The sequence below is a fragment of the Seriola dumerili genome, unplaced genomic scaffold (genome assembly GCF_002260705.1).
Source record: "Seriola dumerili isolate Sdu_G_001 unplaced genomic scaffold, Sdu_1.0 BDQW01000242.1, whole genome shotgun sequence".
Lineage (NCBI taxonomy): Eukaryota > Metazoa > Chordata > Actinopteri > Carangiformes > Carangidae > Seriola > Seriola dumerili.
This window is the reverse complement of record NW_019174497.1, coordinates 2,866,353-2,983,590: the sequence shown is the minus strand read 5'-3', so window position 1 is coordinate 2,983,590 and position 117,238 is coordinate 2,866,353. Positions and strand designations below refer to the sequence as shown.

At 39.3% G+C, this 117,238-nt stretch overlaps 1 protein-coding gene across 1 annotated transcript; it reads right to left on the bottom strand.

The window, feature by feature from the left end:
* Window positions 1-51,182: 51,182 nt before the first annotated feature.
* LOC111229677 (PDZ domain-containing RING finger protein 4-like) lies at window positions 51,183-99,989 on the bottom strand. Its single transcript, XM_022756100.1, has 8 exons — window positions 99,921-99,989; window positions 70,567-70,820; window positions 68,079-68,181; window positions 59,354-59,452; window positions 56,994-57,056; window positions 55,175-55,276; window positions 54,239-54,380; window positions 51,183-53,263 (listed from the first exon to the last, which is right to left on the bottom strand). The coding sequence occupies exons 1-8, from the start codon at window positions 99,987-99,989 to the stop codon at window positions 51,795-51,797; spliced, it is 2,301 nt and encodes a 766-aa protein (XP_022611821.1). The 3' UTR covers window positions 51,183-51,794.
* Between the last annotated feature and the right edge of the window lie 17,249 nt (window positions 99,990-117,238).

Below are 117,238 nucleotides of genomic sequence, written 5' to 3'. Positions count from 1 at the left end.
TGATTGAGCTCTCATTCTCTTTCGGTCTAACAGGAACTGCCAATGGATTATTCATGTTATTGCTTGCACTTCTTGGCCTCCGTGATGTTCAATAGCGATTTAAAGTCCAGGCATAAATTAAAACAGTTGGAGGCAAATGGCCCAACACAGAGTAAAAAGGGTCACAAAATAAGGATTATGCAATATTAGCTAGTGCAAAGTCATCAAAATGCTCTTTGCTTGAGGAAAGTGTGGAGCTTACATAAACCACAGTTATGTGCAAAGGACATTTAGAGTTTCAAGATGACAGGATCTGTTTTTCAGTGGGAGTGTGGAGTCTATTACATCTGGGGCCAGACAAAAGAATGATATCTATTCACTGAAATGATGCATACGCAATTTCCCACTCAAAAACTAGAATTTACAAGAATAGCAAGACAGGTTTTGTGAGCAGACCATGCACACAATTATCTTGCCCAACTCTATTCCATGTACAATTCTGCCTAATATTGTCTAAATGTTAGATGAGTGAAGCTGTTTATGTGATTTGTAACTTGCTCGATACAAAGAGAGTAATATGTAACATACTGTACCTTATGATTTGAATTCTCACATTCATCAAACGAAGCTCTCAGTGCCCCTTAAAGTTTTTAGGGCCCTTAAATAGACTTTGTCTGACCACAGTCTGTTCAGAATAGTTTCCTTCTTATGGAAAAACTAAAATGTCAGATAATTATAAGACTTCAGATTTTTACTTTCATTGTATAAGGTGTGTTTATGTCTTGAAATGTCTGTGTTCTTTATGATCACTCTGTCAAGTCAGTTCTAAACTTTTATCTTTTTACCCTAAATCTGCATGAGTCCATTTTTGGCCATCAGGGGGCAGAAAAGCACCAAAACAAAAATAGTTAAAACTAAAATGTTGGCATAGAATTACTAACAACCAGCAGAGACTGAGCAAAATGTGCATTTATTTCAAGTCTTGCTTCTGGTCACGTGATGGATATGAATCCAGTGTTCACTAGCCTTTTATCTCTGTTCATGCCTCTACCAGCTCCAGATACCTGGAGGTTGGTAGGTTTATCAGAGCCATATAAGTGGAAACTGCTCGGATTGATTAGAGCAGCTAAAACACAATCATACAGTTCAATAAGAGGAGTCAGTTGGACGAGTTTAACAATATTAAGTGATATTAGCAACAGAGAAAGACTTTTTTGACCAGACTCCATGGATGTGAAGCATCTTCATTAAGAGAAGACCCATGAAGGTAGAAGATAGGACAGGAATCTACAGGCCTGTTGTGGGGATCGACCAGCAGAAGGAGGATGGGTGATTGTAGAATAGCAGATTTGAAAGACAATATAATCAGGATAGCAATTATATTTGAAGAACACCATCCAAGGGTTGGCTGGTTGACTCAGAGAAGGCAGACAGAAAAAATCATTGGTCAGATAAGGTCAGAATTTGTGGATGAATTGACAACATTGAAAAGCCAAAATAACTGAGAATATTAGAGTGGGAAGAAAAAGCAGAAATTCAAAATGTGAGAGAAGATCTTTCTTATCAAACTTTCTCCAAAGCTTCAGTAACTGTGCATCACACAGATCCAAAACAATGAGTTGAAAGGGGCTTAAAACCTTATTGAACTGTGGAGTTGGCTGATGATCCTCTGTGTTTTCAGCATGCAAGCAAGCACTTTCACTTTCACAGAGTCCTTTTATTTAATATTAATATGAAATATATTTATAATGTAAGTTCAAAGCAGAATTTATGGAAGGCTTCATACACAGGCTTGATAAGTTCTGAGACCTACCACGGACACAATTAAGATTAAGCAAAAGGACTATTGAGGCTTTGATAGATAAAATGTATTACTCAGTCTGTGACATAACGCTACAAGTTTTACTCATCAAGGGTACTTCTAAAGAATGCCTGGTCTTCAATCTGCTCATTTTGCAAGACAGCACTTCTCAGTGAGGATGAGACTCCAGTTAGTCAAGACATGAACCTGACAGTGAGTCATGCATCTTGTCAGTTTGATAAACCGAATGAAGAGACAAAGCAGAGTGGGGATGAGAGGAAGGTAAGAGGTTTATCACAGTTGAATGGACCAGGTAGAAAATCTGTTTTTTCCTTGTGCATCCATCTCTCTGCTCCCCACCTTTCCACCTTGCTGCGGACGGATATCATTTAACTAGTGAACATTTTGATCAATAATACATTTGCCTGCCCTGCTGAGACAGGTATAATTGTGCTGATATGTCAGGGTTTAAAACAATTAATGTAATTTACCGTTGAGCATTAGCTATGCATGGATCCTTCGGTATCATGCTGAGAAGTGAATTTGCCGCTGTAAGCAGAACGAGATGAGAAATATGCATATGCAAATACAATGAAATAGCTAGTTCGGTGCCTATAATCAGATATGGATGTCATCTTGTCAAGAAATGAAGTTCAATTTCACCAATTTATGAGAAGGTATCTGTATATGGTCTGGATGCTGACTAAGCTTTCTTCTGTCCTTCATTTGGCAAAATGTCTCATGTCTGTACAGTTATTGATAGACTGTACTGTAAATTGAGATTCTTCCTAATGTCCTAAATGTTGGAAGAAGATTAAAAGTCTACAGCTATGCTAGCAGCTCTAGGAGGCAGTACGTACACAACAATGCCTTGAGTAAACATGGCAAAATGCTCACAGTGACAATGCTAACATGCTGAAGTTTAACAGGTATTTATCATGTTCACTATCTTCATTTGGCGTGCTAATATTTGCTAATTAGTGCTCAACACAAAGTACAGCTGAGGCTGGAAATGTCAACTTGTTTTCTTATTTGGTCATAAACCAAAGTACTGGACGCTGTGCAGTTTTGACTACTGAAGATGCTAGCTGAAATGTTAGGGGTAAACTACATTAGTATAATTCATCCTGAGTAGGACATGAATGTCTACCAAATTACTACAATCAATCCTTTAGTTGTTCATTCAAAAGTTCATGCAAAAGTTTTTATCATGCATACAATAGTTGTTGAAGTATTTAATTCTGGACTAAAGTAGTGGACTGACCAACTGACAGACTGACATTGCCATCCCTACAGCCATGCACCTAGCTAGCAAAAAATCTAGCCTATTCCTGGATTTGCGTTTCTAATCGAGCAGTTCAAATTCTGTTGTAGCCAATTCCTTAAATTTATTCCTCAAAGAACAGGAGGCGAACTAGATTAATGACACGTCACCTTACAGCTACACTGTGTGTGAATCAATGTTTCAACAAATAATCCATACCCTAGCTACCTGAGGGTGGTGGCTCCTCTCCTCTCACTCAGCAGCCATAAACAACGGCTCAAAGAGCTTCCACACTGAGCCCAAGGGCTCTTGACTCCACCGCCATCACATACACGATAGCGAGGCATGTTTTATAGATGCATAACATTAAAACACAAAAATAAGGATGTTATTACTCAGTCTCACTCTTATATTGGCATTTCATGGCTCAGTTGGTCATTGAGATTGAAGTAATACCATCTGTATTACCGCTCATAAAAGAAGATATCAATCACATCAACTGACCTTTTTTCCCCCTGATAAAGTGTCTCATCAATGAGCTACATCCTGGTGCCTGAGGGCTAAAGGACTGTTGGTTGAAATCAATGCCATGCCAAGTATTGTTAGTGAACAATATGCCCGGAGATTCAATATTCTGCACTTTCTTGATTGCATAGACACCACTGACAAGCAGCATTAATGGACTGAGCATGTGATTCACAGTCACTGATTGACTGCACTGACTATTACGGGCATCCACATTCATGCACCACCATGACAGCAGCATCAGTGGCCATAAATTGTCTGTGACTTGGCCAAATGCCATGTGCTTGTGTTGTTTGTTTGCATGCAAATGAATGCGTGGTTATGTCTGTGTGTATGATTATTGACTTTTGGGAGACATTCCTAAGACTTTTGTTTACAGGAGTTCTCCTGGAGCCCCTGTAGCCTAGTGGCAATTCTCTCACCATAGTGACTTCAGTTAAAGTGTGTGTCATTTTATTTTTTGACCTAAGTTGTTTTAATTGCTTAATAATTACAGTAAACTTGTGTGTGCACATTGTTTTGTTCATATTAGCTGTCTTTTCCTTCTGTCTTTTCAGTCCCTGGAGTCCTCAACCTCATATATAGTAGGTCATTTAATTGTCTTCCACATGCATCCCTCCTTCACTGGCATTTCCTAATGAATTTATCGTTCCTAGGCCCACACACAGAGGTTGCCTCATTGACTATTGGAGCAGCTCGACCTGTGTGTGGAGCCTTTAATTGTTTTTCCTAGATTCTGACAGCCGATGACACATGATGGATTTGCCAGAACACTTATCTCTGACACGGAAAAGGGCAATCTGTGTATACCTTGAAAAACATTCATGGTCAAATGAGAACTTCTGCAAAGTGTGGCTTAGTCAGACCAAACAAAATTTTTAATGGGTGGATTTCCAAGCTTGGTTTTAGACCAGAGAAGTGCTCTCATTTGGAGTTGAAAGTGCATTCAAAAGAAATCCCCCAGGCTAAATGGGCTGTTCCACAAACTCCACAATTTACCACAAATCTCTCTCCACCTCATGAACTGTTGGCTGTGATGGAAGTATTAAATGAGCTGGGGGTTTCTGGAAGAACGTAGACATGCCCCTCATGTGAAACCTATTATAAAAACCTAATCTCAAACTAATTTAGCATTCTATTTCTTGCACTCTGAGGCATTTGTAACACTGAAATAGATTAATCAGACACATTACAGCAACAATGCAATTTAAGGTTACCTAGCTGCAAAATGCATAATGAGCTGTAGGATACAACTAAGGAATATTGCACAAATTGCTCCAAGAAAGCCATTTTTCAGATCCCCTTATTATTTTCAAGGGCACTTTGACCACCAAAACACAGAGATGGCTCCTCATCAAAGCTCCTACAAGTCATTATCATTATTTATGCATGCTTGGAGGAGTGAAGGGCCTAATTTTTCAGTGATATGACTGATAGTAGTTGAGTGTAGGTTACACCAAGCTTAGATAGAATATTTCTCAAGAAAACCTCATTCTGACTGAAGCAGATTGAATTTTATAATGTGAATTTCACCAAACTCAAAGTCCATTCCTCACCTCCTCCAGGAAGACATTTTACTGGGTAGCTTCAGTTTTAAGTTTTTACAGCAGCTGCTGTTGTGTGATCCCATAAACAAGTAGCTTTATCACTTTCAGATATACAGTATGTCCCACTGACTATAGCACCCTGAAAAAAAAGACATTTTGTGGGGTCCTACTAGAAACCAGACAGTGCTCTGCACAGGCCAAAACAGTCAGTCCCAGATAACCACAAATTAATTTAGCCAGTACCATAATCCAGGGGTGAAGGAAGTACTCCAATCCTCGACTCAAGTCAAAGAACCAGTGCAACAATGTAAAAATCACAAAATCACAAAAAAGTTATTCATTCAATTTCAAATTCAAAAAGTCATAAAGTATAAGAGTCAAAAAGTATAGGAATATTATTTGCAAAATGCACTTAAATGATTGAAAGTAAAAATATGTATTGTACAGAAAAATGTCTCCTGTGACTGTTGTATTGTTATCTATGATATTATTAAATTGTTAATATGCCAAAGTGCATAAGAAGCAGTTAACTGTTGCAGCTGCTCGATGTGGAGCTAGTTTTAACTAAATTATATACAGTTAGGTAGTTAGTTCCTTCGAAAATCACCACCTTAACGTGTGTGGATAAGATTTGTCCTGAAATACTGAAGGCTCGACATGGCTGTCTTGGTTGACATACCTCTTTGATGCCGCATCAAGGTAGGAAACAGTGCCTGTGGACTAGCAGACTGTGGTGGTGGTTCCTGTATCTAAAAAGGGAGACCAGGGTGTGCGCTCCAATTCTTGGGGTATCACACTGCTCATTTATTTGACCTCCATTATCCATACTGCTTATTCTTATAGGGTCATGGGGTGGCTGGAGCTGATCCCAGCTGACACTGGACGTGGGTGGAGTACACCCTGGACAGCTTGCCAATTTATCACAGGGTTAACATATAGAGAAAAACAACGATTCACACCAACATTCATACCTGCGGGCAATTTAGAGTCACTAATTAACTTAAACCTGCATGTCTTTGGACTGTGGGAGGAAGCCGGAGCACCCAGTGGAAACCCACGGAGGCATGGGTAAAATGTCTCAGTCAAAATCTATCAGAAAACAAACTGATAACTGCATTTGTCAAATACATTTAGTGGAGAAAAAGTAAAAGATTTCCATTGAAATTAAGTGTAAAGTCATGTAAACTGGAAATACAAGACCCACAAATTTGTACTTCAGTACAAGACAAAAGAAAATAGACTTATAGTTGCTTTCCACCACTACCAAAATCTAGTAAGAGTGCAACCATCTGCCAAGACTCAGTGCCAACTTGCCTCCCCTAAAGGACTCATGACTACAGGCATGTAAATTTGTTAGTCCAGCATCTTGTTCTGAGCGGCTTGTTTCTCCCAAAGCCACCATATTCTTGTGTTATAGTGTTATAGCCAGGGCAAATGAACTCAAGTGGGTTCAGTAAATTGCAATTTAATATTAAAACGGCTGTTTGTACATAAAACATGACACAATCACTATAGGAGTGAAACATTAGTCTCATAGAGAAGCAGATATTACAGAAAAGTCAGAGGACTTTAAAGCCGTTACGGTGTCAAGGAAATTAACAGGAAGAGAGGAGACACTGCCTTTATTTGAAAAGTTGTCCATCATGACTAGAGAATAACCAGATTTCAATTAAAGAAGAAAATCTTTATTGTCATGGGACCCAGAGCGAGTCACTGGTATGTGCCTTAAGGCTCTGGCTTCACTCTATTTCATTATCTCTCTCCTGCATGCATGGATTTCCTTTTACCTTTACCCTGTAGCCATTCAATGCTCCATTCACTCAATATTCCACCTATAGAGGTGTTCAGGAGAAATCAATTGAATGCTGTGATGTGGAGTCAATTCTAAATTGTTACGCTGAGTGAAACATGTACACTTGGTGCTCAAAATTTTTATAAAATGAGTATGTTTTTTGCAGTTGACATACTTTACGTATATCACCTAAAATGTACATGAGAAGTCTCAAAGTGTTACTTGAAATTAAAATATCAACTGGGATATTGTTTGCTTTCAAACCTTGAATAATAATGAGTCACTATTAATACAATGTTTCTATTAGATAATGTTGTATTTTATACAAATCCAGCATAATATGGTAGATTATTTGTACTTAGCCTCATTCCAAATATTTCGGCTGGCACAATATACAGTCCATGAACAAATGTATGCAGAATGCAGGTCACATTTGACATCTCTAATAAAGATTGGATTCATTTTGCAGGGGGTTGCAACTTGATATAACATGTGAATGACAATTTAATAAGGAGATTAAGTTCTAATCCTGTTTGAAGATCACGAAGGTTTATTGCGTGACATTTAGGGATAATCCAAGAGGCTCCTCTAACAATTATTTTATCAACACATAAACATTGATATAATAATCCTTTGTGTCATTATTGGGGCTGAGAATATATAATAGGTTGTTTAAATACTCATGTACTGATATAATAACGTGTACACAGGCTAATGCACGTTAAATGACCAAAGAGCCACAGCCTCACCTTTGGTCCACCAAGCTTGAATCCCAGCAAAGAAATATACCAATAATGTCCACCATTAAAATGTTGAATCAAATGTTTGAATTTTCTTCATAAATGAAAGTTTGACTTGACAGGCAAAATAAATCTGAGGATAGTGAAAGAGCAGCACTTGCCCCGGCCATTCATTCCCACCGCTCCAACTGCTCTGATGGAGCTGCTCAGTGGCCGTCACATTAATACTGCGGTTGTACTGGATAGCTTAGAGATGTGAAAAATAAAAATACAGATACGTTCAATACATACTGGCCTCCTGACAGATGAAGTTTTAGTCCAAAGTTTGAGACTGCTAGAGAGAAAAACATAAAAGGTCATGAGGTTACACCAGAACACGAAAAGTTAGCTATGCACAGTCACAGGTTTGAAAGAAAATGTTACCAGCTCCTGAAGGAAGTTATTAGTGTTTGTGGTCTTCCCCTCTGGAGGACTGGAGGGCATTAAAATATATCAACAGGTGAAAAACTTAACTTTAACATGTAACTTTTCAGATGAGAGTTTACATAATGGATGAAATCAGACGCTGCTGAATACAGTGCTATCTCTTTTTGGGATCTGTGTTCCCAGCAAGCAAAAATAATGCAGGTATAGAAATGGGATGGATAGATTGATGGATGTGTTTAATTTATGTATTTTATTTTGTATTTGGATTGGATTTCTCTTGTTCACTGTGCATTGCAACTGTGCGCAAAAGGTGGTATATATTGTAAATGCAGCTCACCAGGCTGACTGCCAATTTGTGATCTGTGAAGACAACAAGTCAGTGTGAGTCAGGATTGTGTTTCACCCACTGCACTCAATAGAGACAATAAAGAAAGAAAGAAAAAAACAATACAGAAACTGGTAAAACTGGGTAATTTTTGATAAAGAAATCTTTAGCACTGTTGCATTGCAGGGGTCCGGATAAAAAGAGGGCACCTGTTGACAGCAGCTTTCTCATAGTGGTGACACTCATGGCTCAGAGGCAGCAAAACCAATTCTATCGGCAAGACCTTTCTTATGATCCTCCTCATCCAATTATGCTCCTGAGCAGGCTGCAGAGGGGCTGAAATTGCATCATGACCTTAGTTTATATCTCCCTGATTTTGGGTGAAAACCTCATACCAGCATTTTTTAAAAATTCTTATCCTAGGGTGGCAGCTTATACTGAATTTCCCTTGGCTATCCGTGTGCTAGAAAAGTAGAATCATTTAGCACCATACCACATACCAGCAATATATGATGCTTCCTGCACATGGCTTTTTAATTTATTTATTTTTGTACAGTAGAGCATGTAGGAATGTGTGTTGTGTATGGCAGCGCTTTTGTATTGACACTGCTGTGTGGTGTCGTGGTGCTACATGCAGAGTTGTGAGCATGAGCAGGTCCTGTTTGCATTGAGATGAGGTGTAAACAACCGATCTCCCTGGCTTGTAAATGTTGTAGATCTTTGTTTAGCCACATGATCATTTATATAATAAACCAGTAATGGATATGATCAAGCTTGCAGGTGAAAATAGTTCTCAATTATAAGAGGAAACCTGACGGGGGGTTTTATGAATTAAATGCACATTCATTGAAATTCAGATTAAAGATGTAGACATCACCCTACCAGGTGTCAGCCTAGATGGGCTTGTCAAGCATTATGAAATGATGGCACTCTCACTGATTATGTATTATAATACATCAGTGTTTTGTGTAATGCCTTTTGCTGCAGTCCTCCCTTCTCTGCTTTCTAATGAACAGCACTTTCGAGCATCGGAGCAGAGAGTCATAAAAGCATCAGTTGGCTTCATGATACCACTTTGAACACGCTTTCATGCCACTGCACTTTCCTTTAATTTCATTAGAAAATGTGTAAATGCAAGGAGATGGAAATAGAACAACTCAGCAGGACCATCCACAGAACATGCTCATGCTTTTGATCAAATTAAAATCAGTGTGTGCCCTCCTCAGCAACAGATACAGGTCTAAGTCATCCCACATTCATCTCCAGCTATTCAGGGGTCTATCCAAATTCCTAATTCAATTAACATTTCAGGGAGATGCCTTTTCCTAATCATAATTATATGGTCTGGCATTTATATGGCTTGTCCACAAAGAGCACTGTCCCATTTAATCTTCCACAGCACATTGTCGTGATAGTTCCCTGACTCCAAGTGATAGCTGTAATGGAGCTCCACACGAGTTAAGAGCAATCATTCAGCTGATATAATATGATTGTTCTTTCCATCAGCTCGGCTAAAGGTGTGAAATGCAGAGAACACACGGCTGAAGTGAAGCCAGCAATAGATGGAGCTGGATGGTAATCAACAGTGGGGGTTTATTATTATGTTAAACCTTGTGTGACATATATTTCCTTCTTGCATTGCATTTGGATTTCTTACACTTGCATTATTCATGAAACTACAAATGACACGGTTATGCACAGAATCTTACATTGCAAGATGATGTATAATCAGCAGCAAATGGAGTTTGATTTAAATGTTAAGGTTAGAGTTTGCTGGAAATGATGAGTGGTGGTTTCTCTCTGCCTCTCTGTCCATTCACTTCCTGAAATGTTGTTGTGGAGGAAATGAGGATCCACAAATTGCAAGACCTGTATTCCACCCATGTTGCCCTGTGGGACTTTACCAGTCTTGGAACATAAAAGCTATAATCCCTTTTACTTAAAATACCATAGCTTTTGGCTCTTTTGTGACAGGGTTGGTTTACAGAAACCACTCCTCTCTTCTCCATTGTCAAGCTGTGTCATTATTATTCAGGTGTTGGTGTCCCAGGAGGAATCCTCCTATCAGAGGCTGCGTCCACTGTTTTTCCCACATACTCCTCCATTGTACAGTGAATACAAATAACAAAAACCATTTCCTTCGGTTTTGTTTCTGGCCACTCATGCAGTCTGTGACAACAACATAGCGGTTGAACAGAAATCCTCCTCCATTATTGTGGGATGACAGTGCCTTGGGTAGGAAAGCAAGTCTTTTTCAGTGCATCATTGTGGTCCCAGTGCAAGTCATCAGATGGGAGGGTGGGGTACTTCCCAGCTGTGTAGAGTTACTGGCCACATTTACATGCATATTCAAATATGTGATAATTCAAACTTTGTGTAGGTGCTTCATCCCTCTGCTGTTAGTATGCACATGAAAATACCATTAACCAACTTGATGACATGAATGTGAATATAATATTTACTGATATAATGACATCATTGCTGTTGCTATCTGAGCTAAACGCTATCTCTTCCTGCATTTTAAAAAAATATACTTGCTAAAAGTATTTTGAAGTGCACAGAAGGCTGCTAAAAGAAATTCTACATGCTCACTTCAACCTGGATTCATTTTTTCTTTTAAGGCTGGCAATGTTCTATATTTTTCTTGCTGTCACCACATCCCATAAAAACAAAAAACCATCAATGTTTTAGTTTGTCTTGCAGTCTTAACTTCTCAATCCTATCTATAGCTGCCAGCCCATTTGTTCCTAAGATGTGCGTTTTAAAAAATGGGTCACAAATATTTAACTTAATCTTTAAAAAATAAGGCAAATAATTAACCTATAAATTGAGTAGTGGGCTTGTCTCAAAATACATTACAGTATGTGTTTGTGGTTGAATGAACATATCACCTAGTGCAATGTTGTGCCTCAGTGAAGGGCAGTGGCACAGAAGAATAAGCTTCATCGGGCTTTGGATACGAAGACAATACTTGTTATAAGATCAGCTCCTTTTTGGTTTTGGTCTTTTCATGAAAAATAAAGAATACCACCAGAAGATAAAGAATACACCAGACCATCCACAAATGTGTTGGGTGCCAGTGGGGAAATGCCTTGGATAGGTCACCTGGCCATCAAAAAGCTTACAGAAAGGCAGACAAGCACACCATATACCTGTATCTGTCATGTAGCCCACCTGTATGTGTTCAGACTTTTGGATTACATCCACATGATGAGGAGACATGCAAACACTGCAAAGACAGATCCAGTCAAATGCTGGATGGTTTTGCAGTAAGGCAAAAATACAAACCACTTTAGCTGCATTACCAGGAATAGTCACATCAGTCTGTCAATGCAAACTTTAATACCTGAAAATTGTTCATATCCTTCGTCATTTAATCTAATTTTACAGTGAAATCCATTACAGGACTTTGTCCTCAACTCAAATATCTAAGATGTTAAAAACATTTTGCTGCCAAAAAAACCCCTTGCTCAACTATTAAGTCTACTAATCAATAAAAATACTGCCTTGCAGCAGAAAGCAAAATCAAGCTCTAAACTTGTGACTTGCTTTACAAAATTCATTTTTTTCCCTTTAGATAGTATATTCAGCAAGCACTACAAACATTCGAAGTAGAGATAGGAAACAGTTATCTCTGTACAAATGCCTCCAAGCCAGAAAACCTTTTGTACTTCTTTAGTACTCTCAGTGTAGCTCTCTCTCAGTCATGCTCCAAAGGGGATAGAAGCGTGGTGAATGAATTTTAAAAAATCTCAACAGGAGACAAAACTGACATATTAAAGACAGAACCATTTAATGGCTGTGTGGAATATCTGCGGCGAATGTGCATAAAACAGTGAAACTGTGAGCAAATGGCTCTCCTGAAAAACGATATAGCATACAGGACTTGAGCATAATATTCAATGTGGGACCTCTTCATATATAGCACTCTTCTTTTCAACATTTAATACACAACACTGACTTTAAGTGTCCTTGGCAATGAATACTACAGCTGACTGATCTACTGGATATCCTACAGTTTACAATAGGAGGACAAAGAAAGCTTCTGAATGAATGATAATTTTATTACGAGGCTTTAATCTGATTTAAAATTGGCTTCTGAAATATTAATTTTGCTTCTTATGTGCTAGCTTAATGATCACCCTTAATACTTGCAATAGTAAAATATTTACAAGCACGTGGAAATTTTTATGAGGAAAATGCTAATTAACAGAAAAGTATTGCATTAACTTTCTACATTTGAAAATCAGATTTATATCCCAAAAAACACACAGTGAAACAAAGGTCAGCCCCATTTCTCCTACATTACACTTGTAGTAATGTAGTAGCATTACAAATTTGGGTTCTGTTTCAGATAAAAAAAAGTAAATAAATGAAATAATCTTAAAAAGTGAGACTTTAGATTTAAATTCATTTAGGTTTGTTTAGATTTAAGTTAAGATTCATCTTCCTATATGAAGAAACTGTTCAGACATTGTTTGGACTCACTCAATTGTTAATGAGTTCACAGAAAGCACCTTTCTACTACCTGATGAGCTGATCTGCCTCTATTTAACCTGCCTATTGTCTGGCTGCTTATTCAGGCCTGTGGAGTTGATGATTGATGATTTCTTATGACTTGAGTTTAATAATTTTCAAAAATGTTCAAAATATCTTCCACAATTTATAACAATCTTAACATCTGTAACTGTCAGCCAGTGAGTGGTCAGAAACAGCATTACGCCCTAACCGACATTTACTGAAGGACGAAAAGGGGAAAGGTGATGTCCTCTGAATGAATGAAGAATCAGAGCCAGCCTGAGCCTTTCTGAGGCCATAAGCAGAATTTGCCAAGGGCATAGGTTTGGTCTCAACATTGGTTGAACATTGGTTTTTGTTCTAAGTAGGATCATTCTGTTTGTTATTTGTCTTTGGCTCTTTCTGACATTATACTGTGCTTCAGGTTGGCAATAAACCTTTGAAATCCTGAACCTTGTGACTCCTCCAATTCTTCATCTATGTTACTCCGGTTTCCCCTACACCAACTTGGGGTTGTAACATAAGGCATAAGAAGCCATAGTATAATAAGGCATAAAACGTCATACTTTAGTAAGTCATAAAGTTATAATATAGTAATGCAAAAAAAGTCATACTATACTAAAACATGAAAAATGTCATAGTATATTAAGGCATAAAACGTCATAGTATATTAAGGGATAAAAAACGTCACAGTATAGTAAGTCATAACAGCTCATAGTATAGTAAGGCATGAAAGGTCATAAAAATATCAGAGTATTCATAAAATGTAATAAAAACGTCATAGTATAGAAAGGGATGAAAAATGTCATAATTCAGTAATGCATAAGGTGTTATAAAAACCTCATAGAATAGCATGGCATAAAAATGTCAAGAAATGTCATAGTATATTAAGGCATAAAAGGTCATAAAAACATCATAGTTTGGTAAGGAATAAAACGACATAGTAAAGTAAGGCATTAAATTGCCAAAAAACGCTATTATATTAGAAATGCATAAAAATGTCAAAAAACATCATAGTATAGTATGGCATAAAACGTCAAAAAAACATGATAGTATATTAAGGCATAAAAGGTCGTAAAAGCTTCATGGCACGGTAAGGAATAAAATGACATAGGAAAGTAAGGCATAAAAATGCCAAAAAACGTCATAGTATAGTAAGGCATAAAACGTCATAGTATAGTAAGGCATAAAACGTCATAGTATAGTAAGGCATAAAACGTCATAGTATAGTAAGGCATAAAACGTCATAGTATAGTAAGGCATAAAACGTCATAGTATAGTAAGGCATAAAACGTCATAGTATAGTAAGGCATAAAACGTCATAGTATAGTAAGGCATAAAACGTCATAGTATAGTAAGGCATAAAACGTCATAGTATAGTATGGCATAAAACGTCAAAAAAACATCATAGCATATTAAGGCATAAAAGGTCATAAAAGCTTCATGGCACGGTAAGGAATAAAATGACATAGGAAAGTAAGGCATAAAAATGCCAAAAAACGTCATAGTATAGTATGGCATAAAACGTCAAAAAAACATGATAGTATATTAAGGCATAAAAGGTCATAAAATCATCATAGTATGGTAAGGAATGAAACGAAATAGTAAAACAAGGCATAAAAATGCCAAAAAACGTCATAGTATAAGACGGCATAAAAATGTCAAAAAAGGTCATAGTATAGTATGGCATAAAAGATCATAAAAACCTCATAGTATGGTATGGAATAAAACAACATAGTATAATATGGCATTAAATGTCATAAAAACATCATGGTATAATATGGTATAAAATGTCATAAAAAACTTCATAGTATAGTACGGGATAAGAAACTTTATCATATACTAATGCATAAGATGTCATAAAAACATCATAGTATGGTAAGGAATAAAACAACATTGTATAGTAAGATATAAAATTGCCAAAAAACTTCAAAAAAACATCATGGTACATTAAGGCATAAAAGGTCATCAAAACTTCATAGTATGGTAAGGAATAAAATGACATAATAAAGTAATGCATAGAATTGCCAAAAAATGTTATTATATAGTATAGCATAAAAATGTCAAAAAACGTCATAGTATAGTATGGCAAAAAACGTAAAAAAAACAACATAGTATATTAAGGCATAAAAGATCATAAAAACATCATAGTATGGTATGTAATAAAGCGGCATAGTAAAGCAAGGCATAAAAATGCCGAATAACATCATAGTATAGTATGGCATAAAATGTCAAAAAACGAACATAGTATATTAAGGCATAAAAGGTCATAAGAACATCATTTTATGGTAAGAATTATAAAAGACATAGTAAAATGAGGCATAGAATTGCAGAAAAATGCTATTATATAGTATGGCAAAAAAATGTCAAAAAACGTCATAGTATAGTATGGCATAAAACGACAAAAAAAGAACATAGTATATTAAGGCATAAAAGACGATAAAAACATTATACTATGGTATGGAATAAAACAACATTGTATAGTAAGGCATAAAAATGTCAAAAAACGTCATAATATAATATAGCATAAAAATGTCAAAAAACGTCATAGTATAGTATGGCAAAAAACGTCAAAAAAACATCATGGTATATTAAGGCATAAAAGGTCATAAAAACATCATAGTATGGTAAGGAATAAAATGACATAATAAAGTAAGGCATAGAATTGCCAAAAAATGCTATTATATAGTATGGCAAAAAATGTAAAAAAAACAACATAGTATATTAAGGCATAAAAGATTATAAAAACATCATACTATGGTATGGAATAAAACAACATTGTATAGTAAGGCATAAAAATGTCAAAAAACGTCATAATATAATATGGCATAAAAATGTCAAAAAACGTCATAGTATAGTATGGCAAAAAACGTCAAAAAAACATCATGGTATATTAAGGCATAAAACGTCATAAAAACATCATAGTATGGTAAGGAATGAAATGACATAATAAAGTAAGTCATAAAATTGCCAAAAAAAGCTATTATATAGTATGGCATAAAAATGTCAAAAAACGTCATAGTATAGTATGGCAAAAAATGTAAAAAAAACAACATAGTATATTAAGGCATAAAAGATCATAAAAACATCATAGTATGGTATGTAATAAAGCGACATAGTAAAGTAAGGCATAAAAATGCCAAAAAACCGTCATAGTATAGCATGGCATAAAATGTCAAAAAACGAACATAGTATATTAAGGCATAAAACATCATAAGAACATCATTTTATGGTAAGAATTATAAAAGACATAGTAAAATGAGGCATAGAATTGCCAAAAAATGGTATTATATAGTATAGCATAAAAATGTCAAAAAACGTCATAGTATAGTATGGCAAAAACGTAAAAAAAACAACATAGTATATTAAGGCATAAAAGATCATAAAAACATCATAGTATGGTATGTAATAAAGTGACATAGTATAGTAAGGCATAAAAATGCCAAAAAACGTCATAGTATAATATGGCATAAAAAATGTCAAAAAAGGAAATAGTATAGCATGGCATAAAACATAAAAAGATATCATGGTATATTAAGGCATAAAAGGTCATAAAAACGTCATAATATGGTAAGGAATGAAATGACATAGTAAAGTAAGGCATAAAAATGCCAAACAAACGTCATAGTATAGTATGGCAAAAACGTAAAAAAAACAACATAGTATATTAAGGCATAAAAGATTATAAAAACATCATACTATGGTATGGAATAAAACAACATTGTATAGTAAGGCATAAAAATGTCAAAAAACGTCATAATATAATATGGCATAAAAATGTCAAAAAACGTCATAGTATAGTATGGCAAAAAACGTCAAAAAAACATCATGGTATATTAAGGCATAAAAGGTCATAAAAACATCATAGTATGGTAAGGAATAAAATGACATAATAAAGTAAGGCATAGAATTGCCAAAAAATGCTATTATATAGTATGGCAAAAAATGTAAAAAAAACAACATAGTATATTAAGGCATAAAAGATTATAAAAACATCATACTATGGTATGGAATAAAACAACATTGTATAGTAAGGCATAAAAATGTCAAAAAACGTCATAATATAATATGGCATAAAAATGTCAAAAAACGTCATAGTATAGTATGGCAAAAAACGTCAAAAAAACATCATGGTATATTAAGGCATAAAAGGTCATAAAAACATCATAGTATGGTAAGGAATAAAATGACATAATAAAGTAAGGCATAGAATTGCCAAAAAATGCTATTATATAGTATGGCAAAAAATGTAAAAAAAACAACATAGTATATTAAGGCATAAAAGATTATAAAAACATCATACTATGGTATGGAATAAAACAACATTGTATAGTAAGGCATAAAAATGTCAAAAAACGTCATAATATAATATGGCATAAAAATGTCAAAAAACGTCATAGTATAGTATGGCAAAAAACGTCAAAAAAACATCATGGTATATTAAGGCATAAAAGGTCATAAAAACATCATAGTATGGTATGTAATAAAGCGACATAGTAAAGTAAGGCATAAAAATGCCAAAAAACGTCATAGTATAGCATGGCATAAAATGTCAAAAAACGAACATAGTATATTAAGGCATAAAACATCATAAGAACATCATTTTATGGTAAGAATTATAAAAGACATAGTAAAATGAGGCATAGAATTGCCAAAAAATGGTATTATATAGTATGGCATAAAAATGTCAAAAAACGTCATAGTATAGTATGGCAAAAACGTAAAAAAAACAACATAGTATATTAAGGCATAAAAGATCATAAAAACATCATAGTATGGTATGTAATAAAGTGACATAGTATAGTAAGGCATAAAAATGCCAAAAAACGTCATAGTATAATATGGCATAAAAAATGTCAAAAAAGGAAATAGTATAGTATGGCATAAAACATAAAAAGATATCATGGTATATTAAGGCATAAAAGGTCATAAAAACGTCATAATATGGTAAGGAATGAAATGACATAGTAAAGTAAGGCATAAAAATGCCAAACAAACGTCATAGTATAGTATGGCAAAAACGTAAAAAAAACAACATAGTATATTAAGGCATAAAAGATTATAAAAACATCATACTATGGTATGGAATAAAACAACATTGTATAGTAAGGCATAAAAATGTCAAAAAACGTCATAATATAATATGGCATAAAAATGTCAAAAAACGTCATAGTATAGTATGGCAAAAAACGTCAAAAAAACATCATGGTATATTAAGGCATAAAAGGTCATAAAAACATCATAGTATGGTAAGGAATAAAATGACATAATAAAGTAAGGCATAGAATTGCCAAAAAATGCTATTATATAGTATGGCAAAAAATGTAAAAAAAACAACATAGTATATTAAGGCATAAAAGATTATAAAAACATCATACTATGGTATGGAATAAAACAACATTGTATAGTAAGGCATAAAAATGTCAAAAAACGTCATAATATAATATGGCATAAAAATGTCAAAAAACGTCATAGTATAGTATGGCAAAAAACGTCAAAAAAACATCATGGTATATTAAGGCATAAAAGGTCATAAAAACATCATAGTATGGTAAGGAATAAAATGACATAATAAAGTAAGGCATAGAATTGCCAAAAAATGCTATTATATAGTATGGCAAAAAATGTAAAAAAAACAACATAGTATATTAAGGCATAAAAGATTATAAAAACATCATACTATGGTATGGAATAAAACAACATTGTATAGTAAGGCATAAAAATGTCAAAAAACGTCATAATATAATATGGCATAAAAATGTCAAAAAACGTCATAGTATAGTATGGCAAAAAACGTCAAAAAAACATCATGGTATATTAAGGCATAAAAGGTCATAAAAACATCATAGTATGGTATGTAATAAAGCGACATAGTAAAGTAAGGCATAAAAATGCCAAAAAACGTCATAGTATAGCATGGCATAAAATGTCAAAAAACGAACATAGTATATTAAGGCATAAAACATCATAAGAACATCATTTTATGGTAAGAATTATAAAAGACATAGTAAAATGAGGCATAGAATTGCCAAAAAATGGTATTATATAGTATGGCATAAAAATGTCAAAAAACGTCATAGTATAGTATGGCAAAAACGTAAAAAAAACAACATAGTATATTAAGGCATAAAAGATCATAAAAACATCATAGTATGGTATGTAATAAAGTGACATAGTATAGTAAGGCATAAAAATGCCAAAAAACGTCATAGTATAATATGGCATAAAAAATGTCAAAAAAGGAAATAGTATAGTATGGCATAAAACATAAAAAGATATCATGGTATATTAAGGCATAAAAGGTCATAAAAACGTCATAATATGGTAAGGAATGAAATGACATAGTAAAGTAAGGCATAAAAATGCCAAACAAACGTCATAGTATAGTATGGCAAAAACGTAAAAAAAACAACATAGTATATTAAGGCATAAAAGATTATAAAAACATCATACTATGGTATGGAATAAAACAACATTGTATAGTAAGGCATAAAAATGTCAAAAAACGTCATAATATAATATGGCATAAAAATGTCAAAAAACGTCATAGTATAGTATGGCAAAAAACGTCAAAAAAACATCATGGTATATTAAGGCATAAAAGGTCATAAAAACATCATAGTATGGTAAGGAATAAAATGACATAATAAAGTAAGGCATAGAATTGCCAAAAAATGCTATTATATAGTATGGCAAAAAATGTAAAAAAAACAACATAGTATATTAAGGCATAAAAGATTATAAAAACATCATACTATGGTATGGAATAAAACAACATTGTATAGTAAGGCATAAAAATGTCAAAAAATGTCATAATATAATATGGCAAAAAACGTCAAAAAAACATCATGGTATATTAAGGCATAAAACGTCATAAAAAATTCATAGTATGGTAAGGAATGAAATGACATAATAAAGTAAGGACTAAAATTGCCAAAAAAAGCTATTATATAGTATGGCATAAAAATGTCAAAAAACGTCATAGTATAGTATGGCAAAAAATGTAAAAAAAACAACATAGTATATTAAGGCATAAAAGATCATAAAAACATCATAGTATGTTATGTAATAAAGCGACATAGTAAAGTAAGGCATAAAAATGCCAAAAAAACGTCATAGTATAGTATGGCATAAAACGACAAAAAAAGAACATAGTATATTAAGGCATAAAAGGTTATATGAACATCATTTTATGGTAAGAATTATAAAAGACATAGTAAAATAAGGCATAGAATTGCCAAAAAATGCTATTATATAGTATGGCATAAAAATGTCAAAAACCGTCATAGTATAGTATGGCAAAAAACATCAAAAAAACATCATGGTATATTAAGGCATAAAAGGTCATAAAAACATCATAGTATGGTAAGGAATAAAATGACATAATAAAGTAAGGCATAAAATATCATAAAATCATCATAGTATGGTGTGTAATAAAACAACATAGTATATTAAGGCATAAAAGATCATAAAAACATCATAGTATGGTATGTAATAAAACAACATAGTATATTAAGGCATAAAAGGTCATAAAAACATCATAATATGGTAAGGAATGAAGTGACATAGTAAAGTAAGGCATAAAAATTCCAAAAAAACATCATAGTATAGTATGGCATAAAACGACACAAAAAGAACATAGTATATTAAGGCATAAAAGGTCATAAAAACATCATAATATGGTAAGGAATGAAGTGACATAGTAAAGTAAGGCATAAAAATTCCAAAAAAACATCATAGTATAGTATGGCATAAAACGACACAAAAAGAACATAGTATATTAAGGCATTGAATTATAAAAACATCATACTATGGTATGGAATAAAACAACATTGTATAGTAAGGCATAAAAATGTCAAAAAACGTCATAATATAATATCGCATAAAAATGTCAAAAAACGTCATAGTATAGTATGGCAAAAAACGTAAAAAAAACAACATAGTATATTAAGGCATAAAATATCATAAAAACATCATAGTATGGTATGTAATAAAACAACATAGTATAGTAAGGCATAAAAGATCATAAAAACATTACAGTATGGTATGTAATAAAGCGACATAGTAAAGTAAGGCATAAAAATGCCAAAAAAACGTCATAGTATACTATGGCATAAAATGTCAAAAAACGAACATAGTATATTAAGGCATAAAACGTCATAAGAACATCATTTTATGGTAAGAATTATAAAAGACATAGTAAAATGAGGCATAGAATTGCCAAAAAATGGTATTATATACTATGGCATAAAAATGTCAAAAAACGTTGTAGTATGGTATGGCAAAAAACGTAAAAAAAACAACATAGTATATTAAGGCATAAAAGATTTTAAAAACATCATACTATGGTATGGAATAAAACAACATAGTATAGTAAGGCATAACAATGTCAAAAAACATCATAATATAATATGGCATAAAAGTGTCAAAAAACGTCATAGTATAGTATGGCATAAAACGACAAAACAAGAACATAGTATATTATGGCATAAAAATGTCAAAAAACGTCATAGTATAGTATGGCATAAAACGACAAAACAAGAACATAGTATATTATGGCATAAAAATGTCAAAAAACGTCATAGTATAGTATGGCATAAAACGACAAAACAAGAACATAGTATATTAAGGCATAAAAGATTTTAAAAACATCATACTATGGTATGGAATAAAACAACATAGTATAGTAAGGCATAACAATGCCAAAAAACATCATAATATAATATGGCATAAAAGTGTCGAAAAACGTCATAGTATAGTATGGCATAAAACGACAAAACAAGAACATAGTATATTAAGGCATAAAAGATTTTAAAAACATCATACTATGGTATGGAATAAAACAACATAGTATAGTAAGGCATAACAATGCCAAAAAACATCATAATATAATATGGCATAAAAGTGTCGAAAAACGTCATAGTATAGTATGGCATAAAACGACAAAACAAGAACATAGTATATTAAGGCATAAAAGATTTTAAAAACATCATACTATGGTATGGAATAAAACAACATAGTATAGTAAGGCATAACAATGCCAAAAAACATCATAATATAATATGGCATAAAAGTGTCGAAAAACGTCATAGTATAGTATGGCATAAAACGACAAAACAAGAACATAGTATATTATGGCATAAAAGGTCATAAGAACATCATTTTATGGTAAGAATTATAAACGACATAGTAAAATAAGGAATAGAATTGCCAAAAAATGCTATTATATAGTATGGCATAAAAATGTCAAACACCGTCATAGTATAGTATGGCAAAAAACATCAAAAAAACATCATAGTATATTAAGGCATAAAAGGTCATAAAAACATCATAGTATGGTAAGGAATAAAATGACATAATAAAGTAAGGCATAGAATTGCCAAAAAATGCTTTTATATAGTATGGCATAAAAATGTCAAAAAAAGGACATAGTATAGTATGGCAAAAAATGTAAAAAAAAAACAACATAGTATATTAAGGCATAAAATATCATAAAAACATCATAGTATGGTATGTAATGAAGCGACATAGTATAGTAAGGCATAAAAAGTCATAGTATAGTAAGGCATAAAAAGTCATAGTATAGTAAGGCATAAAAAGTCATAGTATAGTAAGGCATAAAAAGTCATAGTATAGTAAGGCATAAAAAGTCATAGTATAGTAAGGCATAAAAAGTCATAGTATAGTAAGGCATAAAAAGTCATAGTATAGTAAGGCATAAAAAGTCATAGTATAGTAAGGCATAAAAAGTCATAGTATAGTAAGGCATAAAAAGTCATAGTATAGTAAGGCATAAAAAGTCATAGTATAGTAAGGCATAAAAAGTCATAGTATAGTAAGGCATAAAAAGTCATAGTATAGTAAGGCATAAAAAGTCATAGTATAGTAAGGCATAAAAAGTCATAGTATAGTAAGGCATAAAAAGTCATAGTATAGTAAGGCATAAAAAGTCATAGTATAGTAAGGCATAAAAAGTCATAGTATAGTAAGGCATAAAAAGTCATAGTATAGTAAGGCATAAAAAGTCATAGTATAGTAAGGCATAAAAAGTCATAGTATAGTAAGGCATAAAAAGTCATAGTATAGTAAGGCATAAAAAGTCATAGTATAGTAAGGCATAAAAAGTCATAGTATAGTAAGGCATAAAAAGTCATAGTATAGTAAGGCATAAAAAGTCATAGTATAGTAAGGCATAAAAAGTCATAGTATAGTAAGGCATAAAAAGTCATAGTATAGTAAGGCATAAAAAGTCATAGTATAGTAAGGCATAAAAAGTCATAGTATAGTAAGGCATAAAAAGTCATAGTATAGTAAGGCATAAAAAGTCATAGTATAGTAAGGCATAAAAAGTCATAGTATAGTAAGGCATAAAAAGTCATAGTATAGTAAGGCATAAAAAGTCATAGTATAGTAAGGCATAAAAAGTCATAGTATAGTAAGGCATAAAAAGTCATAGTATAGTAAGGCATAAAAAGTCATAGTATAGTAAGGCATAAAAAGTCATAGTATAGTAAGGCATAAAAAGTCATAGTATAGTAAGGCATAAAAAGTCATAGTATAGTAAGGCATAAAAAGTCATAGTATAGTAAGGCATAAAAAGTCATAGTATAGTAAGGCATAAAAAGTCATAGTATAGTAAGGCATAAAAAGTCATAGTATAGTAAGGCATAAAAAGTCATAGTATAGTAAGGCATAAAAAGTCATAGTATAGTAAGGCATAAAAAGTCATAGTATAGTAAGGCATAAAAAGTCATAGTATAGTAAGGCATAAAAAGTCATAGTATAGTAAGGCATAAAAAGTCATAGTATAGTAAGGCATAAAAAGTCATAGTATAGTAAGGCATAAAAAGTCATAGTATAGTAAGGCATAAAAAGTCATAGTATAGTAAGGCATAAAAAGTCATAGTATAGTAAGGCATAAAAAGTCATAGTATAGTAAGGCATAAAAAGTCATAGTATAGTAAGGCATAAAAAGTCATAGTATAGTAAGGCATAAAAAGTCATAGTATAGTAAGGCATAAAAAGTCATAGTATAGTAAGGCATAAAAAGTCATAGTATAGTAAGGCATAAAAAGTCATAGTATAGTAAGGCATAAAAAGTCATAGTATAGTAAGGCATAAAAAGTCATAGTATAGTAAGGCATAAAAAGTCATAGTATAGTAAGGCATAAAAAGTCATAGTATAGTAAGGCATAAAAAGTCATAGTATAGTAAGGCATAAAAAGTCATAGTATAGTAAGGCATAAAAAGTCATAGTATAGTAAGGCATAAAAAGTCATAGTATAGTAAGGCATAAAAAGTCATAGTATAGTAAGGCATAAAAAGTCATAGTATAGTAAGGCATAAAAAGTCATAGTATAGTAAGGCATAAAAAGTCATAGTATAGTAAGGCATAAAAAGTCATAGTATAGTAAGGCATAAAAAGTCATAGTATAGTAAGGCATAAAAAGTCATAGTATAGTAAGGCATAAAAAGTCATAGTATAGTAAGGCATAAAAAGTCATAGTATAGTAAGGCATAAAAAGTCATAGTATAGTAAGGCATAAAAAGTCATAGTATAGTAAGGCATAAAAAGTCATAGTATAGTAAGGCATAAAAAGTCATAGTATAGTAAGGCATAAAAAGTCATAGTATAGTAAGGCATAAAAAGTCATAGTATAGTAAGGCATAAAAAGTCATAGTATAGTAAGGCATAAAAAGTCATAGTATAGTAAGGCATAAAAAGTCATAGTATAGTAAGGCATAAAAAGTCATAGTATAGTAAGGCATAAAAAGTCATAGTATAGTAAGGCATAAAAAGTCATAGTATAGTAAGGCATAAAAAGTCATAGTATAGTAAGGCATAAAAAGTCATAGTATAGTAAGGCATAAAAAGTCATAGTATAGTAAGGCATAAAAAGTCATAGTATAGTAAGGCATAAAAAGTCATAGTATAGTAAGGCATAAAAAGTCATAGTATAGTAAGGCATAAAAAGTCATAGTATAGTAAGGCATAAAAAGTCATAGTATAGTAAGGCATAAAAAGTCATAGTATAGTAAGGCATAAAAAGTCATAGTATAGTAAGGCATAAAAAGTCATAGTATAGTAAGGCATAAAAAGTCATAGTATAGTAAGGCATAAAAAGTCATAGTATAGTAAGGCATAAAAAGTCATAGTATAGTAAGGCATAAAAAGTCATAGTATAGTAAGGCATAAAAAGTCATAGTATAGTAAGGCATAAAAAGTCATAGTATAGTAAGGCATAAAAAGTCATAGTATAGTAAGGCATAAAAAGTCATAGTATAGTAAGGCATAAAAAGTCATAGTATAGTAAGGCATAAAAAGTCATAGTATAGTAAGGCATAAAAAGTCATAGTATAGTAAGGCATAAAAAGTCATAGTATAGTAAGGCATAAAAAGTCATAGTATAGTAAGGCATAAAAAGTCATAGTATAGTAAGGCATAAAAAGTCATAGTATAGTAAGGCATAAAAAGTCATAGTATAGTAAGGCATAAAAAGTCATAGTATAGTAAGGCATAAAAAGTCATAGTATAGTAAGGCATAAAAAGTCATAGTATAGTAAGGCATAAAAAGTCATAGTATAGTAAGGCATAAAAAGTCATAGTATAGTAAGGCATAAAAAGTCATAGTATAGTAAGGCATAAAAAGTCATAGTATAGTAAGGCATAAAAAGTCATAGTATAGTAAGGCATAAAAAGTCATAGTATAGTAAGGCATAAAAAGTCATAGTATAGTAAGGCATAAAAAGTCATAGTATAGTAAGGCATAAAAAGTCATAGTATAGTAAGGCATAAAAAGTCATAGTATAGTAAGGCATAAAAAGTCATAGTATAGTAAGGCATAAAAAGTCATAGTATAGTAAGGCATAAAAAGTCATAGTATAGTAAGGCATAAAAAGTCATAGTATAGTAAGGCATAAAAAGTCATAGTATAGTAAGGCATAAAAAGTCATAGTATAGTAAGGCATAAAAAGTCATAGTATAGTAAGGCATAAAAAGTCATAGTATAGTAAGGCATAAAAAGTCATAGTATAGTAAGGCATAAAAAGTCATAGTATAGTAAGGCATAAAAAGTCATAGTATAGTAAGGCATAAAAAGTCATAGTATAGTAAGGCATAAAAAGTCATAGTATAGTAAGGCATAAAAAGTCATAGTATAGTAAGGCATAAAAAGTCATAGTATAGTAAGGCATAAAAAGTCATAGTATAGTAAGGCATAAAAAGTCATAGTATAGTAAGGCATAAAAAGTCATAGTATAGTAAGGCATAAAAAGTCATAGTATAGTAAGGCATAAAAAGTCATAGTATAGTAAGGCATAAAAAGTCATAGTATAGTAAGGCATAAAAAGTCATAGTATAGTAAGGCATAAAAAGTCATAGTATAGTAAGGCATAAAAAGTCATAGTATAGTAAGGCATAAAAAGTCATAGTATAGTAAGGCATAAAAAGTCATAGTATAGTAAGGCATAAAAAGTCATAGTATAGTAAGGCATAAAAAGTCATAGTATAGTAAGGCATAAAAAGTCATAGTATAGTAAGGCATAAAAATGTCAAAAAAAGGACATAGAATAGTATGGCAAAAAATGTAAAAAAAACAACGTAGTATATTAAGGCATAAAAGGTCATAAAAACGTCATAGTATGGTAAGGAATAAAATTACATAATAAAGTAAGGCATAAAATTGCCAAAAAACGTAAAAAAAATAGCCTAGTATATTAAGGCATAAAATATCATAAAAACATCATAGTATGGTATGTAATAAAACAACATAGTATAGTAAGGCATAAAAATACCAAAAAACATCATAGTATAATATGGCAAAAAAACGTACCAAAAAACATCATAGTATAATATGGCATAAAAGATGTCAAAAAAGGTAATAGTATAGTATGGCATGAAACATAAAAAAAATCATGGTATATTAAGGCATAAAAGGTCATAAGAACGTCATTGTATGGTAATGAATTAAACGAAATAGTAAAATAAGGCATAGAATTGCCAAAAAATGCTATTATATAGTATGGCATAAAAATGTCAAAAAACGTCATAGTATAGTATGGCATAAAATGTCAAAAAACATCATAGTATATTAAGGCATAAAAGGTCATAAGAACGTCATTGTATGGTAATGAATTAAACGAAATAGTAAAATAAGGCATAGAATTGCCAAAAAATGCTATTATATAGTATGGCATAAAAATGTCAACAATTTCATAGTATAAGGAATAAAATGACATAGTAAATCATGGTATATTAAGGCATAAAAGGTCATAAAAACATCACAGTATGGTATGGAATAAAACAACATAGTCTAGTAAGGCATAAAAATGTCAAAAAACGTCATAGTATAGTATGGCATAAAAATGTCAACAATTTCATAGTATAAGGAATAAAATGACATAGTAAATCATGGTATATTAAGGCATAAAAGGTCATAAAAATGTCATAATATGGTCAGGAATAAAATTACATAGTAAAGTAAGGCATAAAAATGCCAAAAAACGTCATACTATAGTATGGCACAAAACGACAAAAAAGAACATAGTATATTAAGGCATAAAAGGTCATAAAAATGTCATAATATGGTCAGGAATAAAATTACATAGTAAAGTAAGGCATAAAAATGCCAAAAAAACGTCATAGTATCATATGGCATAAAAATGTCAAAAAAAGTCATAGTATCATATGGCATAAAAATGTCAAAAAAGGTAATAGTATATTATGGCATAAAACATCAAAAAAACATCATAGTACGGTATGGAATAAAACAACATCATTTATATGGCATAAAAAATGTCAAAAAAGGTCAGAGTATAGTTTGGCATAAAACGTCAAAAAAACATGATAGTATATTAAGGCATAAAAGGTCATAAAATCGTCATAGTATGGTAAGGAATACAACGACATAGTATAATAAGACATAAAAATGCCAAAAAACATCATAGTATAATATGGCATAAAAATGTCAAAAAAGGTCATAGTATAGTATGGCATAAAAGAGCATAAAAACCTCATAGTATGGTATGGAATAAAACAACATCATTTATATGGCAGAAAAATGTCAAAAAACGTCATAGTATAGTATGGCATAAAAGAGCATAAAAACCTCATAGTATGGTATGGAATAAAACAACATAGTATAATATGGAATAAAATGTCATAAAAATATCATGTTGTAATATGGTATAAAATGTCATAAAAACATCATAGTATAATATGGTATAAAATGTCATAAAAAACTTCATAGTATATTACGGGATAAGAAACTCTATTTTATAGTAATGCATAAGATGTCATAAAAACGTCACAGTTTAGTAAGACATGAAATGTCATAAATACTTCACAGTATGGTAAGAAATAAAAACTTCATAGTATACAAAGGCATAAAAAGTTAGAGTATAGTATTTCATTAAGTCATACTATAGTAATGCAGAAAAAGGCAAAATATAAAAAGGCATGAAAAATATCATAGTATAGTAAGGCATAAAATGTCATAAAAGATTCATAGTATAGTAAGACATAAAAAGTCATAGTCTAGGAAGGCATAATAAATCACAGTGTAGTACGGCATAAAATGCTGTCTGTCCATGTCCTTTCCTTATTGCTGAATCTCTCTTGTGTGCATTTAATTCCTTGCTGCATTTTTGTTGGTGGTATGTAAGTCATATGTGATTTGTTGTATCTTGTTTGCCACTGCACCTGTTGTGTTAGTTTGCTGAGTTACAGCATTTGGAATTTGTCCATTTTTGGATTCATTGGTTGTTCAGTTACCTGTTGACTGAGTATGGTTTATGAATTGGCCTGTTAAGATGGTCTGCTATTTGCTTGTGAGAAGTTGTTTATTGTTGTTTTGTTTTTAAACCATGTGGTATCCCAAATCATAAGCTTTAATGACCAAATAGAATAAAGATATGCCTGTGTAAGTTATGTATGTGATACATGCAGTGATACTATTTGATGTGTAGATAAACCTTTATACCTGGGAGTGTGTTTATTGTTCAGTCTTTTCAATATTCACTATCAGACTGTAAGCTTTGTAGTACTGCATATAATTTTGATAAAATGCAAAAAAATGTGCGTATGTCATGTATCTGCGATATGGTGCATTAACTCTCTTTGTTCTGAACAAACATCAGTTGCCTAAAAGTTGAGTAATTGAATTTAATGTGGTTTATTGTAGTATACCACAATGGTAACACATTATATATTAGACAGAAAAAAAATTCTAATGTCCTACTCCATGCCTCATTTCTTCAGCCTGGCATGGGAACCACTATACTGATCCAATGAATGCTTAGTTCAGTTAATTTTAATGACCCCTCTAACAGAACAGCAGGGCTAGATCAGGATGAAAATGTTCACCATTATTTCAGTTTTTCAACCAAAAATCTGAGGATAAAACATTGTCCTTCGTCAGGTAGTTCCAGGAGGTTTTTTTAAATTTTTTTTATCTAATCCACTTGTTTATAAGACTTACTTTTTAAATTTTCTTTTTCTCACCTTTTGTGATGCCTGTCTGAATTCTTTGGCATTTGTTTCTCTTGTGTTAAAGGTCCATTTACTTTTTAGCTTACTTTTTAAGTTTTTAACATTGGAGCTTTCTATTAAAAGAATAAGTGCTTTTCCTCTATTCAGTCGTAACCATAATTCACTTCTCACTATACATTTGCACATGAAGTCAGAATATGTAGCCTATCCTAAGAGGATTTTGGCACAAGGAATCATCACCAAGCTTTCTAAACTGAGCCTGAGGGCCCAATCAGAGATGCTGTTGATGAGATGATGACAATGACGACGACGACGACGACGACGACGACGACGACGATGATGATGTTATACCTGAGCCACTCCTCCAAAAAGTTAACTTCATTCAATCTGTTGAGATTAACTGGGATCAATATGCATTTGCCTTTGGGTTTATGCCATAATAGAAAATTGGAAAACTCAGACTTGAACACAAATTTTAATCAAGATTCACTTCCATTGTTTGTTGAGCTATTTTTGCATGTTTTTCATTGTTTTCAGTTTCTGGCAAGGTGACAGATGAAAATGTTTTCCTCTGAATACAATTATTATTGAATATTTAGCCTTTTGCCTTTGTTGAGGATTAATTAGACAAAACACTTCAGCGGTAGAAGAAATCAATTTTCTCCATATTGTGAGCAGTAATTACCCTCTTGCTTAGATAAGTTTATATTCCCCACAGTTTAACTTAAATGGAATCACAACAACAGGTCACAAAAGGTTAAAGCCTCATATTGATTGGAAAGATAATTAACTTGAGTGAATCATGACAAGTACCTTAACAGATAGCAGATGTGCTCAGCTGAGACAGGAAACTCATTTTGTACAGCCATTTTACCAGGAAATAAAACAAAACTGCATAATGGACAGACAGATGGTCAAACATGAATATCCAGTTATACAAATAGGTTTTGGGTGTTTCCCATGGACACTAACTCCTTTGAACAAATGATCATCACAGACTCAAAGTCCCATTCTAACCTCTCCATACAACAGTTCATCTCCGCATTAAGTCTTTCACCCATGTAACACTTACCCAATATTTTCTGTCCTCAGCAACTCCTCAAAATAGCTTTTCCCATTCCCCTGAATGGCTACAAATTTGGAATAAAACACTTGCAGAGAGACGACTCTTTCATCTCACTAAGCAGTAAAAATAACTCCCATATACTCTAGCACAGCCAAATTGCCCTTGTAACATTTTTTTTACTCCATTGCTTTTTTTGTTTTATAACTGGCTCATCCTTTTGTCCTCTGGTCACCAAAGACTTGCTGCCTGACTCTGGATTTTTAGCTGGTTTGTTGTGAGGTCTCAGACATTATTGATTTCAGTTGTTTCTGGTGTTAAAGGTGGGGTGTTAAAGGTAATGTTAGATAGACATCTGGACAAGTGTACACATACATTCACTTACCAGTTTATTAGGTGCACTTATACACTTATACAGTGTAATACAACAGCCCTTCTATAAATCCTACCTTCATGAAGGTTATAATGTTCAGTTTTTTGAAAAACAGTTTCAGAAAGGTGCTGAATTGTTAAAGATATCACCAACTTCATAGATGAACCATGGCCAACTTTTGAGTTCCAGTGAGATAATGATTATTAATTCTACATCATTACATGGTCTTAAACAGAAATGTTGTCATTCAGGATTTTGTCTAAGTGCTGTACCATAATGACATAAACTATAAAGATTTCTGGTATTTTACACTTAAAGAAACTGCATTTCATTTCTGATTTTGCCATCATGAGGTATCTGACTTTCAAAAAACTGTAGAAATGAATTTCATATTCTTGCTGCATGCAGAAATAATGATGTGAAGTTTACCTCTCAGTTGCCATTATTCCCATGTTTCGGTCAGGAAAAATGCAGTTGTTGTTTGTTGACAGTTTGTCAATTGTGTTGTAATGAGGGCCTGTTTATTCTCATGAGCAGAGCATGGTATTAGTATTGCTTGGGTAAAGGATCTGTATCCATTTGAGGCCAGTCATATATACTAACAGTATATGTCATATATCCAAAATATGACTATGACACCACTAAATGGCATACTGTGACAAGGCTATCCAGAGTGTATGCATTTAATGACTTTCAAATAGTGAAAAAAAGGTCCTAACACATTGTGCCAGAAAACACTAAGGGCCAAGAATTAAATCAGAAAGCTTTGTGCAAAACATGGAAGTGGTAATTTTGTACACTTGGTATTTAGTACTTCACAGAACTTGTGTTTGATTAGTATTGTTGGATCACACTAATGATCAATTAGAGCACATAAGAAGGGATCCATGATCTTTATTCTGTCTCTGTCTTGGCTGACATATCAGAACAACAGGTAGGACTCCAATTACTCCTCTTAGCAATAAATGACCTTTAACCTATTAAATTCACCTCATAATACCCAAGGACAGAGCTACAAAAAAATTTGCCGGCAATTTGCATTTAGATTGTGCTTCTGTACTAAAGCACGTGCATGAGCTTGCCATGGAAAGAGATAATCCAGCCTCTTTGTTTCAAGCCCAAGTAAGATCTCTGCAGAAGGCCATGCAAGATGGCTTCTCTGCTGGCAGACTCTCCGGTAGCACACACTCGAGCAAATGTTCAAGGGATCCAAGGCCTGAATGAATTGATTGAAATATTTTGCCAGTGGGGTAACAGACACATAGCTTTCTCTTAAATGAATGAAATGAATATTTATCAAGGTCTGCTGCTGGATATAAATTAAAAAACAATTTATCCATAATTGCCACATTTTCACTCCAGTTGAAAGATTAAATTTGGCGAGGCAGGAAATTTTAATAGTAAAACTGTGAAATTTGAAGCATCTACAAACTTTGACTCAATCCACTCTTTATTTCATATTTAGCTGCTTTACTTCAGTCCCACTCATCATGCTGCTGTGGCCTCATCGTGTCTGAAAGCAGAAGTGGACCATATAGTTCTGCAGATAACTCTTTCATTGTTTCTATATCACAGGTCCATTCTGTCCCACTAGGAGGTGTGACTCCTTTATTGGATGTATTGATGAAAGCAGCTCTAGCAATCAAGTCGAATGGACCCAGCCATTTATTTTCATTAACTGCTCATATTTCTTTAGGCTTCACAGGGATGGAGAGGAGCAGGCCATTTGTGGGGCTTGAGAGTGGAATCATCAGTGCTACCTTTGGAAGGATTACCACTCAGTTTATAGGCCAACACTCTGCACTGCTCATTTTATCTGATGCATGCCTATTCCAATACACACTGATATCAAAGCAGTGAGAGTTTTTTCTTGTTGTGCGAGTCTTAGATTATCAGAGCCTTCATATTACCATATTTACTCAGGCACACCTACCTGGATGTCAGATGTGACTTTTTTATTGTCCAAGCTTTATTGCACTGCCTATCTGTCTCATTACATTCTGATATCAGAGTAATTTGACAGAGAACGCATTTGGAAAAGATTTGCTTCTTACAGACAAAGCCGCTCCTGAATAGTCTACTTCACACACGTGTTCCCTGATCTTTTCGCCTCCTGGGTCTTCTGAATATGAATAGACAGGTTGAATGAAATGATGATATCTGTGAAAAGTGCCTGTTTCAGAGGACTAAGGCTGACAACAAATGATAGCGTACCCCCCCCCCCCACATCAAAAGGCTCATTATTCCAGACAATTTCAGTACATTCATTATTTGCAACGTTTCTTCATTCCTCTGCGTATTCCTTGTGTAAAAAGGTATCATTCGGCTGTCTTGCAGTCAGTTAAAATAGTGGGAGATCTATTCATGAGGGCCTTAATATTTCTCTTTCATCCACAGTCAACAAACCCAGTTCAGAGGCTTGCTAATGGGATAATGGTGTTGTAATAAGACTCTGTAGATTGAATAGAGATTGAATAACAACATTTGAAGTAAGCTGAGCAGTACACTATAAATTCTCCATGCAATGCACATTTATCTGTAAAAACCAAAGGAGCCCAAATTTGTATGGATGCCCTTGCTGAGCTGTGTGATGCACATAGAAGAGCAACAGAATATGTTGTAAATACACATAAAAGCACAGTCTTTTCAGTATCTGGAAATGAATTCTGTGAAAGAGACATAAGTACAAGTTTGTGTTTTGTGTGTGTTTTTGTGAAAACATGCTTTAGTGGTAAAGTAAGTGGACACTCATTACATATTCTCTGTAGCATATTCTTTGTTGAAAGCATGCAGTGTTGAAAGTACAATGTATATAGCTAATGCCTTCTCGACAGCCCCCATAATGTCTGGATATTTACGATGTAAATAGTAGGAATAGGGAGCATTTACTATAGCTTTAATTACAGGTTGCAAATCACAAATTAATTACATTAAGATGCCTCTAGTATTACTCATTATGACAGGTTTACACACTTTGTGAATCATTTTGCGTAAACTAAGCAAATATGCATACACATGGAAACCTTTTGCATTCATGTGAACATAAAATGTTAAAATTAGGCAGGTAGTGCAAACTCAGCCATCTTTTCTCTGAGATGTGTTGTTCAAGACCTTTGTCAAGTCTGTTCAGTCTGTAACATCACTCAAATCTCCATATTGATGGGAGCGCTGATTATACTTATGTATTGTGTCGTACTGACTGTAGCACTTTACATCACGAGCCTTGTCAGCAGGCAATGCCTTAATAACTCCTCCCCTGAGCTTTTTACCTGAAGTGATGCTTGATTAATAAATCTTCATTCATTATACCTTTTCAAAAGCCTGATTTAATTATGCATTTATTCAACACAATAGCAGGCTAATTATAAACTAAATTAATTAATGCAATGCTGAAAATTCAACTATTGACAAGTGGCTGAAATCATTTTTAAACATGTCATATAAATCAAGACCATGCTTCAAAAACATTGTATTAAATGGTGGGTATGTGTTAAAAATCAGTTTCAACAAATTACAGAGTGAAGAGCTCAAATTACCAATTTTGCTTGATTCATACTTCAAACCTGATCTGCATATTTGACAGATTTCACAACGCCGAGCCAAATTAAAAGAAACTGTCAGTCAGGAACAGCCCTGTCAAAAGTGTGAATGCTAATCCAGTTTGATTTGATGGTACAGGTTCTGTTCTGTTCTGTATTGCTCCCAATATTAAACCAAGCAGCATTCAAGGATTCAGTGAAGACTGTGATTGAATTCCCCAGAGATTTTCAGACCCGAAACCTGCAGTCACACATCATTGAGATATGGAATATACATACTGCAGAAGAGATGCTGCGATACAGTGATTAATAAGAAACCAGACAGGAGGGACCGGAGGCTGGTGTTGGGAGGGAGAAATGAACACAGCCACAAACAGATGTATATGGGAGTAGGCGTAAGAAGCATAAATATTAACAGCAGTGTGTAGCTGTGCAGGGTGTAAGCATTAGCATGTAACAGTGTAGGCATAAGAAAGATTTAATAATTTTCAAATTAAATGTTGAGGTAATAAACATGAGTGGAGATTGTTTGGGTCAGTTAGTGGTCACCTGATGTAATGTGAAGGACTTATAACAACTACTCACAGTAAAAAGTAAAAAAATATATATATATAAGAAAAACATGAGCTGACAGATGCCAGATTCACTTAATGTTCTTGGTATTACCAAGGAAATGAAGCCTCCTCTTCATTCTTTTCACCGTGTGCTGTTTTATTATCATACCAAAATTTCATTTCATGTTGGGAAAACCTATTTTTGACACTTTTTTTGCTCATATCACAACTTTTCAGTGGTACAGGATGAGAAGAGCAAACGTGTTGGAGCAAGAGGGGTGTCACATTTTTGAGCTCAGGGAGAAAAGACGGTGAAGTTGTTTTTTTGTAATACATGTAATCTTCAGTACTGTAGGCATGCTATTGAAACCAAGTAATGTGGGGGGGATTCTTGAATGTCAGTAATGGCTTACAGTAGAATCAGAAAAGTAAAGATCAGCCTCATGTCCATGATCACTTTGGGCCACTGTGCAGACTTAATCTCCCAAAACCGTGTGGCACGTGCCAATGCTGTGTGTGCAGAATACATTTCAAAGTAAGAGATTCAATACACACAGGCCACATTTTCGGGCATTTTCCATCTGTCGTGAGGTTGTTTGCGGAGCTGCTGAGGCCCCATGTATAAATCTGACAGGTACTTTTCTCCATCCCACATGCAGCTGCCAATGTGCCTGTCAGCAAACAAAGGAGGAGTTGGCATGTAAGAAAGAACAGCTGGTGAGTGCTAATATACAGACCTGCTGATTTGCCAAGGCCTCTGTGGTACACATATGTACCCTCAGAGACATGCTCACCCTCAGATTCCAGCCCCTGCAGGACCTCTGAGCAGCCTTGCTGTCCTAATCCTAAATCTGGGTTCATACCACCACCACCTGTGTTGTCATACTTTCATCCAAAGGGCGATTTAGCCAAAACATACAGCTACAGCTAGCATGTGTTGGGCAAGGTGAGGCAATAGTTTCTTCTGCAGCCAAATTTTAACAAATGAGTAAATGGGGTGACTATGATCAATATGAGCTGATGTTTCCCTGGTTGTAGGACAAGTAGCAGTGAATAATTTCTGTAGTTGGCAGTGATAACCTGTGCGCATGCAGTAGAAGTTGAATAAATACATTTGTGCTTGAAACTGTTTAGTGGCTAATCTTGAAAGAAAAAAGAACACAATGGAATTTCTTACCAGTATCTTATTTTCAAGTTTTTGGGAATACAAAATAAGGCGATTGGGATTCTTTTCGACCTTGGCTTAACTTGCAGAAATTGTCACTTGATTCTGGTGAGACTTTTGCCATGACTTCATTCTGGTGCTACACAGCCATGTTTAGGAGGCATGGTTCAGGTGGTGGGAATGAACCAAAGCAATGAAGTCGTGGGCAGTAAATCTGAAACTGAGCTGAAAGATGCTGAATCTCTTTGGTTAAAGCTGAGAGAAACTTCAGGGTCAGGTGACAAATTCTGTGGGTTCATTACTCGCTTCGTCTGCTTCGTACCCCTTTAAGATTAGGCCTATACATATCATTTGAGCCATTGTTAGTATTGAATTGTATAGCTTTAAAAAATACTGTAGACAGTAGATGCAACCGACAAAAACATCATAGTTGTAAGTACGTGTAAGATATGCGGAAATAAAAAGAATCAATTTCAATTTGCGGCCACACTGTGAGCTGCTGGGTTTGAACCCAGCAGCTCACAGTGTGGCATTGCTTGTTTAAACTGCATATCTCCATCAGTCACCTTCTGCTGCAGTTTTTACCAGCCTCAATCCACAATACCCAGATAAATTGCACAAAAACCACAGACAAACTGCCAAGATCCCTCTGTATTCCCTCCAACTGGGCCTCCCAGCCAGGTACACAACCCTGTGATGTCACATTAAAGCTGCGGGAGTCTGGGGATCTGGAAAAGAGATGGGGGAGCAGGAAGTAGGACATGCAACAAGAGGGTAAAATCAGCTTAGAAAATTCCCTCAAGGGGCTCTGAAGGTATCTTCACACAAACAGTTGCCTCACAGTAGCCCACACACACGCTCACACACGCAGTCGCAAGGCACAATGGCTGTTGTGATCCATTAGAGGAATGATAAGAGGGGCATGTGGCAGGGAGAAGACTATAGATCTCAATGCAAATTCTGCGTCTCCTGATAGAATGAAAAGACTTTTCTTTAGGGGGAAGCGTGCTGCTGTGGCAGTGGCGGACGGCTTCACTGGGGCGAAAGAGGAAGACTGGTAAACAAGAATTAAATGATGCTGAGTGTTCACTGAGGCTGCCGGCATGACATTTCTGCTCTGTAAGATTAATAATGAAGGAGATTACAGGCACCTCGATGGGGACGCACAAATGAGACAAAACCCAGGAAGATTATTAGAAGGCTTACAGCCCACGTCAAATAACGGAGGGCCCCAGACAGCTGTTGTGAAATTAATATTTTATGGCCCTCCATCAAAGACCACAAGGAGGGATCTCGACTTTATATCAGCAAAATCGGGGTGCCTGTGTATTGAAAGTATGTGCTGGTTATCATTATTACCATATGATTTGGCAGCTTGTTACTGTACGATAAAGTGAGAGAGAATTAAATAATTCATGTAAAATACGAAATGTTGTATTGTTTTTGTAAACCTCACTGCTCAAAGCTATTGTTCTGATTTTAAATAGGACACCAGAAATCAAACAAGGCAAGGCGGCGGGCGACATCTGAGGAAGCAGGAAGACATGGGAGGGGGCAACCGGAGGTCAGGAATGACTGCTAATAAAGATATTTTATGAAATTTATAATAAGCTATCATACAATTCAGAAAAAGGTTTGGAGGCAATTGCAAATTTGGTTGCATCCTTTTAAAAAGAAGTCGAATAGTTTTTGCTATTTACAACTGGCTGAAGGCAGACGAACATGAACGCAGTTAGCATGTCTTCAAACAATGTTCTGGTGAGGACTCTTGATGTAGACTGTCAGTGAGACGGGATCAAACAGATATGGATTGACAGGTGAATGTAATTTGCAAGTTTTAGCTCAGTGTTGATTTTGATTTCTGACAGACACATCAGCAGCCATTGTCTACCCTCCCACCCCCACCCCCACCCCAAAAAAACCGGGGAGGTCGCTGTTGATAGACATCTCACAGACTTGTTTTATCTCTTCTGTAAAACAGACAATACATGCCTTTAAGCAATGCCCAAAAGGTTTCATGGCAGAGCAGGGTAACATGTTTGTTTTCTCCACCTTATGGGACGGGATGTGCATCTCACATACTGTAACTACATAACCAGCGGAGCAGTCACCACACACAAATAATTGCCTCTTTTGCAGATGTGGCAATTCCCCATGATAGGGCCTGGTGAAATGTAAGCCATTACGGTCGCATAGCATCCCTGGCATTTGAGGACGAGGCCAAATGTAAATAACTAGTGATGGGTGGTGATGCGCGGTTATGTCAGGCTGTATCTCTGTGTAGCTGAAGGTCATTGTGCTTGGCAAGAATTCATCACCCCCTGTGTTCGCGTTGTTGCAATGGGACATAGAATTCATTGCTTTCTATTTGTCAAGTGCATTTCATTTCACCACACTATGAACCCAATAATGCATGCAGCAATTCAGCATACTGTAGATGTGGCATAGCAGAGAGTTTGAAGCATTACTGCACCAAAGAAGATGCTCCAAGAATTGACAGGAAATATGCTGTTTGAAAGCTTTTGACAAGGATATCTTTTCCCCCAGAATCACCTCTGTGATTCACATCAGACAACCCTTCGGTCTGAGGTTCAGAATCTCTGAATTTGTGTAATATAAAGTGAATAGAATTTGCATTAAGTCTACAAATTTCCAATTTGACCTTTTTTGGGTCAGAGAGATTGAAAGAAAGCATCAGAGTGAGTGGAGTAAGTGATGTAACAGCATTCATCATTCTCTTAAAAGACAACAGGCAGACCTCAAGTTGTTTATTAATGTAAATCTGATGACTCTGTAGGAGCTGAATAACACTTTATTGGTGTCTGCTTCACAGGCCTTATCGTGCCTGTTTATCCCTCTATTGCTTTCATTACATCCACTCCCACCTTAAGGAATTGCCTGACATGTGCTAGTCTACATTTTTTCCACATCAAAAGGTTTCACTATTTAGCTCTGCAGTTCCTCTGTGGATTTAGTCTGTCTCAGTGTATTCTGTGTCTCTTCATGTAATCCCAGACTGACTCCATGATGATGAGGTCAGGGCTCTATGGAGGGCAAACCATCTACTGATGATGGAAAAAAATCTAAACACCTTCACTCCCCAAAACTTTTGCACAGTGGTATTCTCATTGAGATCAAGATCTCGTTTACTAATTCTACCAAAAGAGTGCAATGAGTCTGTGACAGGGAGGAGGAGAAGGAGACGCTGTGTGAAGGAGAGAAAGAGCGGAGGAAGAGCTTCATAATATTATCTCTGCAGTTTGAATGATATCATCTAGCAGAATGCAGCACTTCTTTTCAAGATTGAGAGTAAAATCTTTCTTTCTCTCTTAGTTTCAAAACTTCAGGAGTTTTACTCTTGCTCAGCTCTGTGAATCCCTTCCTGCTTAGCTATATGTTGCCTAGCAACACAAACAACAGACATTCTGAGGCTCAGGAGCTACATTTTCTAATAATTAAAACTGAAAAGAGAGATCCACATTTGTGTTATGTGTGGATGAATGACTAATATTTTTTATTTGGTTGTTGGTAAGCGGTCATGGTATAAGCAGTAGACAAACCAGTTCTTAGCCCTTGTGCACGGCCAGATTAACCTCCGGAGGGGCTCCAGGGCAAAAATTTGTTGTTAGGCCCCTATTGACTTCCACAATACTCAGAAACCAGCCAGTACTCTAGAGCTGAAATGATTAAGTTGATTAATTAAGTAGTTGATTAACAAAAATGAAATAAATATTTTTTTAAAAATGGCACTTCAAATCACTTTATAGCAAAAATGCCCAAAATCCACTGGTACTAACCTCTCAAAGGTGAATTTTCTTGTTTTGGTCATTTTCTATGATAGTATATCTCAGCATTTTAGGGCGTTTTGATTGTTGGTTAGACAAAATAAGAAATTACAATATGTTAACTTAGGCTTGAATGATGGACATTTTTCAATGTTTTTCTGGCATTTTATGCATTGAAAAGCAATCAGTTATTTAAGAAAATGATTGTCAGACAAATTGATAATGAAAGTAATGGTTGCAGCCCCACAATACTTCTGTGATGGAATAATACAACTCTGTCTGAGGATTTCTGTGTGTTACTTGACACACAGAAAAAAGGTAAGCAGTTTGTGTTTTAACACAACTTAACAGCAGAGCTCAGTGACGGTCTTAAAACTAGATTTTGGAGTCCCTCTAGGAGATCAGGACCATGAGAATATTCTGTTACAGTGGTGCAAAATTTACAGTTAATCAAATTTTGTAGCCCCAAATGATATGGAGTAAACTGGGACTTTTGGGGCCCCTGCAGTTCTGGTGCAGACAACTTTTTGGGTATTATTCCTTATGCATATTAAAAAGGAATCATCATTTCTGATCGGCTAGCAGGTGTTTGTGAGAATCGTTTAAACACTGCTAACAGCTAACTCGGCATGGAAAGTACATTAAACTTAAATTGCAAGTAACTGCAGCAAAAGCAATTCTACTTAGTTATTAGTTATTGTACAATGCCCACATTCCATACAAATTCCACTTCCAGGGAACCTCCTAATGTGGATTCTGCCTCAACAGTGTTTGTAATGGAACCAAGCCATCATTACTGTTATTACACAGCTGTGTCTTTCTTGCTATGAAAAGTTAAAATGTCCACTGTGAGAAAAGTCTACTTGTACCCAAACTTTCATACTACTTAATTACCCTTATGATGGATCAGAATAATGCTTCTGCTCTCATGATGGCCCATTCTTCAATTTTAATGGTAGATCTTTTAAAACCTATATTTAAATCCCTGTACCTGTATTAGTGTCAAACAGAAGACATGGAAAACTTGTGATGCACCCATTTATACCTCGAATGGGCTTTGGTTTTTGAATTGCACATCTATAAACTGCAAACATCTGCGAATTTCTTATATTTATATTTCATCTCTCTTATATTTTTCTATTAACTTAAAAATGTTATCTGACCAAAACCATTACCGATATCTTTATGTGCTGACATCCTTTGAACGCTCTGTTCTGCATACAAAACTGCCAAAGAAGGAGGTTAAACAGGATGTTCATATTTGAAAGAAATATTAGCCTTTTGGATCATTGGTAGAATTAATGCAGTGCATTAGTCCAACAATATGACCACACATGAATGGCTATCAGGTCCCGCTGCGTTTCTGATCATCAAAAGCAATATTAGCCAAGCTATTCAGCTTCCACTGTTGAATGGAATCTAATTTACAATATGCCTACAAGACCCTTTTATAGTAATATGAGGTGAGCATGTGCATCTGTGAGGGAGAGATAGAGGACTTTGCAATAGAATAAGAGAGAACGTTAGAGAGGGCTACCATTCATATGCACACAATACTGTATGCAGTATTTTATCAAATAATATCAAGTCGAACAGAGAACAATGCCAGACTGTGCCATAAAGCCTGCAGTGGTACACCCACTTGTCTTTTCTCTGGGAGTAGCTGCATGTTATGTCAGTGTTGAATGGTGCCAGGAAAAAAAATAAAGTAACAAAATTTTTATATATTAGTTTAAACAACTAAGTGGTCCAATTTTAGTATCCAGTACAGTAGTAGTTTGTGTGTTATGGTATGGACAGAAACCCCTGGAGCATACCATTCATCTTCAAAGAGCAAACTAACAAAACATATAAAAAGTTAAAAACAGGAAGAAATGAAATCGGCCACAGTTCCAGTTAAAACACTGTGAACTTGCAAAGACCTGTCTTCATCTCCAGTTGTTCTAAAATCCTAAAAACACTAAAAGGGCAAACTAAAAAGGCAAATCTTGATAGTTATTTTCAAATCGGTCACAATGATGGAAGACAAAACATTTTTAAAAAAAGACTTCTTAGCCATGGTGACCATTTACCTCTTACTGATAACTGATTAGCTTACGAAGCAAACGGGTTCCTTTGGTCAGATATAAAGGAAAGCAAGGTAGTGGCAGGGTGGTGAAGAACTTGTTTTAAATGTGAAACCTGGTCATAGGGTATAAAAAGAGGGCTGAGTGTCTGAAAATTGGCCGTTGTGCTCAACGTCATGGTCCTATACTGTCAAGATGCCAGCGTTACAGTGTTGCAAATGTTGCCGTAAACCTGCACGCTTACTGATTTATTAGAGTAAATTCATTCACCATCAAGAATACTGCAGTAAAAACCCAGCATGATGCTGCTGATAGTCTACTCCTGGTTCTTTAGGTGTTGTGTTCAATAGGTGACAACAACATAGGTTAAATCGATATATTGTTGGGCACTTTGACATTTCCTGGCAGTATACATTAAAGCAAAACGTGAATGTCCATTTAACAGAATACGCAATCTATAGTACATTCCAGGCTCTATTTTCTTAGCAATCAATTATAGTTTCAGCCTGAATCCCTGCCCACATGTCAAATTTTGTCAAGCGATTCAAATTGGTCTGGGGTTGTTCTTGTGTAAGGCTGTTTGTCTGGTTGAAGAGATGGTTGGGCCACTTTTTGTGGGTGGGACTTGGAGACATGACCATCTGTACCAAAGTCAGACATACTGTATCAGAGTATTTTAAATAGTTACTGTCACCAGTTTAATATATTCTAAATCACTCCTTATGATGCATTAAACTTTATTCATCCATTGAATAAATACAATGCCCTAGATCAGATCATACAGTCTTTGTAGACAGCCCGGCTGCTTCATAATGCATGTGCGCCTGTTCACCTGTTTTTCACACATGATCAGAATCTTTAGTTAAATGTCTGTTTAAAGTGTTTAAAAATAAAGCACACTTGAGAAGATGGAGGCAGGACTAAGTTGGCTAACTTACCTTGGTAATAGTTACAAATGCTGGCCAGCCTTCCTGACTGCCTCAAGTTTAGTTAACTGAACACGGCCTCCACCCTCTCTTTAAGTGTCCTCTGATTTGCCCTGATATGGAAACAAAACTGTAGATATTGTAGATGTGGATTGTAGTTAGACGTCTCCACTCCATCACTCTCCTTACTTCCAGGACACATCATTGTGTGTTATCGAAATCAAAAGTTATCTAAAAAGCAAACTGTCTTTGTAACAACATGTACCCTCAATATCTCCATATGCCAGCTGTACACTGGCTTATGCAGACTCAGTGTTTCTTAAAAAAAAATATTGATTTGGGCAAAATTTAATCCTCAACTCATAGAAAGCAGCAAACAGAACGCAGTGTCAGACTGAAGAATGGAGTTGTAATGAAACTGACTCTCAATCTAAATATGAGGCTTGTACATAATACAAGAACAAAAGACTGTTATCTGTGACTGCGGTCTTATTTGGTGAGGAAATTAGGCTATTAGTCACAGTTACAGACCAAATTACCAGCCAAAGATGGCTGATCAGTGCCTGACTTATCCGTTCAGATGCTCATATTGGCAGATAATAGATGTTTCCAGTTTTCTCAAACTGCTGTCCTACACAAAATCACATGCACTTAAGATAATGAAACCACCCTACTTTGTAATGGCTGTGTACACCACTCTCCCTAAAACATGACTAATACTGCTCTCCGTAAGCAATTTTAATTGATTACACTGCAGCACAGCAGTGGATGCTCATAACTTTACATACTTTATGAGATGTCTTTGTTCTCTCTGTGCTGATATCCCCAGGTGCCTAAAGAGCAGAGGGCACACCTGAGGAGATTGGAGCTCAAGGGTATCCTAGATAATTATTCTCTGAGCAAAAACAGAACCGCTGCAGCAGAATTCACGAAGGGCTAATGATTCAAAGTGAGATTTACATATTGAATCCAAAAAAAAGCAAGCTCTAAATCCCAAAAAGTATACTGTTCATGCAAAAACAAAACTTCCAATCCCCTCACAATGCTTACACATTTTCATAGCAACATTGTAGAAAGATTACACAAAATGACAACTCTCTTTAACCAAGTCCAACTAACAGATAAAAAGAATTATCAGCAGTCACATCTAGCTCATCCAGCTATTGGAGCATACAGTAGCTAGACTGTCACAATAAAGTAACCCACAGGAGACAAAGCCTTTACAATGGGTGTACCATGCAGATAGGATATTTAAAAAAGGACGATCAGGATGGCAGTGATGTATCGCCTATTTGCAATTGGGAGCATCGGTACATATTGTGGTGCGTGATGCTTCCAATGACTAGCCTACACTACTGCTCCACTTTTTGATCTGTACTATAAGTGCAGGGTTTGATATTAAAACTAGAAACAGCAGCCTGTCTGTGATGTATGTCGAGCTCCACACTCCCTCTAAATGTGACCTTCTCTTAAATGTACCGGGGAATATCTTAATAGCTGGTTGGAAGAAATTAAAGACAGGCCCAGGAGAGGACAGGGATATACTAACAGCATGCTGCGATATGACATTCTGACCCATTCTGCCACTGTATGTGTGTGTGTGTGCCGCTGCAAGTGTTGCTCAGCTAACTAGCTCAAGTCACATCTAACTTTACTTTTTGACACCAAAGGCAATTTGAAACAAAAGCACTCATCCTCAATGGCTATAGCCACTCCTCCATCATAGTCTTCTTTTTTCATTATACAACTCAGCACTGTCAAATGGTCTGCAAAGCACTATGAAATCAGTAGCCATGAATCATAAAGCCTGCACAGACTTCTGTAACCCACTGTAATAAAGTATAATGGTGCACTCGAGCCTCAAGGTCAGTCACTGTGAGAAAGACTCCGCTGTGCAGTCAACTGCATCAACCTCCCTTTTTGCATTCACTTAATCCCTCTGTTGTTCGCCAACTTCCCTCGGACAGCAGCACACCTGGTTCAGCTCACTTCAAAGGCAATGCAGATTATCATCTACAGGAGCTGAACTCAGCCCTTTCCTGTGTAGCCACCAGTGATACTCCAAAGGATTTGAAATAAAAATGCTAAAATGCTAAGTGCACATCATAATGGAGGAGAAGTTTTGTGCACTAATGACTAAAACAGAATGGATGTTTTGAGTTGCACAACAACATTTCAGTTGATGATTGAGAAGCAGTTTGATATGCACCATTTTCCCCAGTTCATGTCTAAAGAAAGCACCAGATGAAATGAGGCCATTACCATTTCCACATTAGAAAATCATACAAGGCTGTCACTGACAGATTTGTGAAGGTAGTAAGTGATGTTGGACAATAATGGCCTTTCCTAAAGACAAAATGTATTCTTAATCACAAAAACATTCAAATCAAGCTGCACTGGGCACGGTTTTATTTCCTCAGTAAAAATTAACTCACTTAGCCGTAATCACAAAGTGGGGCTACAGCAGAGAAGAGCCTAACACTCTGTGTGCTGTGCGCAGTTTACTGATGTCATGTTATGTTACGTGACTGAGGTGTATTGAGGTTTAAATCCTTTAAGTTTCCTCTCACTGCCATTTGAGGAGCTGTGCAACTTCAAGTTAACTTATTTGCAATGTGTCAGTGATCCAGAAGAAGCCCTGTCTCGATTATAGTGAGGTCATTACTCACTGGCTCGCTCTCTGCAGATGCTCTGTGGATCACTCCCAGCTTGACTCACCTGTGGCAAAGCCTGGAAGCAGTGAGGAGCTGAGCTCTGACCAGCTAGGCCTCCTGGCAAGATTCTCATTACTCACAGTGCAGGTGTCCCTGCTACCCAGAATGCAACTGGGAAAGCAAAATCTCTTGCCGCTTGATGCTGCACTGGATCAACCCTTACAGTGGCAGAAGTGCAGAGATCCGAGTTCGCCCCATACTCTACATGCTACAATTTCATTAGGATGCACACCAGGAGCCAATTAAATCAATGTGAAGACAAGTCTGGTTATGAAATTACTTCATGTCAGGACTACGCTCGAGATTTTCTGCCTCTTAAAAGGAGGGTTTGCCTTGCCACTGTCGCTGTTGTTGGGTCTCTGTAGTTAATATTATGTAGAGTACGGAGCCTTGAGATAACTTCTGTCGTCATTTGGCGCGATACAAATAAAAATTGACTTGACATGACTGCACAGTGTAATACACATGAATGTGAGACAGTAACTGATGAGCACACCATGACTAATGGAAGAGCTCTCTTCTCAGCAACTATGCTGACACTGAAGCAACATGGAAGGGGGAAGGGGATCAATGTTTACATTGTGTAATAAATGTGAAACAGACCCTATGCAGAGACTGCCACACATTATTTATTAATTCTCAGGCTGAGCGAGGTAATCACAGACAGAATCGTACAAGTAATTTCTATTGGATACGGACTCTGACCCACAGCTCATGAATAAGAAGCAACAAGAAGAGAAACTTTACTGGATTGATAATGGAATTCATAGAGACGATGAATGTGCAAAGGGGCAAGTTTTACATTTGTATACAACATAGAGTTTGCATGGTTGGCCACACATGTCAATCATTTTCCACCTTGAAGGTTAGTGAAAGCACCAGGGTGAGAGACTTCAGGAATTTTAAAAAATATTTTAACTGCATATTAGCATCTAAGAACTGTGATGGGTATTTTGTATGTTTTAAGCTATTGATTGAAGTAAAAGTAGTTTAAAGCCTGGCAACATTTTTGTTTGTTTATTTGCAAACACTGGGGTAAACCAGGTGTATAATTTGAATAATAGTGTGATATGAATGTTTTTACCAGCCAATATTACCCATCTCATAAAATCTGCAATATGTGTCTATGAATAATATACTAGCATATTTCTGTTTAGGGCTAACGGTATTACAGTATGTTTTCGGGAGTATTCTAACTCTACATTCTAATTGCAATCCAAATAGTACATGTTTAAGACCTTTGCAGTATGTATTGCAGTTTGGTTCACCCATTTTATGAATAATGAATTGTAATTAGAGCTCTAATTATGCTCTGAAATATTCACAGGTTTTTGCTTAATAGGTCCCCTAATGCATTTGGTTGGGGTGAAAATGAAACAACTAATGACACATAAAACAGGGGGTGTGAAAGAAAAAAAAAAGTCCAAATGGCTCACAGAAGCAATAAAAGATCTCTGCCAGTAATGACATGCGAACGTATCCAGCAGAGAGTTCGAATACACAGAGCTGAGATGAAGTAAATAGTGAGACAACCCAAGATTAGACTTATCATCTAATCCCTAAAACTATTAACTTGTGTAACTTTGGTAATTTATTCACAGTTGGCTGTAAACCCTTGGCTATAAACAAGGATTTAGGCATGCTGTTGTGACGCTGGAAATGAACTGACTGTGAAACTACCTCGTTGATTTATTCAGAGCAGAACATGAAGTTTGCATGAGAGTTTTTCTGCACTACCAACTACTGTATGCGTTAGTGAATGTTTTCTAGTGCGAGAGATCTTACTGTAGTCTGAAGTGATCAGCACGCACCACCGCTGTCTGCTGCTCTGTCACCCAGCATCAGTCTCCGAAGTAGTACATGTGAAGAATTTCTGAGCAAAAAATACCACCACTGAGCATTTACTGCGTTTAACATTTTAGTTAAAATGTCACACCCAAGACAACCACACCAGCAGTTTGGCTTTTTATCATTGTCCTTTTCCCCAGTTGCATGGATGACAGTGTCAGACTGTTGGTTAGCTGGTTGGCCCTCCGCTTCGGTCTAAACTGATATTTCAAAAACTGCAGCACTGGATAGATTCCCTTGGAGATAAAGCCTTGTGATATTTCCTCTATTATCACCATTTAGTTGACATGCCTGGTTTCGTTTGGTTGACATTCATGTCCCCCACTCAGGATGAATGGAAAACTTTGCCACTGAGATTGGCATTAGGACATGCTGTACGTCGTGACATTTCTGCACACTGTATTAAAAATACCACATTGTGTATGTTGAGAATTTCAGAGGAGGTGTTAAGTGATTTCATGCACCATTATCCCCCATCAGCAGACTCACTATTGTCTTCTGCTTGATTAAGGCATATAAATTCAGAACAGCTGGCTCAGCAGTAGCAGTCTGTCCGTAGCACCCGCATACACACCACTACATCTGGCATGATAGGGCCAATTACGACAACACAGCAGTTATGATATCAAAGATCAAAGCTGCCATCAGTTTCCAAAGTGACATCGAGAGACTCGTGATCCGAGGCAATTACCAGTTTGTTACATGCCTCTGAGATTAGGAGGGAGAGGGGGCACTATGAAGTAGATTGCACCATCACATGTCAAGTGGATCTGTATGTCAATAAATACTGGCCTCCTTGGATGAATAATGAGGGAGAATTTGTAGTTTTTGCTGTTCGGGGGAATCCTAAAGGTTATCAGCAAACATTCATAACAGAGGTGATGGTTGTGTGTGTGTGTGTGTGTGTGTGTGTGTGTGTGTGTGTGTGTGTGTGTGTGTGTGTGTGTGTGTGTGTGTGTGTGTGTGTGTGTGTGTTTGTGTGTAGGACTGAAGAGGAGATGAGCCACTGCTATCTGTTTGACATTTCTGTCAGTACTGGTATTTGAACTGCTGGGTAGCTCTGACAAATGCCATGAATATCACAGGCTCGATTTTAATTACACCTGACTAGGTCTTTCAGGGGCTCAGGGATGAACTTAATTAGCCAGCAAGCACTCGGGCTAGTTCTGGCATTGGTTGGTACAACACTCACAGCTTCTTCTTCTGTGGCTTTTCATTGGCATTTTAATGGTCTCTGTCTTTACAAACTGGGAGAATGAACAAATGAGGGGAGAGCAAATGGGCTTGAGGGACGGCAGGAGTCTTATTTTCCGATACCAACTTTGATGTTAATGTTTGGTTGTTGTATAAGTTAAAAATTCTTTTTCAAATGCCACAGACTATAATAGTACAACTTCAAAATCACACAGAATGCAATTCTGTGGCTTTATAAAACTGCACTGTATGTAAATTAAGTAGTGTAAGAAGTGCTTTCATGGTGATACACAGACCGAACAATAGCCTTTTTGTTTTGTTAGGACTTGGATGCAGTTCTTCACAGGCCGGTTTGCACACATCAAGTGTTTGGAAATAAGAAACTATTAAAAGACTTACAAAAGAAAACCAAACAGTGAAAATAAAAAAAAAACCAGAGTGCTTGGCAACAAAAACATAGACATAATGCAGATGGATAACAAAGAACCGTCTCTACTCAAAAGAAAACTGTAGTTTTAGAGTAGTTTTAACAGTAGGGTCAGGAAGACTGTCCTTTTTATATTTTACCAATTTCCTGTTAAATAGAAACAGAAGTACAGAACAGTCTTCAGGCAGTACTGTATCTGTGACACTCCAATTTCAGCTATAGGCTATCACACTGACATAAGATAATACAGAGACCAGAGGATCCCAGTAGCTCGCCCCTGCATATGACAAGGCCAAAGAAATGATTAAGTAGTTGGTACATTGTAATGAACACAAAGCCATCCAAGTGGAAGTTGATTTTAATTGAAATCTCCTTGTGGAAAGGAGTGAGTCTCTCTTGAGGAGATATCCCTTTACCCCAGAATGACTTTCTATTGTTCTGATACCATTTTTTTCTGCATTTTTTACTTTTGATATGACAGCATTTCTTTACAATGTTTCCCCACCTCTCTTCTTTATCCATTGTCTCTCAGCACCATCCTGACCAGACTGAAAGAACAAATTGTTGCCGTTGCCCACTTTCACACAGTTCACACCAAGCACTTCACAGTGCTAAGTATAAAGTGTGCAGGAGCCTTGCTGAGTTCAGTATCATGTTTGTCCATCTGTATTCAGAAGCTAAATTTCCAACTACATAGTTCAAGTACCTGGCACAAACTGCAAAGTATTAGCAGATTTTGGTAAAATCTAATGTCTGAATAATAATAATAATAATAATGAGCCATGTTATACCAAAAAAACAATAATTTATTATTTCTTTTGCAAAGTTCACCATTATCACACATTTTACCTGGCTACAAATGTGCCGACTACGCATTACTCGAAATTAGACCATCAGACATTTACTCAAAACAAATACAGGGATTGGTTTAAAATTTAAATTTACAATATTTCAGTTAAAAATGAGGCATTTGGAATTAGTATACTGTACATGTAACTGAACTATAATGTCTGTTGATAAATGGCAACCCATTAATTTCACCACTTTAGTTTTTCCATGATCTAATATGCTGTGTTCTGAGTCCTGCTCAGTGGCAATCATCCTAACACCAGTTTGTGACTGCAAAATTATTTCAGTAATGACTATACAATATCTATGAATGTTTCCAGTTACAAAAAAACAAACTCAAATTATACAATGTATGAATAAGGCTGAATAATACCTCTCTGCTGCACAGAGATATACAGAGACAGAGTGTATAGTTTGTGTATGAAAGGTTGTCACACCAACGTGTCACTGTTTCAGTCTTTGCTGTTAAGGCTATGCTGAGTAAAGGTGGATGTGGAGAGTAAAAACTATGTAAAAATACTGGTATGTAAAAGCTACGAGCAGGTCCATCTGTTGTTGAATATGTAGAAAAAACTCAAAATATTAAGCCAAAATAAAACTGAATATAAAATATTTTTACCCAAAGCTGCAAACCACACAAACAAGGACGCAGCACTGGCAATGAGCCAGGACCTATGGACTCTTTTTGGATATGTCAGTCTTGTACCCTTAAGAATCTCTAAAACAAACAAAAAAAAGGTAAATAAAATGACATTTTGACTTTTATGTCTCAGTTATTTTTCCATTCACCTGTCAGTGAAGCAGCTCGTTCAATTGTTTGCAGCTTTGTGGGGGAAGAAGCTCAAGTTCACAAATACCAGAAAGGACACATGAACAGTTTCACTGTAAAATGAGGTATCCAACTTTTAAAAGATTCTTTCATGTGCTTTTCAACTGCTGATGATAAAACTGTTACTAGCAAAAGTTATCCGTTGACAAAAACATTTGCTCATGTTCAGCAATCTAAAACCTCTTGGGTTTTTCCCCAAAAAACAGATGACATATTGAAACACTTCACAGGTTTCAGGGGGATTTTTCTCTTTCAGATAACTGGAGAGTAACAGAGTAACTCAGTATCCTCTTTAATTCGATTTTTAGAGCTGGAATACATTTGTTGTTGCAATATTCTGTATTTAATAACAGTAACAATAAGACATTAAAATTTCATATTTGGGTGACCCAAGTCTGTGAGCATAAAAACATTTGACCAATGAAACGGCGTTGCCAATTTATTTCAAATTCAGTAGGATTTAGGGATTAAACACATTCTTCCAGTTGTAAGTGATACAGTATTATGACTGAAGCTATCATAACTTTGTGATATCTGTGTGGTTTGACTAGTTGGACAAACTGGCCATGTCTGGGCACTGATAGCCTGACACTGAGACTTACTGATTTCAATTTTAAAGCATAAATAGATCTGACCACTGGATTCATTATGTTTTGCAATAGCCAAGCGTACATAATACACAAACCAAAAATACTTAACTTTTCTTAAGATGTTCATACAACTATCTTGAGTAATGTGATTACAACATAAATATGAAAATAGACTTGAAAAGCTTGAAAAGATAAACATGTTTAGTGCGAAGTAACAAAATAATTATATAGTCATAATTTCATAGAAAAAAGTTTTTCCCGCAGAGTGATGTGAAAAACAATACTGGGAAAACATGAAGAAAATGCCATGACACCACTGATAAATTCTTTACAAAATGCTTTTTGGGTTACAAAGTGTGAAAAATATTCCTATTGTCCTCATAAAAACGCCACATTGAACGAGGCAAGTATATTATACCGCATGGGGTAGAATGTGTGTGTGTTTTTTTTTGTTTTTTGTTTTTTTTTATACAGTAGTGACTGATAGGAAGGCATTGTTCACCTTGGCTCCCTCAGGGGCCTTAGTTCCATGAGTCATCAGCTCCTGGATGGTCATCCAGTTGTCCAGGATCTTCTTGTTGCGTTTCTTCATCATCTTCTTGTGGCTGAGCTCTATAATGCTGACTTCCTTGCGACCCTCGCTGCTGCTTTGAGGATTCTCCCTCAAGCTTTCCAGACGACTACGCTGCATGAACTCTCGTCTTTTTCTCTGTTCTTTTGCCCTGACCAGGTGCTGTTTCCTTTCCTCTTTACTCCAGTACCTTCCCATCTTCATTTCACTCATTGCATCGTCATCTGTGGTCATTCCCCCACTACGCTCTTCTTTAATCTTTAGGGCTCGCTCCCTCAGGATCTTGTCTCTCACAGGCCTCTTAGTGATGTAGCGGGTGCCGTCGCTGCGGATCTTGACCTTCCACTCCATCTTGGGCTCAATAATGGGCCTCTGAGGCTCTTTGCACACACTTAGCAGGCTGAGCTGGCTCTGAGCATACTCCACAGCTGAGCGCTGCTGGATCAGCTGCATGTAGCTCTGGTAGTGGCGGGCATGAGCTGGGATGTTGGCCTGCCTTTGCTGGGAACTGTGGGATGGAGAGAAATAAGGAATCTGGCAAGCATGTGTCTTTAATGTCCCTCTGCTCTCGTCCTCAGCCTGAGGTGTCTGGTCCGACTCAGAAGGATTGCTGTGGTCAGGGCTGCTGCTCTTGCCCGGGACTGGAGCACGGCATGCTGGGATGGGGCTCAGGCTAAGAGAGTGACCAGTGGCAAGACTGCTGCAGAGGTTCCTCTGGTTGGTGAGACTGACCATTCTCTGGAGTGAGTGCTCCGGGGAGCGGTCCATTGCCAGAGGGGTACTGCGTGAACTCTCTGCTGTGTTATAGGCACTGGAGCTGTCCTTGTCCGATTTCTCCAGCCTCTCATTAATGTCTGCCAGCTTACCCCTTGTGGGCTCGCCACGGTGGAGGCTTTGGTTTTTGGTGGAGGGTGCAGAGCGGCCCGTTGAGGGAGACTGCTGGCCCTTACGAAGCTTGTGGGCCTGCATGATGTTCTGACATTCAAGCTCGATGCTGCGCAGCTCCTCGTTGAGCATACGCAGCTCATGCTGTACGCCTCCCTGCTCCCCCATGCTGCACTCAATGGTGCTGCGGCGGCTGTAGAACAGGTCGTACTCGCCGCTGTTACGAATTTGACACTTCAGCTCCAAGAGCTGCTGGAAACGGTCACCCTCCGTCTCATCATCGTCCTCATCCTCTTTGTCCTCTAGCCGCGTGGAGCCAGTGGTACAGCGTGTGTCCCGACTGTCTCTCAGGCACTGGGACAGACGTCTCTGGATGTGTGCCAGGACGTTATGCTCTGAGCTTTCCATTCTGTCTTTTATAGTCAGTACACTGTCCTTATGATGAGGGAGTGTGGAGCAGGTGGGCTTATCATCTTCTGCTCTCTGAAATGAATAAGGTAAACAAAACCAACCTGAAATACTCATATATGAATACATGGGACAACTGCAATTCTAACTTTTAATGATCCTATTTTTTATTAGCATAAGGTGTGGCACTTACTGCAAGACTGTTCTTACTTCCTTTTTTATTACTAACATGCATAAGGCATATGTTTTTAACTTATCAACAGTTTGCAACCATGCTTGTAAATATGTTTTGGCTAAATTAACATACAGCATTTACAAACAGGGTAATATATAGAACTGTATGTACTGTAATTTATGTAGTGTAGTTTTACTGTCCTCATTATGGAATGAGGACAAAAAGACAACAAAAAAGTTGCCACGAGTATTTAAGAGTTCAGGAAATGCAGCCCTGTTCTGCATTCTCCTGTAGGATTACATATGCTGCTGTGCGTAACTTTGTTATACAGCTCTGTTACTTCAGGGATTGTTTCCTCTCTGCCATGTCTTTGAAGTCCCATTTATATGGATTTTTGTTGTATGCTCTCCTTCCAACAAAAACAGAATTTTAAATTATGATTACTAATGTTTGGAATTTAAATGGTTCAATGGTCCCCTGCCATAAATATTCATAATCATCATTTTGTATTCATATTTCAAAGGGCAAAGCTTGTTTTCACTCAGTTTTGTGAGGAAAGTCGATGAAGAGTCTGATTCCAGCTCTGCCGCTGGCTAGATCTGCAGTAATTTCAAGGAAAAGGTTAACATTGACTTTGAATAATGACCTAATACTGTCAAAGCAATTATTGGTCAATGCGATGGTATGACGTAACATATCACAGTGGGCACTACGGCCTGTCAGTCTGTGGGAAGGATAACTTAAACCTAATGCTTTTGCTTGTTTTATTCATATCAAACAGAGCAAATAAAAATAAACTATTTCCAGGAGTTTCTAAAACCCAAAGCTCTGACATTGACTCACTAATCCAGTCACACAAAGCGTATGTTACATTGCTGTCTGACCTGTTCATTCTCCTGCTCCTCCTGCAAGGCAGCTAATTCCATCTCCTCTCTCTGCTGCTCCTCCAACATTTCCATCTTCAGCTGCTCCAGGAACTCACTGTGCTCATCATCGAGCCAGGCCTCCTCCAGCTAAGGGTGAACGAAAAAGGAAAGCATATAGAGGTAAAAGGGTGAGTGTTATTTGTCAAGGCCTAAAGCTTATGGCGACACAGTGTCTCAAAATAAACAGTTGGGTGTTCCTAATGGGATTTTCTTGGGGGAAAAAAAAAACCCAGCATGGTTTTGAAATGAGAAACTGCTAGCTCGCTCTTAACCAACAAAACACCGCCCCTCATCTTTAAAACATGCATTCTAATCTTAAAATCAAGCCAATACGATTTAATGGACATAAGACTGCCGCCTTTGACCTATTTAGTGCACACCATCCATCATCTGTTTGTCTGCTTGATGTAAGCCAAATGGGATCCATATCCGAAGACTTCAGATTTACTACGTAGAGACACATTTAATTACAAAGAGTCCACTATCGCTCCTGGCTCATCTGCACTGCGGCAGAGTCCCTTCCGCTTATTCGCCATCGGCCTTGGGCCTGAACTCACTCCACATTAGCATGCCATTAGCTTTTATGGCTTAGTGTTGGAAGTCAATTACAGTGGCGCTACATAAAAATAAAACATGATGAGGTGTCTCTGTGGTATCTTCCACTAGGAGTGGTTGTGGTGGTGGGGAGGGAGCGGGGGAGAGGGTTGGCTACTCCAGACTACCAAGGTTTACTCTGAGCAAATATACAGTAAATGACAAAACCTCAGGGCTGTAATTTGCAACTTGTGTGCTTCCTTTAGCCAAGTTAGGCCCACAGAAGATTTTTCAGGCAGTGGCTTAAAGATATGTCGGTGTGAGGTAAGTGTGTGGTAGTTTCTAACCTGCAGCTCAGGTCTGGCAACCAGCAGGACAATGTTCCTACTCTCGTCGTTGGAGAGGGCAGCCATTGCTTCTTCTCGGTCTTGTACATCTTGGCCATTAATCTGAAGATGACACACAAACACGATTACCACACTCACTGTCGAGTAAGCAAACATGTCTCGTGTACACGAATGCAAACATTTGAACACAGGCATAATACATACATTGTACACATACAGTGAGGTTTATCCTGCCCAATACAAAAACCCTTAAGATAAACAAAGTACCACAATAAAAGTGCCACTGCACAATAATGCCTTTTTTTCTCGGGAAATTGTAAACACTCTCTGCTGCTCCTCTAATATGAAGCAGGACCCAGCAGTGATTATGAATGGGACAGTGGCCGCGGGCCGACGGAGCTGTTGTGTTCACCAAAGTATCCGGCAGCGTACATACATCTAGCTGTACAATTAACCGGCCACTGACAGGGGGCGTCCATCTTTTTGCAGGCAGACTAATGGCCCTGTCACTGCTGGATAATGGTGCCAGAGTACTGGTCTGCCTCACAAACACACACACCCCCCTCCTCCTGCCGTAAATCAGTCACACAACACACGGTCTAATTGTCTGCCGGTGTCTACCAACAGCGCTTATACATCTGCCCCCTACATCTAATAATTGTTTGCAGAGTATTTACTGGATTTTATTCCTCCTTCCTCTCTCTCATAGTGGGCTGCTGTTCATACTAAACCTTATTTTCTGCGCAGAAAACAAACCAGTTTATTATTTCATGGTTTCCCTTCATCTGCCATTTATACTGTAGTGCCCATTCATCGTCAATGTCCTGTGATAGTTACACTACCAATTTGGGGCGTCGCAATGAGCTCCTGTGATCTTCCAGCTGCACTAATCAATATATTTCATATTAACGGATTAATGGATTAAATGACTATATGTAATCTGAAAGGTGTTGGTCATCTTTCAGCTTGTTGCTTGGGTTGTCCAGGCCTGCAAACTCGTCAAACATCACATTTCTAGCATGGGTAGACATACAGTATCTTTTCAGTGGAAAAAACCCTGATAAACCCGATGTACACTGCAACTGCAACTAGACGGTGAACATAGTAAACACCAGAGAAGAACTAGATGTTTCCCTCAGGAGTTGGTGATCAGCAAAACAGAACTACCAATGTTGGTCTTTTTGCTGAGAGTGTAAATAGTTAATGGTTTATCATAACAGTTAAATAAGGAGATAATGTGTCACTGTAATTTTCTACATGTTTCCCTGCCTCTAAGTGGTTGAACAAACCCATTTGTGCAGCTTTAACATTAAAAGTGGGGGCTCTAACTCAACTCCACAAAAACAATAATCACCCACGTAACCCATAGGAGCAACACTGTCCAGCCCTTAGGCCTAACATGCTGCTCCTCGTCGGGGTGTAGAACTCCTCCAGATCTCAGGCCTGAAAATGAAGCTAGGGGCTAATAACAGTCTTAGCCTTTCAGCTATGCCACAGGAGGCCATGCGCTGCGGCGCAGCACCATCCTCAACCAGAACTCTTAAAAACCCCTATTGGTGCTGAGTCTGTAACTAAAAAAGCCAGGGGGGGCACTTCTCCCCCTCTAACAGTCACAGCGGGGGCGAGTTCCCCCTTTAATGTGCTGCCATTAAAAATGAATGGGCTCTCCTGCTGGGAGACAGTGGTTGTGTGCGACAAAATAAAAGGAGACTTTTTATGTTGAATCAAATGAGAGCTGGTGTAGACAGGGCCAGAGAGAGAGAGAGAGAGAGAGAGAGAGAGAGAGAGAGAGAGAGAGAGAGAGGGTGTCCCACTGTACCTGCAAAATGCGATCCCCCTCTCGGATGCGTCCATCTCTGGCAGCGATGCTGTTTGGACTGATCTGTGAAGGTAGAGGGAGAAATATAATGCCTCTAAAACACTTTCAATCTTAATTCAAGAGAATCAAGGAATAGCTGAAAAAATGTTTGAATTCATTATGAAGACATCACCCAGCTAGACATGTCTAGACTTTTATTAACAATGTGAGCAGCACACACTGGGTGAGCTGCCATGGAAAGACCATAGATGTCAAATGATTTTCCCGTGGTAACCTGGTAAGTTTTTAAAGCCATTTTGGCCGTGAGAAAAAGCCAAATAACAAACTGAGTTATCACCGTTATCATTTAAGTCCTCAATTGTATGCACCTCAGTTGCGATACCCTGGCAGGTTGATAGAGCACAAGCCTCTGCATATAGCAACTACAGCCTATAACTCAACCCCAATACATGATGCACCTGCTCCTCCTATAAGTAATGTTAGTGAACAAGGGGGCAGGACACTCTTTCATCGGCCAATCAATCGGTGTCTGGGGCCATTCGTTTCACTCTCTCCTATCAGGTGGGATCTCTGGAGATGGTGAGGTGCTGTGGCACTCCATCTTCATGATAGTCCACTCCCACACAGAGGACCACTCATTAATGGGAGGGAGGTCACTAGACAGGAATGGGGGTAGGAGGACTGGAGGGGAAGCTGAAGATAATCTTTCTGCGGTTATGGGGAGAGCACGCACACCCTGAACAATCCACAACTGAAATACACGAAAACATAGGGATCTGCTAATTGTTAAAGACATCATTGTTAGTGGTGAAATGGCTGTGGTTACAGTTTTGCCACAGAGCAAGGAGGTTTGACTCTCAGCTTTGGTCCATGTTTTGTGTGGAATGTGCTCTTCTCATTGTGTTTGAACTGTCGGGAGAAAATGGATCTGGAGAAAACAAAGAGGTGGGGGGTGGAGTGTAAACTCTTAGCTGCCCATTGGTGTGAATGAGTGTGACTGTCGCAGCTTTGCCACGGACTGGTAACTTATGCAAGGGGACCTGCCCTGTGCATGCTAGGATATACTCCAGCCCCTGTCCCCCCTGAATAGAAATAACTATGTACTAGAGGACGAACGAAATGTACTTTTTCTGCTCTTGTTCTTCTGCATTAGTTAACCACTGTGCTGTGAAAGACAATTAAAACAAAAGGAAATCAAATTAAACAACACAGAGTGGAACAATGTGGCCATTCAACACGAGCTACAAATCTAGGAAATTTAGCATGTTTTAAAATGACCTTGCATTTTTCCAAACTTCACGTTGATTTGTTCTCACTGCTTATGCAACACAACAGCACCTTATTTGAGCATGCAACAACCTGTATACAGTGACATTCAGCCACCTCATCTAAATGCAGCAGGCTCCTCTTAGCCTGACTTTTTTTTTTTTGCAGAGCGAACACTTAAGGATGCTGCCAGGAGCCACAGACCTCAGTGATTTATATTCCACTCAGCTCTCAAAGCGAACACCTTGCAGGGTCCTAGTCAACTTCAAACGAATCGGAGAGAAAGTTGAGCAGAATGGAGAACGGCACTTTCTATGCCACCAACAAGTGGACTGACATGCTTGCTGATGTCTGCTGTACTGGAAGTACTAGGTGCACAACAAGACCTGAAATCATTGTTGTTGTTGTTTTTTCTGTCTTGGAAGTCATTCAATGTTGGCAGTTGAAAGTGTAATCATGCAGTTAGAACATTGCCAAACTGTTCAATAATGTCATTTGTGGTTGATAAAAGAGTTTAATATTAAAATTACTACACCCAGTAGAGAAACCTGCTATGCTCACATGAATGCTAAAGTGAAACATAAACTGGAAAATGAATATTAAATGTCACAATTGATTTAGTCTCAAACATTTGTTTTTTCCAGTTTTGTTTGGACATTTTACTCAGGCATTCTGACCTAGCTGTGATGATTGTCTGTTTCTACAGCACTGTATGATATGTAAATGTGAGACTTCAAAGAAATTAAATGTAGAATTTGTAGAATATGCATATACCTTTTGCCCCAAGAGTATTATTATTTTCATTTTCTAACAGCTAGCAACTGTGGTGGTTGGCAAAAAAAGAAACTAGCAAGAGGAATTTACATGTATGATGCATATTTTCTTGGCAGTGTCTCCAGGAGCAAGGCAGAGTGGGAAAAGATAAAAGAGAGATGATTCAATGTGTACAGAGATCTCGACTGCAAAACTTAAGTAAGTTTCCTCATGGCAAACTAAGTTGGAAGAAGCAGCACTTGTATCTATCTCGTATGAATGAAATAAACCCTTTCTAGTCGAGGCAGCCAAGTCTCACATCTTGCAAGTTTTCTACTCACCTCACTGACATAGATGGCCACATCCTCCTCTTCATCTGTCCTGTAGCACAGAGTTAAGCCCAACTTCTCTTGGCTGTTAAGTCGACACAATTCCACTTCCTGTGTAGATAAAAAGGGGAAAAACTAAAATGTAAAAAGAGATTCCACATCCATGCGTGGCATGCCAACATGTTGATGTTCAGTTTAGCATATTAGCATGGCAAAATTTACTAATTAGCACTAAACAAAGTGCAGCTGATGGGGATGTCAGTGGTTTCACAGGTACTGAAGGAGCCATGAACATCTGCCCCAAATTTCTTGGCAATCCACCCAATTGTTGTTGAGATATCGACAACAACCGGATGACACTGAACCACAAATGTCAACCTCAAGCTGGCACTAGACATGCGAGGGGATCACTGAAGTTATTGGGCTTTGTCTTCTGGGGACCATGAATTTCTGTAAATATGTTGGCAATTCATCTGATAGTTGTTGACTTATTTCAGTCCGGGGCAAAGTGGTCAACCACCCAAGCAACAGGCAGACATTGTCATTCCTGGAACGAAGGCAAGCTGAACAGGATAAAGAGAACATATAACGCTCATTTTTTTTACCTGGGAAATAGGAGTTGACAAAACAATCTCACCACAGGGTCCATTTAGTAGAAGTTCTGGGGTCTCTGATCAAATCACATAGACTTCTTCAGGAGATGGAGTTTGACCAGTTGTCATGGAATTGTAGAAGGTCAAATTGCCATTTTTCTGAACAAGTGAAACCAACATGGAAGAGAAGTCCCGGAAAGCTCCAGAACAGCGACTAAACAAAATGAACTTATGGTGATATTATTTTGCCAACAATGCAGTTTCTGTACCTTTGTTGACTTTGATTAAGAAACATTCTGCAACCTTTAAAGAAGAAAACAGACACTGATCTGAGACATCAAATAAATTCCATACAGTTACATAAAACTAAAATGTCGATGCATGACAATGGCTACACAAACACGAAGGATCTCCCTCACTGAAGATCAAATAACAAATGTTCTTCCAAGTTCCTTCACAAAAATTCCAACTTGTTGTTGAGTTTGAATCGCCAACTCTTGTGTGCAGTTTTTGAGTCTCAAAGTGTTTGATCATGAAAGACGCTCTCAGCCTGCAGAGTTTGATCGGTGGAGCTTTGATGAATGTCAAAGGACCTCAAGTGTTTTTCTTTCAAGTTGCTGCCAATTTATAGAACGTTAGACTATAAATAAGCTGTAATTATGCTAGTGCTACCAGATATACATGTTTGCTGCAGCACTAACGTATTCCTCATCTTCCCATGGGGAGAGATAAACAAACTATTGACTTACAAATCAGTGGTCGCCAAATTTCCCACGAGCCTCTTGGAACATAACTTAGCACCCTGGTGTCTACAGGAACCCGTCATTTAAGTTCATATTTACAAAAACACAAAAAGTGAGATTTGATTAACCACACCCAGAGCTTGGGCGGCATGCCACAGCCCCCCCCCCCCCCCCCCATCTAAAATCAAAAACCAACCAAACACTCCTTCTAATTTCCACATTTTCACATAAAGCACTCTGCACTCTGTTTCCCACAACAGAGGTGCAGGCAAACACCAAACAGCACAAGCCCGTGCTCCATCTCCAAATGCTGAAACATATCAAGGGGTGTTGGAGGGAATCAAGTGTGAAATGGCCTCTCCTCCCAAGGTCTTCATTAGAGCAGAAACACACCAACTCTCAGCAGCAGGAGTGAGGTGGTTGAGTGGAGAGGAGGGTGGAGGGGGGCAGAGAGAAATGAGGCAGTGGTGAGGGCTCTGGTGGGGCTCAGAGGGGTCTCGCACAGAAACAGATTCATTTCCTCTGTGACAAGTGTGGGTTGGCTGGTTACACGTGTCAGATGTGGCAGGGCTTGGGAAGAGGACGGGTGGGGATGGTGTGTGTGGAGGGGTGGTGGTTAAAGTCTGACCATGGCGGGATGAGATGAGGGGAAGAATGGGAGGAGGCCAATACCACTGCCAGAGAGCTACCACCTGGTGCCTCTGGCTACCCCTGCTAAACTGTTTATGACCCCCCCCCCAATTTCCTCATACAAACACACAAACACACCTTTAGGCTCAATTCCCATTTTCTCCTTCTCCCCAGTCACTAATTTCTTCATATACTTCTTGAACTCTGCTTTTCACCCACATTGACAGATACATTTTGGACTGGGATGTGCTGCTGCTGCTGCTGGGCTATACACACTCCCATTCACTCTCATACTCAAAAGAATAATTCCTGCGTCCCTGCACAAACCCTGTACTTACACACACAAGTACACTCAGCAGAGCACATGCGTTAGCACAGACATTAAAAAAAAAAAAAAAAAGCTGGAGAGAAACGACATCCGAGCTTTGTCGTTTTATCTTTTCTCGACAGCCTCCACCTGACGGGGAGCTCAGATCTTTAATTGACTGTCTCAGAAGCGATGACAACTTCAAACCCCCGACTGATATGTAAGGATACAACGTGAAAGAGGGAAGAAGCTTCCGTGCTGACTACCTGAACAAAGTCAGATGCATAAATCCATCATTAACTATGTTAAAATTGTTACTAATGAGCTACCTCCGTTATTGTTGTTAGCAATATTATTAAAGCGGCACGTCTCCTGATTCAACGGAGCAGTCATGGAGGTAATGGGAGCTGCAGAGACGGTGCACACCTTGCATGCTAATATGATGTGAGAAGTTGAAGTGGAATATCTGTGGGAAATACTGAAGTCACAAGCAATGTCTTGGAGACATCTGTCTAAAAATAAACCACACAAATTAATCGCTAGTACCGAGGCAAAGCAGAGGTGTGAGCAGGCACTACATCATCCCTATCTGGCTCTGGGAAACAGGCCTGAAGTTACTTCTGACTAATTAACTACATATAGTGCAGGAGACCTATGGCTAAATGATCAGAGAGAATAGATTGCTACAATTACTGCATGTTGGATGAAATGTCAAACCTGCATGTGTGTGTGTTTAATGTGAAGCACGTCACTCTTTTGTCTTTACCGTATGTTCTTTTGGTTTCTTGTTTTAAGACAACAGTGTAGAAACAAAAAAATCGCCCACTCATGCTCCTCAGTAAAAGGAGGGTGTCTCCTGATCCATCAAACACACGTTCACCAATCTCTGTCCCTCCTCTTGCCGTTTTGATTCTTTTTTTTCCCCCTCCATTTTCCAGCCGAGCTCTCTGCCTCTCAGGCAGGAGAGCGCAGCGAGGCACAGGGACGAGGGATGACAGTAAATTGATGACTGCGATTGCGTGATTAGGGGGGAGATTGGCGCCCACCATCAAAGCACATTGGATGCTGTCATAATAATATTGCCTTTGATTACCAGTGATTAAAAAGGCAGTCACAAATGCATGGATGGCTACCAGTACCTCATGTTGTCAGAACTCACCAAAACTAATCAAAGGAACAGATACTAACACGGTGTTGTAGCCATACACACATCAACGGATCCTAGGAAATGTATGATGTTTGAGTGTGAAATTCTGGCTATGAGGCATGGCCTGTGTTTCATTTATCCAATCAAGCTAGCCATCAGAGACGGCAGAGACAGAGAATCCTGCACTGACTCCAGGATTTGTTTAGTCTTAATCTTGGGGGGGGTGAACATTCATAATCAATCAATTGGCTGCAAGATATCCCCCTTCCACTGCTTGTGAAGCAGGACTTAAGTCCAACTTCAAGGTTAAACTGAGAAGGAGCTGCAGTGGAGAACATTAATGGTGGACATTGACTGTCAGTCCCTACTGGGTACAGGTACACAACAGAACTAATGGTTACCGGGAAAATAAAAAAAATCACATTATAGTAGGAAACTGGAGAATGAGTTCACAAGAACTGCAGTACCCTGGTCACTGAAAAACTGGCCAGTAATCAAATTTCTTGACCTTTGACCCCTGAACATATTTTCAATCAAGCCTGGTTTATTTTAAGTGTGTAAGACGACACTGTAGTGAGAGCTTTAAATTGAAAATGTGACTGACTTTCACAGATAGTCAAGCGTTCATCTGTGGAAATCGATCTTTACAGAAGTGTAGAAGCTCCCATTCTTTATTTCAGGGTCTGTTTTCACTTTAGTCAGACTGACTAGGTTTTAATTACTTTGGATGCAAATGTGGTGCTTTCTTTCATCCTGCTACGGATAGATAGGACTCCCTGTCTGCAGTCTTTCATGAGCATGTGCTCGTCTAAAAACCTAGACGAGTGGTGCCACTTTGCAGTAAGACTACCCTTATGAAGAATTTATAAATGGTTTATAATAAGTTTATTCATTCGGATGTTAACACTTTATAAATTATGTATTGACAAATATAAACAAGTTATAACACAGTTTTCATACAATGATGCAGGCTCACTATTTGGCAAGATCAAGTTAATGCTTGCTACTCTTTAATCTTACTAATGACTTACTACCGTTTATAACTGGTAAAAGGAAGTCTAATTGTAAGATGTAAAACACATCATTTATTAATGAATTACTGTTATTTATAACTGGTAAAAGGGAGCCTTATTGTAACTCATTAATTCCTTAAGGAAGGTTACCAACTGCATTACCTGGAATGCTGAAGTCCTAAAGAAGATACCAACCAGCAAAAGGCATCTCCATTTTAATATCCAGTGTGCAGAACAATCTGATAGCATATGTCATATCAACACCTGTGACTATAATGAGGAAGCTGCTGATAGCATGTCAAGGTAAACAATACCGCCAAGGCCTTAGAGTATGAATCTGGTCATTTGATATTATAACTTGATCTGCCAAATGAAACTTTTTGACCATTAAGATGCTGATGGTGGTTAATTGCTAGTAGGTACAAATGCTTAATGATGGAGGTTACAAAGAAAGCTCAGTAACTAATGACAATGACAGTCCTCGGACACGGGTCTGCTCTCCACCCCCTACACCAGCCTGAGATCTTTCGGTGACAGAGCGTTCAGTGCGGCAGCCTCCGCCCTCTGGAACTCTCTCCCGGAAGAGATTCACGCAGCCTCATCTCTGGACATTTACAAAAACCAGCTGAAAACACACCTGTTCACCAAGGATTATGGAAATTTATTTTGCAAGCGACAAGTCACTGTTGCCCATTTTATCTAATGTGTTATAACAGTGTATAAATGATTTATAAAGTGTTAACAAGCTAATTAAGAAACTGGTAATAAACCATTCATAGATTCTCTATAAGGGTAGTCTTATTGTAAAGTGGTACCAGATGAGTTTATATGTTATGTGCACACATCATGGAAGAAAAAAAAATCAGGTTTCTCCAGCAGAAATCTAGCTGCATTAACAGGGTTTTACTTTTACCTCTAATTACAATTACATCTTTTCTCTTTTACATGATGTTTAGGAAATAATTTTGCCTTAAAATACCATCAGCAACCTGGTTACTCAAACCTGCATTACTTTTTGGCCAACTGGGGAAAGCAGAACAAGCTATAAACTGTTAAATATCTGGTTCTTTAGCTATTAAATGCCACATTATGTTCATCATCTAGTCACTAACTTAGTCTGCCATTTGGTGCTGCCCATATAGTGAGCAGTGGGTTTATCAAACCTGTCTCATTGAGAACAGCTGCCTGCTGTGGCTGGAAAACGGGGTTAATAACAGTGGTGGTGAGACTGAATCAAAATAGACAGGCTGCATTCAGACCGACATTAGCCTTGCATGAAAAATTTTCATTTGAATGAGATCAGTCTAGTGTCGCAGTGGGGATGCCAATGAATCAGGCACCGGCAAAAAAAAAAAAAAAAAAAAAAAAAAACCCAACAACACAGAGTTATATTTCACCACACTGCAACACAACGTCATCAATCAATATGCACAAGCTCACATCCATTACTACGACTGTACTGTAACGTTTATGTCATATGCATTTCCACTGTTTACCTTGCAACTGTTGAAACAAAAAATTAAGCTATTACAGTCGTGATCCTGTCTCGCAGTTTTATAAACAGCGTTGCAGTGTTATGGCATCTGATACGCTGCTTACTCAAACCAGCCTGCTTCAGTTGTATTTCATGTGTCGCACGCACGTGAAGTAACGCACGCACGCACGCGCACACACACACACACACACACACACACACACACACACACACACACACACACACACACAAACACCAATTCAGGAACTTTATTTGTTTTAACACCTGGCAAATCAGTGAGCAAAAAGGCGCCAACTAGGGTGCTATTTCTCTGTGGGTTCACCTCTACGAGTGACACCTTCGGCATCACATTAAACACCAATCATCTGATCCATTGCTAGTGTAAAAAAATATTGATTAAAGCACCTATGTGCATGTAAGCGCACAGATTGTCAGTGATATAGGTTCTATGGTGGAAAAGGTAAATTAAAAACAAACTCAAAAGAGTCTTTTGATGTTTCACAGAAAACAGTGGTTAGTCCACACAAGCTGATAACTGTGACGCTCGGCTTGATTGGATGGAGACAAGCGGTATGTGGCGTATCCTGTGGCCATTTATCTACCAAGTCCAGAATCATAACAATCGAAATTCAAACCGACTTTTCACATGAGCCCACACGCCTTACAAATACACAATATACGATGAATGCATATTTCAGTGGCATCTGGCATCTCTCCTCCTCATCAGCCACTGTACACTGGGACTCTCTCATGTTGATTACCCTGAGAGAAACATCAACGTCCTGGTGTATTAGAAAGGTGAATTAGATTTAGATGGTTTCTCTGAGATGTGACGGTGCACTGCTCTCCCCCACTGTGCTTTTTCATCTAACAAAAGTAATTTAAGGAAATGTCTTTCCTTGGTTCTCGTTTTTCTTTTTCAGCAGGGAGTGAGGGATCAGGCCGACCCTGAAAGTGGCTTTTCAGCTTTTACCTACATCCCCTTCGCATCGTTTTCAGTTGACATACAGTAAGTGGGGCTGCATTAGTGGGTATCTAACCCCCTGAGCATGAAATAAAAAAAAATGGTGCAGGCTACAAAGCATACACAGTATAATAGGATTTGTTAATAGCAATGAGGCATAAAGAGAGGCTTTCATATATTATATTTATTCTGATTTGACACTGCTGCCTCTGCGATCCGAGCGGGTGCACAAATCTCTTTAGGATGTGAAGAAACGGCTGAAGCTCAGTGGGTGGAAGCATTCGGAACAAATTCAAATGAAACAAATAAGAGAGAGGGAGGGGTGAGCGATCATCATACATCAGACCTCTCAGAGCGCTCGTCGGCAATATGCTTGCACGTCATTGACTCAGAAATAAAGAATATTGGACCAGAGCAGAGAGCGGAGACGGAGTCTGGTTATCTCTTCCCGTCACAGTTGAATCAGTGTGTCTGTATGTACTGTATATCTGTATATGTCAGAGATCAACAGCCTTAGAAACACCACCTCTCCAGCTGCTTCTGTTACTTACACCCCAGTAAAGATGCAGAAGCAAAGAAATGTGTTTTCCATCTTCTTTTTTTCCCTTACCAGAACCTGCCACACACACACACACACACACACACACACACACACCCACACCCACACACACACACACACACACCTCATTTTAATTGGTTTTGATCGAGCTCAGTGTCGACCAATTTGCTAGTGTTTTCTTCCACAGTTGTGAAAACAATAAGCAAATCTCAGGTAACAGTTAAAATTTAAAAAAAATGGAAAAACATGGAGGCATGTCATTATTGCCAGGAGAAGTAAGGTGCAATGTGGCTGATCATCTGTCACTACTGTCCCCCTGGGATCTGCCTGTAGAGTCAAAGTGTGTGTGCCCTTCCACCAATTCGTGAGCATCATTGAATACAGCCTGCTCAGTGTTCAATGTGTGTCTATTAGTTGCAAGGGTTAGACGTGTGTTTGTGTTTGTACATATGAGTATCTTTAGCATTAAGTGTACCACACACACACACACACACACACACACAAACACACACACACACACACACACACACACACACACACACACACACACAATTATTTCAGCATTTAGCACACCTACCAAGCGCACCTTTCAACACCATGGAGGCCATGAATGCAGCATTTTCATTTCTGGTATCTTACAAAGGAAGGAGTAAGCCTCGTGGAGCTCTTTAGAGAAGACGATGATATTAACTGGTTCTGTCAGAAAGAGCCACCAACATCACGGCCTATGACTCATAGGCTAGCAACAGCCTTGACAACAACACACTGATTGTCGCACATACAGATCAATTAGTGTAGAATTCAGACGCATGGTGCAGTGTTCATGTTTTTATACGAGCTGGATAATGAGTGGGACCGAAAATGATAAATGTCTGTGCAAGCGCTGAATACAAGTATTTGAGAGTTTTCTACTGGTTGCTTGGCAATCTCGTCGTTGATAAGACTCCCAGAAGTCACTGCTTGGTCAAAAGTTACAGTAGGTTACTCCTCAGATGTGAACAGATGATGAACAAACAAACGAGACTCGAACGTTCCAGTCTTTATGCTAAGCTAAGCGAATTGGCTCTAGTGTCATGCTTAATTAACAGATATCAATTTACTCAACTGACTCTCAGTTGTGTCTGGTTCACAAACAGTGCAATGGAGACACTATTTCTTTTTTCTATCTTTGGCACACTTATCTGCCAACATATGTAGTGATATACAATATCAGCAATAAGCTAAAATTACCCGGAAATAATTAATCTATCAGGCTGAAGTTATCAGCGATGTCGTGCGTTTCTTACCTCATACTCGAACTCCTCTGTCCTCTCTCCATCAGCTGGAACAGGGGAGAGGTAGTCTGTCCCTTCATAGTAATCCTGCTCCATTGTATGAAGAGAATGACAGCTGTCAGGGGAGACAGAGAGAGGAAGAAAGAGAGGGGAAGACAGACAGGGAGGGGGGCAGAGAAACAGAAAGAGGTGGAGAGCTGGGCGTAAGCAAGATCCTTCTCCTCACTTTCTTTTAAACGTGTTCAATATCTCAAAGTGACAGGAGTTCCTTGCCTTTGTCTTTGTGGGAATCTGAGGAATAAAGGATTTGTCAAGGGCTTTCACTTCCACTGGAGTGTGTGTGATAAAAGTACAGCCCCTTGTTAATAACAGCATATCCACATAATTTGCTTCCTGCTCTTGACAGACAAAACCCCCCACACTGTACAGTGTAATTCCACTATGCTTCCCTCAGTCACTGAACAAAACAGCATTGTGAGGGTCTAACAAGATGAGCAGCTTCGGTTGCCACACAAGATAATCACGATGGACAAAAACTTCAAAAAGACGCTCTGTTAAACAAGTTGAGTGATGTGTTCAGGGGCTGTCTGACTCTTAAGATTACCCAGCACTGTAAAACTGTCTCAAAACAATATTCCAGTCACAAAACCAGACAAGTAAATGTCACAATGCTTTATTCTTTGATGCCTTAATATTACACATATAACAACATTTGGCAGTGGGTGCCAATAATACAATTACAGATTTTACAGTCTTGCCTCAAAAGTATGAGCGACAAACTTTTGTTATGTCTATAAAATCTGTTGTATATTGGATTGTGCACCTGATCTCAGATGAAGAGAAGAAAATGTGAGTTTTATGGGACACATTGATCACATTTGGCTTCGGCCTGGGGCTGTAAGTAGCCTACAAGCACACGTTGCTCTGTGTTGCCTAGTTTTTTTTTTATGAGCCTATTTGCTTTAATCACCTTGTAAACCTTCCATGAGCCAAAATGGATACGCCAAGCAGCTCCAATTATGGCAAGAAGGCCCTGTGGGGAATTATATGGTGATACTGTGAGATATATACATGTGGCAATGATCTTGATCAGGTCATGTACAGTACTTTATATCTAACGTGCAACACTGACAATAGCACACACTTCTAATGATGTTTGTAATAATGAGCAGTACAGACGGCCCATCTGTGTGATAGTCCATCCCTGAAGTCTCCAGTGACATATCACAGCGGATATTGAAAGAATTCAGGATGTTTATCATTGTTGGAATTAATTATCTACTGTACTCAACACACTTGATTCACAAACATAGTCCTGACTTCTCAGCTCTGTGCTATTAAAGCTCTCGCATTGCCATTGTTTCATTGTTCTATTCCCAAGAGGTGAAATCCAGATCTTTTTTTATGGTAAACTTTTCTTCTTCACAGTTTACTTCTCCTTTGAGATGAAGAGAATATAAACTAAAACGCCAGAAGAGGAAATAATGAACCCTGTTTCTTTTGTTGTTTTTTCCAGGAAAACCTCTTGTTGATACTTTAAACTCTCGATATTTTTTTGTACATATTTTTATGATGTCTCCGAGATCTTTTTCTACCCAGCATCGATTCGGGATGTGATTAGAGTAGTGATTGTACCACATGTGTTGTTTTGAGCTATTTTACATGCAGCGTAACCCGGCTACTTCTTTTTCATCTCTTCTAAATTTGTAGACATGCGAGACCAACAAACATATTTAATCTTACACCTGAATTATGATTCTGTGTGTCAGTATCTCAGTATACAGGAGGCATGTGAAAGAGAGTCTCCTCAGACTCAACTGTTCATATTGATTTATCTGTAAGTATGTACAGTATGTCTTTTACATCTGCCACTCTCTGCCACAAACTCTTTCCCAAATGGCTCTGTCTGTGCTGTGTTCAAGTGTTGTAGGAATAACAGTCGCTATGACCTGGCACATCCAAATGCTCCTGTTTTCAAAGTCACTTGAGGCTGTGACTTTTTTTGATTGCTTACATTTATACTCTGATTTTCCATAATTAGTGATACATTTAAATGAACCCTTAATACTGAACATTAAAATGCGAAATGCATGCATTCTGTATTAATAGCCGGCATCCTTTACTATTCTTCGACAGTTCATTTATATTTTACAGGCGTCTTGCATACTTGTAATGCTAATGCTAATTCTGCAAACACTGATATTTCTGCTTCATAGCTCAATAACACCTCCCACTCATTTTTTTCCTCTCGGTAATTACCATCAGTCGCAGCCAAAGTCAAAACAAAGACACAACAACAAACTCTGCGTCGCTCTTCGTGGCACTGAACCGAAATAATTTGTAATGATTTCAAATTAAATAAAAATATATTAAATTATATCAAACGACAGACCTGCTTATAATGATCTTCCCTGTTCTGAATCACATTTATTGGGCCTTATTGAGTGTGGTTGATTTACAGAGATGTAAACTAACTACGTACATTTCCTGTTGTACTCACCTGTCAGAGAGCAGGAAGGGACAGACGTCAGGCACAGGAGGGGTCGAAGGCCGCAGCTTTGCCAGCGCCATGATGTGTTCAAAGGTGATGTCGGTCTGAGTGCACACATCCACCACATGGATTTCCTGAGGGGGGCCATGGGGGCGGCCGCTGGGGGTCCGCCTGATGACCTGCACCACGACGGGGTCCTTGGCAGCGCGAAAGGCCTCCACAGTCTCCTCATGGCTGGACTTGGACAACTCCTTTCCATTCACCTGAGGAAGACATGGAAAAATATTTTGTGTGAGAGATGAAAATCTATTTGTTGTGACTGTTTTGTTGGCTTTTTGCTATAGAAATGTTTCATGGAAGCAGACTTGCTGTGGTTATAGATGTAACCTGAGTGGGCAGCGACAGAGAACCAGTGTTTTCTGGTTAAATGACATTAGACTAAAAGCCAGCAAAAAAGCCAAGAGGGAAAACAAGGTACAGCCAATATTACTCTTACTGTTGTGCTCTTTATACGAAGAAAGAGACGCTGGTCTGGGTCTGATCTACATACATATACCCTAAATTGAACTACCTTACTTTTTTTATTTTCTTTTCTTTTTCTTTTTAAACAGAAAAACTCCAGCATCACTTCTCAAAAAGCCACTTCTCCTTAGCCATTTTACCCACAGCACTACAGCTCTGCAGTGGTGCTCAGGGTAGAGGCATTCAGACAGAAATTTGAATTCTACATTTTCTTTCCCCTGAATGCCTTCTGGACAGATGATCAAAAAGAAATCTTCATGAAAACAACATTGGAAAACATAAACACAAATTTACAGTTTGATGCAACATTATCAGAATGTTAGATCAAAGCCCAAACGGCCCCTGTTCACTCAGTCCCTCTTCAATTTCATCTACACAAAATGAACTGGATCTTCTGGCAGATTGAAAATCACTTGCACTACAGCTGGCACATATGAAGAAAATCATTGCTTCATTTAGCACCATTACTTTCTCTGGAAGAGAAACCATGGCTGTGGAATACCTCAGAATGTGCTTTGGTATAAAGGCTGAAACCAGAGATTATAATTTAGATAACTCCAGAAAGAAAGAAAGAAAAAAAAAGACAGACACAGCATAATTACACTTGCAGTTGTATTTAAAAATGGTTTTTCTCACATGGCAAAATGAAACGAGTTAAAATGATAACTAGAAGAGCAAAAGAGAGCATTTATATTCACATGTCTCAGCTGTGGAAAAATACAGCAAATGAAACTGGAAAGCAGCAGTGTTTCGGGGCTTGAATCACAACCTTTTTAAAATGCAACACAGAGGTAGAAATTAATAAAAATAACCCAATAACCTAGTTCTGACTAACAAAATGACCTAAATTCATGAGCAGTTGACAGTTTCAAGTAACTCTGGCTGTGTGTCTGTGGTGCCTCTAAATGAATGTTAAAGACACAGAGGCCACCAGGGAAACTCCTGCAGAGAGCTCATATCTTCAACCCAACAGATATTTCATCACTAATTCTTCTTTTTTGCATCTTCCCTAACACATCACAGTCAATTTGATGTTGTATATTTTGAGGAAATGACTGCCTCAAGCTGCAGTAAAGTACAGACAGGACCTGACAGCATAAAGCAGGCTCAGCATGGATGTTTTTGTCTAATAAATATGTCTAATCTTCTATCATCTATGTGCAGCGCTGTTTGTCCCTATTTGAGCTATACGTCACTAGTGTCTGTGTTTCCCAACCATTCCGACTTGTCACTATATGGCTCTAATAAACAGTTATCGATTAATCTGCTGATAATGATTTTGATTAATCAATTCGAGGATGTGCATCTCTGTGAGTTGGGAGCAGTCCTAGGTTTTTTTACACTGTCAAATTTTTGTTAATATCATTTTAGAGACCAGAAAATAGTTAATTCTCCAGTAGAAAGAAGATGAAACTTTGAAGAAAAGTCAGAAATGAATCATGTCTTACTCCTTTCGATTGACCTTGTGACACTTGAAGGGGAGCCTCACCCACAGGGTGGGAATTTCTGCATTATGGGAACAAATGAAAAGTAAAGACAGTTTTAAAACATCCCAAAATGGTTCTCTATTCCCATTCTGGGTCTCTCTCTCTCTCTCTCTGACACACACGCACCCATGCACGCACACACACACACACATTATTTAGGTGTTTGTCTCATACAGCTGTTGTTCTAACTTTGCTTGTCTCTTGCTTCTAGCGATGTGGTACTGTACTTCTATGATGTTGGGGGACTCACAAGTATGAATGGTAGAAAATCGACACAGACGAGGCAGAGAATAGACTCCAAGCTCAAACAACACTGGATCCTACACTCCTGTAATAGCCTCTGAGACAAACCCCCACCCCCGATGACATCATGAGGGGTTATATTTTCTAAGTGTATAAAGCTCCCTCCAGAAGAGCCCCAGAAGACATTGAACAACTATTAAGTAAATTGATCTGAAATCAGTGGAGGGGCCCCTTTAATTTATTCTTCCAATTTAAGAGACTTCCACATAGCTAACATCATTACCTGCTGCCAGAAAATATAAAAAATATTTATAATGTAATAATGTTATTGCCTCATAATAGTGTGTTACTCTCATTCCTGGTTCATTCCTGTGTGTGTGTGTGTGTGTGTGTGTGTGTGTGTCTCCAGAGACTGAGTGATGCCCTACAAAACAACAAATAACTTATTTTCTCAGCCATAACAATAGCCATATATAACTCCCTTAGCTCTTGTTGTGCTCTGGCCTGTTCCCCTGCCTCCTGATGTGACCTTTGTTTGCAGCGATGTTGCATTAATCACCTGAGTGGGAGATAAACTGGGTCAACACCACTTCTGTGGAACTGCAGGGCAATTTGCAGCTTCCCCTCACACCTGCTTTCATTGGTTTTTGGCCAGTCAGCAGTTATTACATACTGCAGCATGTACATTAGACTTTAAGTACTGTATTAAAGAAACATGGAGCACTGTAATAATTAGCTCATATAGTACCTTTAACTCTCTCTCTCTCTCTCTGTCTCTCTCTCTCTCTCTCCCTCTCTCTCTCTCTCCCTCTGCCTTATTTTCCTGCTTGTCTCCTGCTCCGCAGCCTAATCCTGGAACAGGGAGCCTGGTGGAGACAAAGGAGTTGGAGCAGACAAATGAGGCAGCCTATGGCGTATGACAGTCCCCGAGAAAAATGATCAAATTTCCCAGCTCTCCCTCTGGTACAGCCTGTCCAGCCCAAGCTCCTCCTCCTCCAACCCTCACCGCTTTGCTAGCAACACTCCATGACCATAACGAAACAAGAGGAAACACGTCAGGAAAAGAGGAGGGAGTGTTGTTTTTCCATTCTCATCGCTAGTTTTCATGAGAGCCAGATGGAACAATTAATTCTCAATCAGCACAGGAATATTAAGTAGCCTTAACTCCCGCATGGGGGACTTTGCCATCCCTTTTGTGTCCCTTTGGCTGATGTCTATCCAGCTAAACACACTGCTTCAGCTAGTTGTGTGGTCTGACAGATGGGAAGGGGTTTCTATAAGCCTGGCTGGAGCTTCCCAGATATTCTCACAGTGAAGATCTGCCTTCAGCACAGTCCTTGAGATGTCTTGCAACAGCTTTACTCTCTGCAAAGTGTATTATAAGCTGGCATGATGAAGGTGACTTTTTACAGTGAAATTTTACTGTGAATTCTATTTTTTTTTTTTTTTCAAATTGGCTAATTTCCTAAATAGCTTTAAACTTGACAAAATCAAACATAATTTCACTGCCTCCACTCAGAACAAGCTGTAGCCACTTAAAGTTTGATCACACATATTTCAGTGTAGTTATACTAGCATAAACCATCCTCTTCAAGTGTGCATGGAGAGTATGCAAATACATATTCACTCATAAACACATGCTGGTAAACAAAATCTGTTTGCAACAAATTATTTAGCAGCTGCAGTGTTTATCGAGTCCAAGGCAGATCAGCACGCACGTCATGGCCAAAACGGCTCCATATGCACTGAGTCAACATGAATTGTCTTATTGGTCTGGAACAAAACAATGCTGTTTATTCATGAGAGATCATTTGTTAGACAATTGGGCCAGGAGATGATCAGGTAAATGTGAAGTTGGAAGGAAATGGGCGCCGGGATGGAGTAGCTGGACCAAGACGCATCTGCTGACTGTTTGCACATGGATATGCCGCAGCTGTAGCCAGAGGAGAAATGTGCTTTCATTCAAAGCCCCTGTGACAACCACCGGCTTTCTCACAACAAACGGAGTAAACCTGCTTAGTGGAGTGTAACGAAAGGATGAAACCTCTTCCTTTTTTCCTTCATTTTCTCTGTGGCAGAATCCCATATTGACAAAGACATTCAGAAATTGTGTTCTTGTGACGCAGCTGTGCATTAACTCTCCACTTCAGTAAATATCTCACGTCACTTTAAGCTGTTCTGAGCCATTTCCAGCAAACAAACAGACTTACTTGAAAACTTCAGCGAAAAGTCGCTGCGTTTTACAACTGTGAGCCTACAGCAAAGCAAAATCTCCAAGGTTCTCTCATCTGTGTCCCATCTTATCGTTTATCCTCCAGGTACGAGGACGAGCAAAGAAAGTACAAACATGCAGCAGCTTAGCTGGACTCCTCAGGCTTCTCCTCTGTCAGTGCTATTGTCTCATCGACTGCTGCCTCCCATCAATATCTCCGAAGACCGAGGGCAGAATGTACTGACAGTGGTAGTAAAGTGGGGCCAGTTTATCTGTTAAGACGTCAACTCCAGCCACATGTGATGCTGCGTCTGCTGAGGGGCCGTGTCTGTGGCGGGAGGCAAAGACACTGCCGGCAGCTTGCAGGGGATTACTGATAGTGATTGATGTACCTCTTCTACAAGGAGAAAAGGCAGCCTCAGGCAGTAGACTCTAATAGTCCATTAGCTTTTTTATGCTTTAGAATTAACTGCACACATTGCTTTATGACTTGCATGTAGCACTTTGAATCTTAATGAAATGTTGTTGTTTTCAGTGTTCTAGAGTTTATGCTGTGCACAAGGATAAAGCATCGGCCTTCACTCATATCCTGATTGAGCAGGAAAATGTGGCGATTTGAATGAAGCAAGGTCGTTGCTTCTACTTCAGCTACAGGGACATGTAAACAAGGCTTTCAGCAGAAGTAACAGTAGAAAGAGCATCGGATGCTCATATTTAACCAGTGTGTCTAACCTTGGGGTTGTTGTGCTTAACATCTGTACATGCAGTAAGCTTCTGTTGCACACAGTCTACATCTCCTGTGTGCCATCACCTGCTGGTTTGAGTGGCAGTGTGTGAGGTGTTAAGTGTATGCAGGCAGATGGAGAAGGTGTAACATGTAGGTCACCTAGCCTCGGGGGTGTAGCTGTTACAGGCGGTGATTACACGCCTGGTTCATCTTCTCATCTTTTGGGAAAAGACAACATGATCCTTCGGCGTTAGGGTCCAGTCAGCTCAGATAAGTTGGAGGAGACTGAGGATGGTGACAGAGCTGGATTAGGTGGAGGTACAGTAGAGGGGGAACAAAGGAAGCATGGCCACTAGAGCTGAGGTCTGTTGATAGAAGAGGGACCAGTGCCACTGGGCAAGCATCAAAACTGAGTGATCATAGAATAGAAAATACTTTTCTAACACTCTGTGATGAGACATGACCAGACATTGTGTGAATAAGCTTCTCACACAGCTTGGACAATTAGTGTTGGGAAGTGTTTGTGTATGTGTGTGTGTGTGTGGGGGGGCACTAATATTTTTCCCCACTGTAAAGTTTTTCCCTTAATTATATTAACAATGTGTCTCAAAACAGAAACAAAGAAGTCTCACAGATAATGTAAAACTGCAACTTGCTGCTTTAACTCTTTGGTTTATTTGCACTTTCAACCAGATGTAAAGTGTTAATGAACTTTGAAGGTGCTGCTAGGTGGATATTGTTACATTTGAACAGGGCCAGGCTAGTGGTTTCTCCCTGTTTCCATTCTTTATGCTGACATATAGTAATTGGCAGCTGGTGGTACTTCATGTTTCATGAGTACAGAGAGGAGAGCGGCGCCCGTATTCTCACATCTAACTCTTGTCAAGAAAGAAAACAAACATAATTCTCAAAATTCTGTTTCCCATTAAGTCCCTGCAGACGCAACTGAATTTTACATCCATGATTAGATGTTTCATGTCAAAATGCTTCTTGGAAGTCGTAGGTTTCGGGGGGAATTTTATGCTTTTATCAGTGAGACAGAGATACAGTACAGAGTTGACAGAATGCGTGCCATTGTCTACATAGAAAATAAACTGGTCCAGGACCCTGAGTGGCAAAAATAAATCCTCCCCCTTCGTTATTCTATTGTTTGTTGTTTTTCTCAACTATAGAGACAGTAAAAACAGGAGAGTGATGGACAGTGAGACAGGAGCGCTGCTCACCGCTGACTGACTGCTGCAGTCTACCTGTTCTACAGCTCCAAGGAAATGATCAGCATCCGCCACACTGCAGCTCTGACATCATCTGTGTTGCAATTCCGTCTTTCAACATTTGAAATTCAATTTGCATTTTCATAAATAAAAAAACTATATACAAGTGAGAATGCAAACATTCAGTCGAGAAGTGGAATTAAATACTCCCTGAGGTAATTCCAAATGCTGGAAGGATATGGGTTCCTTTTAACACCCAAATGTCTCATTTCAATAATAAGTGACAGAATAAAATACGGGCCAAGGTCCGCTACACTACAGCCCTTATGACTGCATAAATCACTCCCAGACAGTCAGCGCTACTGTCTGAGCGACTCAAGCAATACTCCAGTGACAGGAAGGAGAGGGAGAGGGAGAGAGAGAGAGAGAGAGAGAGAGAGAGAGAGAGGGAGGATGCCACTGGGGAAATCTGACAATCCCTTCAACATCTCTACATGAACTCATGTATAGGGCTCCTTTAACCCCTCCAACCACATAAAACACACTGCACAAGGCCCCTGGGCTATTTTTCACATTAAAGGCCCTACACACCGCTGCTGAGGTTTTATGCCTGCAGAACATTTGATGAATTCTGCCTATTTTCCTCTCTGAGCACCAATCTTGTGTGGAGTACTCCCTTTATTGCGCAACTCCTTCAAAGTGTATCACCTCCTTTTCAATCCGCCCTAAAATTCATCGTCTGCCTTGTTACATGCATTTATTATCCAATCTCTTGGCGTAATCGCTCAGTGCAAGGGCAACTGTTATAAAAAGGACACGGGGAGAAGAGATCTTTACCCAACACTCAATGTCAAATCTGTGAAGTAGCAGAGTAGGTGGAAGTAGGTGCAGCTCATGCGTGGATATTGTAGTGTCACCATCTACTACCGCCACCATCCCTCCCACTTTCTCCTTTACACTTGTCCTTGTCTGCTGCGTTGAGGGCAGTAAGTAAGACTATTATTTATTAACGCCTTTCAACAATATGATAACTTTTTAAGTAACCTATACTGTAAGCAATTACAATTTGAAATTCAGTGATGACATTACGGATACATCAATCCTCCATTACACCAACCGTTTGAGTCGACTGCGCTGTCTGGCCTCTGTGTGCTCAGTGAAGAGATTTGTTTAGAACATGCATAAGATTAGAATTAAACCTCCCAGTAAAGTTTTCTTAATTACATGTTGTGTGTTCATCATTAGCCGGTTTGCTAAGTTAGCCTACACTCAGGAATAACCTGGTTTTGTCTACAGTTGGACGGTGTGTTTAAGGGCTTCACCATGAGATTGGTATTTGTAGAGAGCTCTGTGCTGTGACTGGGATTTAACATTGAGCTAGCTGTTGACAGTCAGTAGATACATGCAAAACGTAGGTGGGTGCTTGTTAAATTATGATGTGTCATTTTCTATTTCTACACATGTGAAATACAGAACATGTGACATGTGTGGGTGGAGACTCTGGAGTTGTTGAAAGGCACCTTTAATGTTGCTGGGTTGAGTAATGAAAGTAATGTAACGAGCAAAGCAACTAATTCCTTTTGCCGTTGAGTTGTGACTAATGTGTAATTAGTTTTTCAGTGAGTAATTAATCACATTTTTCAAGTAACTTTCCCCACACCGATTGTAGGTTACTGTCCTTGCATTATATGAAATGCTGCTGCTGAGACCTGAAACAGCTTTTCCAGGTTTAGCAGGCAACTAGCCATTACCCACACCACGACCGAGACACAAGCTTGTACACATATAAGGCAGATATAGAGACACGCACACACATACACACACACACAGCTGTAAATGAATGATTGTTGAGTAAACATTTCATCTGATTTCTCATTGTACTTGGCCCTATTTGTCAGATGTGCTGGGTAATAATATCCACGCCATCCTCTTGTTCTGCTTATGATCACTTTCCCATGAAATTAGATCAATATGGCATTCCATCTTCATCACTAACACATTACAGCTGAATGCCAGATAATTGTACTATCCTATTTTGGCTGGATTATAAAATTCTGCGGTGGATTCTAAATATGATTTGGGACTGGTGAGAGAAATGCAGTGCTAAGTTAATCAGCTTGTTCAAGGTTAATGGTACATGCAGGGTATATTTGTTAAAGAGATTTAGAGATGCACAGTTAATCTCTGTGCTTAACTTTAAGATCTTGCCATCTTGGAGTGAGTTTTAATGTAAAATGGAGGGAGAAATCGAATTAAAGTAAAAGCGGCACTTGGGTGGATGAATAACTAATGGATGAACGGCCTCCTCCTCGGTGATAACTGGTAATTGGTTTGGGGGACGGGAGAGGAGCGGGAGATGGGGAGTAGCTGGATGATGCTACGTGCTGCGCAGATCAGCAAAATGGCCTGGCTGGCGTGAAAAGAGGTTGTAAGGAGTAATGGTGCCATCCATATGCTGACTGAAGAAAATAAAGTGGGTGCTGTCATGGAACACCTCTTTATGTGCTGAGAGCGAGCCAGAAAGGATGTATGACACATGAGGGTGTCTAGCAGGAGGATTTTCAACATTAAAAATGCACAAAATTACAAACCAAAACATGGACAAGTACAACCACTGCCCTTCTCTCACTTTGTCACCTTGTCTGTGGGCCATGTCTGTTGTTTTCTCGTGTACTGATGTACTTACTGAACGAAAAATGGAGCAAATGGAAATGTTAATGTAACATTCCAGTTTATTACAACTTAGGTTTTAGTTTTGGTCATCATTTCTATTAATTATGATAACACTGCACTCCCCAAAGCAATAGTTAACATGTGATAATGCAGCAACACTGATCCTGCAAAGAAATAGTTAGGCACACAGTCACATGCATCACAACAAAGTGTTATTTTTACACTTCGATTTTTATACAGATTAAACAAACAAGATGTGACATGTTAATTAGTGAGCTGCAGAGGAGCTAGTAGGCCATTTTAATTAGCTTTAACAGAACCAGAGAGACTGTTTCCCCCTGTTTCAAGTACTAATGCTAAGCTAAGCTAAATGACTGCTAGCTATAGCCTCATATTTAGTGTACAGATATGAGTGGTATCTAACTCTCAGCAAGAAAGCTAAAAGGTGTATTTCCGAAAATGACTAACTACTCCCTTGACCATTTTATTCAAAGGTAAAACAGAAGGTGGTAGCACCTGACATGTCAGTAATGATCCCTTATTACACAGGCAAACTGTGTGTGTATACAACTATCACCACATTCCCGCATCCCAGCAGTTAACTTGTAAGTACAATGTTCTTATTACAGAGACAAATAACGGCAAAAACTAGAAAAATAACACCCAAGTTGAAATGAAGCAGATTTATCCTTTATTATCTGTTATTTCCCATAAAGTTTTAGAGTGCAGATGAGATGACACAGGTAGCAGATGGCACTAGCAGTGCCACTGAATACCAGGCACGGTCTTATTCATGGTGGCCTGGGGAGACTTTGAAAGTGGCAAATTGTTTCCTTCACATTTAATATGCTCATCCTAGCAGCAGAGGCAATTAACACTGGATAAGCACTATTTACATAATTCCAGACACACTCGTGATCACAACAAAGGCGTCATGTCCGACTTCCCCGTCCCTCCCCTCTCCAACTGGCTCTTTGTCTGTGAGGCTGTGGCACGGTCGCTGAGAGTGGAGGTCAGACGGTGGCACGTGGAGCTTTGACAGTGCAAATAATAAACTGGGAGGGTTTGAAAGGTCAGTCAGGACCCCTGCGGTTGGCCACTGATCTGCCTGTTAGCCATTAACTGGGAGCCAGCTTAGGTGGGGTGTCAAGGAAGGAAGGAAAGGAGGAAAATGGCAAGGAAATAAAGAGAAGTGAGACAAGAATGGAAGGAGAAAATAAACATCTACGAGGTGTTTCCAGTTCTTGTCCACGGTACCTGCTGCAGAAAGCATTCATTTTGCATATAATGTGTGTGATTGCAGGTCTCTTGTGCCTGAGGCTGCCGTTTTTAACACTTTCCTCGGAGGCAAATGGAGTAATTAGTGTCCCATCACAAATGTCAACCACCACAAAAGGACATGACAAGAGAGCGGACGGGTAAAATCAACGACTGCCTCAGCGAGCGGGTTTGGTCAATTCTGCCAACGTCAAAGTGAACAAAAGGACAGCGTAACAGATGATAGCCTGGGGCTGCGAGGACTGAACTCATTACAGCTTTCTTTGCAACATACTCATCTTCAAATCTTAATTCAAACACTAAAAACGTTTCAGAGCAGGCAACGCTGAGTGGAGGTGTGGCAGGTAAATAACTGGTGTTCTTCTTGATGAAATGTCAGGTTTATGGAGTCGCAGGATTACAAGGCCTCTCCGGTGCCCAATGAGTAAATATTGAGGTTACTGACTTCAGAGCGCTCCGCAAAGCTCAACACCTCAGGGATCAAGCTAACATACTGCAAATACTGACAACTCTGTGATTTCACAAAGAGCAGTTTCAGAAGTAGAGTAATTATGGTTATCTGGCAGCTGAATCAACAGTCAAGCAGTAAAAATCTCTAAATGTAGCTCTCACAAAGCGAAGACGACACGTTTGACTTCTCCGCGTGAAAGAGACGACAGCGCACAGACCAGATGACGGATAAAAAAGAAAAGCAGACAATCCCTAAAGTGCTACCAGCTGAAGGACACACAGCAGCAAATAAGATCAAAACTTCCAATGAAAAGCAGAGCTGTCCAATTAGGACAGCATTTACGATGAGACGGTGATGAAGTTGCTGATGATAATCTTATCCTTGTAAAGAGCACAGGCACAATGCATGATTAAAAGGAAGGACATTATCTTAGAAGAGTGATCACAAGTGTAATCAATCTACTCCAAGGCTCCCCACGGTGGTGTTCGTGGCACAGCAAAAGTGCCAGCAAGCGGTTAGGCGAGTGGATGTATGTGGTTTTTCCTCTCATCCCACTCGAGTCTCACTCCTCCGTCAGGTCCCCGAGTCAATAAACAAAGGGAAGGGAGAGGAAATTGGAAGCAATTCGGCGCTTCCCACTGTGACCTGATTACACAGTTGGAACAGTGGAAACATAAATGACACTCAGAAGAGCTACTGTATACTTAATGAAAAATACAGTACGTGTGTACATCAACGTGAGATACAGGGGAGGATCTGAAACCCTGACACTGACCTAGTTAATGCTTTGCAGAAAGATTAAGATTCAAATTTAGGCCTCCTAATTTAAAAAAAAGGGGTAGTTCTTGTTTTGTTGTATTTACCAAATCTTCGCTGGTTTATTGCTCTGATTGGCCGACAGATCCTTAGTTTTAAGCTTTTCTAAGGTTTGACATTAAACAACTGGTTTACAGTTTAAAAATTTTGTCACACTTAAAAACTGGACCAGTTCATTAGGTTTCGACTCTTGTTAGCGAACAGGACCTTAAAACACTGTGACAAGCACAAGACAGTATTAACATCAATTAAATGTCGTTAGCGCGCTACAGGACAACTGCTGTCTATACATTTCCAATGACACAGGAGAATACTTCATACAAAGCAAAGACCAGCGAGACCCTACGTTGCTGTCTATCAGCAGGGATTAGGTAACCTCTAATAGAAACTACAACAGTGTCAGCCGGTCTGTTCTGAGTGTAATGAAACACCTGTCAAAACATGTTTATATGACCTGAAGCTTTGCACAGTAAATGAGCTGTAACATTACTGTGCTCTTGATGGAGAATACATTAATGAAAAAGTAGTCCACCTGGCAATCATAATGTATGCAAAAAACAAGCAAACAAACCAATCTTGATTAAGAACACCTGGCGCTGCTGTTGTTTGAAGAGCGCATCCAGGAATGAGTGGAATGATTTACAGGCAAAACGCAGCAAACTTCCTGATTAATGATTCTTTCTTCTATTGGAAGTTTCTCCCCAAAAAAAAAAAAAAAAAAAAATGTGTTGATGAACATATTGAGCTGGTGGAGGCACTCCAGAGCCGCGCTTATTAGCTGGCACTTCAGAAATATTTTGACATTACAAGGAGTACGCAGATGATGCATCCCCTGATTGTGTAAAAACGGATGGGAGACTGAGGGGAGGCTGGTAATGTGGTAATGGTATGCGTGTGAGGTGGTGGTGGTGATGGTTGGGGCAGGGGGGTCTTCACACTGTCATGGGAACCATAAGTAGGCCACGTATGTGACGACTGTGCTGCATGTTTGGTGTCCCCGGTTTCATAAGGCTGGGGCTCCTCTGGCTAATGGGTGTAATAAAGGATTGTTCATGCCAGCGTCCGCTCATTTATTCTCATTCCTGAGAGCGCGAGGGGACCGCTGCAGCAATCAGCCTCTGCTCACTGGTTAATTCCAAGGCAGATTTATAGTCTGACTGTGTAACGGATGCTCCGTGTGCACACGCATGTGGCTGAAGTATGCACACACACACCCTACCTGCATACAAAGGCTTTATCACTACAACTGTGAGGCCAAGATTAAAATTTAATTGGCTATTATGTGCAATCACAGCCATGGTTTGGATCCCATTGAAGGTTATACCCAGAGCCCACACCTGGACCAAACAGGCTGCAGAGGGGTTGTCATCTGTCCTGGCTCGGAAACAGGAACAGGTCACTTGTGGCTGTGGTGGAGAGGAGAGACACTCCTGCCAGACAGAAATGACAGCTGCTCTGCCTCCCCAGCACAGAGTACGTGGTATGAGGGGTAATGAAGCCAGGAGAAGGATGTGAACGCTGGAGGAGGAGGAGGAGGAGGAGGAGCACAGCATGATGTCCAAAACCTCACTTTTCCACCATAGGAACTTTATGAATGGTATCATGTAACCATCTTTGTGGGCTCTGCTTTTATTTCCATTGTTCTATTGTTCTCTGCAGACTTTGGCTAGACGCTCCTAGAATTCAATTCTGGCGCTACTTTGAAATTCATACTCTGTCAAACTTCCAGATATGTTTAGGCGCCGCTAGTGTTGCTTTTCATCATAACCGACTGAGCAAAGGTGCGAACTTCTACCGCGTCTGCAACAGCAAGTGTTATTTTATCAAGAGAAGCACCTGGAATATGGACAACAAATGACAACCAAGTCATAATAAGCATTTGGGAAAAGAGGTGAGATGGAATCAGATCACTTGAACCACATGAGAAAACAACGCTGGAAAAAGATTAATAACATGAAACAAGATTATAGAAAATTCAAGGACCGCAACATGTGCAGCAGACAAAGTCTAAAAAGCAACAAAGCCACTTTAAGCACTGGAGGCTGTTTTTGGCTGCTGACAGATTTGATTCAACATCCAGGTCACAGGTTTCTCCATTAACTGGTAAATGTCTCCCCCCTCTTCCCTATTGTCTATTCTCTTATTTTTCTCCCACCATGAACAGATGCCTAATTGTGGCATAGCCCTGCCAAGTGTAAGGCGCAAGGACACTGAAGCTATTAGTCATGAGAAGGTGGTGGACCGGCATCCTGTGACACCATCACGCTCGCTGCAGACACCAGCTCCAAAACTAGACACCACAAGCAGTGGAAGGCTGAGACTGAGAAGTCAGGCACCACAGCGGGGTACGGCACGCCACTTTAGCTGAAGTGGAAGTTCTTCTTTTGTTCTCGCCTGCCGGACGGTGTGTCGAGTTGGCGAGCGATTAGGTTCATTTATACCATGGCAGCCACTTGGCAAGGATCGTCACTCCATGTGGAGCCAATGTAACACTAGAATGAGACCAAATGGCTCTCTCAATTGGAAGGCAGAGGCGGGGTGGGGCTGGGGGGGGTGGGGGGTGGGTATTGGCGGAGGGCATCTGCTCAACATTTACCTAGTGTTTTATAATTAGATGAGCGCAACTGCTTGGGAGCAAAGCGTCTGTTCCACTGTGATTTTCTGATAACAATTCCATGACTTGGAAACAGGCGCAGCAGGCCTGTGGATGGAGACAATTAGTGAAGCTAATAAAATATGAACCATATTGCAGATGAAAACGAAATCTGTGTTCAAAACATACAAACTGGTGGCGGGGTGGAAGTTGGTCATGACAAATGCTAATTGGTCCCAAGCAGCAGCAGGGCAACCTGTTAAAGCCTTCGCACATCTGGCACTTTGGGGTTTCCCTCTCTCACTGTTTGACGCATTACATTTTCTGCAGCAACATTTAGCGCAGGAGGAGAACAGCTCAGTGGGCACAGAAATAGGGTCCATGTGAAGACAGTAGGATGCTCAGCATAGAGCCCCCCCCCCCCAAACTGGTTAAGTGCCTTGTCACAAAAGATGTATGTTTAGGATCAGCAGATAGTTTGACTTGTCATTGCAGGGAAACACAGATCTAACCATTAACATTCATTTATGATGGCTCCATTTAATTTAGGTTCGCACATGAATTGAAAACAAATATGTATGATGTCTACAAAGATGCACTGGTAACAATTTTGCCTCCTTGGCAACTCGAAACGACCCATATTGATTGGCTTTATTGTCGAGTTTTCTAAAACTGCTCCCTTTATATTTAAAGTGTGGCTACGATTACATTCTACACACACTAAAAAGACTTGGCTTATGTCAGGGGAAGATGGCTGTCATGGTTAAAAAATGCTGATTGTTGATAGGAGACGAAATGTAAAAGTCAAAGTCAAATACTGTGCGTTTCAAAGTTACAAAGAGCTGAACTATTTATTTCCTCACCTTCTTCACATTTCTTTTTGTGCATGGCGTAATTAAACAAGATAAAATGTGTAACCTAAAGTTCTGTGGCTTTTAAGTAGAGAGTGGTATCTTACCTCTAATCTAATGTATTTGGCAAAATGTGAAACTGTACTTATTATGATCCTTTACGAAGGACAGTGCAGCTGATTTGCTGAAACCAGCATACAGTCATGGTCTGTCTTTCAGCTAATGGTTTTTAGGACATACCAGTTAATATATTAAACAGAGGAAGTGACTATAATTGACTTGCAAATGAACCTACCTGTTCAACCAGCAGATATAGTATTCATTAATAAATACACTGCTTTAGCAAGTTTGCTAAGACATGCTACAGCCAGGATTTGTAAAACTCCTCTTCCTCTCCAACATTTCTAAATTTAAAGTCACCTTAAGCGTCTTACTCTAAGACCCAGGTACAATCCATGTGTTACAATCATACAGATGGTTGGCTGTCACAATGCATCCCAGGTTCGTTCAATAAAATGGCTGAACATGAACGCCAGTCCCACTACTGGCTTTGATTTACAGCTCAAGCGACCTGCATTCTGAGAATAAATTCCAGCTTTATCCCAGACACCACTGTGTATTAATATTAAACATTTATATAGCCTGCTTTCAGTACAAATATATTTTTGTTGCTTTGATTGCTTTCAGTAAATCACATCTGTATTCAATGAGGTTTCATGTATGAAACAAAAGGACTTCTCTTCTGCTGTAGGCTTCAGCCTTGAGTGGCCATTTTCAGGCATGAGACGAGCCTATATATTTTAGATTCACCTGGGGCCGTCACTGAGGTGTGGGCTGCAGACTTGTCAGACAAAGACAGAGAGGAAAATGGAACTCCCTCAGTTGTGTGACTGCCAAATTCATTCCTGCACAAAGAACAAGTAAGTGTGATAGATTTTCCCCAAGCAACTAGGATATTTCCAGACTCTGTGTTTCCTGAAATACACCCCCCCCCCCCACAAAAAAAAGAGCAGGGAAATCTAGTGGAGAGCGGAAAAAGCATGATATGATGTTTTCCTGCGCAAAGACACACACACACACACACACTTGCATAAGCCTATACAGACCATACAGACACTTGAACAAACAGAGGTGTCAAGTGGGAGCTAACTCCTTGCTCTATGTCCTGTTTTTTTTTTTTTTTTTTTAAACAGTAGTCTGTCAGTTCCCTGATGAATAGCAGCCCTCCGGTGGAGGAGGTTGCCCATCCTCATCCCACCCCCCTACCCCCTTTTCTGTCTATCTCAAAACATATTCTGCTATTGATTAATTCTCAAACAGTCTAAAAAGCACTCAGTGTCTAAAAACAGACATTCCTGTATTGATTACTTGTGTGCTATTCCCTCAAGCTGCTTCAGTTCTGAGGCACGCCTCTGAGGAAAACACTGTTTTCAGATCAAATTCACTTTGTTTAACTGTTACTATGATAAAAATGGTGGCAATTTCAAGTCAATATCAGACCTTTTATGCAACTGTATACAGTATATAAATAACATATGTCACAAAGCTTGTTCATGGTTGAATAAAGCATCATTTGCTGCTGAGCTGAAGCTTTGAGGATTCAGTGTGCTCTTCTGGCACTGAACAGTCACTGTCTGTTATTTATTTTTTTATTTTTTCAGAAGCGTATCGCAGCACGTCTGTGTGATGACGGCAACCACTCCCACTTCACATTTGACAAGCGATGGGGAGAAACTGACATGGACCGATGACACTCAAGAGCTGGTGATGAGCCAGTGACACTAATGGACTACCACTCAGCATTCCCCTGACATTATCCGGTCTCTGTCGCTCTCTCTCTCTCTCACACACACCATTCACCCCACAGGACAGTCAGACTGACGAAGAGTCTGCACATCCACTGAGATCCATATAAAGTTTATCTGCAGTTAGACTTTTGCAAATTGAAAGCCATAGTTGTGATTCTTTTAAAGTTCCTCTTCAGACATGTTTTTAACTATGTAAAAATATTCTGCTATGATTAATATTTTTGTTTTAAAATGGTTTTCCATCATAAAAAGTGACACAAAAAAAAAAAGACTAAGAGTGGAAGCGCATCTACTCTTAATTCCTCATTGACAAATCTGGATCAGGCCTTGTGCCCTGCCCAGCATCGCTGCTTGCACTAGGTTGACAGGTGACAGAGCACTGCATATCAAGACCCAGACTCAGATGAGGAGTCTGTTGTGACCAAAATCTGCAACTCGCATATCAGAGAGGTTAGCGTAGTTAGCATCTTTTATTTGTTTCTCTTGTTTGTTAGCTTAGCTCCTCCTGTTCCCACAAGTTGACAGGATTGGTTCCTTAGGTATTTGACAATCCCTGGCTGTCTGATTCTGTTTTAATGAAACTAAGGTTGACATACTCAGTCATGGTGTTGACTGTTTATTTCATTTATGATATGTCTTGTATTATATAAAAACATTATATGGACATGTAAGCAAGGTTAGAAACTTGATTTTCATCAGAGGGGGTCTTATACATGTCAAAAATGTCTTTGAGTTCAAGTGCATCGCAGTGTAAAGTATAAATGTCAGCTTGTACATCCATCCATTCTCCACCGCTTCCAGGTCTGGGTCGTGGTGGCGAGACATGCCTCTCTGCAGTCCCATCCTGTAGCTCTTTCTGACAGAACTTGAGTTGTTCCCAAGCCAGACAGGGTATAAAAAAAACCTTCGGTATGTACTGGGGCTGGTTGCTTTCTCCACCCAGATGGACGTGCCTGGAATACTTCCAGAGCAACGGCTTTTCGGGTGGGCTTCCAGGTGAGATGCTTGAACCGCCATAACTGATTCCTTTAAATGCAAGTGATCCGGGGGTCTTTTCCAAGCTGTCTTTGTATATCCAAGTTCCTTACCCAGTCACTAAGAAGGAGCCAAACCACCCACAGAGGAATCGAGTGGAATTGAGAGTTTCACCTTTAAACTGAGTTTCCTCTTCACCTCAACAGTCCAGTGCAAAACCTTCATCATGACATCATACACTCACTTGTGAACAGACCCGACAATTCTCTTCACTTGGTAAAGAATGTTCATTATGAACTGCTATCTTCTCACAGTGGAGGGTATATTGGTCCAACTGAAAGGCCAGATTAAGAACAAATCAAACTTTGAATGGGCCACGATGGCCTTTGATTGGAGCTCCCAGGAAGGGGTGGGTCTTCAACTGTGGGTCCTGGTCAGTTTTGACCCAAAGATTTTTAAAAATAACACCACAGTGTGGTTTCATGCGTCTGTCAAAAAATGTAAACTACTAGTGATGAGATAAACACATCTGACAAAAGACAATGAATTATTCTGGCAGGTATCAACCTGTTCATGAAATTGCATCCCAAATTGTAAATTTGGATTTACACACAAATGCATGAAATTACAATACCTTGTTGGAAAAGCAACACATTTCCAAGCTTTTACCAACTCAATCTCTGAATGTAACTTTGTGTTTCTGCAGAACAGGGAGCTGAATAAGGCAGGTGGCCCCCTCCTCAGTGTGTCAGTCTGCCTGCGAGTGTTGAGGCTGTGAGAAAGGAGGCCTGACTGTGAGAGGATCTGGGTTGTGTAGGAGGTGCTGGGTTGACTGCAGTGCTGCGGGGGAGAAAGCGCGGTCACCATTCCAACCTCACAAAGATCGCATCTACTTCCTACTGTGAACTTCTGCTAGCTGCTGTTTCACAACAATGTGTTGTGTTGCAAAAATATTTTTCCATTCTCTCACATACTCGTTCTGATACAGGAAAAAAAGAAGAGGTGTGCTTGAATTTGAAAATGGCACTTTCATTTTTCTATCTGCTGCAACAAATGTGATTTCTCACATGGAGATTGGCATTGAACAAGCTCTTCCGCAAGAAACAGTTCTTGCAAAATCAATTGACCCATAACCCGCTCACTTGAAATTCTAATGCGACTGGACTTTTAAATAGACTGTGCAATCCAATTAAATTACATTTACTGTGAGGTGTCAACTGAAACTCACCCTACATTGATGAGGCATTGATTTCACTCATGGAGTTTTTTTAAAAAGCCATTGTGAATCTCTCATTGCAAATGCAGCTCATTAAAAGCAAGGCCTTTGAAACTGTGTCAGTGTGTCAGTGTGACAGCGGCAGCAACAACAAAGCCACAGCTCCGCTCGCCAAAGTGGACTTAAACACTTAGCCGCATCACAATCTGGAAATAGAAAACCCAAGCTTTATTGAAAAGAAAAAGAAACACAGCTAAAGGCTGGGTGTCTTGCCACAGCACTATGGCTATTAATACCTGATGCGAGTGTTTTCAGTCTACTCTGGATTTGAGCCCTCAGGAATGAATGTCAGATAGTGGCTGTAACTGCAGCGGCCGCATTCATGGAGTCTCTTATCGCTTTCCTCCCCAGGGCCTGGCCATGCGAACTGCGGAGCAGGGAGGTGTGAGTGTGTGTCACCCTCCCCATCAAACGGCTGTCAGGCCAGGCTTATTATGGGAGCTGCAGGGGGTGGCCGCTGACCTGTGGAGTGACGCCCAGCATGGCTGCCTTACCCGGGGGGGCTTTGTGTCACCCTGACACCCACCTCCCCCCTCCGCCCCCCAAACACACACACATACTGATCTCCTGACCTATGCCGGCATCATTCATCCTCTCACACAGGCGCGTATAGTAAGTATTTGTGCACACACACTCACGCGGACACACACACCTGTCACAGACAATCCACACCTTCTGAGGACTCGAGCAGAGGTTAAAGTATAAAAGTGAGAGTGACGTGAGAGAAGGAGAGCGGGAGAGTAAAAGACAGACAAAGAGTGAAAAGGGGCCGTCACTGAAAGCATCTTCCACAAGACCTCCGGGCTTTGTCACCTGTTTTTATCAGCTATGGATCACGCAGGCAGCTCCTGCCCTGACACCATCCTATTTCTCCAAATGTCAGCGGCGATGTTGGAGCTGATACCTTATGGCTGAGAGGGGGGAACTGGACGCTGAACACATTGTGTGGTACTGATAAGAAGAAGCTTGTGCATTTCTGTCAGGTCCTCTCTCATTTCACCAGCAGCGAAAAAGAGGAGCCTGTTTTTGTCACCATCCAGCAGCAGCAGTGAAAAACACCCACAGTAACGCACATCTCTACATCTCTGGTTCACGAAATGAAGACAATGTTTATTGTCACTGTCACTTTGAGAAGTGAGAAGTAGGATTTCTTTTTGTTCATCTTTCCAGGTTTGTTTGAGGAAGCTAGGACTTCGATGTAATTCAATATTTGCAATATTAGATTTTCAGTAACATCACATTGTGATTACATCAACATATATTCTCATTCTACACAATGTTGTCCAAATTAATCAAACTGTAATTACAGTTCTGAATGTCAGTGTGATGTTGTACATTAACAATGTTGTCATACATATTGATTTCAGGAAGATTACTACTAATATTGTGATACTTATTTCACCCATATCACCGGAGTATCTTAAGCCAGACGTAGTATTTATCAATTGAGGACTTCAAGAAGGAGAAATATTGACATTATTTAAGTACCCCTCTGAAAAGTGTTCTCTATAACATTAAATATTCTATATACTAAATAAGCAACAATTTAACGTTAAAGTAAGAAAAAAATATTCTCAGTTTTACCACGAAAAACATCTGCTGTATCTGGACTGTGTGTTTGATCAGTGGCACCTGCCTGATGGTTAACTTTTTCTTATTACCAGTTGTTGGGCAGTAACATTGCTAAAAGTAGCGTTAACCTATTACTAGTTTAACCGCATTACTCAGTAGCATGGTGGTAACGTCGCCGTTTTCTGAATCAAATAGCTTTTCAGTAGCGTAGCTCCTATTGATCGAGTTGAGCGGGAGTGTCTACGCAAGCTACATTTTGACAAGCGTTTCTGAAAATCACGCACAGCTGATCTTTCTGCTGCAGTCTGAAATTAAACTAAGGATCAGTACGTGAGGCCAAGAAAACATAGATGAACCTCACTGAGTTATTGATCACTGAGATAGAATTGACCAGTCATGAGGTGTAGCTTAGCTTCGTACATCTCTCTGGGGGTTGCTTCAGTGAAGTGAAGCTTCATTTAATGTAGGGTAACTGGTAGCTTAGCTCACTACACTTTCCAAGCAGCTGCTTACTGATTGGTTGCCAAATGTCAAGAGGGAGGGGTTTTATCGAATATGAGCCTGTCGGAGGCTGAGAGAGAAGAGAAAAATAAACGCAAGAAAGTCAGCAAGCTCCAGAGAGAAAAGAAACACTTTTGGGACACTGGCTAAAAAAATTAATAACCACTGTCAACTATCAACAACTGTCATAGTATTAAATTTTAATTCATGGATTGTTAAATTTTAATTAATTTTTTTCCCCATCAGAGCCCCAACCCCCCGCAAATCACTGAGACGAACAGCAAATACAGAAATCTCCCATCTGACATGACCAGTTCTAGCTTCACATAGGATCACATCAGTCGATAGAAGCTGTCTGGGAAAAATAAGTTTTCAAGGCCTTAGAATTGTAGAGGTCCATTATTTTTGCATAATTGTTATGGCTGTTACATATATAGAATATTTTTCTATCTGAAATCCCTTCCTTCCTTCCTCCTTTCCTTCCCAGCATAAAATTCCCCACTAACTGGGGGGAGAGGGGAAGATGTGTTCTCATGAATGCCAGTAAATTAATGAGGGCCCTCCTGTCTGCTTAAACACAGATAATCAGCTAAGAGGCACCCTGGATGCAGATGCACAGCCCCCTGTGTGTATCCCATAGTTCTTTGTTTTCACCAGTGTTTGTAGTGAAAAGCACAAGCTGTCAGGACTGTTTGCACTCTACACATGATACACACACACACACACACACACACACACACAGAAGCTGATAGCAAAAACAGTCCAAAGTATCCCATAAAACCCACCACATACACACATTAACATACAACACACACACACACACATGCATATTTGCAGCAATCAGGCACAGATGCAAACTAATTTAGACAATGACACAAATAATTCTGTGCACACACGCATATTTCCATAAACAGTCATGCACGCACACACCAGAGTTGCATGTGTGTAAAGGGGGGAAGAAAAAAAAAAAGCTGCTTTGAAATGCATAATGTCATGTTCTGAGTTACACTGAGGGCAACAAGTCATGGCTAATAACAATAGGGCCAGGAAAATATGCCTCCTTTGTCCTTAGTTTACTTGCAGAGATATGATAACAAATAAAAAGACTAGGACAGAAAGCATTTCATATCCCCCAAGCCACAATAACATGCCGTTTCCCAGCTCTTCACATACACTCACACACACACACTCACACACACACACACACACACACACACACACACACGCACACACACAACCACACAACAACTGAGTCATCTTACACAGGGTTCAATTCATTAAATAGACGCTCAGGTTCACTGGGGATTGGCAGATACTCAGGCATGTAGTTCATTTTCTCCGTCGTTCCTCCAAGTCTGATTGAAGTTGACGGCCTTTGATCTCGACGAGCATGTGAAAGTAAAACATGCACCAAGACAAGGCTCAGTATTACTCATGGATGACACCACGCTGATGTCATCCTCATTCACCAAAGTGAGACTCACCCACAGTAAGATTACTTTTATCCCAATGAATTAATGAGGTGATGGAAATGAAAAAAAAAAAAAAAAAAAGGGGAAGGTGAACAAGTATAATGACCTCCAGGACTTTGTTTGCTTCCATAATTGGTTTCTTGTTGTTTCTCTGCACGTACATTAGATGATAACTTCCTATCACAGCCCTCGCCTCAGAACAGCAAACAGCCAAACAAGCACTTCCACATCTGACACCCAGCAGTGAGATGTAGAGAAATTTGTTCTGTGATGAACAAGCTTTGGTTCCTTAGGGAAAATGGTACGTCATGGTTTGTTTGTGCGGCTCCTCGTTGGCAATAGCTGAGATGAAAGAAATTGGTACAGACGGAAGCACATACGGGAGATAAAACTAATTTTGAAGAGCTATGTTCACACTGCATTGGAAAGGTGTAAAGGAAACGAGTGGGGGGACGGGGGGGCGGGGGATTGATATGTGGCTGAAAAGGTCAGCTGGGTTCTTACTGAGATAAGAAACAGATGAAAAGGAAAAGGTCAATTCATCAGCTCCCTCTTAAATCCCCTCTTCTCCTTCATGGTGAGATTTAGTGAACTGGCTGATAAAACCCATTGACTTCATGTCTTGTGGTAAATGTGGCATCATTTGTATCTGTGGAGAACAGCGCACATCTCCGGGCCAAAATGTGTGATCTGATCTTTTACTTCCTTCTTCATTTCCCCTTATCTAAAACAACATTGCATTTAAAAACAAACTACTGCAATCCATTATAGAGAAGCAGTCAAGTGATTGAATGCGGAATTCACACAAAATTAGACTATAAAATCTCCAATTATACAGTCAGCTAATGGCAGTTATGCAACCCACTCTGTGTGTTGGGAGTATGGGAATAGCATTAGATTAGGAGATGAGAGCTATAGAGTAAGGAGGTGTATACAGCTCCTTTTGTAAACAGTAAAAAAAGATCATCTCAGCAAACTCAGATCTGAATTTCAGCCGCTGGAAACCCAGAGACAGACGGAGACAGACAGCGGCAAAGCTCACAGACATCCATTTGTGTCGTAATCAAACACGGTTGGCTGACAGATCGGGCATCTGCTTAGAAGCTGTAGGATGAAGCACAGAAAGAGCATCGGAAATGATGATGGGAATGGGGCTGACTCAGAAATATGGTTCTTTATATTACCATGGCACAAAAAGAATTTGTGAGTGTGTGCATTTGTCCATCTGTCTGTCCATGTACATAATGAGAGCTTCAAAAATCTAGACTTTTATATTGCTTGAAAAAATACGGTGCAGAAAACCCAGATTATATTTCATACTAATCTTTCCCGGGTAGACACAAGATCAATCAAGCAGCGCGTTTTTTTCCCTCTCCTCCCCCCTCTTTCCTTCACTGCTATCAATTTTAATGGTTGAGGGACATCCTTCAAAAAAACATAATGGGACAAGAAGATGGATGAGAACATTTGTAGACAACTGTCTGGACGCAGTGCTGAAGAGGTGGTGGGGGGTGAGAGTAAGGTTCAGCAGCCTTAATGTACCATCAAAGCCATCACATGTGCATGAGTACTTATAGAACAGCGAAGTGGGAGGTCTGCTGGTTCCTGAAGTATTTCCTCCAATGTAAATTTCTACTTAGGCCTGCAACAATTATTAATGAATGTGCAGATTATTTTCTCAATTTCGAAACTTCCTGAAGCCTAAGGTGCCTCAAATGTCTTGTTTTGACCAACCAACAGATCAGATTCAGTTTACTATCTAATAAAGTAACAAAAAGCAGGAAAAGCCTAAAAAGGTGAAACCAGAGATATTTGGTGTTTACTTGGGGGGATGGCTTTGAATAATTAATCAATTACCCAAAAGTAGCTGATTAATTTTTTGTCAATCACCTAATCAGCCACAGAAGAAGATGCCCGTCAGAGCTGTGGCAACTTCAGAACACTTTCTTGCTGAAATTGGGAACAAAACTCCACACTATATAGTTATCGAAAAACACAAAAGTTAACCGATTTTAACTGCTGACTGTTTTTGATAATAAATAATAATAACTTCACCTTTAATGCAAAGATGCAGCTCAAAGTTCTTCACAAAACATGATTAAAAACAATGTTAAGCAGGGGAAAGATGTATAAAGAAGACAGAACAGGGCCCAGAATGACAAGTAGGAGTGAAACCAGTCAAGTACTATACCTTTAACTTTTCTCAACACTGCCATACATTTGCATTTGGCAATTCAACTCTCAAGGGAGCTTCTTGACCATTCAAGCTTTGTTAGAGCTCCAACTGTAAGTCAACTCACACCGTCTGTGCAGAAAATAAACGTTTCGAAGCTCTGGTTGACTAAAATAATTCCTCTCCCACTTTGCAACTCCATACATGACATGTAAAACTAATGCCCTCGCTTACACAAATGTGGACTCTGGTGCAGGCTTTCTGCATGTGACAATCCATGAAGCCCGGTGCAGCTTGCCAACTCTTTTCTCAGGACGCCTGGCTCTTGTGATAGCTGCTCAACCTTTTTATTGAATGCGTATCCATTACACACATGGCCAGTGGTGTCCCAGAAGCGCCAGCAAGTCAGCTGTGTCCTCCTTAGACCCTCCCCGGTCCACAGGTTTTCACATCTGGTCCTACTGCACAGACAAGAATATACGGCCCACAGCAAGACCAAACTCCTGGGAATCACCTTCACCCCGGGAACAAATGAATTCCAGATTTGCTTCATTTCACATCTGTCTGTCCCGTCCTGTCAACCTGGTGACACCGCTCAACGTGACATCGCTAAACTCTCAGATTCCATTACAGTTGGCCTCATGAGCTCTGTCACACTCGAAAATTCATGAACACAGCTTTCTGGTTTTATCGTTAGAATATTCACTGTGTTTTTGTTTCCTGTAGACATATGTGTGTGTGTGCGTGTGCATGTGCTGTGGGTGCTTCATTCTCATTCATATGCATCAGCAAGTTATCAGGGACCGCTGTGCCTCATTGAGCCGGGAAGCCGCTTTCCATTTATTTCTCAAATGCAGCGGAGAGTGAGTCTGCTCCTGTCTAATAAAACTTATAAAAATGGCTATGCCACTTTAAAAACTTCTAGTAACAAAAAAGAAAGCCTGGCTCATTGGAAAATTACAAAACAGGATAATGAAATATGGAGGGTCTATACTCTGTGTTGCACAGTGAAGGATGAAATTCATTACCCAGCAGCATTAGGAGTAGCTGTCTGCTACTGTAGCTGAGCAGTGGCTTAGCGTCATCGCTAACTGCTGAGTCCTGACAACTATTGCAGTGCGTTTATGTCCTTTTATTGTGATCGTAAAAAAAAAGGGCTTTTGTCAAAAGACATTGCCGAACATTAATGCATCAACACACTTTGAGTGCAAAAATCTCATCCTACCCGCATAACTCTGAGCTACACTGTGTCGCTCTCCTCATCAACATCTGCCATCCTGCTAATTAGTCCAAAAAAAGCCACACATCACTGGGTTTCAGCGGTGCACAAACAACGTGTGACACTCACGAGGGGGGGGCTCACGGACACAATGGGAATCACAAAGCCCTGCCAGATCACAGAATGAATCAACTACAATATGTTATTGTCTGCAAAAAAATAAATAAAAAATTGCCTCCAGCCTGGTGGAGAAAGCGAGCTGTGAAGAGTCTGGCTGACCATGGTGTAAGAGCTGCTGAACTTCAGGTCAAAAGGTTCAACGAGGTTTCATCCTTGTTGACCAAAGATTAGGAAAAGCTTCCTACTACTGCTCCGCCGCACAGAGGGCAATTGTTGCAAGGTTAGCTCGAGTGGAACCCAGCAGAGAGCAGCCTGGAGCAAAGGCTGAAATAAATGTAATCAAAGAAGATGAGAGATCAGAGGAATCAAGAAAAGAGAAAGAAAGACAAAGAAACAAAGGTGCACAAGGGATTATCAGTCGCGGGTATAAAAATAAAAGTAGGATTGTGGAAAGTGAGAAAAAGAACAAGGCTACAGGAAAATCCTTGTGTCCTCTTGTCCAGGCAAGAAATCTGATTCAATAAATAAAAAATGTCAGCCTTGTGAGGCGAGCTTTGCAGGCCAGTTGAGAAAGGTGGGCACATATCCATGCAGAACACCCGCAGCCGTGAGAACAGAGAGAAAGGGGGAATGGAGAGAGAGTGAGGGAGCCAGCTAGTCATAAATCTCCCACAGCTCCTGGGGTCAGGCAGACGGGGAGAGTGTCAAAATTGTTTCTGGGTGTGAAGGGAAGGGGAGGAAGGTGTCTAACCAACCACTGTGACTGACTCCTGCTCCTCGAATCAACCTGCTGCAAGGCCGGTCAGTCACGCTGTGACTCCAGCAAACCACTTCTGCCTCATTTGCATACACACACATTCATCGACTCTGCATAATCACAAGAGTAGAGTAGTGAGTGTGTGTGAGTATGTGTGTGTGTATACATATATATATATATTTGTCAAGGTGTGTGCGTTTCTTTGCAGCAGACAGGCAGGACAAAAAGACAAAATAAAGAACAGAGCGAGGAGGAGCCGAGCCAGCCAGACAGATGAGACGATATGTAAGAGAGAGAGAGGATTCGGTTGGCGGTGTTGTGAAAGGTGAGCGGTCCCGCTGTCACAACACACTTCTCCTGACCACAAAGACACGGTGACACACTTCTGTAGCTGCAGGGGAAAAAGCGCCACTTCCTGAAGGAGACTCTCTTCCCTGTCTGTCTCCCTCTTCATTTCTACCAGTAGTGATGCTGTTTTTTTTTGTTTTTTTTAAATATTTGCTAGGCTGTTGCCGAGGGTGTACTGCTTGTTTTTTTCAGTCTCGGGGGACATGAATGCGTGCGTGCAACACTGTGAGAAGAGGTAGTTGGCTATAGGGGTATGTTGTTTTTTCGTTGGTGAAAGATCTTTTAAAGCCAAAAATCCCACTTCTCTTATCCCCCTTTTCCTCCTCTTCAGCCCTCCGCCTGCATTAATGATCCTTCACCTGTTTGCTCCTTTCCTTAATTTCCCTTTTACCCTCCTAGCACTTTCTCTATCAACTGCATCTTTAACGGCTTACTCTCTATTCCCATCCCAGTCTTTATCCGCCATGCTCTATATCCTTCCTGCCTTGCCTCCCACAGCGGTGATCAGAAAGTAGGTGCTGATGTTGCAGCTCCTGGCTGAACTGGCTCACAATATCAGTGGGTGGACAGACATGCCAGAGAGCTCCTGTCAACAGCGAGTGCGCCCTGGAGACTAGCCCACATGGTGGATACTGATCCCCTCTGCTACACCACAAGAAAAGGAGTCGACGCTATTTCTTAACAACCGGTGCGGAGAGAGGCGCAAAAGCCAAGATAAGCACCAAGACAGCACTATTTTTATGGTCCTTCTGAGGCTGCGGTGGCTGCCTACTCATCCGTCACGGGCTCTTAACAATCCTGTTTGTTTGCTAATATTAAAACAGATCATTAGTGAATGCAACCTTCTCCAAGAATCTTGCAGCACAGCTTTCCCCGATCAGTCACGCGGTTTAAAAACTGACTGGCACGGTCCGTCATCCAGAGTTTGACAACGTCTCAAGTGGCCCACGAGCTGAAAGCTACAGGCAGCGGTTAACCCCGGCAGGTTTATCTCCCCTGCTTCTTCTTCGTCTCATCCTGTCGCTTCACATGGGTAGAGAGAGACATTCCGTGTCTAATTAATGCACAGGATGGTTGTATAAAACAGCTAATGAGGCTGTGATCACAGTGGTGTGAAGGCAGGCGCTATCCGAGGGGTGGGGGTGGTGGGTGGGGGTGGGGGGCACTACTCCACTACTTCCAGGAGACACAGAGCCTCACAGTCATTAGCCTGTCACAGGAAGAGAGCGGATGGGGAGACTGGAGGTGGTTAGGTGAATACTTGTTTATCTGTTATGCTTCCCCTCAGTCTATGAGACCTATTAACTAAGACCTAGTGTTAACCCACTAAATACCCAGAATTAATTGTGTATGAAAAAGCAGAGCTTGGGTTTCTCATAAAAACACAACATTTTCCTGCAGTTGCGTCAGTAGTCGTACAAAAGCAAGACAAGGAGAGAGATTATGCTTGCACTTAATGATATTGATCTCAGCTCTCCATGAATAATCTGCCACCACAACACTCAACTCTCTCAAAGTGACACCACAAGCAGAAAGAAAGAAAACTTTTAATGACAGACCAAGTGTGTTCAAGGACACATTTTGAAAACCATTCCAAGGACTCTCAAGTAATTGGCACAGATATACCGTGTGAAATCTTCGTCATTTGCTCAGATTCTTGCATTCTACAAAAAAAATAATAAAAAAAACTTGCTCCCTCAGCACAGCTCCTCCAGCAGGATGAATGGGCTGCACACAAGCTGCTCTCTAAGCAACTGCTCATTACTCAAAACACATCTGCTGGCGAGTAAGAAGCCCCTCTCTCCAATTTGCCACCTCACTTTCATTTTGTGTCTTAATCCACTCGCTCATCTCCTTTACCGTCTTCTCCATAAAACACTCCCAACAAGGCTCCTGTCTTGGTTTTGGAACCTCTTTCCAAAAAACAAGCAGCACCAGCAGCAGCAGCAGCAGCAGCAGCCTTGAACTGCTCTCTGCACAGCACGCATAATGAATCACACACACACACACACCAACAACAACAACAACAACACCACACACACACAATCGATGCCAGAGTCGGCCGTGCCTCTGCTCACCTGTGCAATCTCATACAGCAGCTTGTAGTGTTCCTCTCGCTTCTGTAAAGTGCACAGATTGCAGCCCATTATAGTAGTCGTGGAAACGCCAGGCGTCCAATGCTCCCCGAGTAGTGGTGGTACGGACACAGGGGGTCACCCTCCACACCGGAGCGCTGGTTCTCATCAGTCACTCCTTAGCAAGCATCTCTTTCAGGCATCCCATTCACACATTCAGACAGTCACAGACAGCCTCAGCTCAGAGGAACACAGGGCTCCAGCTGACTCTCACAGATGAAGGTTCAGATGTGAGCGGTGTGGCAGCAGTGGTACAAGTAGCAGCGGCCGTTTCAGCATCAGCCCGTGTTGTCTCCTCTCTCCTCTCCCGCTCCCTCTATTTCACAGACTCTCACACACACACATGCACACACTCGCATGCCGGAGTTGTGACTCTCGCTCACTGAGACACTCCCCCCCCCCCCCTCCTTTTTTCCCCCTCCTCAGCCTTGGCGCACATGACTACGCTGATACCAGTTCATGAATAATGGTGGGGGGGTGGGTGGGGGGGTGCTGTGATATTCATGAGGGAGGCGGAAATAGGGGCGGGGACTGGAGAAGAGGGAGGAGTGTGAGAGAGCAGGAGCGCTGGTTCATTAAAAGTGAGGCACAGTTATACAATAGGCTCCTTTGTGTGAGCAGCTCCTGTGAGGAGCTTGGGCAGGGCTGACTGCGCCGAGACGGCACACTGCGGACGGAGGGTTTCTGAGGCTGATGGGTAACCTACCTGCATCTGACGCTGTTCACTGAGTGTTTATCTGCTTCATGGGTGGAGGATGTGTTGCCATGTGCTATTTATTTCTGATGGAAATAAGGAGTAACACTGGTTAAGGAGAGATCAAGCTGGAAGTACTTTTAAAGCACAAAATGGCAAAAGATTTAGCACTGAAATCATTAATCAATCAATTGATTGATCCCCAGAATTGTAATAAACAACAATTCTGATAACTAACTGCTCAAGTTAAAGCAAAAATGCTTCACATTTTCTGGTTTCCAGCTTTTTAAACAAGATGATTTGCTGCTTTTCTATGTTTTATATCAGTGTAGAAGAAATGTCTTTGTGTTTTGGACCATTGGTCAGACAAAACAAGCAAACTGACTTCTCTTCAACTTTGGCATTTTTCACTATTTTATTTTAATATTTTATTAACTAAACAAATCTGATTATAGAGAAAAATAATCAAAAAATCAGTTGATAATCAAATTTGTTGCCCTATATAGCTTTCCTCATTTTTTAATCTTTATCATTAGAGCTCAAAAGAATAGTTAATTAGCTAATTGAAAGAAAAGGCGATAATTAATTGTTTGTTGATTTTTCTAAGCATTAAGTCTAATTTGCGTGTCGTATGTTTCAATAATCCATTACTAAACAACTAAATATCTTCAGTTTTGAAGTGTTGGTTGGACTTAAGAAATCTGATGACATCATCTTGGGCTTTAGGAAATTGTTATGGGCGTTTTTCACTTTCTTTTTACATCTCATGAACCAAACTATTAATTGATTAATTGAGAAAATAACCAGCAGTTTAAGTAATAATGATAATAATCATTAATGGCAGAGCTTCTTATATTGAAGAGATGAGAGTTGGCTTGTCTTTGTGCATCATCATAATACAAATGTACAGCATTTTCTACAGCACATACAGTTAATGGGACCTCAACTCTGCAGTGCCTAACTATCTTAAAAGTGAAATATGAACTGACTGCTCAGGATGAGAAGTGGCTTAATATAAGAGAAAAAAACAATTTATTACAAATTTATAACTCAGTAGGCACTACAGGTGTCACTGGTAATGGGCCGTCCTCACAGCAAATTGGCAATCAGCAAAGCCCGGGACTACAGAGACAATATATCAACCATTGCCTTTCCTCAAACTGCTATAATTACAAGACAATAGACCTTGGCTATTGTCTCAGCCAAGAAGCCCCCTTTCGCTAGCAGGAAGCTACACTAACGAGCAATAATTGTTAATAAATTGGCCTCCAAGCCAACAGCAGGGCTCTCTGTGCAAAATACAGTTAAGAGTAGATGAGCGCTCATCAGCTGGCTACTGGGCATCCCACCCCCAGGGACTCCATAATCCGATTTTGTGGGCTTTAATTTTGCTCCGCTGCCTGGAGGCAAGCCAAACAGAGACCTACATCATAGAGCACCATTATGGTTAATACATCCTCCATCCTTCCCCTTCGTCTCCAACACCCGAACTGTTCCTCGCTGCCATCCGCTGCTCATCCTGAAGAAGCCACAAGGAGTGGGTTTTCTGCAGTTGCCAGGCAATATCAAATCCATGAAGTGCTGTTCACTAAAGTGTCAATTTGACATCAAAGGGTCTTGTTGGGAGACTGGGGAGTGGGGTTATAATATTGCATTTGATGAACAGGGGTGCTATGTTTGCTTGCGGTAAAATGGACTGTGAAGAAAATGTGAGTCAGGCAGTCCTCTGAAATTATATATCAATGACTGAAAGCTATGAAGTGCTTGGACACGAGGAGCACTGCCTGTCTGGTTGTCTCTAGTCAGCACAGATGTGAAATGTAAAACACTCAGGGTCAAATACAATGTCCTTCCTGCATAGAAAGACAAATATTAGATTGAGAATCTGCTGACCGTATCCAATATTAGAGCACGTAAAGAAGTGTACTCAGGCTTCAGGTCTGGATGACCATCACTCTGCTATGTTGCACTCGCTGACCCCTAAAGGTTAAGATGCTCATCGGTCACCCAAATGGTCTTTCTCATCATCTGTGAAGCGAGACTGATACAGTAGCCTCTGCCTGCGGTCAAGCAGTACCTCTCGGTGGGACATGCAGAGTGAAGGATGCTCTTTGAAGAGTGCATTAAGACTGATAAAAGCTCTCCCGAGGTGCTTTATGGCCACGGGTTTTACATTGTGACAGGGTGAATTTACCTGAGACTGCATTTCCAATGCGACCTGAGGGCAAGATTGCCACATTATAGTTAACAGTTAGTGAAACCATTCACTTTGTGACAAGGTGAAGCTTCGCTGGATGTACAATTTGTCTCTTTACCCGTCCCTCCTAGACATTTTATGTAGAAGTTATGACCAATGTTAAGAATATGAGAAACTTACGCAATATAATTTATTGTTTTAACATTTATACGGAAAATGAAAGTAGCTATTGTGTCTGTATTTCATGTTGATGACCACCAATTCTCTCTCCTCCTCTTGTCCTTTCGACTTCCCCGCTGTCCTTTCCTACTGTCCAGCGGTTGTTTATCATCCAGTCTGCCCTTTGCCTGCTCGTGTAGAAACGCGTCCTCGATCGTGTTCATTCTCTCAGTTAATGGGCCTCACATCGCGGGGGCATGGAGAAGCGATTTGTCCTCACCATGATGGGTGCATTTTGAGGTTTCTTCAATTGCATTTCTGACAAACTGATATTTGAGCTCACCTCAAACGTGGAGCTATAACCTTCAGCCAAGTGTGTAATGCAGGTGTATTGTACGGCCCAGTCCCACATGTCTGCCTAATGCTCACCCACCCACCCTCTTTTTCCGTCTGTCTTGTCACATATATGCACAAGTACATGAAACAGCAAAAACACAACTGATCTGAATGCTGCCAGTGTGGAATATGAAATAACAATCAGTACCCACAAACTGATTTGGATCGATTTCTTGTCCTGGGATAAATGCCGCCAACTGTCACTCAGCAGAGCACAAAACTGGGATCAATTTAATATTTCACCGCATCTGGGTCAACAGACTGATATGCATCGCATCTGAATGCCTTCTTCAGTAGGTAAAACTTGCCGTGTATTTTTCTTTTCCATTCTGGCAGAAACTTTTCAAGACATTTGTGGCTGCCAATCACCGCTACTGTCAGGAGAGCTTTTGTTAGCAGCTCAGGTGAGAGGAGAAGCTCAAGCTGATATTTAACAATCCGCAAATATGAGATGAAATCTAACAGACAAAAAGCTTCGGTCTGGCTGGGACAGAATAGTATGGATTATCCCGGACCAGTGGAGGAGATGTATTTCAACAGCTTATGGTAACCTTGACAACAAAGGAGAGAGCATCTTAAAACAGCTGCAGATTTAATAAGAAGCGGTTATTGCTGTGATTACTCGTCTATGGCAGTGTCTGTCAGGAATATCAAGTGTCCCTGCAGTGTTTAATACATAAACAGGTTTATTAGGCCAGCTCTGACACACTGGGTGGATGGAAATCTCTTTGGTGTGAGCACTTGAAGCTTGTAAAGATTGAAATCCTGTTCACGTGAATGGAGAGCCGTGGGGATTGAAGAGTGGTTTGTGATGGGACGCCTGGCTCAGATGCGACGGCCATGCTGCCGCTGTAGAGCTGCCCGCTCCTCCTGGGTATCCATGTGACCTGATTTGGGAGTAATTAAATGAGGCCCTTTTATGAATGAATCATCATCGCAGCCTGCTCCTGCGATGACAGCTTTGATGGGACTTGGTGCATTGTGCACACACGAACGCACAGGTGGGTGCTTTTGAAAGCCGACGTGGCCAGACTGTGGGAAGCCAACCAAAACATCTTTCTCAATGACAATAAATTATTAAAAAGGCTTGAATCTTTAATTCATGTGGGAACATGACAATGGATAAAAGTTGCACATTGTGCTTTGCATGATAACACATGTAATGTTGTTTTCAAGAAATCAAGTATCCATGGCTTTATTTTTTAATCGTGTAATATGTTTAGTTAATAATTTGAGTCTGTGATCTATGTTCAGTATCTACCTCACCAATATCTGTCATGAGATATTAGTAACTTAGACATTAATCTTGACAAAGCTGTTTCTTCTAAATTAATGGTGATATTTAAAGGTGAGTTTCGACAAAGCTTTGCAAAAAAAGAATCAAAGTATGTTCTGCCATTTTGCTTGACACTCTCCTTAAGTGAATGTCTGCTTTGCTGCTAATGAGCCTCTTCACCGAGACGTCACACCACCCCCGACAAGTTTTCCCTTCACTTCTACAAAAAGCAGAATATGACACAAACACGCCACAACAACACACACGTCCTACATGAAATCTGGTTAACCCTGATGGCCCCCTGTGTGCCTGAAGATTAAACAAAGTGCACATCAGACAGGAAGCTCCAGCTTCTTTCCTCTACCTGACCTGGGAACTGCTGAGGAGGTGACATGTGCCGAGCGTTCGGTTAAGTCTGTTGAAGAAAGCAGAAGACTAGAATCAAAGTGTCTGCAAGATCAAGGTGAAATACCTGTCTGAGTGGAGCTGCTGCGAGTGCAGCCCATACCTGCAGTATCAGACCGAGAGAATTTTTTGATCTTGGTGAAATATGCATTATTCGAATTAGGGTGAAGCAACATGACGACACTGGATAAGCCATGCGACATAATGATTACTATTCCATTAATATCTCTGGTGTTATTGGTCCACTTCTGGCTATGTTACAAATCAATAAGCAGGACTGTTTATTGGTAACATTGGATTTACAGTAATCAATGTGATAAAAGGACGGTGGTTTTTCAGAAATCATTTTAGAGGATCTGACTATATTATCAATCTAACTTATTCTAACTTATTATAAGATTCGTAATGCGTAATGCAAGGTAATGCGTCACTTTAGTATTGCAGTTCCTTAAAGTTTCACAAGGAGCAGATTTAAAAAAAAAAAAAAAGATGAAAGTCCAAGCATCAGAGGCCAAGGTATCTGGATTTTTACTCCCTATGGGTCAAGCTTCAAAAGCACTCCCATAATGCAACAATCTTGAGAGAAAAAGGCCCTCACACACTGATGCGCCCCAAAAAAAAAAAAAAAACATTCTGTGACTTCACCTCAATCCTATGAATCCCAGGATGAGAAAATTAATTAAGTTAATAATTACACATTAAATGATTTATAATATTTACATAATGAAACTCAGAGATATTAATTCCCTATCAATCATGGTGGCGCAATCAAAGGCTCAACTCCCTGAGAGATCTCCTCAATATCGTCATGTAGCTAGTAAATGTCGGTAAATATAATGAATATGGTAGGCTACATCTGAGACAACATAGACCTGCTCACACAAGGGGAGGACCCATCACTGTTCTATTAATTACCTCTTCACGGTTGTATGCCTCCGCTACTACTTTCAGTTCAGGTTACATTCCTGTTTATCCAGAATCATATCAAATATCAATCATTTGTGTGAAATGTTGTCATAATTGCTGTGTGAAGTCTTCAGTTATGGCTGAAAGTTTTATGAGGTCACTGTGACCTTGACCTTTGACCACCAAAGTCTAATCAGTTTGTCCTTCAGTCCAAGTGAATGTTTTTGCCAAATCTGAAGGGATTCCCTTGAGGAGTTCTCAAGATATTGTATTCAGAAGGCCAAAATCATGTTTTGTGTTTTCCTTGAGTATACAGGTGAAGAAACCAAATTTGAGGAAATTCCCTCAAGGCGTTACTGAGATATTGCGTTCACAAGGCCAAAACTGTGTTTCGTAAGGTCACCATGCCCTTGACCTTTGACCCCCAAAATCTATTCAGGTTCCTTCTTGAGTTCCATCAAAGCGTTACTAAGATATCGTGTCCACAAGAATGGGACGGACACCCGAACCCGAAAACAATATGCCTCTGGCTCTGGCTGTTACTGGCGTGGAGGCATAATAAAATAAAAGATATGAACAGACTAAGTTCTCTCTAAAGATTGTTTTCCCTTTATACCTATGCACCTGTGCATACAATACCTTGAAGCACCATAATGTAACAGTAACATCTTTTTCATCATCTCTCGTCAACTCCGCACCGCATTTGTAACACAGGCTTTACCTAGATTTTTTTTATTCTCCAGTTGATACATAAATATAAAATTACACATAAAATTGTAAAAGATTTTGTCCATATCACCCACTCCTAGTTGAAAAGATCACACCTCAGCTGTGTGCTACCAGTTTCTCCAGCATGTCAGAAATGTCCATCATGTGTGAACCAGCTGTGGTTCCCGCAAATGAGTAAAAAAAAAAAAAAAAAATAGTACATCACTTTTACACATGTAAGACTAGTGACCTTTTCAGGGAGGAAACAGTCGGTTTGACACTTTAAGCTGCAGGCGGGATGAGGGGATAAGGGGATGAGGGGTGAGGCGGTGGGTGAGTGAAAGGCAAACTCCCTCCACCTTCTCTGCTGGATGCTCCTGTCTGCTTTCATATTCATTCAACCCAAGGCTGCAGAGTGTGTGGCCTGCACTAACTGCTGCCAGGAAAACACTCACAGCCACATGACAGCATGACCCCGACACCACCCGTGTGGCAGGACGCCCTCAGGACATCCTGCACTGACGCTGCACCAGTCTCCCTGCAGTTCTGGAGGAACCGGGGTGAAAATGTTACATTCAGCCTTGATGGTTGTTAAAGTTTCCCCCACCAGCCTCGTCGTGAACAGATATCCTTACAGATGCATAAAGCACTCGAGCATAAACAAAGCTCAGCTGTGAAGTATGCGTCGTGTATCTGTAGATCTATCAGAGACATGTTTGAGGTCCACAGGTCTGCCTGCTCTTGCTGCCTGGGGTGTTTAATGATGTTTGTGGCGAGATACAACCCCTCCGTATGCTAGGCTCCACCTATTTTATTATATTATCTGACATAATGATCAACGACATATTGTGATAAAGTCATAGTTCCCAGGTGCCTCTAAGTCTCAGATAGACCTGCCAAGATAGGAAATGTAATCTTGTGTTTCTGTGTTGAAGGAGGGCAAGAGTGTAGCAGACAGTGGGGCAGGTGTTCAGAAAAAAAAAAAAAAAGAAGTCTTTCACCATCCCGCATGAAGATTATCTGAGTGATGCAGATTTAAGATAACCTCAATGTATTGCCTTTTTAATAGCTTTTCCGTATGCACGAGTTTCAATAACCAAAAGCTGAACTGAAGATACATAATAGTTTTAATCTTTTATGTTTTATTTTTTTAAAACATGCAATTTAAAAAAAAAAAAACAAAACAAATGCGTTCAGTTCAATTTGTCACAGAAGCTCAAGGTGGCAAATCGCACTGACAACAAGCAGCAGACATGTACAACAGGCAGGTCATTGATTTAAGACTCTGCCCGCTGCTGCCTGAGCACTTGTCGATACGCAGTCAATGCACTTTTGATTGTGGATGAGAGTTCTGTGCTCCCGAAGAGAGGAAGCGAATCTATAGAGACAATCAGCTCAGAGGGCAAACAGGTTAGACTCCACGCCAACCTGTTCTGCTCCATCTATTCAATTCTTATGCTGATTCCAGCATAAACAGAAAGCCTGCAACCCCTTATTGTGTCCTACCGAGGCCTTTCGAGGCAATGTCACCGACAGGTCATCTCATCTCAGGGACACACTGGCAGCGTCCTCGAGGTCTCTCCCACTATCATGTTGAGACAAAGTCGGATAAGCTACATCTTGCATCTGTTTTTGTCTGGTCACGTGAAAATACTGCACAACGCCGTGCAAACATAGAGCTGCACTGATCATTATTTTTTTTATTCATTTTTTTCTATTTATTAATGAATCAAATATTTGTGATGATAATGGAATGCATTGTGCTTTTCTAGTCATTGACAATTCAAGCGCTTTAAAATGGAAGACACATTCACTCATTAACACAAACATTCATACCACCGACCTTCCGATTTGTGGACAACCCGCTCTACTTCCCGGATCGCCCATAGTCACAAACCTGTAGAGAATTATCAAGCAACTCAACATCTCTGCGGGGCTCTACTGAGCTTTAAGCTTGTTTCATTTTTTTCTGGCCAGCAGCAAAACGACGCCTCATTTCCATTCACAGCTCAAGCAGCTTTTTAGAGCAGAAAACCAGGAAAACCAACTGCACGGGACCTGCCCAGCATCGACGGACGGACACAGAGTTTACCACTACAGCGGCTTGTAAAGAAATCTCCTCAAGCACGAACGTAATATGCAAGAAGTTGTGTTTGCAGCTCGTTCTGTTGCCTCCAAGTGACAAAAATAACTATGAATGCATCTCTAACATATCTCCAAGTAGATGTGTGCGTGGTGCATACGGTTTCAATCTGCACATCACGGAGCACTCTTGCGTGTGTCTGCCTCTTTAGAACTTCTACAGCTTGATTTCAGCCACATTTTCATGGTGACAATCAAAGTGTAAATAAATAAATAAATGTGTGTTTTGTGAGCTTCTGGCGGCAAGATTGAATCATAAAAGCTGATGGCAAAGATTTAACACAGGAAAATGATACAGACATTATCTGCTGAACTGTGCCAATTTATTGTCAATCTGAAGTTTTAAAGTAACAGCACAATCTTTCACTGCACTGGTAATGTGACCTTGACATAAATGTTTTCTAAAAATAAATAAATAAATCAACTGATGTAATTTTCTCTGCTGCTCCAAAGCAGCAAGGCAAAAATAATAAGATTTAGAAACACTGGAAAACAAAGTATATTTCAATCTAGTCAGACTTTGGCAGCAGCACAGTAATTTGTGTTTGCTCTACATCAGTGCAGCAGCAGGCCTTCACCGGCACCTTCATGTACTCTATAATTTGTGCTGTGATGAGCTTGTTCATTTTGTTCTTCCAAGCGCTTCAGCTGGACTAGTGGGTGCACAAACACACCTCCATTTCCTATATGCTTTTATTTTTTCTTTTTTTAATGGCATTTTTTTTCCCCAGTGACTTCTATTCCTTGCCGTGCCGGTTGGGAGAAAGTCTTTGGCGTGCCCGAGGATCAGCTTAAAACCTTCCCCTAAACTGCAGTGCTCCAGAATGAGAATGGCTACAGATCCGGTGGTAATAACAGACCTGCAGATGGATCACATGCTTGTTTTTCAGAGCACAGATTAGTCTGGAATTATGATGATACCCAGGGGGCAGGAATCTTATTTTCTCCCCTCCTGATAAGAAAACAAGAGCAGACGACAACCAAAAGGAAAGAGAGGGAGCGGGAGATGTGTGTGATTTAACATGCTGTGCTGCATGCTGGTGTGTTGGCACTCCAATTTAGGGGACTGGATCAGATAGTGTCCGACTGGAATTGTTTCAGTGTTGGCTATGACAAATACAGCTTCATGTCCCACAGTACAATAGAGTTTACATCCATTCTGCACCACATAAAACCACCTTTAATTACACGTGTGGTTATCGCACTGTACATGGCACGTGGATAATGTGAATGTGGAGACAGAAAAGAGGCAAATAAGGAATGAAGAAATATCACCTGGAGAAAACAAAGAAGTGCTACTATTCAATCAACGGAACATTGTCCTTTCAGCCATTTATGGTAAAAAAAAAAAAAAGAAATAAAAAAAGATTATTTGATGAACAGGAAGCAGTGACACTGCGCTTCTACAGCCATGCAAACAGCTTTGTGTGGCTATACTAAGGCAAAGTAGTGCTTTGAGCTACATGCAAAAGATAGCATGGTAATTGTTTATAATGGCAATGCTATAATGCTGATTATTAGCAGATATTATGTTTACCATGTTCAGCATGAACATTGGCTAATTAGCATAAGTGGGATCATGGGAAATACCAGTAATTTGGTCATAAACTGAAGCAGTGGAGAAATTAACATTTGATCCGAGGATTCATCCTCTGAGCACCAGGAATGTCTACGCAGAATTTCATGGAAGTCTATCCCACAGCTGTTGAGATATTTCAGTCTGGAGAAAAGAGCTGGACCAACCAGGCCACATTTCTATCCCGAGAGCTTCACTGTTTTAGCGGCTAAAAATGCCAAATATTTTCTGTTAAGATTTGCTGCTTTACTCTGTTTTACATCTTTGTAACTCTGGGCTTTTAACAGCATTTACACAATGTTTTTATTCACAGACTAAACGCTTCATAGATTAACTGAAAAATAATCAATAGAAGAAGAGATGTGCTGGAGAAACGCTGTCATTTTATATGCTAACGGTGATCACATGTGTGAAGAGCGCAGACACACACTCACGTTGTCTTCCATTATGTAGAGATTTGAATTCATTGTGATTCATGTATATGAGGACAATGACAATCATATTGATGATTATATGCATTTGCAAAAAACAAAAGAAGGACGAAAACAACTGAAATGGTTTCCCTTCTCTTTAACTCCCACAGAACAAAGAGTAACATCTGCAGTACAAGTACAATTACATCAAAGGAAACCACATGAGGTAAATGTGTCACATAGCATCAAAGTATCAAATTGAGACCTGACACACCAAATAAATCCCTACATTACACTGTGTCAGGTAAAACTTTTGACAATGGCAGTGAGTGTCCTAAACTGCACCTGATCATGGATGTTAAAAAGCAAAGCATAAATGTCCCTGTTGATTTGCACACTTGAACGCACCACACAGGAACAAATTAACTAACACAGCTGACTCCTCACTGTCGCTGTCTGTCTTCCTCCAGCGCTTCATATCCCAGAGGACAGCCATTGATTTTCCAGTTATAATCAACACAAAATTATTGAATGTCAGATGATAAAGTGTTGGGGTCCACAGGCATTTCCCCACAATGGGTTTTCTGAACCTGGTCGCGTCACCATAGCAACCCCGGCTGTTTGACAGAGCTCACGACAAAGAATTTTTCTGCAGAGATTCATCTTAGAAACAGGGTCCTTTCTACTAAAGGCCCCCCCCCCCCCACCCCCACCACACACACACACACACACACACACACACACACACACGCACACACACACACACTTTACCCTTCAAACAGGTCTTTAGTAATCAACTGCACTGCACTGAAACTCTGAATGGCAAAGCAGGACCTTTCATCCCTGGGACACTACATGAAGTTTCATATCTAAACTAAATCCATGGCAATGATTTGCAGTTACAGGTTTGGTACAACAGCTGAAACATCAAAACATTGTACAGACACAGAAGCATCGATCAGGACACACAAACCATGGTCAACAACCAATAAAATCAGAGCTCTAAATCCACACTGCGGGAAAAAAAAAAATACTGCATAATCATATAAAGCTATATTTCTTTGTAGCAGCCATCTAATGAAATTATACATCTTGGATGTAGTGTTTTATCGATTTGTCTTTTGTTATGCTTGATGGACCTCGAGTAGCTGCAGGGCATCCTCACCACCTAACAAATCTGCTGTGATCCTGAACTGAAGCCAGTGGCAAGCCCTTCGAGAAATCAGCTCAGCGCGTTGATCAGATATTGCCGTGTCAAACCTATGAGGGTGACCCCATCAGCGAATGCCTACAGCGACACACAAGGGGATATAACTGACTGTATCACTAGATACATGTCTTTTCTGGGCCAGGGAGATGTGGGTGGGGGTTGATCATAAAAAAAAAAAAACTCAAACATGCCCTCGGAGCCTTGGCTCGTCATTTAATGGAGACAATTTCAAGGTTTTGGGTCAACACAGGTCAGCGTTTCCCCTGTTTACTTTGGTGAACAGCGGGTTGGGGTGCGCTTTCCTGCCAAGACACTGTTAATACACAGGAGATAAATTAACAACCCCTCCTGGAAGCCTTCTGGGAATAGTTTCCGCCTCACAGCACACGGCAGATTAAACTAAAGGGGGGCAATATTCACAAATCAGCCAATGGTTATGAGGAAAGAGGCAACACTATTTGTCAGAGAGCTCTTTGTCCCCTCTAACCCCTCCTCAACAAGCCCACAGCAAACTGTGATTCTCAGAAACCACCACCATCTAGATTTTGCCCGGTGAATGTCCTGGGAGGCCCTGATTCCTCTTCCAGGGAACCTTATGCATCATATTTTATTCAAGCACTGTACATTTACATATTACAAAGGAATATGAAAGTGTACAGTGTCAATGTATGTCTTTAAGGTGGTGTTTTGTCTGTTTCGTAATTTAAATGTTGCCGAGTCTCTATCTGTCCGTCTACAATGTGCCGTTCTAACCTCATAAGTGCCCAGTAAGCCCAGTTTAACTCACAGGATTTTTCTGCTGCCTCATGTAAGGAGTGCAAAGGAACGGCTTACATCTTTCTGCAGAAAGAGACAAGCAGAGGAAAAGACAGACAGACAAAGGTTCATCTGTACAGAGGCCAAGAAGTATGGTCACTGAATAATGTTAGAGGGCGGTGAACCCAAAAAAGACTGAAATAGTCAGAGAAAACCTTTCTGAAAATGTCCACGAGACTGACAGGACTGTGACTGCGACTGGAAAAAAAAAAGACAGAATCCCGGTGAGAGTCAGGAATGGGTTTGGCTTATTGAGCTTAGGCCTTAGGAGTTACCACAGCACTGAGTCTGCTGAGTACAGCTGGTTGTAGTTGTGAGGTCAGTCAGCCTCGTTCAAAATCCCACTGACATTTGCTAATAGCTAAAAATCCAGCCTCATCATGTGGCTCACCCCATATGTTTAGATAAGAGTCATGGTTTTAAAAAACACAATCTAAGATCATTGTGTATTTAATATTTCTGACCATTTCCCATCAGCCCCCAAACAATCGCGGGCTGAACGTCACAACTCAACAGTGTGTCTGTGATAACACAGAGACAGAAGACGGCACGCTGTAGATGTTTTAGACAGCAGAGATTTCAGCTAAAAATTTGGGAAGTTCACATTAAAGCTTGCATTGGTGAATATAATGCTAAGAAATTGTCATGGCAGCTGTAGTTTCTTTTATGCAAACAAAGTTATCGTCATCTAAGTTGAGACTTGAAAGTCAGGAAGGTTTAAACTTCTAAAAGTAAGTGCTGTATAAGGATAAAATGAAATACCGAATGAGCAATTGCATTGAGTTACAAAAGTGACTTACATCAGGACTTTGACTGCCTACATTTGAAGAGTTCTTCTAACAGTTCTTTTATTGAAATGTGGCAATAAGATAAAAAAAAACAAATACATATTAAAAGATGTTAAATCTCTTATTCTTGCCTGGCTCATTTTATTCACATCATCTCATCTTTGACAACAAATGAGGGCGACATCTTTTATCCTATGGGGCCAATACAGTAAATAACCTCCATGATCCTGCCTGTGTGTGTATGTGTGTAAAGGATGGGACGAAGCGTGAGACAATATAAATGTTAAAATCTAAATAATAATTTAGTTTTCACTCTACTAGTGGACTTACAGCAACACTGACATTAAATGTTGAACCATACAGTATTTTCACATTAATTCAAATAGTTCATGTGGTGTTTACCTGTGTTTATTTCCTTTGGCTCAGTAAATCCCATCCAGCTCAGTGTTCTGTGACGAACCTCTTTACATGCTACATTTCCTATTTACAACACATAGACCCCGATCCTGAAAAACACAACAGCAGTACACAACACAGCTCCCTCCATGATTGTGTAGAGGAGCATCCTTGCCCCCTTCCTCACCCTGTTCTGCTCCTCACATCATAAAACTGCTGTTAGCTAATACTGTGTGTTTAATTCCTCGTTGTGGAGCTCACCTCGGAGTGGCCCTGCCAAACCCTTCCCACAGGAGATTTACAGTCAGCCATTTTGTGGACTAATTGCCCAGTCCTAGTGCAGGGAGGTCAGCCATAGAAAACACAGGGAGTCGGCTCACACACCTGCTACAAGCCAAGCCAGGCAGAGAGCAGACTCCTCAAACAGCAGGACGCACCACGCACCACACCAGGAGTCTCCTTGAGTTGTCTAGAATAATGTCAGTCAGATGTAATCGCTCACACTGTGGCCCATTGTTTGGAGATAAACAAGTTCCAAATCTTTTTTTTCCCCACCACTGACTGTATGTTGCTGGAACATAAATCAAAGTCGGATAAGAAGCAGATGTGTGATAGTGGAGACAGACCTGCTGCATGCTCTCCATGATATGGATCTAATCTCCTCACTCTGGATCATATTTGTGTTTCATCTCCTCCTCCTCCTCCTCCAGCCGTATCATCAGCCTCCTGTCTTTCTACAAAACCTCCTGCCAATCTCCCTTTTGATTGGTTGAATTAGACCGATGCTTCCATCATGAAAACACAAGCAACCGAGTCAGTCTGAGTTGTGCCGAACATCATTCAGCTGCACCGCTTTATCCTCCTCTCACATTAACATTTCCAGCAGATCACGCAGGTATCATTAGACGTGGTTGTCCACCTCATTGACTCCTCTTATTGGCGTTGAGGAGCTGACAGATCAGTCCGCTCCTCAGCATTTACTATAAGGGCTGTGAGTGGTTTTGTTTAACTTGACAGCTATGCACAGTTTTGCCTTTGTCTGGTCATTTTTAATAGCTCTTAATGACCATCTATTAAAGGCTACTACTCCATGCTATTCTGAGCACTCTCCTTTTATTAGCATCAGCTGACACCCCCATCACTCAGCGGTTCCCTTGACTTTTTCACTGCTGGTGACCCTTCCATCTATCTAATTAACCACAATTTACTAATCACATAGGCCACTCTCCCAGAGCCGTGCGCCCTCCATCACTGAGCAGGGACAAAGGCTCGTTAACAGGGGGCCTCCCCACCATTACCCCTGAGAGGGAGAAAATAGAGATTCCTCAGGTCAATTTGGAATCAAGGGCCATAAGATATGCAGCGTTACTGCCAATGTGCAATCTAGGCAGGTATGATGGCAGCAAGCCAAAGATACAACAACATAAAAACAAGCATGTGTGGTGAAAATAGACCTTCTGTTTTCCCAAGGCTCGAAAAGAGAAGCATTATATAAATCACAGGCTGCAAAGTTTGTCGAAAGCTACAACCTGCAAAGTGAGAGAGGAAGGGGGGGGGGGGGGGGGAGCTATTTCAGGTTTCATTTTACAAGAGGAGGTGGAGAAAATCGATACGCTGAATGTTGGCTTATTGCCAACTTGCTGAGGGAAAAATGAGAAGATAACCAAAAGCAGCAGGTTGTTTTTTTTTTTTTTCCCCTCACACACCACACTCACAGCCCAGGATATTACATCACAAACACAACAACACGGTAGAGTTAAGCAGCCAGTGGAAAGAGAGGCTCATATCAGAAATGCGATATCCAGCAAATAGCATTTTTTTTCCTTCTTGTTTTAGAGAATCGTCTGCCATATCACAGGTGTTTGTTCCAATCATTCTGCAATATCCTCCGGTACTCTTCTCAAGGTTTACAACCATCCAATTTCCAAAGCCCCCTCTGCTTTTGATCATGACAAAACAAAGTTCAGGCTTTGAGTAAGTAATTAGTCATCAACAGAGAAGCATTCACTGGTTTTAGCTTCTCAAATTTAAGGGTTTGTTGCTTTATGTGATTTTAACTTGAATATTGTGTGGGTTTGGTTCTGTTGGATGGACAAAACAAGCTGTTTCAACCGGGGAACATAGGGCTCTGAGAAACTGTGATGGCCAATTTTCTTGGAGAACATATCACCTGAGCCAAGACTCTGGGCTTAACAGATACATGAGGATCTGTGCAGTGCGAAGAACCTGTTGCACAGAAAAGCAAAAAGAAATGTTTTCACTGGAGTTAAATTTGTTGACACAAATAATGGTTGGAAAAAAATAAATGCAATAAGCATATTAGAGCTGAAACAATATTAATTAGTCGATTAGTCAACAATTTTGATTATCAATTAATCATTAGTCATTTTTCAAGAAAGAAAAGTGAAAAATGCCAAATATTTGCAGGTTTCAGATTTGGTACTCTTTGTCATGAATCAGTCAAACTGAATATTTGGGGGTTTTGAACTTTTGGTCAAACAAAAAAAAGACATTTGAAGACGTCATTTTCAGCTCAGCAAAATCTTTTCACAACTGTATCTGTCCATCAACGACAGGCTTTCCCAAAACACACCAAGGTTTATTTCAACAACGTCATCATCTCAACTTTAATTAACATCATTTTGTTGTATTCACATGATTGCTATGTTTTTATAATGGCACTAATCTAATCCACAGTTAAGATTATTGTGTAGAATCAAATTCACTTTAATAGTTTCATAGTTTTATTTTTCTACCGTAAAATGCCCCACTTAGTAAATAACTTGGTCACAGCTCTTAAATAACCCAAATGAAGGAATCTTGTTCAAACATGTTACTGTTAAAAAAAAAAAAAAAACTAAGTAGTATTGACCAATCTATTGTTATCAGTTTCTAATGATCCCATATTGATTTTGTTATTGTCCTCAAAGATCCAGTAAATGCCAGGCTCTGCATTTTTAACAACTTTCACTTATAAAGTGCGTCTCCCTTTCACAAAAGCATTTGGAAACAGAATCCAAATCAATGAGTCACACAGGATGTATACGCCCGTTTTCCTTTTTAAATGTGTGTTTCCATAGTTCAGTGAGTCTGACACACTGCGGCTCACATTAGTGAGTGAGACCGTAACCCTGTGCAGCTGCTCATGTCAGTGATGGGCATCAATAACTGGCGCCAGG

Bases quoted from the DNA above. Each gene is read 5' to 3' on its own strand.
- LOC111229677 (XM_022756100.1), bottom strand. From the start codon at position 99,989: ATGGGCTGCAATCTGTGCACTTTACAGAAGCGAGAGGAACACTACAAG. The intron at 68,182-70,566 runs GTGAGTACAACA...CTCCCCTGACAG, and splicing joins CCCTTCCTGCTCTCTGACAG to CTGTCATTCTCTTCATACAA. The intron at 59,453-68,078 runs GTAAGAAACGCA...TTATCTACACAG, and splicing joins CAGAGGAGTTCGAGTATGAG to GAAGTGGAATTGTGTCGACT.